The sequence below is a fragment of the Vanessa cardui genome, chromosome 1 (assembly GCF_905220365.1).
Source record: "Vanessa cardui chromosome 1, ilVanCard2.1, whole genome shotgun sequence".
In the NCBI taxonomy this organism is placed as follows: domain Eukaryota; kingdom Metazoa; phylum Arthropoda; class Insecta; order Lepidoptera; family Nymphalidae; genus Vanessa; species Vanessa cardui.
Window position 1 is genome coordinate 5,728,536 of NC_061123.1, and position 144,179 is coordinate 5,872,714.

General features: G+C 32.1%; 1 protein-coding gene across 4 annotated transcripts; it reads right to left on the bottom strand.

Moving 5' to 3' along the window:
* Positions 1-59,691: 59,691 nt before the first annotated feature.
* Positions 59,692-117,416, bottom strand: LOC124533557. 4 transcript variants are annotated; one of them, XM_047108920.1, is made up of 20 exons: positions 92,144-92,275; positions 91,548-92,003; positions 91,057-91,328; positions 90,323-90,473; positions 85,690-86,040; positions 85,231-85,389; positions 84,785-84,968; positions 82,060-82,209; positions 78,393-78,508; positions 76,613-76,787; positions 72,096-72,224; positions 69,368-69,510; positions 68,996-69,218; positions 68,348-68,622; positions 67,761-67,942; positions 67,139-67,330; positions 63,637-63,796; positions 63,071-63,195; positions 62,687-62,853; positions 59,692-61,116 (listed from the first exon to the last, which is right to left on the bottom strand). In XM_047108920.1, the coding sequence occupies exons 5-20, from the start codon at positions 85,778-85,780 to the stop codon at positions 60,930-60,932; spliced, it is 2,658 nt and encodes an 885-aa protein (XP_046964876.1). In that variant the 5' UTR covers positions 85,781-86,040; positions 90,323-90,473; positions 91,057-91,328; positions 91,548-92,003; positions 92,144-92,275; the 3' UTR covers positions 59,692-60,929. The 4 variants fall into 4 exon arrangements, with proteins under 4 accessions (XP_046964876.1, XP_046964894.1, XP_046964886.1 ...); XM_047108938.1 differs by having other exon boundaries at positions 91,548-91,739; positions 92,144-92,232; XM_047108930.1 differs by lacking the exon at positions 91,548-92,003 and having other exon boundaries at positions 92,144-92,281.
* Between the last annotated feature and the right edge of the window lie 26,763 nt (positions 117,417-144,179).

Genomic DNA, 144,179 nt, shown 5'->3' on the forward strand with positions numbered 1-144,179 from the left:
TAACAATTTGATTTGAAAAGGTCATTGCGCCCATTGAATACAATTATTGCATTGTCTCTCGGTTACATAAAGTTGAATATTGTTATTATTTTAAGCAAATGAAGACACTCATACTACACTCTTGCATTGAAATACTTGTATTTACTTCCAAAGTTCCAGTGGCTGATATAGGCTATAATAATAATAAAATAAAAGCTTTCCCTTCTCGTCTAACAACTTCTTCGACATTGATATGCTACAGAACGATTTTGCCCACGACTGCTACTCTCCAGGGAGAGTAACCAACTGCGCGTGAAATATTGTAGTGAACGGGTGTTTGCGTAAATACAAGTGCATCCGCAGTAACTCTGTATTCGCCCAACCCAACATTTAAGTTGTAATGGCCTTATCTAACTTTAAATTTATCAATTCCATGAATAAAAAAGTAAATTATTCAATACAAGATTAGATGTAGGTGATAAAAAGCGTGGAGCTAATTTACTTGTTGTTATAATATACACATACACATATGTATAATTGTATTTATATAAATTTGTATTTTAAAAGTTGAAATAGAGTAACTACTGTGTTTCATGCCGGTTCTTGTGTAAAAATGTCTAAAAACATTGTACATTTACATTGATAATTTTAAATTAATCTTATATATAAAATTCTCATGTCACAATGTTCGTCCCTGTACTCCTCCGAAACGACTTGACCGATTCTCATGAAACTTTGTGAGTATATTGAGTAGGTTTAAGAATCGACCAACATCTATTTTTCATAACCCTTAGTGATAAGGAATGTCCACCCTTAACGTTTTTTTTAAATTTTTAGATATTCTTTTAATTTCTTTATTTTTATTATGTCGCATTAAAAATACGTACAACCCTAATTTTTTACCGTTTTATCATCAACCCCTATTTTTTAATAGCCATTTTAGTAAATTAATCATGTTTTATCCACGGTCGATAACTGATCAATCGTTATTTAATTAGTTATCCCCGCCAGTTGTCTACAGGCGTCACTTCTGACCCAGTAAACAGCAAGTAGTCGGCATGAGAAGCTGATCTCGGTGTTTCTCTCAAACAATAAGACTTCTGTCACACCCTACACAGTTGTCGGCCATCATTATTGTTTATGCGTCAAGTGTAGTAGTAACATTGACAACAAATAATGCTTTCAAGTTTTCTGCTAAAATTGCTCTTTCTGCAAGCCACTCATGTTATATGTACTGTGTGTACATCGGGAAATATTCGTTCAATGAGAATATCTTGCCAATCAGCGATTGTGCAGAATTCGGTCGGTATTTTTACGTATCCATTTTCATCTATAGCAGCTTTTCAGTCGCCGATATCTAATAGTTGTTTGAAAAATATTTGGATCTTGAAGCATTTCAACGCGCATATTTACTTTTAGCTGTACTTTTTCAACATTATGCCACAATGAAGATGATTTCAAGCAAGCGTTGATCTTGGAACTTGGATCGACTGGAGGTGTTTGTCTAAAATCACCTGAAAGGTCCAACAGAGTGTCGCCAAATAGTTTGTCATTGTTTTTAATAAATTTCAATGTCATGTTCAACGCCTCAAGCAATTTGTGTACCAGAACAGTCATCCCAGATGTACATGTACGATTGTTTCTTAATATTATATTATATTAATGTTGCATACTGAGTCAGGGCTATTCTGAATATTTAGTGGCAGCTTTAGCTTTAGCTTTTTTGTTAGTTTACTGTCCATCCAATAAAGTTGCTGGAAAATATATTAATACCACGAATTCCCATTATACCTACAGATGTGCCAATTCAATTTAAACGTATTCAGATTCCGATTAGATTGGCATTTGAAATCACTATCAACAAATCTCAAGGCCAAACGATGTCTATTTGTGGTTTAGAATTAAGGAAACCGTTTTTTTCAGATGGACAATTATACGTGGCATGCTGTCGAGTGGGTAAACCATCCAATTTGTTTGTGTTAGCTAAAAATGGGCTAACAATAAATATTGTACACGCTATAGCATTAACAGATTGATATTGTTTGTTACTGTTCGTGTTACTATCTTAATTAACTATAAATAATTTTAAGGAATAATTTATAACAACTTAAAAATAATATTTAGTCTTTGTTATTTTTATATTCCCTCATCGTACACAGCGCTCCATGCATATTTTACGCATATATCACATTCTTACGCACTTACAATAACTTAGTTATTTTGTCTACACTAGAAATTACTTAGAAATAATTTATATGGCCAAACAACGTTAGTCGGGTCAGCTAGTGTATATGTATATTTTTTTAAGACTAAAATAATTAAATTATACAAATTGTAATAGTTTTGTATTTCACAGCCATTTAAAACTTTTCACAAAAGCCTCATAATTATGGTAAAGTCTAGTAACAAATAACAAAGAATAGTAAAGGGTACGCGTCGTATCGGTTCCAAGAAATCGCTGGTTCTTAGAACCGATTATTTCGTATTTTGATTGTGTATTGAACAGAAATTTCTAAGAAATAAAAATGTTCTTTTCGTGATTTTTCGTTGAAAACGTTTCCTATGATTTGTGTTGCAAATTTAAAAATAAAATATAAGTAAAATAAAATACAATGCAAAGAGTTTTTACTCGTATGACAATATAATAAAAATGGAGCAAAAGATATATGGACTTAGAGTTAATGGTTTTGCTAATTTCCTTGTGAAATCACGAAACTAGGGAAAACACAATCAAATTCGGCAAAGAGCCAGGTTACTGCGGAAATCATCAAAATATGCTCATTTGCCTATTACGTGATATGAAAAAAAAACTAAATAGGTAATTTGTACTCGAAATTGATGCATATTAAAATGTCTATAACATTATACTGAGATTGACGTTTATTAAAATTCGCGTTGCTTTATGTTCGAGATTGACGCTTATTCTTTGTCGTGATCGTTCCATAGAAATTACGCCATCATAAAAACATAATATTAAAACACAGCTTAAAATTATTTGGCATTACATTATATGTTTATTAAATGTGTAATTTTGAAACTTAAAAACCATTCCTTTATTTTATATTTTCCATGACTTTCCATATATTACATAAGTATCGTATCTTAAAAATTTAAAGTAAAAGTCTATAAATGCCTAATGTCCTTTGAGCAATAGTCTATCTGTTGATCAAAGGACAAAAGGATTCAACTCCATTTTTTGGAGAGAGAGTTTGAAGCCTATTCCACTATGCACATGCTACTTCAATGTAGAATTTATTGCGATGCATTGGGTATAGTAAGAAGCGATCTTGGGCTGGAGAAGTGAGTAGCGGAGCTGTCTCCAGTGTTAAGGTGTCTGTTTACAGAATGTATGCTGGATTGAAGGAAAGGTAAGCTGGGCCAGTGTTTTCAAAAAAGGGGATCGATCTGACCCGGCAAGTTATCGCACAATAGCTATTACGTCAGTACTTTTTAAGGTAATGGAACGGATCTTAAACAATCAACTGTCCATTACCTAGAAGAACACAGTCTAAATAATGATCGTCAGTACGGGACCAAAACAGTCCACTGCTGATCTTCTAAGTAATCACTGGGGTGAAGCTATCAATCGGTCCGAATTTTCGATTTATTTAGGCTGATATATATTAGATCAATCCAAAAATTTACACTTCTATACTCTAAATATCTTATAAAGATTACGGATTGTTTATAGACTTTAATAATGCAAATATAAACAAAAGAGGTAAAAATAAAACTTTATAGCTTTAAAAAAGCGGAAATGAAATGCGCATGGTCATTACTAGCGGAAATTGGATTGTGTATGTGCGCGTCCGCATCTCTGTTCGAGCGTATACATGCGTGGGATGTGGAAATGTTATTATTTCCAAGCAATACCGAGTAAATCTATTATTGTTTTTTTAAAAGGCCAACTAGACTCGAAATAAGGATCGAAATCGTCAGTGTTATATTGATAAGTGACTGAATTCTTCGTTGAATTCGAGTGACTGCGCAGAATAATAAACAAATTAGTAGAATTATACTAGGGATAAATAAAGTTACTTCAAGACACCTGAGACAATTAAGACAAGTATCGTGTAATAACGTTATGTCAGCAACATGTCTTCGATTTTTCAGAGAGGAAAGATCTTTTGGCACGTACACGAGCTAATGTAATTTGTATCCTAGCACAAAAATTTAAGTTATGAATTTTACGTTGGGTCATTTCCAACATCTGGACGTATCATCATGTGGATTTCAGACAGGAAAACAGTATTCCAAAATATAATGAAAATATAACACATGTAACAAAAATAAATATGATTCTAGTAAAATCTTTTGATCATCTTAACCACATCTATGAAGGCTTCATTTCTTATAAATAAATCCCCTGAAAAAGTTATTTATAGTAAAATCTGATCTGAATATTTAACAAGGAACTGATTTCAATGTCTGTGCTACAGTTAAATAAATTAATGTTGATATCAATACAGATTTATTTCATTGAGATAATTTTAATAATATTTATACCATTATAATTTATATATAATGCACACAGAACTATACGTACACTAAAATATTCTTTTGAAAATTTTGTTGTTGATTTGAATTACTACGTGAAAGTCGAGGCATGTAAGTGTCAAACATTGTCAGTCTTCAAACTTAGGTTCGCCACTACGAATTATTTGACGATATCTCGAATATTTTTTATTGACTTGCCTCAGTGTGTGAAGGCAACGGACAACAACCCACTATACTAAAGAAATATATTATAATTATAATATACCAATGATTGTTATATTGTTCATTTTAAAGAAATGGATTGATCAAACTAAAATAGTTTTTGTTAATTAAATAGAAAATCTCTTTACGGATAATATTATTAAGTCTGCGTCATTAATCATAATTAAACGATTCGCAACTCAGTTGTCGCAATGAAGATATACTCTGTATATTCGATATATTTTTCAGCTACTATTTTGAGTACTAGATTATATATTGTCACGTTTCGTTGCAGCGTCACGTTTTCTCTGTTATAAATCCAACATTATTTTAGTTATTGCGTTAAAATTTAGGCTGAGTGTATAAAATGTACCCATCAAAGTAATCCGGTGTGAATATCGCAGTGACAGGACGGGCAGGTGTCGGGGTAACAAATGATGTGTCCTATATCTTATGAGCTGGGCACCCAGGAAGAGTTTTTATTATCATATTATTTCAAAAGGCCAGTGGGTCATATTTTTTCAATTTTGTATTAAAAGAGTTATGAATAAAAATATATCTCCTTGCTTTATTTATCTTATCTTACATAATATTCATGAAATATAAATCTGTCTGTTGGCAAAAAAATAAACAAAATCTACACAGTATTATCGGAGCTTCAGACGAGTTGAACTTACATGTTTATTGATTTATTTATAAGAATGAAATTAAGGTTATATTTTATAGAATTACTGTATAGATAGATAACTATATAGAAACAGATATGCAAGTTACATACTATAATATCGTGTAGGTTCTGTAACTATTACGTATAATTGTGTGAAATTTCTAAAGGTGTTTTACGACCTGGCTGGGTGGGATCACCCACTCATCAGTTATTCTACCTCCACACATCAATACTCTCTATTGATGCGTTTAGATGACCCATTTGGATGTCTGCTTTGAATAAATAAATTAATAAGTGAAGCAGGTGCATTTGTATGATAATCATCTGATAGACATCTGATAGAAGTAGAGTATAGCATAGTAACAATCAGTAAATTTACCACTGCTGGGCTAAGGCCTCCTCTTACATTGAGGAGAACGTTAGGACTATTTTCCACCACGCTGGACCAGTGCGGGTTGATAGATTAAGAAAAAAAAGATATCACAGCAAATTATTATAAGAGCTTTTTACATTACGCAGCGACAGTGTGAATTGACGGATACATGTGTTGCATTTTATTCTAAACACGCGGATTTTACGAGTTCGTTTACCGTCGAACACGAGATGATTTGTAAATAGAAATGTTCTGCCATTTAAGATTCGTGGTGTACTAGCCAAAAGGTAGATCAGTAGCTTTATTATATAAAGTTTGATAATTCATTTAAATTAATATTCATAATAACGTATATTAGAATCTCATGTAGTTATCAAATTAATCCAGTAATAATAATTATTAATTAATAAAGTAATTGAATAGTTTTTATTTTATTTTACATCTTTAGATTAGCTTTTGTCATTATTTAATTATATCAGCTTAAATACTGTTCTTTGTATACAATATAGCCTTTTTCATATCAAAAGTCTGAATAAGAGGTACAACTTAATAACAATATATATGTAAGCAAAATAATTTGAATGTTTGTTTTCTACGCGTTCGTAATCCATTGATTCGATTGTGACGAATATTTTATGACTTATTTTGTTCACACATGGGAAGGCGCTCCGGGCCCATAAGAAAAAAACTAAATTATTATGTGTATTTTCGTCCTTATAAATTGATGATCTATGGAAAACCTTACTCTATCTATATAATACAACTAGCTGTACCTGTAGCTAAACACCGATTTACCCCCTTAGGGATGAAGTATATATACGTATATATATAAAATTAATACAATATATATAAAGGACATAATTTATATAACGATTTGTATGATTAAGATTATTTCTTTAAACATTAAACGGGAAACAGCAATATATATTCTGCCCTGTAAAATAAGTAGAGCTGATAGCGTACTACATAACCAGCCCCAATATGGGGCATTTTATTCATTCCACGTAAGTTCTCGCTTAAAGCCAGGATGCGAAAGTAGTATGAGTGACATATCAGAAAATTAAACGAAGGTTTGAAATAAATTCAGACTTACCTTTGTAGCATGTATAGTTCAGTTAGTTAGTCAGGTGTCTACTTAATAGTAATTACTACTAAATATCAGTATAAACTTTGCATTTGGTTCGCGTATTCGGGTCCAAAGGGTTTGTTAGACTATAATAATTACAAGGGACAAAGTGTATTATATTATAAAGGCTTTTATCACGAGCTCTAGGCGTTAGTTGTTATCATAAGTAAAACTGACATGTAGGTAAAAATATTAATTAAAATTTCAAAATATTAGATAGTGTTAGGAATACTTATACAGGAATTCATTTTAGAATTGTATGTTTTAGCAACTCATATTTTGCCATTGTGTTCGATTTGGTAAAATTTAATAGATTTCAAAACGTCATTTGTATGGCTTTAAAAATACTATAAGATGTTTTCACGCTCAAAATAAATAAATAAACGTCGGTCATTCATGTAATGTGAATAGGAGATTTTTGTGAATTGAATTTTATTTTAAATTTAGGATTAGGATTATAAGGTTTATAAAATTAAACAAATAACAAAAAAATATTCTGTGTACTTGTGTATTTTAACAAAAATAATGTGTATTATTCAATTCATAATAAAAATATATACATGTATGTGTGTATACACGGTGCCATTGTCTATGGGTTGTGGTGACCACGAAACTTCAGGTGCCGTACGCCTGCATATATATTACTTACTTTTATATATATTACATACATAAATATATAAAACAATCAGTTAAGCGAATACAATTACAGTGTACGATATTATTTATAAATAGTTGTGATCGAAACAAAACTGTCTAACGAACCAAGCGTTTTACCATATTCTTTTTAAATGCGTTTGTTTTTATTATTACAGTAATATCTCCGATATTACATGTCAAAAATATCTGAACGGCATTTTTTTACGGATAGCAGAAAAATATATTTCATTTTATAGCAAAGGTGTGGAAAGGAGGTGGACTCTTTAGGTTTACATGGTCTCTCTAGCCCAAGAGGAGTTCAGGTAGGCTTTTCCGCCACGGTTCTCTTAATGACATAATAAAAAGGGCTCTTGCCACCATCGACGTTCCTGCTCTTACTGAGCCTCGTGGAATTAGTCGTGATTATGGTAAGAGACCTGATGGATTAATATTGGTTCCCTGGGAACGGGGTCAGGCCCTTGTGTGGGACACTACATGTGTTGACACGTTGGCCCTATCTCATATCCCAGAAACAATGTTAAGAACCGGTGCCGCTGCGGAAAAAGCTGAAGCCAAAAAAAGAAATAATATTCGTTTTTTGCCCAGAGAATCGGAATTGCGATTCAACGGGGAAATGCTCCTAGCATTCTTGCCACCATTCCACGCGGTCAAGATTTATACAGTAACTAGTTTTAGTTCATATTTGTATATACATATTTAAGCATTTAATGTTGTTAATTCTTATGTTAATAAAATGTTATAGCACTAAAGTTATTAACATCGTTGTTGGGACTAATCTACTTAAACAGACATCTCACATTATAAATAATTTTAGAGATATTTTAAACTTTTTATAAATGAAGAATAATATCTATATGAGATAATTTTCTATATTATTGATGAGTATCCTATATTTTGGTTTACTATTAATGCCCGTTCTTAGACTGAGTATTTCCTAGTTAAGAGGTTAAATTAACCTACACACTCGTTTAGCGTCAATCCGGACATAACCTACTAAAATTAGTTAATATTACTTATTTGTTTATAATATTTAGTGTAGTTATTGAATTCAATTGTTTGGCCTCTATTAAGAAAAATAATTTAATGGTTGTATAATATGAAACAAGTGCAGCACCAACTAAAAAAATCGGGAGTGTTGAGTTTGGAAGTATTAATGAATATAGACTTAGCAATACCGTTCAAAGTGTTCGCAAAAAATGTAAAACTTTTCGAAAACAGTGTTTTCAAATATCGAATGTAATGGAAACGACTCAAAGGAAAGGAAATGACTATTACGGAATATTTCAAAAACTCACATATCCAATCTCTATAGTTGGGACAAAATTGTGACTGCTGAATAGTAGATTTACTCGAAATATATCAAATATATATTGGTCACTATATTGGTCAATTTAGAATAAGCATCGTAGTCAAAGGTAATCTACCTTCGTGGTCTTATTTGTTTGCATTGCACGAATACTACTTCCAACTTATAAATATAAAGTAACATTGTAACAAAGTTTACAACTTATATCTGAATCATTCCCTGTAAAATCAATCGATTGCTGAAATTTACTAGTATTAATTTTAATTATATCAAAATAAATAGTTAAAATAACCTCATTGTTTTCATCATAGCAAATAATTATAATTTGATAATCGTTTGAAAAAAATGTATTTCGAATTATACTTCCCATAACTTTTAAAAGAAAAGTCAATTTTTTTTCTCTGGTCGAACTCCGTTTTGTAATAAAAGAAAACTTCCCATTTAAGATCACAATTGAAGAGGTCAATTCAAGTTATTGGTCGATTTGACACGGAATGACCACTCTACAAACGCCAATGGAGCAAATTATACGTTGAATGATAGTGAAAAAATATAGTAGACAAAAAAAAATCTTTTTGAGCAAAGTAGCTGTAATTTCAGAGATTTCCTGTTTAAGGTTTTGGTCATCCTATCGATATTTTTATTTAAATATAACATGCGGATTATTACTAACATAAAACAATTTTTATTTTTTATTATTAATTTAAACATTAATTCTGAAAAGCATCATCTAAATCACAGTAGGTAAGTACATAAGATCATAAACAGAGAAAACCTAAATGTACACACCTAATTACGGTTAGTAAACACTATTTTGATGTGTAAAACAATCCCAAATCCTAGTGTAATGCAAGGTTAGTTTCACCAATACAAAACATATACTATTCCGATATATCCTGTAGAAACATTTATTTTGTCATCTGTATCTAATTGTTTTGCAAATAAACAAACAAACAGAACTTCTCTCTTCCTAACAATAGTTAATTACGTAGGGCTGCCGTTGAGGATGCAGAATGAAACCGAACGAATTTAACTTATACGTTTATTTAAATAATTTAATTTAACAATTATTTCTAATTTATAATATACGTGACAGTCTGTTCGATGTTAGAACAAAAAGTGAAGTTCTGTAGTCTGAATTACATATTTATATACGAAATCGGTAAATCACTGAATGGTCCCCACGGTATGGTGATTCTTGGTAGCGCTCGATGTTCGGGAGGTCTTGCGAAACAAAGCAGCGACGCTGGCAACAGATGGTAGCTTCAAGGAATGCATGGTGTGATTATTTCTCACGGTATGGTAATTCTTGGTAGCGCTCGATGTTCGGGAGGTCTTGCGATTATTTCTTAACAACTCCCTCCGCAGGATCAGCAGCTATTTGGAGACTTTTGTCGAAAATAATGCTGATAGAGACATAGGATCTCTGGGGCTGTCCTGGACTTCTTGTGTTCTGGTTGCCTCATTGTCCTTCTGGTTGGTATTTCTTAAATGCATACATTTGCGACGAATGAGGACGATGCTAATAGTGAGTACTGATGCACCGATGAGTAGGTAGACAGGTATAGTCGTGTGATAGAGCGTGTCTAAGTTCGACAATTCCAAAGTCACTGGTTCTTGAGAGGCAATCCTGGTATTGGTTGAATGTAAGTGAGTCAAATCTATACTGTTCAATTTCAAGATGTTCTTCGCTGTCGCTTTGTATGGATCTTCATTACTATATTCTATATTCAACATTTTCAAAACTTGTCCTTTTACTTGATCATGGTGGTTAGTGATGGTGAAGATGGACGTTTGTAGAGCACACCCTTTAGGTATTTCAGCTAGATAGCTTCCGAGAAGGTTTTTGTATTGATCTTGAGAACAGGTTAAATGAACTTTCGTTAAGTTGGGAAAGCTCAGAACATAGTGACGATCATCCAATTGTTCCATGGCTTGAGAAGATAAGATTACTGGAGTAACCCGACAGGTTTCATGGATATGTTGCTGGAGTATAAGATGTTGAATGCAGCTCGTTTGCTCTCCATAGTGTCGGTTTAAGTTGTCCTCGCAAAGATGACCGTGACTGTACTTCGGACATTCTGTCTCTATATACAGTAGATCTTTCTCGTTAATTGCTACGTATGGATAGGTAGGGATTATAATTTTATCATTACTATTAGGGGCTAAGGACAATTTGTAAAGGATGTAGTTATTGGGATTCATGATTGGAAACTTAATTACCAAGATTATATCATTATCTTTATAATAATATCCTAATCTTAATAGATCTAAATATTCCCTAAAATTAATATCTAGCACTACATTTGAATTGTATAAACCTTTTAGTTTATTTAACATAACTATATAAGTGTCGTAATCGAGAACGGAATAATGGATGCTTTTAGCTCTTATGAATGCCAATAGATTCTGTAGTTTTGACAACTCTTGTGACAAATTGTCTATGTCATCACCTAGTATTGTAAGTAGCTGGGCTAAATGAAAATACTTAATTGCATCTTCTTCTTTCCTAACATCATTATCTAAGATGGTTTTAATAATGTTCTCTATTTTCCTCTGGTTTTCTACTATCCTATCTGTAACATTTGAACTCTGAGATGCCCACTGCTTGCTTAAACTTATTTGATGATTTATTTCAATGGCTAAGTTATTTTCGTTCTTTTGTAGAATAGCAATGGCATTTTCGTTCTTTAGTGCGTCCGTATAATCTAAATTTCCGGAGATTAGGTACCCGTTTCAGGCGCGACTTGGGTACGGGTCCTCTCTTTCTCTTTGTATAAATATGTATAGGTAAATCTGTTACAACCGTATCGTTCGTATAGCGGGCAGCTAATTTCTGTCTATTAGCTAGGGGATTTCTGACATAGATTCGTTGATCAGGTGCATATGTTTTATTTTTTATGCCATTTCTATTAATGTTCTCGGTTATTTCAGTACGACGCTGAAGGGCGGTTTCATTAATGATTTCGTATACCTTTAACATTCGCTTACGGTGATCTAGTATATATTCCTGCAATAGGTGCTCTGTTAAATAAGGATCGTAATAATCGGCATATTCATCGTATATAGAATTGTCAATGAAACTATTGTAATTTACTTCTTTAGATTTAAAGTAGTTCGTAGGGGGTGGGTTCCCGGATTTTGAACCTTGCGATAAAATAGCTAAATCGTTATTTAGAGCGGTCTCATCTCGTTGGTCCGCGAAGTTGTTCACTAAAGCAGTTCGAATGCCTTGCCAGTCGGATGGAATCCCATTAGAATTAATTAAGCGAGCAGCAGAGCCTGTTACTTTGTTAAGAATTCCGTTGAGAAGAGCACACCTACTTAATTCACTACTACTATCACTACAAAACTGTCCTACCAATTGATCACATAATTTTAAAAATCTAGTAAGTACATTTGGGTTCCCGTCGAACTCGGGTACCAACCTTAAGGCTTTATAAATGGTGTCTAACTCAGACATTTCCGTTTGTTCTTCTATACTACTTAAACTAATATCTCTTCTATTATCTACGAAAGTTTGCCTACTACTAATAACTATCCTAGGTTCCTTCGATTTTCTTAAATGAAAAATCTTGGCAAATTTTATTAACACACAGGTTAGTTAGGCTAGGATTGAGCAACCACTAAAAAGAATCTAGTGTACTCACATGAACATGTTTCGGTCTCTCTGCGTTATCGATGTCTGGATACCTCTCGTGCAGCACTACTCGTAGATTCGGATGCTACGGATGCAGCAGCTAGACAAGCTACGGCGGGGCTTCACGCGATTACGGAAATCTTCTACGCGAAACGTTCCGCGAGCATCCTACCGACTGCGCCAATTACGTAGGGCTGCCGTTGAGGATGCAGAATGAAACCGAACGAATTTAACTTATACGTTTATTTAAATAATTTAATTTAACAATTATTTCTAATTTATAATATACGTGACAGTCTGTTCGATGTTAGAACAAAAAGTGAAGTTCTGTAGTCTGAATTACATATTTATATACGAAATCGGTAAATCACTGAATGGTCCCCACGGTATGGTGATTCTTGGTAGCGCTCGATGTTCGGGAGGTCTTGCGAAACAAAGCAGCGACGCTGGCAACAGATGGTAGCTTCAAGGAATGCATGGTGTGATTATTTCTCACGGTATGGTAATTCTTGGTAGCGCTCGATGTTCGGGAGGTCTTGCGATTATTTCTTAACAAGTTTAACAATAACATCTTAACGAACTAAATTAATAACAGACATTGATAATATTGTTCTCAATATTGCTTGGTTTGTGCCGATAATATTTCTTAATTAATATTATAACAGAAACTACCGTGCTCGAGCAAGACTCACACTCGACTGACTTTTCTAATAAACTACAGAACGGAGATGTTAGACAATTTTTAATTTAACAGAACTTTTTATAGGTTCTTAGCGCTAGTTAATGACTTTTAAATACTTTAGTTTTCCGAGGTGTCTTAGTAAAACATTCTAATTAGCTGTCTTAAGCTTCAAATTAAAATTAGTTTGGAATTTGTATTTTATGACGCTTCTTGTGTACAATGGGAACTTAGTAAGATTTTTAGAGTTATTTTATTTTACGAATTGCTTGTTTTATACCTTTGTGTTTATAATGCACCTCAGGCTTATTTACTCCTTGCTTTCCTTGGGGAAGAGAAACGATGGGAAACTTGCATGTGTTGGAATGATATTCTTCCATTTGTGTGTGTTACACACATGAAACATGGAGCAGCTTGATGAAAAAAATCCTCAGAGCTTTAGGGTATCAGTGGGATATTTATGGTTGCTACTATGAATTTACGAGGTGTGGAAATATAAAGAACTTTCCAATACAGATGTAAAGGTGCCACTTTGAAAATTAATACTTATAATATTACACATAGGTTTGGTGCGTAACGATATGACGATACTTTGGTAACGTAGCGATATTATGGTAAAATAATAATTGGTTCATTTCGATGAATGCTATTTTAATTTATTTTGGAATTATTGACAGTAACAAATATAAATAAAAATTCTCAATATCTCTCAGTGTTCGGGACGAAGAATAAACCAGCCTTTCTAACACCAGTGGACGCTAGATAAGCCGAATTATATGGAATGAATATGGATAATTTTTATTCCGAGGTCCACATACTTCAACTGTTAGCGCTACAAATATATCATTTAAAACAAGAAATAAATGTTTGTATCGTCTATTAGCTTCAGAGGTTTTTCTCTGTGGCTTTAGCCTTAAGCATTGTACCCTCGGATGAGTCTGGGCCAATGTGCCAACTCATGTGGCGTCCCACAATAGCGTCCGTTCTCGTTCCCAGGGGAATCGTTCTGAATTTATTTAAGTGCAATCTAGATCTACTTCGAAAACTTTTGTTAAAATCACTTAGTTGGTTTGTTTTAGTTTTGGAAATGCTGACGACATTTCGAGATTGTTTAATTGAACTGTATCAATTTGATGTTTCTGTGTGTTTAATGTTGCCTCGGGTAACACTGAACTCCCCTGAATTGTCATAGTTTATTTTATCCCTGAGTGTGTCAGAAAATATTTCACAAGTTTAGAATACATGAATTTTAGCAGCTAAAAGCTAGTAAGCTTGGAAGTAACCCCCAAACTGCTTTGCAGCTTTTAGACGTCCATTGCTTATATATTTTAAAAATATGTTTTTTATATTCATTACTTACTATTACAAATATAATAATCAACCTATTATACCTATTACTTTTTATGAATATCGAGTTACGTAATGTTAGTACACCTGATATAGTTTTCCGTAGAATTTTATTCTGCACAGAACATAAGTTAACCGTAACAAAGACCTTAAAACAACGACACATCACACATGTAACTTGTATGTTAACATTTCTCCTCTAATTAACTCGCATATGAATTCAAAGTGGCTTCTCAAAGCCCTAGAGCGTTGAGCAAATTATTTGTTGCATTCGTAGTCCCTCATCCTACTTCTGGAACTTTACATAACGCAACACATTATAATAAATGAAATAAGAAACATGTAAAATAACAAATGACATATTTATAAAAGGAGTTTTTTATAATAATACTAATTATGCCTTATTTTTATGTTGTATTATTAATATTTAATGCGTATAAAACGTATTTATTTTTTGCTTTCGGAGTCCCGCGTTCTCATTATTTTATATTAAATTTATAATTTTCTTTTTCTTACCTTGACACAATATTTGAAAGGAGCCTCATGATCAGCATTAACAATGACAACATCAAATCATTTATCTCTCACAAATAGTTAATAATAATTAGTTAAACATTCAGGGAAACGTCTGTTCATCATTAGGGTGCTCCGACACGTATGTCGTGGCGGAAAGAGGTCTTTATGGCATCGTCCCTCATCACAAAACCTCATATTAATTTATTGGCTTTCGTTCATTATAAATTCATTGAATAATTGTCACGGATGTTTCATTTGATGGGACTTTTTGCAAACCAATCTACATTGGCAGCTTCCATTTTCATATATTTCAGCTTTAAAGAGCAATACTTAGTATTGATTCCAGTTTGAAAGGCGGTAAGCCAATAAAGACAGATACAAGGGACATAACATCTTGGTTCCTAAGGTTGGCAGCGCTGGGCGATGTAACGAACTGGGCGGTGGTTTAGAGGTAAGTAGCTCAAAATATTTTTTTTTTTTTATTTGCACAATATGCGTGGTACTTTGCAAAAAAATATTTTAAATTATTGAATCGGTGGAATCGGAATTGACTGTAAATTAATAATAATAATTAGACTTCTGTATTACATATATGAAAAAAAATTGCTTTTAGAAATATTTTTCTATAATAAAAGAAAGATCTTTTTTAATTTAAGAGGTAATAATAAATTATTCCGACTACCGAGAATATCAATTCGTGACCCTAAAAGACACAAGCGTAGGCCATTTAGGTGTATTCGAAGAACTTCACCAAACTTTACTTAATTTAGCAAACAAATTCACAAAATCAAATATTTTATTGCGATGAGAAAATTAGGAAAAAAACGCGCCATTAAAAGTTATAATTGAAAAAGTTAAAGAATGATTTTCATTTTATTAATATGCTGAGTACATTAAGTTTTGAATACATTTTTGTCTCTCTTTACAAATTCTATTTACAATTTTCGTTCTATTATAGTCTAAAAACAAAACATCGTCGGCTATTTCTGGTCACTTCGAGTACTTTAATAATTCAAGTAACGATCATTAATAAAAATATAAAGTAACAGCAAAAACGTGTTTTCATCGCTTTATCTTGTACCCACATATTATACCTCGAACAGTTTACGAGCGACCTCACCTTCCCGAAATTACTTTTTTACAGCTGGTCATCATCACGCGCAGTAATATTTGCTAAGATATCGGAAACGACGCTATAAAGTTACACTTACGAAAATAAGGTGTTTTAAATAATATTCTGTCCTTCGATTTATGGTTGAATATTATTTTATACTGAGATTATTTACGACTAGCTGTGCCCGCGACCTTGTACGCCTTTGAATATAACAAAAAATATATATTATTGTAGCTAAAGTAACTCCCCATTATATCAGTTATGTGCCAGTGAAAGTCTCGTCAAAATCGGTCCAGCCGTTCCAGAGATAAGCCAGAACAAATAGACAGAAAGACAGACAGACAAAAATTGTAAAAAATGAAATTTTGGTATATGTAACGTGTATAAATATATAATGCATTGAATAAAAAAGGGCTATTTAAATATTACAACCCGACACTCCAATTTATTATATGTATAGATAGTGAAATTATGCTTTTCAAGAATTAGTAATCACGTCAAAGTTTTCGTTTAATGACTAATATTAAAGATTTATAAACGATCTTCTTATAAAGTCATTATAAGAAGTAGGAAATAAATGTAACAATCATTGAAGCTTATAATGAAATGTAACGTAATATTTCATAAAGATTTCCTTTAACAAAAACGATACTTAATATATAATATTATTAATACATGCAATATTCAATTGACAAATCATTACGAATATAACATTTCACCTGAGACGAAATAGAAGATCGAATTCCGACGTTAAGAAACCGAAACAATTGCTATTCAGAATACGCGCTCTCTGTTATGTGTTGGGGCTGCGTAAAGGTATCAATTTGTAATATCAGTCAGGACTTTCAGCGTAATCAAATATGGATTTTTTGTTAGAGTTTTCGTTAAAAAAGAATATAGTATTGATCAAAAATAACATAAAAATATTCTCTATTTGAATGGAGCAGTCATTTAGAATTTTAAAATATTAATAAAATTTAAGGGAAACATCGATTCAAAATATTATTTTATGAAACTAAATAGGATATACAACTTCTTGAAAATTTGCCATGACTATTTCGTAAAATTGATTCCTTTCTTAATGTTTTTTTTTTTTTAATATGGTTCAGGTCTCCTTTTGAAAACTATTTCTTACATCGATAATGCGCCAACTAATATTGTGATCGAAGGAATTCATTTTTATTGGTGTTATTATTTATTTTTAGAATTAGTTGCATACGGAGTCTCACATGGTAGAAAGTGACTACCATCACCTATGGCGTGACCAATATCGAAGGGACAGACAGCTTTTAAGTAACACAGCAACACATTTTACGTGCCTCGTGTTTATAATTAATTTTAATTACAGGGACAAAGCAATTAACCAGGAAGAAAACTGACTGAGTCATTGGGATCAGTATTGCTGTTTAGCGGTAGAATATATGATGAGTCAGTGGTAGCTACCCTAAAGAAGCTCGATCTCCAAATAATAAGACAACTCAATGCAATAAAATAAGGAAATTAAATAAAGAAAACTCATTCATATTAATTTCCACGAGGTAAGGCATGAAAATAGACGTTAATTGAGTTTATGTCGTTAATAAGTTATTTGTGCTGGTAATGGGGCAGTAGGTCGGTGTTCAGTATAACGAGAATTAACGTCCGACATTTTTTATCGTCGTTGCCAACTATTCTTTTAATTTCTATTAACTTAATTGACGAAAATTAACATAAGAAACGTTTATGAAATTATGAAGGAACTATTTTTTTTTCCATTGTGATAAATATTAATACTTAGACTGCTAAGTTCTCTTGTTAAAAGAGATAAAAAATCATTATAAAAGGGAAGGCCTTTCTTACTTAGCCTGAAACATAATTTCTAGATCAGCCTTAACCAAAGGATTCCCTTTCACTCGGTAGGAGTATCCCATTTTCTAATCGTTGCCGCCTCAGACGTCACTTGGGTGCAGTTCTGGATAATATGACAATGACGGGATCTTGGAAACCTGTGTTATTGCACACAAATTAGATGTTAGGAATGTTGTCTGTAGTGAAGCTATGCTGCGATACTGTGTTTTCCTTCTATTCATAATAACCGTTTTTAATTATAGATTTAATTAGTCACAATAATTTAATTTTATATTTTTTGACAAAAGTGAGTCCTTGGTCACGACGCTGCTATATATATTAGTTTAATATAAATACAATTTATTATATGTTAAAATATAATATTATGGTTAGTCAATATAAGCCTGAATCCATCAAAATATTTTTTTTTAGTCTGCTTATTGTATTACATAATATTGCTGAATGAGTTTGTGTCATAAAGTGTAATTTATGATTCTGAATAGAGATCCTGATTTAATTAAAAATAAGTATTTCATTTTTTGCATTACTTTTTAACTATATATATTTACATACATCAAATATATTTAATAGTTCCACAGTTCTTATCATCAATGTTAATAAAATTTATAAGCATATGAAAAGGAAATCTGTTTTAAAGAAGAGGTTTTCCGCCATATATACCTTACAACTGTGAGAAAAAATATTTCGGATCCGTTTGTAATTTACAAAGCGGACTCTTCGTAAATCTGAAGTTAATTAAATTTCCTAAGAACCTTCATAAAATTATGAATTAAAAATCTTAATTTTAATCTGGCAACATTAACGAAAATTATATGATTTTTAACCCAATTATTGTTATAAATTTTAAAATTTTCGTTATTTGAATTGTCAGTTATTACGAGAAACATCTGACATCTATTTAAAATAATCGAAACTAAAGTAAAGTTCTATTTAAGAACTTTAGTTTCGATTATTTTCTTACAGATTTGCAGTTCCTTTAGTAATTTTGTTATTGTCAAACTATAACACATTTTGAGTGCATAACATTGTATGGAAATATTATTTCTGTATTTTTTTCGATATCTACGAACTTCAAAGCCTATTACACACGTGACCCGGTGATCTCTAATATGTTAAAGGCTATTCATTTATCACCTGTGTGGTACAAACCTAATAGTTTATAAACTGCGTCTGTAAACGTTAAGATACAATACATATCCGCTAACTATCTGCAAGCCTTAGTAAGTTAATCTTACGTTAACCATTTAATACATGAAAATATTAAATAATCTTAATTTTGTTATAAGGTAACATTATCACAACAAAAAAGTTAACAGTAAGTTAATAAGTTATTTTTTAAATAATTCATAGTTAGCTATTTTTGTCTCAAATGTGCAGAATATTTTTAATTGACTTCATTTATTATTATTTATATTATTAAAAGAAGATAGAAACATTAATTAGAAAATATAATTTTATAATAAATTTACTACAGTTCTGCAGTTATGAGCCTGGACTATGTTGCTCATAATATATGGCTAACCAATCATGTATCCCAAGGCAGGCGTTCTGAGGCCCAGGAGTGTAAACACTGACAACTTGTAACTTCAGCTGCCACTCTAGAATTTCCTTACAGTAATTCTAAATGCTTTTACTAATATGGGATTCATTAGATCTCACTATGGGTGTCTGCTTAGGTACTCATATGCGTGAATTAATTACACTTTAGTATTATTAATTTTATTTCTTAGTAAGGTTCATAGTAGGCTTTGAACACAACAGTATTACTGTTGCATCGTTGGGCTCAAGTTTGAATGGTGTAAGCCAGTGTATTTGCAAAAGGAATACAATAACTTAGTCCCAATAGGTAGAGCATTGGTGATTTAAGAAATGGTTAATTTGTATTGCTAGTAAGTGGTGATCATAAATAAAAACAATAAATTAAACACAAAGGTTTATTTTTAATTAAGGTAAGTGAGGTTTTTAATTAACAATGACAAAAATACATTTGAATAAAGAACCTTCTTTCTTGTAATTTAGTTAAAATGTATCGTCTTTTGAAAAAGTTAAGTTAAAGTAAATACTTCAGATCAAGACTTCTTAGTTGCACTATATATCTGTACCGACATCCAATACGTAGAAAAATCTTTGTGTATGTTGAGTCTGGTGGTGAAGAGAGACGACTGCCTCCGTAAGCGCTCGGTGCGGAATGCCTACTTGGGGGCTGCGTTTCAGTGTTGAAAGGCAATTTCATTTTGTTTCATAATTATTAATTACTTATATTTTTAAATTAAAAATATTTTTCCGCTAACAAGACTTATAATTACATAAATATTCCGGTAACTATGTAGTTTTGAAGAGATAATTTGAAGTTTAAATCTTAATATTGTGTATTCATCATGGTTTTCATTATCTTTTCCATTCATTTATCCATTTTTTTCTCAGAAAGAGTGTATAAAATCATTTTTTTATCAATACTTTATACAGAAAGCAATTTGCTCTATTATGTAGTGTTTACAGAAATAATTTAAAATTAATATTTATGTGTTAAACAGCATTCAAATTACACTGAATTATACATATAAATTTGTGAAAGGATTTATTTTTAATAAATACTTTTTGTGAAATATCATGTATATTATATAGGTTTGTGAAAACGGCTAATTAAGGGTATACTCTTTTTTCAATAATATTTTATACAAAATATTATTGAATAAGAATATAAATAATAGTTAATAGAGACTCTGCGATGAGGCGAGGCCCAGTGATTAGAACGCGTGCATCTTAACTGATGATTACGGGTTGAAACCCAGGCAATCACCATTGAATATTCATGTGCTTAATTTATGTTTATAATTCATCTCGTTATCGGCGGCGAAGGAAAACGTCGTGAGGAAACCTGCATGTGTCAAATTTCAAAGAAATTCTGCCACATGTGTATTCCACCAACCCGCATTGGAACAGCGTGGTGGGATATGTACAAAACCCTCACCTTAATGGAAGAGGAGGCCTTATATGTATGTATGTATCCCACAGCAGTGGGAAATGTAGAGGCTGTTACTTTACTTCAGAGTACATATAAAGTCCTTTAGAATTTTCGAATGTGCAATATTGGCTATCAAATGTAAGGGCTAAATCAGTATATTTTAAATATAGCATTTAATATGTGACTAAAAAAAATATATGGCTAGCAGTGGGAAATTTACAGGCTGTTACTTTACTTTTTTGTGGTTACACTAGCTTACTGGCTTAAAAGCCCGAGTTATTCAATGGTTAAAAATCCTTACGGTGACAGTGGTCAATGTATATATGGCTAGTAAAGATTATTTACAATTAGATCGTCCATTTCCTCGTTCGCTAACAAATAATAAATAAACAAAAAATACATTTTTTAAATGCTTTTTATTTCGTGTTTACAGGTTACATTTTCGTGGAACATAAAATTATTCGGACGCAAACTGTAATACGAACGATTGTTACGAGTAGTAAGAATATAAAATGTATTAATGTCAGCTTGCTACCGGAACCCAACAAATGACAGCTGCAGCTGCAGACAAATGGTTCAATAACAACAGGCCCAATAACATATTGTCGGGCAATCGTGCCACAACGACGCTGTAAGCGAACACACCTGCAGCTCATAAATTCTTACTTTGTTTTAGAATGATCAATACTTTATGTTACGACTTTGTTAATATTATTTTATATATATATTTCTTTAATCGAATTTTTTTGAGTGTAATGAAAAGATCTTGAATTGCAAGTATATAATTTAAAAAAAAAAACAAAAGTTCCCTATACAATTCTACAATATTATAAAATATTATACAGTTAATGTATATAAAAGAAAACTATATTTTATAATATTAAATAAATATATGCGATCACTTAGATATCTTAGTACGTTTAATCATCCAATTCGGATAAGCCATCGTTGCGTAAACGAAAAATACAGACAAAAAAATCCAAAACAGATAATGTCGAAAAAAAAAAACATCCTTTAACGTTTTTAAATTGATTATATTTTCCGGTATTAATTATATAATATGAATACTTACACCATTTTTGCTTAGTGTTGTTCTAGAACTAATATTATAAAGTATGAGTAGTTCAAAGAGTTCTTCCGTAGAGTAAATTCAATTTCAATGTCTGCGTTGTTACCCCACAAAAATATTCCATATGACGAGTATGAAAATTACAAAAATAAATTAGTCTAGCAGTATTTACATCTGTGACTTTCAATTGTTTAGACTACATAAATAGCACTACTTCGTTTCCCTGCAGGGCAGACAAGTGGGTGCCCCACTGAATTTTGAAGTCAAGGGTAAGTAAGCCCTAGAAAGACCGTCGACTCAGCAAAGTCAAGTCATTCATTATTCAAAATAACCGCGGGAGAATTTATTTTAACATTTGGCAGGGAAAACAAAATACATTTAGTATTTTTTGCAATTTAGACTATATAATGTAACAACTAAGAACCGGTGTCAAGGACTGTTTTCAATGACATAGTTGTTATTAAAGGATAAATCCTTTAGTCAAGTTTAAAAGTATTTTAGTATAGACCCGCTGAGACGAAATATACAACATACTTTTTCGTTTAAATAAAACTAGCGACCACGATGGATACTGGAGAACCCATGGCTACCCCGTTTACAAGCCTCATAAGAAAGTGAGCCAGTTCTTGAGACCTATCAAGAGTAATATTCCTTTACAAACTGCAGGAGTATATAAACTCGAATGTGAGTGTGGTTTATCTTACATAGGCCAAACAAAGAGAAGTATCGGTACCAGGGTCAAGGAACATATAGGAGATGTCAAAAATAGGCGTTCTTCAAAGTCTGCAGTCTGTGAACATGCTCTGGATAAACCTAACCATTTTATCCGATTTGATAAACTACAGATCCTCGCTAAAGAACACAGATTCATTCCTAGAATGATACGCGAGGCTATTGAAATTCAAAAACATCCGAACTTCAATAGAGAAGATGGTTGGAGACTTTCTAACACCTGGGATCCACTTATTAAAAATTTATAAGCCCAAATCCAACAGACTGCAAGACCTAAAGATACAGTCAGTGCCTTCTGCGTGCAACCGGAACGTTACTCAAGATACCAATTGAGAAATCGTTGGCGGTAGTTGCAAACAATATTTCCTTTGTTCTTCAAATAGACAAATGCCACCTTAGTCTAACCGTGACCACGAACGCTGTAAAGTGCTCGAAACATCGGGATGTCCAAAATAATTAATATACGCTATTAAAATCCGTTATAACTAGTTTTATTTAAATGTGTAATAATCGCGAAAATTTAAGATAACATTAAACTTTTTCGTGTTTCTTTACTATGTTGTCCATGTATAAAATAAAACAACTTCCTCTCGAATCGCTTTATCTATTAAAAGAAACCGCATCAAAGCATCAAAATCCATTGTGTACTTAAAGATCTGAGTATACATAGGGACAGACAGCGGGGCGCGACTTTATACTGTGTAATGATTATATCCGATCGAGGAGCATTTCGAAATCATCAATCTGACAATGACAAGCGTGAATTCCATGTTCTTGTATTCGATAAGAGTTACTTCGTGTTTACTGGACTGTAATTTAATTATTCAAGAATATCAAATATCAATATGAAAATATAGAGCGTTCCATTTCACGATTCGCGATAAAATTTATCTGTCAATTTAATATCAGTTTTATTTTGCGTAGTGAACATATTTTTTTAAAAAGAATACATTTTTCATTTCGTTCAAAAACTGCTGTGTATCAACAATATCTGACAGCCAATGTTTACGTTGATATCGCGAACGAGTATTATATCTCGGTGAATTACTTGTTATTTATATACACACGGTTTATTATTATTAGAATTAATCGAATTTTTTTATATCTAATGTAATGTTTTTTAGTTGGAAATTTTGGGCGCATTTAAGAAAACTTAATTCCAAATTTTTACAGCAGAATATAAAGTAAACAACGTGCTTGAGAAAATACCGGTATTTTATTTGAAAAAATATATCATTACTTTACGTAATTATTTTCTTAATGAAGAGCGTACGGAAAATATGTATGTCATTTCTCATTTCTTCGAAATTGCTGGATCTACAATACTTGATATACGTCTGTAACAGGCCGGAGTTCCATCTTGTTAATCTTTCACCAATAATGAGACAAATATTTATTTAAAGTGTTCTATTTATTGTATTTGGTGGCAGAGCTTTTTAAGAGACTGTCTGAGTAAGTAGCACACGTGTACTATAAAATATACTGCATCTAGGGACACAACAACTTACCTCCCAAGGTTGGTTGCGTATTGGCATAGTCTATTTGCGATAGTCACCACTTACCATCAAGAGGTCTATTTGCTCGTCACTTAATTAAAAAAATAATAAGATAAATCTATATCACCCATTGATAAAACCTGTTCTCATAAAACGTTGGCAGACTTTTCGCAATTGAGGCTTGAAATTTATTGGTATCTGCGAATATTTAATGTCTTAATTTTTTCCTAGAATTCAGTAATTCTATTGTTTGATAACAAATTAGATATTATAAATGGATCGATTAATGATAAAAAGCAATATGAAAAAAATATATATTTAGGTTATATGTTAATACTTATATATTTGCCTATAAATATTTCTATATAAAATAATTTATTTTATATATAAGTAATTATGTTACCTATAAAACTTGTTGTAAATTTTATATTATTAAATAAACGAGCAGTATTACCGGGAAATAGTTTAAAGAGATTTTCATGCGGTTTTAATTTGAAATTGGGCTCATGAATGTTTTCAATATTCCTACTAGTTTTTATTTCAAAAAATCTTTAATACATTTAAACTAAAATTCATCCTGTAAACTTTATGTAGTTGAGTATGAGAAAAAAATCAATGCAGTTTTATTATTTTGCTTCAAAGAATATCAATCAGGATAAATGAACTAAAATGGCAATTCTTATTCTGTCCTTTTGCTAGAAATCTAAAAACAAAAATGTTTTTTGTTTATACAATACTTAATATAAAAAAAAACCTAGTAAATTACTAGTAAGGACTACTAGTATTTGTGTTAAGATGATCCAAAGTATTTTGTTTTTATTTTCTTATCTAGTTACATTTATCTTTATTTCAACAGTTCAATATGTAATCCAATAAAACTTAATTATTTATAAGCCGTAATTTTAAAATAACGACGAAGATTATTCCGTCTTATAAAAATTAAAACGTAAGCTGAAATATTCTTCGTTATTCCAACTCAACGTTCTCTTAATGATGTTTTTCTTAACTTTTCGTATCCAAAAGACCTTGTCTAGCGAGATTGTTTAATTAAGTTTATCCTCGAGAAATGACGACCGACGAATCTGAATCTATTCAAGAACATGTCTTACTTTGCTTTATTATCTCCGTTTTAGGAACATTGATTATTCTTGTTAAACTGAAGCTCAATTATTGTATAGTACTTTAGACTTCATCGGTATGCACCTCGACTATATCGATACTATCTACAACTTTTGCTGATGCCAAATTAAATGATTGACACACCTCGGGTATGAAACGATCACCACCTGGCTATTTCAATTTATGTAAATTAATAAAAAAAAACAAGAAAAACAAGACCAGATGCATTTCTTTCGCCAGTTTTTCTTGGATCAGGGTATTTTCTTTTACGAACCGGTAGTGTTTAATTTAAATAACAATAAGTAAGTATTAAGTAAGTGTAAGTGCTTCTATATCTAATAAAATAATTTGAGTTTGAGTTTGAAACTTAATATTTAATGAGTGACCAAATGTTCAAGGGAAAGAACAATAAAATAATAATATAATCCATGGTTTACCGCGCATTTAAAATATGTATACTTCTAGAAGAGCTTCTAGAACAAATACTTCTAGAAGAGCTTCTAGAACAAATACTTCTAGAAGCTCTTCTAGAAGTATTTGTTAAGTTTGTCGGCGAAGATCGAAGAAAGCTACATGATACAATTGCAGTTCTACCTTCATAAAATATAAATAACAATTGGTAACAAAACCATTTCGAAGTTTATTATTTTGAGTTAAAATAAAGACTAGGTATATGTCAACAAGTCTACCAATTGTTTGAGCTGTGTCGTTGAGCGATGGTTCTCAAGCAATATATTTAGTATGGATATAATATATAAATTTAGTACACATCGAGTGACACAAAAACAAATGCTCTCGTTTATAATATTAATGAAACACATGCGTAACAAGACTGGAGAGGCGATGAGTGGAGCAAATTACGTAACGAAATAAGATTTAAGGGTCAGAAGGAGATAAGAGGGCGGGTGGGGTGCGGTGGAAGAAAGGTTTCATAATTGAATTTCCAATGTCCGCGATAAATATCAGCCGTAGACACGGAACATCGCGGGGGATGTCGCGGAAAATCCTCGGTGGCTTTAATCCCCAATTACTGTAATCTGAACACGCATTTATTAGGCCTTCTCTCGAAATTGCTTTAATTAAGGTTTTGTAGTCGTAGAAACCGTGTTTACTGAATCAGACGACGAACCAGAATATTCTGAGATCGTTTACAATTTTAATATACTTACTTGAGATTTGGATTATCGACCTTCTCGTCAACTGATATTACAAAATATAAATGAAAATTATTTAAAATTAGAACGATTACGTTACTTAGTGTGTACGTTACTAGGTATTACCTACTCATCAAATATTCTTATTATGTTCTGGTTTAAATGGAATAAGTGAGCCAGTGTAACCAGGTACAGGAGGCATAACGTCTTAGCACCTATTTTTTTATGCTGTGATTATGTCTCTGAACTGTGCTAACTGTTTACTATCAGGTTGCCTATTGTATGTTCGCCTACATAAAATATATATATTTTTTTAAAAAAAGGCCTACCTTGGCTCATCGACTAATGTCACTGTTTGACTTTAGTAGTCGCGTTGTACTGTAGTGTATTACTTATCTTAATAAATGGGCTATTTAACTTTAAAGTTTTTTTTCAAATTAGATTAATAAATTGTGTGATGGGCGCTTATAAACAGACAAACAAACTCTTGAGCTTTAAATATGTTAACAGTATATAATAGGTTGGGGAAAAAGTTTCTTCGTATTTTATATGAAAATTCAAAAAGTTTTTTTTTATAGTTTATTTGCATTTGACTAAAGTATGTAGGTGCCATTTTGTTCCATAACTTTTTGCCATCTTGTTGGTAGTGACATGATCCCATTGCTGTAAAAATTTTGGGGCTTCTGATCGAAAAACTGCGACAAGTGGTTTTGGCAGTCCTCTCGTGATGTTAACCTGACACTGCCTAAGGAATTCTGCAGAGATAAACTCTCGTAATTTTTGTTGAGTGGCTAAAGATGTGTGAGGTCTAGCGTTGTCATGGTGAAAAACCACACCCCTTCTGTTGATCAATTCTGGCCACTTTCTCTCAATTTCTTGCTTCAATCTCATCAATTGTTCGCAATACAGTTCTGAATCGATGGTCCTGCCGGGCGGTAACAGCTCATAATGAATGATGCCCTTCCAATCCCACCATACACACAGCATTACCTTGTTGCGAGTTAATCCGGGTTTTGCCACAGTCTGTGAAGCTTGACCGGCCTTTGACCACGATCTTTTTCGCACGTTCTTGTCGTATGTGATCCACTTTTCATCACCAGTTATCAGCTTCTTCAAAAATGGTTCGGTTTCATTACGTCGTAATAAAGAATCACAAATGAGTACACGGTTCATTAGGTTTCTTTCAGTGAGTTCATGAGGCACCCATATATCGAGCTTTTTTGTGTACCCAGCTTTATTCAAATGAGTCAAAACCGTTTTGTGGTCAATTGCCAGTTCTTCAGCTACATCGTAACTACTAATATGCCGATCTTGCTCCACTTTTTCAAAAATGGCATCAATTTTGTCCGTAACAGGGCGACCAGAGCGAGATGCATCTTTGATATCAAAATATCCGGCTTGAAAACGCTTAAACCAAACTTGCGCTACTCTCACAGATACTGCATTAGGTCCATAAACATCACAAATTTTTTAATTTAAAAAAAATTAAAATGTAAAAAAAGTAAAATTTTAAAATGTATCGAATTTCTTCTTTAGATTCACTCATTTTAACAACAACAAAAACAAATGAAAATCACACAAATTCCTAATTTGAATTTGGAAGTGCCTTTTTTAAAATTAAAACTTTTTAATGATACCAAAACTAGCCAGATACAAATGGTATAGCCAAAGAGATTTTATTACAAGTTCATACATACTATATGCGAAAAGACTTTTTCCCCAACCTAATATTTTGATTGATAACTGAAGTTTATTTAAAAGCCGTGTACTAAAGTATTAACAGCTATTATAAGGGTTGAAATTAAAATCTTATACTTGTAACTATTATGGATAAAAAACAATATAAGATAAATGATATAAGAAATTCATTCTACTAATAATTGGTTTACGGCACGACAGAATCCATTAACTGGTAATTGCTACTCGTGACTCCATAATTGAGATCGTTAATGGCTACAGATTAAATTATTTGTGCCCAAGCTTTATACGCGCGGAACGATTAGGATTTCTTGCGCATTTCATTCTGTTATTCCTTTTTTAATTACTATAATAACTTGAATGTGCATTAAGATTATTAGAAAACCTTACTGGTCGACGGTTTTAATCCTTTGTTCGAAGAGAACTCGTCTTTATTACAAACGTTCATTATATCTTTAAGATTTAATGAATTAATTTACTACGCCTAGACTTATGGTTTGCTTTTTTTTACAAGTTGTTTTACAGGGTTCAAAGGAGGACGTTTCCAATTCTTTCATATTGTTTATAGAAGTATGTCGAACTAAAAAAAAATCGGCCACATATTGATCATGAAGCGATCTTAATGATTACTTTTGCGTTGATTTCAGTATATGTAAACGAAACAGAAAAATATTTAATGGGCCCATAACAAATTCATTGTTAAAGGATATTGTGTAGTTTTCAGTAGGATTTTTTATTAATTCACCTTTAAATGTGATGCTCAAATCTGTAGTGTTCAACCCACTTCTATTGCATACCTATAATACTATATTTATATGGTGAAAGGTTGGTATAAAAAAGTTTTCATTAATAATGTTTATTTCGCACTTTATTGTGCACGCTACGCTGGTAAATGGGCCACCTGATGAAAATTAGCATTTCGAGAATTTTCTGCCAAGCCTTACGCCGACATTGTGCCGCCACAATAAGATTTGAGATGTTGTTTTTTCGTTCCTGCCTACGTAGACACTTGTTCTTTTAAGATTTATATATTATAATAAAAGTTAAACAATATTTATATATATACACATTTGGCAATTAATCTATTTACCCGTATTATGAAAATTCTTTACACAACACGCATTACATAGATTTTTTTAATATTATATAAAACGATTAATAAATTTAAGAAATGTAATCTAAACTTCAATTATTATTTATTTTTTAAGCCTAACAATGTTCTTGAAGCTATAAACTAAAGTAATTTAAAAGTTTTTCATCAATCATATCAAATAGTTTTGGTGTAAAATAGAAAAAGAAACAAAGAAACTAGAAAAACTTTTTAATTATATTAATATTATTAAACACACAATAAAATGTAATATTTATTACCAACTAATATTAAACTAAGAACAAACTTATTTATTTAAACTTCAAATGTGACAGATATTAATTATTACTTGTCACGAAAAAGTATTTATATACTGAAAATGTTTAAATACAATTTAGAACATTTAGATGACATATAATAATTTTATTATATCAGCGACCCTATTCGACTTCACCCCTCGTTATTAATTAATTATTTCATTTAATTCTGAACAAAATTTGACAATTTATAAATCCCATATAAATTTAATATATACTCATAATATTTCATCTAAATTTAGAAAGGTCCTATATTATGATATGAAATGGCACAGTGAATTTACGTATAAGTTGTTGTAAGACTGCCGGTTCAAACCGGGCACTGAATTTACATGAGCTTACTTCGTGTTTACAATTCATCTCGTGCTCAGTGTTAGCGAACTTTACACCAATCCACACTAGAGAAGCGTGGTATAAGGTCCAACTTTTCCAGCAGAGGCTTTACCTTAGATGTCAGAAATATGCAGACTACACGGATATAGAAATGATTATCTGACAAAATAAGAGTGTTTGGCATCAAAAGTGGAGTACAGTAATACAATAATTTCCCAATTGATATTAATGAATGTGTCTATATAATATGTCCACAGTAAAAAATAATGTTCTCATCTTATTTTGTTTTGTAAGTATAATTATATTTCATTGAAACTTTATCTTTAACAAATAGAAATAAACGAATAAGAAAATTTGAACAATAAATCAGTTTATTTAGTACAATGTAATTACTTAATGAGTATTTAATCAACAATAAATTAATAACATTAAACAAAGATAACTACGTATATTTAATCAGTGAGCACAAACTAAGATAGATAGATATATAGAGCTTACGTGACCTTGTAGCGATCGACTGAGATTCAGATACGACGTTCATTCACTCCAAACATACTACCAATATACAATTAAAACGTTTTACTAATAGCTATACCAATTAAAATTATATTTGGTTTGTAGATTTCAAGGTTACAATACCTAGGTACAATCCCAGTTCGGACTGATAGAAAATTATAGGATTAAGATTTTAAATTAACATGGTTATTTTTATTACTGAAGTTATTAATTTCTTGATATTTACCATGTTTTTTTTATTTTTATTCGGTGTAGCTCGATATTTCGACATTATCAACGAACAAGATCGTGACAAGTAAGTCAACAAGACATTCGTAGTCGAAAATTAATAACTTTAATTAAAGCGTTTTTCATTCGACTAAAAAGGACTGGACTCTGCATGTTTTACATGTTTTCTCAAAGGCACTCGTTACATCTGAACTCTTCCCAGGCGTATTGGATTTGCCGACCGTATTGTGAGAGTGAGTCAAAAAGTGCACCTGTGTTTGTGCGCTTGTGCATAGAATATGTCCTAGGTGGTTAGGTTAGTTAGGTAGTCTTCCTTGGGATTGGTCGGCGGGACCGAAATCGGATAATCAGGACAACTTCATCATCAACGGTTCAAATGCCCGTTCTTGTTAGATTGATTCATTTTTTGTTCTTGGTATACGACTACTAAACTGGCGTTATGCACTTGAAGTAAGACTACATTAAGATCCCTTTAACTTCTTAATATAATCGCCGGTAGAAGCTGGATGAGGGACGCAGAGGATCGAGCAACGTGGCGCGCTCTGGGGGAGGCCTATGTTCAGCAGTGGACAGCAGTGCGCTGATGATGATGATAACTTAAGATACTTCAAGTGAACTGAAGGGAATCTACGATAGAAGGTGAAGCACGTTTTATTCCAATTGGTTACATTCGTAAGTATCTATATAATCCTCAACATTATAGCATTAATTAATATAATGTATAATATTAACTTCGTTCACGCGGAAAATACTACTTTAAAATTTTAAATCGTCATAAAGCATGAATAAGTTATAAATATATTACTTCAAAATTAAATTGTGTATTGAAATATATTTAATATTATGGACCATTCTCAATTTGTCTTTAAAAACACGTATTCATCATTTTTTCTATAATAATATTAAAGTTAATACATAAACTTAAATAAAAGTAAAATATTTAATTATTCGTATTTTATTACTATCACATAAGACGTTTTATAAATTCGAAGTACTATAATTATAAAAAAAATAGGAACTGATTTGACTTCTTGTTGTCAGCATCCTAATATTTTAACACATATCGTTTCAATACTTTTATTTTTATGTTAATTATGCGAATAATAAAACCGACTGTTCTATAATATCACTATGTTGTTACTTCTTTACAAGAGATATATTGAACAAAGCTTAAACGATTTCATTTACATAAAGTAATACAGGCAGGAATACAATTTTCGAAGTGGCTTTAAACTCTAAATAACGATATTTTGAATAATTATCATTGTGTTATTTCGTAGCAACTTATTAAAATATATTTTAAATACCTATTTGGCTTTCATAGTAGCTTATACATATAGGCTAACATATAAACGCTGGGAACATTCAAAAACTAAATCGTACAACTTTTGATGAAACTTCCCAAACGACGCAACAGGGACTCTTATTTACATCTCTCTAACGTATAATGATAAAAATTGTAAGAAATACAATTTAATAGACATTAATACTATAATTTGCTTCAAAATGTATACATTTTTTATGAAAGACAAATAGCGGATAGTTGATCATATTACATTTTTACAAAACCAACCAATGAGTTGGTTGACCAGACCACTGATTCTATTAATAATTTTACATTTTAAATTTGGAATGTGTTCTAAATAAATCAAATTAGTTATTGGCAGAATGTTAATGGTAAGTCATGAAATATGAAAATAACTTTAACAGACAACGCCGTCAGCGAAAAGTTTGTATATTTAACGTATGGTTCGTTCAATAAAATTCGAATCCACCACAAATGCCTTTGTATTTTCAATTTTCTCTCACAAATATCCGTGTGAATCCTGGAGACCGTAAAATCGCATCCATTAATTAATTTCGTTTCACGAACTGAGTTTATCCAGACAAGATTGATTTTAAATTATTTATTCAGCATTATGTTTTTAACACAGAAATACATTATAGTAATATTAAAATATGACAAAAAGTAAGACAAAATCGTTTCAATATTTCTATATAATATTTTTTAAAAATCGTTTTTTAATTACGAAGTAATTTTACCATACTTTTATCAATTAATGAAAAAAGTTAGAGTTATCATATGATGAACATTTGATAAATGGAAAATAATAAAAATAGTCATTTTTTTAAGCCATATGATTTATGATTATATTATTAAAATGGTATAACTTTTGTTACAAGCGCTTTGGCTGTATTTGTAAGAATTTAATTTTTAAAAATCGAATATCGATCAGTCATTATGGATAAATGACCCCGTTTATCACAACGATTACTAAAGCAAAGAGCTAATCATTATCGGCGTAGTCATTATCGAAAATCAGTATCCATAGGATTTGTTCTGCCCTACACTATCTTCATCTCATTTGTCTCTCCCTTTGATAAAATCCCTATCCCTTCAATAAACTCTTCACATATTTTTGAAAAGGAATTCGATTTCGAATTCGTTGAAATTGCGAAATGGAATATCGTTAAAAAATGTCATCGTGATTTTAGTCCAGTTTATTTGGTGAGGTAAATATCGATATTAAGTATTACAAGACCTTTATGTGACTTCTTAAAATCGATACGATGTTTTGAAGTGTGATACACGAGACAGTGATATTCTGTTCCGTGGTGAAACACATTACATATGAAACGTCTAAGCTAAGAGCTATCTCTACACTTAACATGTAACATGCTATTAGCAGCGTACATTTCGCAAATTAACTTCACTACGGAGTCAGCGAGGCTCGGAAGCGATACTTAGATGTAGCACCTTAGACGTTCATCCAGAAGCTGTCAAAGCATTTAACAAAGTACGTAATTACAGGGCTTAATTGATTCTGTAGGGACTCGGGTTCTGAGTGCTTTCGATTTAATTAAAATCTATTTAAAATAGAAGAGGCATACATATTAGTATGGGACGTAATCAATATTGCATTTTGAACAATAAAGTTGATTAATAAGAACTATGTCTATTAAAAAAATGCAACATTTTGGACAGAGCTAGTATGTGTCTTATATAAGAGCGAAATGGGACAAATCGTCAGGTAAGAAAGTTACAAGCTTACTAGCGACTCGCCCCGGCTACGCACGGGTGCAATACAGATACTAAATATACTACAAAATTTGTTTATTTACGACATTACATTAGACAATTCTTAAATTATTTTCAGTGTTTATTAATATTGTTCATGTATTATATACGAAAAACTTCCTCTCGAAGCACTCTATCTATTAAAAAAAACCGCATCAAAATGCGTTGCGTAATTTTAAAGATCTAAACATACATAGGAACTGATGGCGGTATGCGACTTTTTGTGTCTGTATGTTTCTAGCTTTATGTACGGTTTATTTAAACTTATTTTTCTATTGTTTTAATTCACGCGGTATTTTTAATAAAAATCTTATTCTTTGGTCTTTGTATATTATTTATTTAATTTCTTGTATTTTGTTCTGTAATATATTTCAATGTATCTGTTATTGAATACATAATGTATTATACTAAGGATATCCGTCGTTTTTCTTAATTGGATCACTACCGGAAGTGTTTCAGATTGAATGATGTGCCAGTATGTGATATGTATAATTATAGGGACATAATTTCTTAATTTCCGTTGTTTGGTTCATAGTGTGACGGGTGATTTATATTTCTTATACTCCCAGGCGGAGTTCCATATTCAAGAGGCAGTTGTGACAACTTATCAAGAGGAAGTTATGAAATACACAAAAAGTTGAAAAACATCTATTTATATTCACTGTACGTTAACGTTATTATTTATTGTTAAGTAAAGGCTTTTATTATGATCATAACTATAGAATAGCATCTATATAACGTCATATGAGAATAACTGACACTTTTTAATAATATAAAATTATTCATTTTAAGGCCTTGATTATAAACAAATAAAAATTAAAAATAGTAACTGTATATTTCGTAACTACTTGAATGGAGCCAAGACTGCTAGTTATTTCTATGTTCAAACGCAATTCTGAATCACTGGACAAAAAATGAATCAGCCTCCTGTCCAATTTATAAAACCTATTACTCCTTGGGTTCGTTGTTCGACTGTGAATGGGACAAAGACTTTGGAATTAGAAGAATATTTGGAAGTTTTGTACGTTGCGCAGCGCTTTTCCACAGTGGCTTAACACTGTTTCCCAAATATGAGACAGAGCATAAGATAAAAAGAAAAGAACTTAAATATTTTCTATATTATAAATAACTGATCTAACACGAGCTTTGATTTCATACGTAACTAGTTGTTGCCCGCGGCTTCGCTGATTTTAGGGGTTACTTGCCATGTGTTAGGCGAAAAAGTAGCCTATGCCCTTACCTTCGAGTTTAAATTTGCTTCACACCAAGTTTTTTCAGTTCTTTGGTTTGGTCGTGAAAGAACGGTAGATAGACAGAGAGAGTTACTTTCACATTTATAATATTAGTATACATTGACTACAGAAAATTGAATTATATTTGTCTGCCTTTTATTCAGGTATATTAAATTTTATTATCATACATAGTTGTCCGCAAAATTTTATCACGATTGTATTTTTCTTCTAATTAAACACTGCATGACACTTTCGCTATGACTATTATTTTCAACGAAGACCGAAAAACATAACTTAAAAAAAAATTGCTCTCTGCTCGTGCAAGCGCGAGTTTAAATGAAAGTTGAACTGGGTCATAGAAAATATTTTTTTCTCGAATAATAAAAGGATGTCCAAAAAGTTTATGGAGTCTTTCATCACGTAAATAAAGTCTCGGGTTCAGCGCGTATGGTGCACGACAGTACATAACTCTATACATAGAAGAAAATTATAGCAAACGTATAATATTTTCTCTGACTTACTTTATTCGTGTTATGTTCCTGATTTGAATAAAGAATTTTGACATTATTTTTTTATTACAGCAAACTTATTTCCACAGATGCATTGTCGAAGTCTCTGGTGTTTCTTTATATTATTTCCATTGACTTTACTTTTTATAAAACTGTATATTTTTATTTGCAGACAGCATCATAGTCGAATTTACCGAATTCCAATTTTAAATTAGCTTCTATGGTTATATTTTTTTTGCTTACTACTTCATAGGATTCTGTATTCCCAGGCTCGTCTGGATATTATTCGATTATTGCTACGTTTGGTTATCATTTATAATTGTTGCTGTGTAAATTCCCATATAAAATTAAAGTTGCAAGCAAACTTTTCCTTTATTTAGTAACACCGAAGGCTGAACACCAAACAAAATTGAACAAAACGATTCCATATTACGTTCTTTCATTGCTCAATACAAGAGATCACAATCATACAGAGAGAGAGTTTGCGGCGTGTAATGAATGCACGGCAATAACTCCGCGAGCTCAGATACCATTATTCACAAACCCTCCTATAGCTAACACATTCACACGAATACATGAGACATCAGCGTTTCAATTGTTTACCCGCTCTGCAATAACTTCCCTGTGATATTTCAACTTGAAAAGCATTTTATGAACCTCTATTTGCTTGTGACGTCGCTTGTAATTAAAACTCAGGTTCGAGCGAGCCCGTGTTCAAACGTAAAACGTAAAATTACTCGCACAAGTGACGTGTAATATATTATTGAAACGTAGGTCACGTGTCTGCCTTTGTCAGTTATCTGCTAAAAAGATTCACCGACAAAATGAGATGCTTAAAGAAAAAACACGTGTATATTTTATCTACTATTCAAATACAATTTCGTGAGGCAAATGGATTTTCTTACAGCGTTTATAAATATTCTATTCAAGTAAACGAATATACTTGATACAGACATGTCAAGTAATAATTGTCTTAATAAAATGAAAATGTAAGAAAAGTCTCTTAAGAATTTATGAATTTTATGTAAGGAAAACTTATGTAACATTTAATCTCAGTTTTAAGTGTATGTTTTTATAATCATATTATACGGTAGTGTTTTAGAAATGTATCATAATAATTAATATATATTTAAAATAACGTCCCACTACTGAGCCTCCTTTCCCGTTCAGTAGAAGGTTAGTTTGAGGTTGGTAGATACACATATGGCAGAAATCCATTGAAAATAGATGTTCATATCTTCTCGATATTTCATCCACAGTTGACATTAAAATTCAGTTGTAACCTGGGTTTTAAATAGCAATCATAGGTTAATGTTGCACAGTTCTAAACACTGGGCGATCACAGCTTATATATATTTACATCTTTTATATGTTTAAAAGGACAGAAATAATAAAACCGTCGGCCAGTATCGGCATTCTTTTTGATAGTGCCGCTATTCCTTTGATCGCGCGGTGCGCCCTCGTAAGGACGTTACCTCAGCTCCCACACACTCCACTAACACTTGCGGCACCCTGTGTACTTAGTACGTCTACTATCCATATTATGATAGGTTCACACGAAACAAACTTGGCACAGACTTTTGTCGGTCTGAGCAAAAAAGTCTATCGACAAAATGTATGTAAGGTCTTTTCATTACCTCCGACTTTTAGATTTGAGGATAAAAAAAACTAAAATTCTTAACAATTAACACAATTTTCAGTATCGTTGAAAACCTCGATGTAAATAGTTCTAACCAGAGTTGGATAAAACTTTTGCCTCGGGTATTTTATGTATTTTTAGTAATAATTTAATCAATTAATAATTATTATCTGATCAATTATTTTGCTCCAAATAATGCGCATACATACAAACATATTTTTTACTTTCATGATTAGCTCCGACTCCTTCAATTAAGCACCTGACCTGAGGAATTGCGAGATCCGTTAGAAATCATCACTACCCAATATACTTATAATTAAGAGTTAATTATGCTAAATATAAATACACAGCATACTGTAATATTACTGAAAATGATAAAATTACTGAATTGTTAAGTGGTTTTCGCGGAAGATTTAGAAATGTTAATCTTACTTACCGCTTGTGTATATTTTAATCACTTGGTCAAGTTTTGTAAATATGCAATATATCATGTGGTTTTACCAGGTAAGCAAGTATAAGCCATATCCCGTAAGGTCTTTGTTAAATTAAGACACGAATAAAGTACTCTGGAGCTCAAATTTCGTATTGTTTCCTAAATATGAGCTTCCATGTACCAGTATACCATGTTATATTAAGGATTTTTTTAAGGAAGTCAATTAATATTTATAATTTTTTTTTCTCTCTTGGGTATTTTCCGTAAGGCGAGTCTAATAATGATTTTTTTGTACACGTTTCTAATGGTTCCTGATTAATACCTTACGCTTTTCAAGTATACTGATAATATCTTTGCCAACTCATCGTCTAAGGAAAATATAAAAATGGTAACTGTGTATTTAAAGCTTTTAAAAATTCAATAATATTTGATGGCTTAATTGATTATAAACGTTAAGAATTATTTCTTTATAGAAAACAGTCGTTTCGTTAAATATTAATGATATTGTTTGAAAGATTTTTCCGAAAATCCATTGATGCCATTACCTTTTTCAGTAGGGTTCTCGAATCATAAAACCGGTGTTTACAAACTCAAAAATTTCAAGTAATAACTTCGTAGGCACAGTTATATGTTGATAAAAAGAGTTCGTTAGGAAATTGTCGAATACACCACCGAGAACGCGTCGCTTATGTGTTTCTAACGAATTTTTGATTAAAACTTATAATGACAAGAATTTTAATAATTTAGCTGTTTCTACACGTTTTAAACACGATATATACTAAGATATCTGAGGTAAAATTATATGTAGATTAAAACGCGAGACCGACGCTTCTTATAAGGAACAAATTTATATTTTATAAATAGACGTTTTTTATGGTATAGGTTGGCGGACGAGCATATGGGTTATGGTGACCTCTTACCACAGGTGGCCACCTGATGGTAAGTGGTCACCATAACCAACATAGACAATGAAGCTGTAAGAAATATTAACTATTCCTTACATCGTCAATGTGCCACCCACCCTTGGGAACTAAGATGTTATGTCCCTTGTGCCTGTAGTTACACTGGCTCACCCACCCTTCAAACCGGAACACAACAATATAGAGTACTGTTGTTTGGCGGTAGAATAAATTATGAGTGGGTGGTACGTACCCAGACGGGCTTGCACAAAGCCCTACCACCAAGTAAAGTGAGACGTACTAACATTTATCGTACAACGTTAATACAATTAGTACATAGCTTTGAAATGTTATATTATGTTAATATGTTACTGTTAAGGTTGTTACAAGCGATTATACTACGATTAATCGGATAAGCTGATCAAGTTGTACTTTGTGATTAAAAATGTACGTTAGTTTCAAATGACGACTCATTAAGCGTTAAGTGTTTTAATTTTTTATAATTAATTTAATGCCAGGATATCGATATTGATTTTTATTGAAAATCAAAATGTACTTTATTCACATGTTAACTTTTGCATCGTCATTTAACAAACTATAGTAAGTGAAGATTCTTACTACCGAGAAGACTTTTTACTTGGTGGTAGGGCTTTGTGCAAGCCCGCCTGGATAGATACCACCCACTCATCAGATATTCTACCGCTAAAGAATAGTACGCAGTATTGTTGTATTCTGGTTTGAAGGGTGAGTGAGCCAGTATAGCATCTTAGTTCCCAGGTTGGTGGCGCATTCACAGTGTAAGGAATAGTTACTATTTCTTACAGCGTCATTGACTATGGGTGATAGTGACCACTTACCATCAGGTGCCCATATGCTCGTCGGCCAATCTATTCGATAAAAAAAGAAGAACCGGGAAGAAACTCAGTAGTTACTCTTAAAATATATGACTATTCATAAATTAAACTAACATTACCCATTAAACTGTTTCTTTTTGTACCAATTAAGACATAAGTCCAAGTAACTCCATAATTATTCGTTTACATACAAGATTATAATATTGGCTTTGAAATCAATCACTTGCGTAACTTACTTTCAATGTTTTTTGAGGTGAAGTTTCGATATCAGTATTTTTCATACAACTGGAGCTATACTTAAATGTCTCATTACTCGAGTTTCGAGCATATTCCAATACACTGCACCACTGTAGGTTGCTAAATAAACATGACATAAAAATGTATCCTATAAGATTGTCGTAAAGTTTTTCTTTTCGAGCTTCAATAACTTGAGAAAACTCATTGTTGGAAATTTAGTTTTATAAGTTGTTGGTGGATAGACGGACAATTGGGCCATCTGATTGGCGTTGTAAGAAATAATAAACATTACACAAATACGGGCCGAGATGACCCAGTGGTTAGAACGCGTGCATCTTAACAGATGATTTCGGGTCAAAATCCAGGCAAGCACCACTATATATATGTGCTTAATTTGTGTAGCAGTGTGGTGGAATATGTTCCAAGTCCTCTCATTGATGGGAGAGGAGGCCATTAGCCTAGCAGTGGAAAATTTACAGGGTGTAACTTTACTTTTTTTTACACAAATACGCGACCAACCTTGGGAGATAAGATGATATCTCCCTTGTGCCTATAGTTACACTGGCTCCCGTTTAACTGGAAAACAACAATACTAATTACTGTATTAGCGGTAGAATATATGATAAGTGATTTGTAACCACCAATTAAAATAGGATAATACTAGTACTCAAAATCCTTAACGTACCATAAACACACAAATCGATTTCTCTTCATGTGTAATATAATCATCTTTAAGTCGAATCGAATAATAAAAAATAAAAATCAACTTAAATAAATTAAATAATTCTGATATGAAAAGTTAATAAATTATTTTAATGGGATGTCGGGAATTTTCCTACAGAACGTAATCACTGACTTTCCTGTGTCCGGCTTTGTGAGTGGCGATACAAAGAGATGGGAAGCACAATAGTATTTTATTACCCACCACAAATCTTCATTATGCGGAGTATACCCAAGGCTTTCCAACGTTTCGCACACATGAAAATGAAGGAACCATTTGGTTTTTATTTATAGCCGACAATATAATTGTTATGTGAACTGATTTCGTTATATTAAAGGCACTTGTATTATTTATCGTAATCTTTCATACTTGGTATTCAAGTTGAAAAAAAAAAGTATATTTTAGTACATTAAAGCCTTATATTTATACTAGTAGTTAGGCAAAAAAGTGCTTCATACCAAATTTTATCAAATTCTAGATATATCAAATTATAGATATATATGATTCAGAATGTAAATTTTGTCAAGGAGGACTAACAAGAAACTTACTCTTGAGTTTAGACTCATCATTTGGGCAGAAAGCAAGCTTCTTTATAGGTCAAGAGCTTTCATTAATTAATTTGTAATTTTTAAAGTAATGAAATTAAAAATGTATGCGTACTGGGTAATATGACAATCTTAGCTGTTTATGTAAAAGTTGAATTGTACCTATGTATATAAAATATTTTTTTAAATATTACATTGTTAATTTAAAAAAAAGCACTATATCTTTTCATAAACAGTATGCAAATCATTCAGTTTATGAAATAGTAGAGTGACTATGCTTTAATGGTATGCCTGAATTATACTTGTATATTATTTGTTTACTAATCTCGCGATAATAGATTCGCTGATAGCGACTATGAGCGTAAGCATGATCTATAGAAGTAACAATGAATAAATCATAAACAAATTATTACACAAGGAAGAAATAGCGTCTGGTAATACAAAAATGCTTGCCAATGTTGCCAACGTCATTCCTATAGTTAGTTATAGATCTTGAAGTAGAGATAAGCGTTCTAAGTGAAAGGTGAACCCTGTTTCAAATGAGAGCGGACAGGAGCGCTTTAATTATCTCGTAATGGGCAGTCATGCTGAAGCGTCGCACGGTGAAATTAAAAGAAATATATTTATATCTAAAGACTTTCGTGCGATGATTTTTAAAAGGAATTTTATATGAAACTCGTGTTCTTATTTCTGTGTACGTAAAACCGAACACGTTTCACAAGTAATATAAACTTTTTTTTTGTATTTTTTCGATACACACAGAATACGTAAATATATATATTAAAGTAAGAATACTCAATATTATTGCGATAATAACGTGACATATTTCTGGATTAACAGTTTATGAATGAAAGGGATAAGCGTATTGTCCTATCATCTATTACATATAATAAAATTGGAGTGTCTGTTTGTCATATTAAAATAGCCCTTTTTTACTCAATGCATATGTATGTGTACACGGTACATATAACAAAATTTCATTTTTTACCATTTTTGTCCGTCTGTCTGTCTATTTGTTCCGGCTAATTTCTGGAACGACTGGATCGACTTTGACGGGACTTTCAATGGCAGATAAGTAATATAATAAGGAGTAACTTAGGCTACAATAATATATAGAAACGCGTTCAAGGTCGGGGGCACCACTAGTTTTGTAATAATATAATAAACACACCTTATGTTAAACACACACACCGTATGTGTAGTAAATGCCGACTAAGTAGTTTTTTAAGTGTATCCATCCATTAGTAATTGTTTCTGTCGATGCGCTGGGTAGCAGGTCAAGTCCATATAATAGTTTCTAAGGACAAAGATCTGAATCCCTAATACCTGGGATATTGGCAAGCGAATCATAATTTTTGTTAAGGGAACACGTAAAAGCGTATAAGCGTCAATATGCTACAGACGCTTCACGGGCTGTGATATTTATAATTCATCATAAATATCTTCAACAGCTGATTCCAAGTTATTATTGAGTTTATTGAACAATTTTTACGAGAATGGGAATCCTGTTACAGGGAAATAATTATTTATTTTCATAGAACTATTTATAATGAGAAATGTAAAGCAGTGTAATTGAGTTCACAGAATTCTCATTTACCAATAACAAGATTTTTCTTTATATAAAAACCGCACGAAAACATCCGTAAACATAATCCTTGACTATGGCATCAAATTGCAGTGTTCAAATTATAAAACTTTTGTTAAGTGAAAAAAAAAGGTAGCGAAGAACGTCGCTCGGGTAAAAGACGACGTTGATTACGATTTGTGCAAGTTTGTGCGGTGTTTTATTATGGCTCTAGTCACAGTTACAACTAGCAACGGACCGTAAAATGACCAGTGAAAGCAAATGTTGGGATATTTTCAGAATTACGTCTCAGAGTTTTTAGTTTTTTACTCGTGTATAACGAAACTATATAAATAAAAGTAGTTCAGGTAATTATCAGAATAAAAAGAAGTTACAGTTTACCAAAATATCGATTATCTCACATAACGATTGGCTTCAAAATCTTTAAAATTCATGTAGCATTAATATGACGCAAGTTTGCGCGTTAACCGCGAAAAATCACCTTTTGTCCTACGATAGCTGCCACAGATAGTATCGGAACACTTGGAGTTGATATTTTAAGTCACGTTCAGTTATGTGGTCAATTGGACGGCAGAGCCAAATTGGCTACAAAAAAGCTCGATGTGCTCAGAAAGGCGAGACAGAATTTACGTCGGCCCATCGCCTAAAACTATACACACGGAGTACTGCTCTCACCACTGGGCGGGGCTTCCCAGTACCAGCTCCTTCCATTTGACCGCATCTAACGTAGAGCAGCTCGATCTGCATGATCCTTTGGCTTTGCGTAGAGATGTTGGATCACTCTGCATCTTCTACAGAATTTTTCACGGGAATGTTCCGAAGAATTATTCGTATTAATACCGGCTGCTGAATTCCACCTTCGGACTTCTCGTCGATATCCGAAAATCCACAATTCAAATCCACGCGATTTCTAAGACACTTTCACAACCACTTTGTGGAACCAGCTTACCGGTGGTATTTTAGAATATACGATGGGAACCTTCAAAAAAAGAGAGTACTTATTTTTATTTATTTATTTATTTATTAATTTCTTTTTATAATAAAACATACACATTAATATATTTTACAAGCCATTAAACCATTTTCTGGTTTGTATTGGCTAAGAAAAGTATTCGCATATACTATTTATTAAAACTAAACAATACAGGCTGTTCCCAAATGTCTCATTTAATTATATATTTTTTTTGTATTTATATACATACCATATACACATACACATATATACATACACATATTTATACACATATATATACATATATATAAATATATATATATATATATATATATATATATATATATATATATATATATATATATATATATATATACACATATGTATACATACATAGTATATTATAATTTTTGATAAAAATATTTTTTTAGGACATTTTTGATATTTTTTTCTGTAATTTTTCTCTCTAATATTTTTTGGTAACTCATTTAGAAACATAGGTAGGACATAGTTAAGAGATTTTTTCCCGTATAGATTTTTGGTTCTTGGAAAGGTTAAGTTTTTATTGGTTATATTTCAGGTAGTCATATTATGAATATAAGGATTTTTTAGTTCATTATTAAAATAATTGTTAGAGAGTATAACGAGTTTAATTAGATCATACACTGGTAAGACTTTACAATATTTGAAAAGAGAAATTTTGTTTTTTATTTTAATTTGAATTTTTTGGGGTACTATATTTTTTAATATTCTTTGCTGTATTTAAAATATTCGGTCTAGGTAAGTTTTAAATGTACGTCCATAACTACCCAGGCCGTAGGATATGATACTTTCTGCTAGGGTCCTATACATCATGAGTAATTTGGGGAAGGGTACCTTATGCTTTATTATGTATAGTTTTGCCATAAAAACACGTAACTGATCGCATACCTTATCAACGTGCTTACTCCAGTTAAAACGATTATCTACAATTAGGCCAAGATATTTTTGTTCTTCAACTAATTTTAGAGGTGAACAATAGCATTTAGTGTCATTACATTGAGTGTGTAAACAGTGATGATCGTGGGCAATGACCCGAGGTATTATATCTGTGATATTATGACTAGAACGGACATGCATTAGGCTAGTTTTTTCTGCATTTAGAATAAGTCCATTATCGTGTGACCACATGCAAATTCTTTCAAAATCTGCCTGAATTTCAGATATATGTACAGCAAGTATCGTCAGCAAATTGGTAAATTTCACATTTTTGTACTATATGGCTTATATCATTTACATAGGCAAGATAATGCAAGGGGCCTAACACAGATCCTTGAGCCGTTCCCTCACTAACACATACACTCTCACTATACGATGACCCTATCTTGACTTTATAAGACCTATTATTAAGATAATTCTCACACCATTTAAGTAATGGCCCCCTAACTCCAGTATTATCCAGTTTTACTCCTTCCTTAAAGGCCGGCAACGCACCTGCTAGCCCTCTGGTGCGGCAGATGTCCATTGACGGTGGTAGTCGTAGGTAGGTAGTGACTTTCCATCAGGTGAGCCTCCAGCTCGTTTGCCACCTATCACATAAAAAAAAATATGCTTATCTATCTATCATAGATTTTGTAATAAAATGATGGTATAAGGTTATATTGCGATAAATTCTATTGTTATTTGTACCTTAAATTATTTATGTACAATTCCAACTTTGCAAAATAAAAAAATATATAAGTTTTGGATTATTGTATTGAGTTCCGACGGTTTGAGGACCAAAGAGGCTTCATTCTAACTGTTTATGACTTGATGACAGGCCGTGTGCTTGAACGCGCGTACATGTGTATGTAACGTGTATGTGTATGTAAAAAAGTTCTGGTTGTAGGTAATATTTTTTGGAAACAAATCAAATAATTGATAACTACTACATTGTATTCAATTGGGTTCAGACTTAACCTGTTTAGTGATGAGTTTCGAGAGATTCGATCGTTTTGTTATATTCTTAAAATGTTCCAGATATTTTATATTTATAAATTTCGGTATTAGTGATTGCTTTTATTTCGTAATAGACTTTCAATTATAAAAACTACATTGCACGCCGTAAAATGCACCGTATAAGAACGACACGTTGCAAAAAAATTAAAACGCTATAAAAATGACGTGTATTTATCGCACCATTAAAATCACTTCGGATTTTATGGAATTAAGTAAATTTACATCAATTTGTAGTATGTTAACTGTATTAGAGGCGCAGTGCCCGTTATGCTTGTGACCGGATGATATTGCTAATTGGATTTCCTCGCGGCGGAAATTGTATAAAGTTAAACTAATACGAGACAAGTCCTGACAACTAGAGAGTCAGTAACTACATTAATTGGTAAAACTATATGCGAGTACAGCAAGCCTGCTATTATATGGTTCCTATACAATTATAATAAACATCCCTTAACTTGACCTGATAATTTAAAAAATTAAAAGTCAATATAATACATGAATAAATAAGTCATATTACTCAATGCAAGATTATAATGCAGATGTAAGATCTTGGACTTAGTATTTACAGATTTCTAGGCAAAACCAATATTTGATAAATTTTCATCATCATCAGCAGCCCGTTTTTGTCCACTGCTGGACATAGGCCTCTCCAAGTGCTCGCCACTGTGGACTTTCTCCGGCTACTCGCATCCAGCTCCTGCCTGCCGCCTTGCGTAAATCGTCACACCACCTGGTCTGAGGAAGTCCTTCACTACGTTTGCTGAGACGCGGTCTCCACTCTAGAACACGTTTTCCCCAACGGTTGTCGGTTCTACGATGAATATGACCAGCCTACCACTTCAGCTTACTAATCCGGTGTCGATGATTTTGCTTCTTTGATGGATTACCTCATTTCTGATGCGGTCCCTCAGATAAATGCCAAGCGTAGCCCTCTCCATAGCACGCTGAGCGACTTTAAACAGGTGGACCAGCCTTGTTCTTTGTTAAATTTTACTGACATGTATTAAAATGGTGGAAAAAAGTAAGAATGCTTGTACATGTCGGATCAAATATGTATCCATTAATCCACATTGGAGCAGTTTAGTGAAATAAGCTTTAGACCTTCGCCTCAGGAAGACGAGACTTACCCGCAGCTTTGACAGATGACTATTACTGATGATTTTGTAATCAAAATGCCATTTTTTTATGATAAATTACTTTGATTAGTTGTCATTGTCATTTAGAGCTAATTCATATAGTTTTATACACATCTTTCTAAAATTACAATACACAACAAACGAACTTTAGATAAAATTGTTAATTTATATTTCAGTAGTTTCTAACATATTTGCGAAAATATTTATCAATGCGTTCAGTTATGTAATTAACCTATAAACAATTCATTAGATTCGTTGAATTTGATACGACATCATTTAGTATGAATAGTAAATAAACTAGTAATTAAGTATTAAATCACGCTTTGAATCTCTGTAATCGACAGAACTATATGGCCGTTTAATTGCCGATCGAATTACAATATTTAGCTGGCGGAAACCTCAATCATAAGCTAATGACAGACCTGACAGTCGCTTTTATATAACCTGTTATTATTTACTACCTACTATATGTAGGAGAAATAGAATTGATGGAAAATGTGTGTGCATTCCCTTGTGCACTATAATATGTCCTTGTATTGGCTGGCTCATAGCAAAATTAATGCAAAAAACGATGGATGGATTTTGTGAACAACGATATGGCTGGAAAGACTTACTTGTACGAAGACGTCAGATAGAGAAGTATGGAAGAAGAAGACATCCTTCGACGATTCCAAGTAAAATTGGATTAAGGGTAGAATGATAATGAATCAAAGCAAAGTAAATTAAAAGCAATTAGTTCTTTTTGTTTTTTATTTATATTGCGCTTTCACTAAATGTGTATAACTTGGATAAGTGCGTTAATAATTCAGGAAAAACATCCTATTTGCATCGACATCAAACATCGTTAACGGCGTTCAAGGGTCATTTCTTACTTAATAAACATGTTGTTTACTCCATAGGCAATGGCTTGAAATTATTTTTACTGCTCTTGGTGCTTCAACTACGTACATATGTAGTTGTGAATTTTATGTGTGTGCGTCATGTGTTCGTGCGTCAATACCTTTCAAAGACTATATCTACAGTATTATTGACAGAGCTCCCTTAATGAAACTCAGTGATTTATTTATTGCTAATTAGAAAGTTTTAGGTTGTATGTTAGATTAGATTAAAGAAAACAGTATCAGACTAGTGACCCTAATTTGGAGTAGCGTTTTAAGGTATCATTTCCTTTATGTGTCATATCCATGTAGGTTATAAGTCAGGAAGAATCTTTGTGAAGTCTATAACTAGATATTATATTATTATATTATATTATTATATTATTCGATGATCTTTCGTTCTCGTGTCCATAGAATGTTTGTCACCGTTTCTTTCAAACAGATACGTATTATTGTGAATATAATAATATTTATACAAACATACTATATGTATATAGCAACTGTACGTATAATACACACTTTATTAAAAACAATCCGAAGAGATTCCTACGGAGAACTGATAATATTTCAAGTTTAACGGACCAACGGACCAACGAACGGCCAAACGGACTATTAGATGAAACATATAGTCCACCGGTGTATACGCAAATAAATCTACACCAAATTACTGCATAGTGGGCTAATTTTAATAATTTTCAGTATCAAGATGAGTAAAACAATATTTTTTAAAAACTTTTTATTTACAATACAATATAAAAGCACATACAATAATACTAAAATTATATATTTCTAAATGTAATTAAAATATTATTAATACAAAACGTTTGGGTTTCAAAAGCACATTACAATGTTGAATTTCGTTCATGTAAATGTTAATTACTGTATAAACGTGCTTAGGAATTTACATTAGGATTTTGTTGCTGACTCTATTTTGTTAGTGTTTTGATTCGCATCAACAAAACGAAGTTGTCGGCCGCAATTTGCAGACTCATTGTTTACCGCCGACAAACATTCGCGGGGCTCGTTTCCTTCCCCTGACAAAGGAACTCCATTTGCGGGGCCCAAATTATTTTCAATGTTTTTACTTTAAATTACTTATGGATTTCTTTTTAAATACTTATTTAAAATTTCCAATGTTGTTAAAAGCAATGAACAAATATTATCGTTCTTTTTTTTTATATAATAGGCTTTTCCATTGCTTTCTTTCATGAACTATAATGTTTTAAAAGGTATGTGATTATTTTTTTCATTTATTACATTTATAATTTATTAACATAAGAATGAATAACATTTAATGCTTAAATATATACAAATATGAAATAAAACTAGTTACTGTATAAATATTGACCGCGTGGAATGGTGGCAAGAATGCTAGCAGCATTTCCCCGTTGAATCGCAATTCCAATCCTCTGGGCAAAAAACGAACCAGCCCTCCTGTCACCAGTGGAGGCAATGAGGCGAGGTGTTATACTTTTGATGAAGCTTTTTGCACCACTACCCCAAGGGCCAGCGTTTCGACAGCAAATGGAACAAAAAAGTAATTAGATATAATACACGAATATTTATTTCTTTTTATTGCTTCAGCTTTTTCCGCAGCGGCACCGGCTCTAAACATTGTATGTGAAATAATTTAAATTCAGCATTGGTTACAAGAGAACGAACAAACAACGTTATATTTTTTTTTGCAATTTTCGTACGCAGTTATATTGGATTGATTTTAATACATCGATAGCTACTTCCGAATTCGGAAGCACTATCTAGTCCGAAATGAATTCATAACCCAACTATTTCAATTAGGTCAGACCTAGTCTACTACCTATTTGCTTTCGGGTGCAGCAATCACTTCTATTGTATGTGAACGTTCTATTTAGTTCCTATCGTCTGTAACGCTTCAGTAAGTACTGTGAGAAAGGCTGCATTGAAGTTGATTTTGAAAGCCGGATAAATTCGTTCACACATTGCGTGTCGGCGTGTCAAAAGAGAAATCAAACGACATATGTATAATTTTGAACAATACGACAGTTATACTAAGAGCACTCCTCGTATCGAAGAGCAAAATTAATCGGAATTTAAATGACTAGTGGTCGCGCGCAGCTTCGCTCGCATTTTGTACCAAAAACAACAACCTGTAAATTCCCACTGCTGGGCTAAAGGCCTCCTCTCCTTTTGAGGAGAAGGTTTGGAACATAATCCACCACTCTGTTCCAATGCGGGTTGGTGGAATTCCAATGCGGGTTGGTGGATGGTTGGTTTTGTACCAAATTTCGTTCAATTCGGTTCAGTGGTTTGGCAGTAAAAGAGCGACAGACAGACAGAGCTACTTTTACATTTATATTATTAGTGTAAATTAAATCCTAGGAAAATTGTATTTCAGAAGGCAACGATTTGTAACAATAAATAAAGAGCATTTAAAGTAAACAAATATAACAATGTTCTAGTCATCGAAGTGAGTTATCCTTTCGACAGTATTTTAATTAAAACTGAAGTGACGATCAGTTACAATATCGCAAATGGATTTTCCCTTAATAAGATTTCAATAAACCAATCGTCACATTTATGTAAATGGTTGAGTAAATTCGCAATATTCTGTATTTAATATTGTGGAATCCTTTATCTACAGCAAGCAGGCATAAGTATCTGTGGAGTCTTCGGTGAAGGGAAAACAACATGCAGAGCCTTCGAGATAACGTTTAACGACACTAAGTTAAACACAATTCTCTTTTCCACTTTTAAAAGGAAATTTAGGAATATTTAGAATTCAAAACGCTTTAACGGAATATAATATTTGTATAACAGTAACAATTCGTTTCGTCTTTGCTTTTAAAATATGAATTCATATTTTCTGTATTTATACATTTTTTATTTTAAAAATGATCGATATTTTCATTTAACAAAATAAGTTCGTTTGGCAATGCGGATAGAAATCTTCTAAATCTTTACCGATGCTTCAACGTGGATTCGAATCCCGGTGAGCACCACTTCAAATAGACCTAAATAGTTTTCAGAAGATCACCAAAACAAATGAAAACTTGCTTGTTAAATAAAAGATCAAAATCTGTAATATTTCGTTAATCCAATTTGAAACAACATTGTGAAATAAGCTCCAATCAAACCTTCATCAATAAATATATAAATATAATTATAAATATGAGACAACATCACATACATTACTCTGATCCCAATGTAAGTAGCTGAAGCACTTGTGTTATGGAAATCAGAAGTAACGACGGTACCACAGACACCCAGACCCAAGACAACATAGAAAACTAATGATAATCTACATCGACTCGGCCGGGACCTCAGAGTGGCGTACTCATGAAATGCGGTGTACACACCACTCGACCATGGAGGTCGTCGATATATATTATCTCTATTCTCGAGAATAGAGATAATATATATTATACATATATATACACAATTCCATTTTCAATGTTTTTTTTTATTAAATGAAATTATAATATTGTATTAACACTCGGAATATTTCAAGATTTCCGATATTACAAGAGACCACTTCTCATAAAAGGGTCCCACTAAGGGTTATTGTCCAAGAGCGCGTTGAATAATGACAATGAACGAAGTATGGGTGCCATAGAAAGAGCAACGGTATACCGGGGTGGAATAGCAAGTATGGTATTGACGTGTAATTAATATCACTAACCTAACCTACCTTTGACGCATTGTGGTTCGACCTTTCATCTATTATATACACACACTTATAAACATACACACACAAGCATACATTGTGACTATGTACAAATTTTATTTGAATAATCTTTTTTTTATCTCCTCATCTGTCAACTATATTCTAACTATAATAATCTATATTATTACTATAAATGTGAAAGTAAATCCATCTGACTGTTTGTCTGTCGCTCTTTCAATATCGTTGAACAGAATTCGATGAAATTTGGTATGAAGCAAACTTGAAGTTTAGGAAAGGACATAGCCTACTTTGTTTGACAACCATCATCTTAAAAAGCAAGCGAAGCCGCGAGCCACTACTAGTTATATATATATTCTATGTGTTATATTAATATTGTCATATATTTTTTGCATCCCTTGCACTGCAACACGAGAAGCTGTAAGAGCGAACCAGCGTGGTTTCAGATGATCCACGTAGATTGTCATATGCTTAACAAATATTCGGAGTGCACTTCGAATGCCATCAAAAAAATAATTGGATTCTACCATTTCAGTTATTTTTACTTTGCGTCGAGTTACTTTTGGGTATTGTTAAATTAATCAAATAAATATTTCTTTACATTTTATTACATTTTTTTTTTCATTTGCTGTAGTCAAATAAAAATAAAACACATCGTAAACATAAAATACCTGTAATAATAAAAATAACAATCTCAAATTAAACTCAATTTAAAATCCATTTTCTTTTTGTTCGAACGATTTTAATTTTATAATTGAATAAAGAATATAGGATATATATCAGGATATAGGATATACAATGTGTAAATATACTTTTGAGGGTTAAGACTTCCTTTTTTCTTTTGGTTGAGGGTTTCGTATATGCGACAGAAATTTAACAAACCCTTATGTATAATATATATAATATAGATCGATAGACAAAATATACTGCAGAATTTTTTTAATTACGATATCATTAATTAATGACTTCTAAAATTATCAGTGTTCCTTTACTATTTATTGTGCATATGTTAAAAAAAACAGCATCAAATTCCGTTGTGTAATTTTAAAGATACATAGAGACAGATAGCGGTAAGCAACTTTGTTTTATACTATATAATGATGATGATGAAGCACACGTAAAAATTCAGTGATTACAGCTAACCCGAGTTTGAACCCGTGATCTCTAAATCCAGTATTTTTGTTATCATCATATAATCCTATCACTTTTCATATTAAATCTCTCGTATACGCTCCGGTTAACCTAACAATTTAACTACATATATTAGTATTAAAATTGTAAACTTCATAAACTAACTTTGTGTGATGTTTAATTTGAAATTCCTACACCAAATGGCATAAAAATACTTCATGTATATTTGTGCATTAAAGTTTTATTCGAGAGCTAAAATGATTGGTTAAAATTAATGTTTTCAAACATGAAACTAGGCCACACAAACATAAATATGTATAGACTTACTATATTAATAATATATATATAAGTTGAACTTATGAAACTAGCTTTAAATTTAATTTCGACTTACCTGTCACACAAATTAATTATTTGCCTAATAAGATAGATCGGTTGATGTGTATGTACATACTTCATGGAGCCACAATGTGTGTTTTCAAAACTCTAAAGCTAATATTAATAATAATTATTATATTAATATTCCATTCTTATTAAAGGAAATACCAGAATAGTCTGGGTTACCACCAATTCATCAGATAATAAACCGCCAAAGAGCAATACTTAGCATTGTTTTTTTATGATATGATCGGTGAGTGAGCCAGTGTAACTATAGGCACAGGGGTCATAGCTTTTAATCTTCCAAGGTTGGTTTGCCACTTACAGGCAAATTGCCCTTTTTTCCGCCCGTCTACCTTACTACAAAGTTATCTAAAAACAGCATGTAAATATTATCATGCAAAAGAATTTGGCAGAGAAGGGCGTGTCCAAGGCAAGGCAGGAATGTATCCTGGATGTCAAGGCTTATAAACTTGCGCCAATGGTTTGGGAAGAGACGAAATAATAATTGGAATAGCTATATGAAAACGGCGTAATAAGCCAAATTATTTACTGGTACAAAGTCATCTTTTCATTAAACAATTAATAAATTATCAATTCAAATGAAAGTGCTTCAAAAGCTGTGCAACTGCATTGACTGGTCTATATAGTACAGAGTTTAACTTTAAAATTTGTTTTTAAATTACATACGTCTTTGTACGGTTTTTAATATCTGAATGTTTTAACTTATATCTGCAGTTCTTTGTCAAGGATTCCTTATTTGTTTTTAAAGAGTAGTTTGGTATAGAGAACAGCCATTTTTTAGAAACCATTTTAAGATCACATAATTATTGAACCAAAAACAATGAGTACTAAATATATTGTGTATTTTTAACACTTTTTTGATTATATCTAAGCTTTTATATATTACTATTACATTATTGTTACATACGATGAAAATATTTTGCAAATGAAACTCAATTTTCTTTTTATCATTCTAAATGTTAAACCACATTAGAATATTTCACGTGAAACTATTGTATTGAGTCACGAAATATCGTATAATATTCGCTAGAAGAATTATTCTAATCCCAGGATTGCGGATGTCAAATGTTACTTGGTCTACGTAAAAACCGTTGAATCTAGATTAAAGTAACAAGCATATCATGGCGAATACTCGGAAAATCTGAAGGAGGAGGAGAAAGTAATATAAGCTACTTACGGCACTTGGAATACTTCTTATAATTGAATATTTTTATAAATATCTCATTTTTATAGCGTTGAATAAGTAGTCGTATAAAAATATCGCACTTAGTGAGTATTCAAGGCGTTCTGATATACCTTTGTTGCGTACCCTCTGGCACTCAGTGGAGGAAACGCCGTAATGGCGTATTCCTCGAACAATAGATGGTGCGGAGTACTCACAGGTGCGTTTTAGAGTTGTCTCAAGACATTACACGAGAAATGTTGCCTGGTGGAAACAATACCTTTGAATGTTATTGTTACAAACACCCACAGTAAATTCGGGGCAACAAACTGTACAGTACTGAATAAAATACGAGTTGTCTCTTAATTAATTCAGTTCTAACTACATTCTAAGTTACATTGTTTCTTGTTGTGGGATCGTAGGAATTTGTAAACATCCACACCGATATATTTAAATGAATTTCAACGGGCTAACAATGTTACAATAACTAAATGTTAATGGTTGGGAATGTCCTACGAATTACAAAGTTTAATTATAGTGTCAAATTTATTACTTCCATGTAAGTACATTTAATTTTCCAGAAATAAAAAGTAACATAACTTATTATACTTAAAGTCTGCTAGTTTTGCGACTTGAAGTAACATTAATTAAATCTATATACAAAAAAAATAAGTTTATTTTTTTACCAGCAAACTTATATGTATAATGTAGAACTTATCAAAGTTTCATCGTAATCGGATTAATCGTTACGAATGAATAGAGAATAAACACACAAACAATAATCACATATGTATATTATTAATTTAAGATTACCTACTCCATACACTCAAGAATTCTTGCGATAGTAATCAATTTACAGGTAAAATATAATGTTGAATATTTTATTATATAGCTGGAAAAGGTTATACAAAATAAGGTAGAACAGTTGACTGCATATTAAATTAGTCGAATTCTTGCTCGTGGTACAGCGGAGTGCTCCAGACTTGTGACAGCAAGTTTGTCGGCCGCTGTTTGCCCTGAGACCACGTTTCAGCTCCATTGAAAACTTAATTATGACTGGCCTGTCTCTTGCTAACTCCTGTTAACTAATTCGGCGGAACAAGTGTTACAACATTTTCTTAATGTCGTTAAGAACTCATTAAACGATCATTTGCTCGGACACCTCTTACGTTAAACAAATTTGGTATTTTTGAAACGTTATTAAAAAAAACATATTTTTATACCAAATGCAGTTCTTCTCTAGAGTATTGTACACAGCTTTAATATATTCATATAAAGAATAGTATGCGAAAATTATAAAATTGTAACTATAGCAAATAAACGGTCATCCCAATTTTAAGCCGTTGAGGAGTCATTTAAAAAAAGAACAAAGAAACAAAAGTACTTCCATAATAATTTCCATCGGTGAGCGTCTTTAACTTGAAAAGGTAAGACTGAGTTAATTTCGCATTGTTATTATTAGTGTAGCTATTACTATATCATATCACTTGCGGATGTACAATATACGAATGTTACTTTGGAAACTTTACGTCAGAACGTTGTACTTTTGTATCAAGTAACTAACTAGTCTGGGTATTACTTTGTGTACAAACATTAGAATTATTTGGCAAAGCACAAAGTAGCAGAGTTGGCAGACAAAACGAAGTTTTGTGCAGTCTTGTATCTGGTTTCACTGTATATAGTGAGCTTCTCTTGGATGTGTTTAGTGTTTACGATGGATTTATGTCAGACTAGATGTGCCCGCGACTTTGCTTGCGTTTGAATTTAACAAAAAAGTTTTTATTGTAGCCTAACTTACTCCTTATTATATATACCTGCTTCAGAAAGTCCCTTCAAAATCGATCCAGACATTCTTGTTAGCCGAAACAAACAGACAGACATATGAATGTATATGCATACAAGTTTATTATGCTTTTTTATATTACTAACATACACTCCAATTTTAATATACATATAGATAATTTACCTACAGCTAATTAATTAATAATGTGATGTTCACTGAACATAAATTGTTAAGTAACAATATGTAAATGTCTCATTTAGACTGTTGGCTTCTGGTCTTTTGAGAAGGCTTTGAGCTTAGTAAGTGACGTGGAAAAGCATGAATACACTTATAATAATTTTTCAATCGGCTTATAACCTCGCAATGATTTTAGCGCTGACCACGAGACAAATATGTTATGTATTTGTACACATACATTTAATCCACTAAAACATAGCAATTAATAGCAGAGATTAACGAGCCCGGTCAGTAAGTCGATACAATTATTATGATGGCTTATTACATTTTTATATTGCTTTTTTTTAGTATCAAGTATTATATTTTAATACAAGTTAGAAAGTTTAATACCAAGAATGCAAAGTTATAATATCGTTACTAAGGAACCGTTTCAAAGTGTGATAGACTTAGCTTTTAATTAATGATCGATTCACTTAGCTCTTGGTTGCTACCCGCTACCCGCTATCAGCTATCCGCTATCCACTCGATGGCGAGGCCAAGAAAACTTTTTCAGACAGCGCTTACATGCAAATTACTTCTACGATATTGCCTAAACTTGATTGCATCGCCTTGGTGATTATATAACATTAGTGATCATAATTTAAAACCGAACGAATTTTAATTAAAGTTAGTTTTTTTATTAATTTTATAATTAGTGCTTTTTTCACTGTATGTGCTGTTGATTTATGTATACTTTTAGAATATATATATTGCACAAAATATTTATGGTAAATATAACTGAATTAGCGGGATATTATTATAGAAGCGACTGCATTCAAAAATAAGGGTAGTATATTTACGTTGCTGTGCAGGATATTTAGTGATTGGTGATGGTCTGTTTTTACTTTACATATTTATAAAATAAAATCACTGTCTCTTATAATGATCATGTAATATTGTTGAAGGCATGCTGTTATGCGATTCTCAGTATTCTTATCTTGTTATTAAATTCCAAGAGAGAGCTCCAAAATTAAAATGCGTTAAATCTGTGGTAATCTTCCATAAGACCATTTGAGGAAATTCATTAATCGAGTGATATCAATATCAGTGAATATTAAGTGGACGTTTTGGGAGTAAAACTTTCGGTCTTAAGTTATTGAAATACTGTAAAAATATTGCTTTCTTGAAATAAGTGGGTAAGCAACATGCGTCTTAATTGTTACTACCTACTTTAGTTATTTCATGACATAAAGACTTGATTGTTTAATTAAGCAAAACAACATAAAACAATAGCAACATTTTGTAATTCTTACACCAATCTTAGGCATGTTTAACAATGCTTAAGTTGTTATAAATTAATGTCGTAATTTTAAATGTACTTTCCAAACCAGTAGGTTTACATTTAATTGAATACACCACGGTGATTTTAAGGTGTTTTTATCTACTTGAATACCGAATAATTTTATTTATTAATAACATACAGGTAAATTGATTTCTAAAACGTAATCATTAAATGACGTAATCGTTCTAGTCTTGTATTGACAAGACAACAAGGGTGTTAAGTAAAATTAATTTCATAGTACCTTCGATTTATAAGAATGTTGTAATAATTCCCGAATTCATCATTGTTGCTGGCAATACACTACATAAGAGTGTTTTGTAAAGCATTTGCGGAATATTTTCGTTAATCTCTAATAGTACCATCGCCCAATCATTTCGCACTCAAGTTTTATAAGGGCATACGGTCTATATCTGTAGATAGGATCAATTGGTAACCCGCAAGATTAAAGTCTTTGAGTGATCCTTGAACAAATTGGCTGGCTAATGAGATAGGTAGTGGGGCGGATGGGCGGATTACGTCTCAATGAATCAAAGTTGCTTGGAAACCGGTTTTAATGCTATCAATTAAAATCGTTACTCTTAATACGCATCTTTGACTTACATAATAAAACACGTGGCAGCCATTGGCAAATCTGAAAAATCGAAATACGTTAAATAAATTATAAAACAAACATTATTTTTCTCAGTATTTTACCTATAAACATATATAACGTACATGACGTTACTGTCACAGCACGTATGTTTTTTTTTTGTATGTATCTAATTAATTAAAGAGGAAAAGCAAGCTTGTCACTCACTCAGTGTCCATTCCGACGATTTTTTATTATAATGTTGCCTTTTAGTCCAGTTTGACCTAGGTAGATACCCACCTCAACTGTAGAAGTTACGTTTCACGACTTCCAAAGATACCCTGCTCTGAGAGATCTGCACATCAAAACCACAGCGCTAGTCCTTTGCACAGATCGGAGGTTACGTGATCGATAAATAAACCACCAGTCTAACGACGCAGCTGAGAGTAGTTTATATATCTTGTTACGTCTATTGATGATGAATTATATTATGAAAGCATTGTATTAGCCATATAATACTTCTTCTGCTCGCTCTTTAACTAGTGTTACAGAGCAACCTTAGCCTTCAATACGGTGTTATGACATTTGATTCTAAATCATAATTTATATCACATTATTATTGCATATTATGAATATAGGAGGGGCTATTGATATTACTTTATTATATACAATTATTATTGTAATGAATTCATCAATAATTTGTAAAACTGTAATTAATATTATTTTATATGTCATAGCATTTAATACTGGCACGTAGCATTATTTCCAATTTTAAAAATGATTGAGCGTTCATTAGTAAACAGTGGGACGATAGCGGGGATTCTAACAAAAGATAGAGAGATTGAAGCATCATTGTAGAACAATAATATTATTTTGGCTACCGCGAACTACTAAAATTACACAAGACAGCTTTAAATTAAGAATTAGAAAGTTATGTGTAGTAAATATTTGAATCTTCGTTGAAGATCTGCTAGATTCCCTTCGCAGCCACAAACTAGACAAAAAACTTCCGGAATGATACTAGTAGCAGCAGCTGTGAAATAAAATTTAACGTCAAGTTTTGTTCGTATCGTAAAAAGAAATTTCGTTCTTAGAAACCACAAAGGATAGCAGAAGTTAAAAGCTAAAAGAACATTTCAAATGAAAGTTTAACGGTTCGATAAAACTTCTAGCGCCGATATAGTTATCAGAAAAGCTCTTAACTACTTTGTATATAAGTATCGTCGTTGCATTCAATTATTGTTTGATTATATTCATGCAATTAATTTACTATGAAAGCATTTTCCTAATTATTTCAATTATATAAAATAATACTTTACGCGTGTATTTTAGGTTATATTACAATTCATTGGTTATTTAAGAACAAAATCAAAAATAATTAAATGATATTTTGAATTGAACAATCATTATTATTTTTGTAACCGCTTTAATATAATTGTTTTTCTTCAATTCAAATGTTATTGTTTTTTTTTTTTTCATTACAAAAATGTTCTCCTAAGTCCTCCGACTATATCACTGTGAGGTAGACTTTATTGTACTCAAATATAAGCAAAGACTCGTTCTTTATTCCATCATTCTGTTAAAAGACAGGACGGTGAGTAGACATTACTGAAGAGAGCTTAGGCAAAGGTCCAACGACGAATTTTTTTTATATTACAGGTGGCAAACGAGCAGGAGGCTCACCTGATGGAAAGAGACTAGCACCGCCCACGGATATCTGCAACACCGAGGGCTTGCAGGTGTGTTGCCGGAAAATAAAATTGTTGCTATTAATTTTTTCCTGTCAGAACAATCCAATAACCACAAAAGTGAACCCAAGACCTCAAAATCGGTAATTTTATATATATCTAGTCACTGCACAATCGAGACAAAAATTGCAAGACTATAATTCTATTGTTATTACTACAAATAATAACAAAAAAATTATATTGTATGTATGTATTATATGTATGTTATTGTTATTACAACAAATAATAACAAAAGAATTATATTCTTGCAAAGTATAATATTAGTAGAAGCTTTGTAGTCAAATGCAAGTTGCACTAGATTTCGACCAAAAGATTTAAATGAATGTTAATTCGAAGCGCTTCCGATAAATTTAGCGCTGGAACGTTTCAATAAAATGTGGTGAAATAAAAGTCAAATATATTTTGATTTCTCTATTTCGGTGTAACAAACATCACTGAATTACTTCAACTGATCTATTTTTATCAATGCTCACTTCGATACGTCTATAGTGTGTTCTATGTACATCTACATTAAATTACAATGACAATTTACATTTATCGAAACTAATTCGTGTACTAAAGATGAACATAAGTAGTCAATTGTTTAAACATCAGTATTTTAGCAGAAATAGTTGCCAGGATAAATACATATATCGTTAATTATTAAAAAAAAAACTAAGAATAGTTTTTATTAGAACGAAATTACAAATATGTATAAATAGTTTAATTGGTGCGCAAATTAAATGCGAATCTAAATAAGAAATAGAGCTTAGTTAACTAAAAGCTACTGTCATACGTATTATATTTTATTATTAATAAAAAAATATTACTTTCATTGCGTTTACTAAACGTTTAAAGCTTAAAGCCAAATATAACAATAATAATTACCATGTAGAATCGTTTGAAATTGACTGAGAAATGCTAAGAAAACGATTGTATTATAAAAACATTTTGTGTACATTATTCTGGTTTAATAATTAATATTTATTAATTAAATAACATAGTTTTTATTATAACAATTCATGGTGTGGTTGTAAATGAGTATTACTCTCTACGGTATTATGATCGTTAGGAATTAGTTTTTATATTAATTCTAATTGACATTTGGTAATATCGTACAATTTACATATAACTATAGCAATATGGCTGTTGAATATTTCTCAGACGTGATTTCCATAGCAATATAAAAAAGGAATTAAATTTGATTTTCGATTGCGCTGAAACTAATTATAATATTGATTAATTTCATTTCTTCATAAGATTAAACTAAATTATGAAATTTCACCTATCTCGTTTAGCATACAAGTGACATCTAATGTCTAAAATATTTATATATTATGTGCTTATAAAAAAACATACATTTTACTATTAACATTTAATTGTTTTTACATAGCATTTATTTATTAATTATAATAGTTACTTGTTCCTTACAATGCAATATCATGTAAAAACTATTTACACGTCCCTCTATCATAATAGACACATTTATTTCTTCTCTATAATTAACACAACACATAAACAGTCACATTAAAGTTTCGTAGGTTTCATCTACACATTCAAATGAAAAATAAATACGTTTAATGTTAATGTTACACGAAAACTTCACACTGTATATACACTCACACAAACGCATTCACGATATCCATGTATGTGTTAATTACGCACACATTTGAACGTACCTTGAACACAGTGTAAGTACGATAAGGAGCACACTGTACGTGACATTCGATGCGCTGGCGGCGGCGGCGGGCGCGGGTGTCGGGGGGCCGAGCCGATTAGCCCTTACCACTTGTGAGCGCCATCGGAGTGTGTACAAAGGTTGCTGTCTTGACAGAGCCACTAGCCTGTGAAACAGGGACTTAGATATAGATAAAGTAGATAAAATTGGTACCTTAATCGGCCTGATTACAAGGCATATCATATTTTTATGAAAATACAGACTTCAGATAAGCTTCTGAGAAACATCTGATCCATGAATTTAGAAATGACCACTTGCCCGCTTATAATGTAAACTCTTAATTATGTGTATCATTTTAATTGAAACATCCTATGTTAAGAACAAGAATTCGATTACTCGTGATCTGGAGCAGAATTTGCTTACATACATTTTGTCGCTGAATAGATGAAACCAGATTTCGTTAAATTATTATATTTGATTTATTCGTTTAAAGATTTGTATTAACAGCTTATTTTAATAACATTAAACTGAATGAATATGCTCTAGGATTATCAACGAATTTATTAATTAGATAATTCTTGTAATAGTTTTAGTCCACGGCTTTGGAAATTTATCCTTAACTATTATGAATCCCTAAGTACATAATTACAAAATTTCATAACGGTTGAATAGTTATATAATTAAAACCTTAAAATACATATTAATAGATAAAGTTTGAATACTTAAACGTTAATTAAATATGAGCGTAAAATTGATACGAAAATCAAATAGATCTCGCTGTGTACGACCCAAAACAATTTTGAACGTAAACAAACCCTTTACGAAAAAAAAAACTATTTTCCAAAGGAAATAGTCCTACACACTACACGTGGATATAAATCGGAATCCGGGATATCATCCTGAGTATTTTGAGAGCTTGATTTGTGTTTACATTTCATCTCGTGATTTGCGGTAAAGGAAAACGCCGCGAAGAAATCTGTTTTTCAGATAAAACTATAATATAACTGTGTGACGCATTACGCTTCGAATATTTTTATTTCGATAATACTTTACCAGTTAATAAAACTGTAGTTAGTATAAATAAATATTATTAAATTTGAATTATTAAAATCAAATTAAAACAAAACAGTTGATAATCTTTAGAGAGTTACATAAATAAATAATAATTTAATCAGCACAAAGTTAGCATTCACTAATAAAAATGTACATTTTCATTAATATTATTTCAGATTACGAAAAAAAAAAATTAAAAAACACGCCTTCTTGCTGACCTGTCTATTTAATATGTACAAAGAATATCTTTTGTAATGACAATATACTTACCTCTACAAAAGCATGCGCTTTTACGGATTTGGTACGGGCGGGTGGCGTATTAGGGCTAAGGGCCATTCATAAATAATTTACCAAATAAGTGATACAGACAGTGTTTGCCTTCCTCTCGAAAATGTGAGCTCGCTAAAAGCTCTTACAAAAATTCTCTCTTGAACTAATGAGATACTGGCAAAGAAGGATAAGTAAAGTCTTATACATTAGTCAAAATAAGATTAGAATATTAGTTTTGCATTCATTATTAACATTATAAAAAGCTACTTAGTTGTCTAATAAAAATATTTGTTGATACTATTTTAAATACTTATATCTTCATTTAAGAATTTATCACGTGGAGAACTAAAAATGAAAAATTATAAAAAATAGATATCTTCATAATAAAACAAGAGTTAAAAAAGTGCCCTTACCTTATAACTACAGTATTAAGTCGCCAAGGCAGGATGTATGTGTGGTTCTTGTGCCTCGCACAGAAAGTGTAGAGTAGGTCCCCGGCGGAAGCGGCGAGCCCGTCGCCGTGTGCGCGGGGCCCCGACCATTCGTGGAGCGTAATATTCCACGAACTACACGACTTATCCTACGGGATGAATGCAATTTTAAAATTCATTTCAGAGGTTAAATTTATTCTTAAAACGTTCATGCAATAACCGCTTCACGAGCTCGGCGCGAGAACAAAAGATTGATGTTTGGTTTCATTTCTGTATTATTGTTTGTTTACGTTTCATTTACAGTTTTAATTTTGTGGAAATATTTTGAATGCCGGTTCTATATTAAAAGTCGTTTACTGGAAATACCTGCTCGGAAGATATGTCGATGTAGAGCTGACGTTCAACATTCGAGTCGAGGACCCAGGTGCATTGTTGATAGAAAAACTCGTTCAGACTGCCGGTGACTGTCACGTTTTTGGACGTTATTTCGCCTATATTGAAAGAAAAACTTTTATTAAACTCGACGTTAAAATATTCAGCTGTATAACTCTTGAGGCTAAATGCTTATGAGCGCCTGCAAAAAGCCAAAAACAACGAGTTACCGCAATACCAGCGTGTAATTGGAACATTACGATCTCGTTCAAGGTTTTTTCATTTCAACGTTACCCCAAGCGGCGTGAAACTAGGTCGGTGCCACGTAATTTTCTCGGACACGCCCCACGCCACCGAGAACAATATCCGAAGCGTTTTAACAAACGTTCGCGGCGCACGACGAATTCAGAAATTGAACTGTATGCTCTTCTTTTACGCGATCACGGCCGCTGACGTTTATTGCGATAAGCCAAAGATTACATCCCAATTTCATTGGAACAGCACCACCATAATATATGAGGTGTCGTTTATGTAGGACGTGAGTGTTAATATTAACTTACCGGAGTGTGTTGTATACGTGCGTTGACCGCACATCGCGTCGTCGTTAAAGCTATACGCGGCGGCATAATCAAATCCTCGGCTGGCATACGTGTAGTGCGCCACTGAGTACTCCAACCGCAGGCTCGTCCAACTCCGGACTACGACCGGCAGCCAGGCAGCCTAATAGGACGAAAAATTACATTAGGTATTCTAATGATAACATTTAAATAAGTTCAAAGCCCGAATACCCGGAAGAATCAATACCGCGCTCCGATAACTTAATAAGTTTTTTGCATACTTACAATAAAGAGTAAGGGCCAGACCCAAACCTTTTCCTTGGGGACAAGAGAATATTAGCTTTTCGAATGGGGTAATTTTGTAGGTAAAGGTTTTTTGCTACAATTTAAATAAAAAAAAATATCGTATAACATTATTTGTAATCTTGAGAGGAAAAAATTAAGAAAGGATCTTTCTTATTTATTTATTAACTTAGTAATAGCTAAATTGGTACTAAGTAGTATAGTATGTCTTCAGAGTCTAACCAAAGTATGTGCGCAAACACAAATCCAGCAACTATTCACTTGGAAATCCAACAATGAATGAAGAGAGAGAAAGAGAGAGTTAGAAAGAGACAGATAAAATCCAAGGTCGGGATATAGATTCATTCAAGTTGATTAAATATTAAAAAATTCAATTCTGAGTGCCTGATTCAGGGTTTGAATCGTGGAGATCGACAAATGCAGCCTTATTACTTAGCTACCAAACCAACAAAGAATCCGACCACTATTAATATATGTATGTTCATGGCGTTTTATTACCTTTTAAAGAAATATAATTACTATAATTGTATGTAAATTAATTTCTAAACGAGATATGTAAACCCGATATTTATATTACAGCTAACTTTTATTTTCCTTTGTATAAATCATCGTTACACTTTTGCGAACTTTACTAAATTAGGTCGAGCAAAGTTCGTTATCTGTTAATTGCTATTCGAATTTTGAAACAAGTCTCGAGATTGGCGCCTAAGAAATCAAAGGAACTTTACACGAATGGATGAGCCGTGTTTAAACACAACTCGAATACGAAAATGTATACAGTTGACGTAAAGTCATTGAATACGCCACCCCATGTCTATGTTGAAGTGTTAGTCGATGTACGTTTTATGCATAATTTGTAGAACATGTTAAATTATTAAGCGGTAAATTTGCTTTTATACTGAAGACCCTCACGGTCGGGTGGTCGCTACGCGCTTTATTGCTATTACATACTTAATGGTAACCCTCTTACTTAATTATGCGGATCGCACCGCAACCCGGACGCCGGGCAGAGGCCGGTTCGTCTGTTGGCGTGTTAGCATAAGACCCCGGTAACGCGATTAATTTATTTGTTACAGTTACGACGAAATTTAAGGCGTAAGTCAGCAGTCTGTTGCCAGGTGAATTTTTAAACAAAATACGGTAAAATATTTAATAGCAATTAGAGGGATCCTAGGACGGTCGTACAAACAATTTAATAATCATTTTATATTCGAAACTTTATTACGTTTAAAATCTTTAACATTTGACTTTTATAGCTACTCGACTTTCATTCGTTTCAAAAGATATTATCGTGTTATAATAATAATACTCTCAACAAAAAAATAAAATTAAAACATATATGAATATAATATAAAAGTAAAATAAAACATTTACATTACTATTTCTGATAAAAATAATTGATTTACAAAACTGGTGAAAATTTTGGAGTTTAATTTAAAATTACTACAAGTACTAGTCTGTTTTTTTGGTCCACAAGCAAATGATACTAATCAAAGATTGTCTGCGTATTTGTTCACTTACACTTCGGATGCATGTGAATGAAATAGGATTGCGAGTTGATATAATATTATACTATTAAACCGACATACGACAACCTAATCAGTTCATAAAAAAAAATCTGTTTGATACCTAAATAATTGGAAAATTTCATATAGCGCCAATGTTTGTCCTACAGTATTTGATCACTTCCGATCGAACAATCGACAGTCTTTCTATTAAAAAAAAACAATAACACAAAATCAATTCAGGTGCCCGTGAATGTTGTTTAAGCCTTATTAAGTTATCATGAACTAAGTCACCGAATAAATGTAACATTAAAATAGGTTATTAATTTATAGAAAACATATTTTAATAAAGGGGACTATGATTTGTTTAGCGATCGCTTCGATTTTCTTTTATGTCATGCAATTATCGTCAATTTTCTCGACGGCTGATTTTGTCGTAAGAATAGAATTTTCTTTTCTTATAAAGTAACAGTAGACCACTTTGTCTCTTTAATTAAGTTCTTTGTAATTTGTGAGGGTCAAAATGTATAAGCTCTAATTTATTACAATAGATTTTGCGTAGGTACTTCATAATCTATAAATTTAATCAAACGGAGAACGTCCGTTGAGTATATATTTTGAGAAGATATCAAAATAAATAAAATATATGTTATAATGGACTTATATTTACACAAGTATCAAGCACAAAATGCTATAAGAATTTAACTGAACATTCCCTTTGTTTTTTTCACTGTTAATCAACAACACACAATTTTATACAATTATGAAGAAAATGGGTTCTTAGAAAGATATTATAATACAAGTATATATTAAACTTTTAACTTTGCCTGTTATTTGTATATTTATAAAGAGTTTCGAACTACAAAATAGCTAAAATAAACAAACCAACTTTATTATCCTTGTGTGCGTGCAAGCTATGCTATAAATTCGTCAAAAGTCATATTACTTTACTAGTGTGCGTTTAAATATTCACATTCTCAGCTTTGACATCTAGATATCTAAATGAAACTGACATTAGCTAACTGCGCAGGGGAGTATACAGTGCACTAGTGTATTCATCGATATAAGTGTACTCTTTAATCCGTTATCCTTACAGTTCGATCGGACGTTAGTCCAATAGGTGTTTTTCTAGAGAAAAGTATTTAATATTACCGAATTTCTAATAGCACTTACGTAAAAAACAATGCTCACAGATTAGGTATAACTAAAAATTAACCTAATCGATAATTTCAATCGAAATAAGGTAACATATTAAATTGAATATATACAAGTTATAATATTATGTATGAGACGAAAAGGTATCTTGTGGAAATGTTTGTCATTTCAAAGCACGAGATCCTGTCAATCATCTATTTTTGCTGTTACGCAACTTTATCAAGAATCTTATTGTATATTACATTTTACATATGATATCACCAATAGCTGTGGTTTGTGCTTAGCTAACTACTTCAATTCATTGTCGAGCCGAAAAAAAGTGATTTGAGTTATAAAAAAATATGATCTGTGAACTTGACAGTACAACATTTTTTTACGTTTTGAAAAACACTTAAATTTAAACACTGTTATTTGTGCCTGGATTCTTTCTTTTCGGAATACAAAAAGAGAATGGAGAAATAGAATGTTTCTGTGTTAACACCCACTTGTGTAGTACGATACATACGTCATCACATTACCAATTGATATATAATGATGGTCACCTGAAAGTCTCCGCACAAACAGGATAAATGCGTGCCGTCTCCCGCCACCAGTGCTATGTGGTCGTGGTAGTGTAGAGGAGTGGCAGCGCGACACTCGCAGCCGGCGTCACCACAAGCGGTGCGGCATCCGCCATTACCCGTCGCCACACTACCCGTAGGCTCTGCACTCCACATGCGCTCAAGCCTTTGTATCTTCAAACAATAACCATAAATCATACTCGTCCTTATCGATTTTAAATCGATTATAATAGTTGGCAGCACTTACGTGACGTGAAATTATTCGTATTATATAAATAATAAAATATATGAAACGTCAATTACTTACATACACACATTACATTTACATATAAAAGTTGCATAATAAATACAAATGGGCTATAAACTATGAAAAGGCTTAATTCATATAAATACAATCGCAATCGAAATGGATTGCCCTGTTATTAAATAATTATTATCGATTGCAATTAGTTTATCATAAATGTTTGCAGTTTATTGAATACATTATTTTTACCGCTATTTGCTGTATTATTAAATATGAATTACAAACCAAAATTTGATATTTAAATTTCGAATGCGTATTATATTTTATAAGCAGTTTAACGTTTATTTTATATTTTAATACCTCAATAGTGACACTTTGATTCGAAGCTGGTATAAAACGATTTGTGCACATAAGTTGTTCTTCGATATTCCAAAATATGTGATGGTGTGATGGAGCCGACACCCCACCATGTGTGGGCGAAGCCAATCCGTAGTGTGTGGATGCGCAGGTCGCATCTGGTGACACCGTTCCTTCGTGTTGTTCTGTTAAAAATAATTAAATTGGTAATATTGCATTTGATAGTAAACATCATTACCAGTCAGTTGTACATGTACAGAATATGTATAATTGATTCCCAAAGTTACCTTTATTGTACGTAACGTACAGTTGACTATATTGTTATACGCAATTTTTTGAGACTTACTGTCATTCATCAGATATTCTTTCGCCAAACAGCAATGCTTACTATTATTATGTTCCGTTCGAAAGAGTGAGTGATATAGTATAACTACAGGCACAAGAGACATTGTCGTAGTTTCGCTTTACGCTCATTGACAAAGTACGGATCGGTTAATATTTCTATAACTGGTGGAACAGGTACATCAGATGGTATTTACACGTTCGTCTGCCTTTGTCATAAGAAAGGACTTTATACCAAATATTCTTACCATCGTGAAAAGCAAAAGCGCCGTCCACAAACTCCTCCTCGTCAACGCTTTGCGAAGTCGCTCTTCTCACGAATATCGTTAAGTTGGAACCCTTTGATGTCACCGCTTGACGAACTAAAAATCTTCCGGAAGGGTCTCTTGCTTCTCTCACAGATGGACCACATATCCGTAACATGGCCCTGTCCCCTCTCTCAAATCTATCGCCCCTTTCTCCTCTTCCGCTGATCTCATGAAGTCCTTCTAAGATCTCAATATGAGATCTACAGCTTGGTAACCTAAACATATAATAATAAAGTACACACATATATTATCGGATAAAGTAACCTTACTTTTTTCAAATATTTTTCCAAATGAAATTATAATATTACATTGACTTCAATAGATCTAAGTTATACAAGAATGAAACTTGCTTCTGTAGATATTAAAGCTTCGAGATCCGATAATGAAGAGGTTTTGTTATCTTAATGTTTAATCAATAAGCACTATGGGACAGTAATTAAAAAATAGTATCAATAGTTATTACCATGATATGACGAGTTAATACGTAACAGTACATTTTTTAACTAACTTTTTCATTTATCGTTAATTTTCCGCAAGTCATTTTATTTTCGTTTGGAAATTTATTTCAGTTTCACGTTAACTTCCTACCTTAGATTATAATTGAATAGTGACACTTGAACAACATCAGTGGACGTTCCCAACAAATGTATAACGCATTGCGAACGCCACGCCGACGCTCTTGTATCGAAATGTCCGGAACGAACACCTCCCGCTCCAAACCCTCGCACCGTCGCACCGCAACCGACATGGCCTCCATTGTTAGACGATATTTCATTGGATACTGGATCCACTTCTACTGCTGAGTTGTCACCTACAAGATTCACAATATTATGACCTAAATTTGTGGCAATCATTTTCATAATGATCAAATCTTAGTAAATATTTATTGGGGTCATATTTTGTTGTGTTTTATCAACAATAATATGAATTCGGTTTCTTTGATAATCATTGTACTTTTACCATTTGTCAGGTGTGTAAGGGCAGCGAGAGGTAGCGAGGCAGCGGCGATAGTGGGCGGAGGTCCACTGGTGTCTATTTTCTCCAGGAATTCTAATTTCGCTATAAAGCCGTTGTAGTCGTATGGAGGTACCAAAGGTCCAGAGCTGTATTGAAAAATATTATTACTACTATTTATAAACATCAAAAGATCCACAAAATCAATGCTGAGCGTAAACTATTAAAGTTAAGGCCCTGACTTTTGGTGAGTAGGATCGATTTATTCAGTAGACACCTACTAAAGAAGAAATTTCGAAAATTCTACCCCTAAGGGGGTGAAATTGGAGTTGAAAGTTTGTATAGATGTCCGACAATTTTTAATTTAAAAACATGAAATACACAAAGTGGTATAAAAAGAATACTTAACGTAATATTTTAAGTTAATCTGTAAATTTATTCAACTTTCACGCGAGAAAGTCCGCGGTCAGAGTCTTGTATTAAAACATATTATTACTATTGAACACTAGAGTTCGTCAAATTCAATTTTTGACTAAATCCTTTAAAACAAGCTGTCATGTCATTTGACATTTAGTTATTCGTCGTATTTCTTAACGTTTGTTACATAGTCTTCAAACTGCTTTATGCATTTGCAACTTTCCAAAATTGAATAACATATAAAACTCGCGTTTCTAATATTAGTATGGAATTCGACTTGTGACTTATAACATAGTCCATGCATTTCTCTTTCGACGCGGCTGTGGCTGTTCCATACCTTTGAACGGACGTGTATGCGTCGTTCCTATTATTGTTCAAATACCAATAGGGAAATGTAAATATTCAGGAGATGGATAATAGATTTATTTGAAATCGAAGTAGGTACATGTTGTATGAATTTCAGACGAGCATATTTGTATATTGAGTCGAAATGGTCCAGTGGTTAGAACGCCTACCCATGATTGCGGGTTCTAAGCAACTACCACTGAATATTCATGTGCTTAATTTGTATTTATAAATTATATGATATTCGGTAACGGAAAACATCGTGAGGTATCCTGTATGTGTTTAATTTCAACAAAATTCTGCCACCTTTGAAACGAACCCGCATTGGAATAGCGTGGTGGAATATGCTCCTAATCTTCTCCTCGAAAGAAGAGGAGACCTTTGCCCGACACTGGGCAAACGGTACGTGTTCTAACCACTGGGCCATCTCGGCTGTTTCATGTAAAATAGAATATTATACATTTTGTTCTAACACATATTAAAAACAAGAAAATAAAACATCTGACTTTCACTGATAACTCTCAGATATTTCTTAGGTGGTTGGTTTCGCATGTACAAGAGGACGAACAATACACATTGTATCTCTATTTAAAAAAAAAACTATGAATAATAAATAAATGGAATACATTCAAGTGCATAATTACTATAGAGAACGAACTAGTTAAAGAAATTACAAAATGGTTAGTATTCATCGCCAAAGTAAACGTTCAGAAATTTAATTTAAGTATTCTCCAATTGAAAATTAAAAGTCTGAACGGGAAAAGCACTCTGTTTAATAAGAGAAAACGAAAAAGTTCAGTCATGCAATAAATAGTCGCGGTTCCGGATGAAAGTGGCTTAGTTGGAACAAATTGGGTCAGAGTGTGTGATTGTGGGCAATGCTATTGATACAAAACAATTACAAAGAACTGGCTAAACCTTTACCCGATTGAAATTTATAAAACTTTACCTAAACCTCCACCGGAGAGGGGTTAATTAAAAAGAGTAATTAAAAATTCCATCTAAATCGGTCGATTTAAGCGTGAAAAGGTAACAGACAGAGTCACTTTCGAATCAATTAATTATGATAATATGGATTCCATGAATATAATAGTTTTTGAAATTTATAGAAAAAAGTTTTTGAGTGTAAAGTCACCGCGGTTCGAAATGGACCAAGATGAACTGGCAAGTAAATCATTTATTAATTTTATCAAGCAATACATATACATGTAATAATTACATATAATTACGTTAATGTATCCTTTATTGAAATAAACGTATAATTACGATGGTCTCAATATATATACATACACACATATAACCGTGTAAAGGACGATAGGCCTTATTTATTAAAACTTTCTTTTCTTCTCGTAATTTTACAATATTGCTTAATCTGAATAAATCAAGTTTCAAAAGTAGTTTCGAATGTTTAAATACTATATTCATACAGCCAAGTGAAAATTTTTTTTAACCCCAATTATGACAAAAGGATTGGAAATCATGAATATTTTATGAGTTCACTCCAAACCAAGTTTTGATTAGAATAGATTACATTCTACTCAGTTCTGTCAATTTTCATACGTCAATTATTACAATGATTACATTTATTGTATTAAAATCTTTATCTCTAGCTATAAGCCTGTAAATTTTGTTGATAGGCTCTTAAAGGAACGATAGACATTTTTCTTGCGAGAGTGCTAAAAGTTTATTTAACCGCGCTGATCGAATGCGAATTTGTGAATGGATAATATTTTTCACAGATAAGTGTTTTTTTTTTTTAATAATTGAAATTGTGTTTAATGGACGCCATGGATAGCTTGAAAACATACACCTTATACAAATGCACTAAGTTCTTTATTTATATATTTTTATGTGGGTCGTAAATTTTAATCATTTTAAATTTCATGACAGCATGTCAAAGAGTATATAAAGCATTTTCATATGCAAAAACCGTCATACATTTATCATTTAACATTTCAGTAATTATACTCACTTAAATTCCAACAAAAGATTAGGACCGGGATGTTCCAGTACAGCACTTCTCTCCGAACACAGCGAAGCGAGCAGCGGGGCAGAGGGCGAACTGCCAGCCCGCAGCGTTAAATAGTCCGTAGCACAATGGCTGCAAAGAGGTGATAATTACCAACTGACGAAAATCCACTGACTGCATCGCTGCCGTCAGGCGAATCAAACTTAAATGCACCTTAAATTATCATGCATATTTATTTTACTGATTAACAATACATTTACTGATTTACAATTCACATTTCTTACGACTAGTATTATTTCTCCATAATCATAGGATAATTCATGAGTCTTAATAATCTATGCTCAAATATAAAATACTAGTATTACTTTATTATATTTTTTGACTGCCTCGTTTATATACTGACTAGGTGTAACTCCGATAGCAATATACCCATATTTATTTAAATATGTTTTTAAATAAACATATACTCAGAAACGATAAAGTAATAATAATCCAGATAAAGCATTTATTTTAAATATTTTTTTAAATTAAAATATAATAATTTTAAAAACATCAATCTAATTAAAGAAAGATTGAAGTCTGGGTTCCGTCATTTTCATAGAAAAGTATTTCATACTATATATTACTGTACACGATACTTAGGAATATACTTGTAAAAAAAGAAAAATATAAATAGTGACAGTATTATGTTTTTAATTTTGTAGAATGGTGCTGAATTAATATTGCTAGCGGTTGGTCAAGCCACCTTATTTAAATTGTTTATATGATTGGCTGTTTGTATGCCAAAATTTACTTTTAATTTGAATTAAAAGTAAATAAAAATTGTTAACAATCGTAAAAAAAAAAAACGTTTAAGGAAAATATGTTTTATTTTAGTTATAATATAATTTTCGATATTAAAAAATATACTGTTCAGGAAACAATTATATATTCCACAAAATATTAAATAAAAGAAAAACTTCATGTAAAATAAATTTAATTTGTATGAAGAATTCAATTTCATTTAAAAAATGTTTTTAATGAATAAATGGTTTTATTTATATTCCCAATATCATACGAAAAAGCATTGTTGTGCGATCAAACAAATAAAATTACGTATAAAATATTTTTGATTCCATTCAACGATTCTTATTTCCTACGAACAAAGGTAACTTGATACTGCTTCAACTTAGTCCTTTTTAATTTGATGAGAATATCGAATCATTAAAGTAGATCTATTCACTTATAAACGCCCACTCAATTATCTACGTTTAATTTGTTAATTTTTATAAAATAAAGTCAAGGAATTTATTTAAAAAAATAAAATAAATAAATACATATTTATATTATTTGTATTGGATTTTATCTGAGCTGCCACACAATAAAATTATGTCCACCCAAAGAGCTTTTATATCAGATTAGTCACTTGTTGAATAATGCCAAAAAGTAGGTTTGGATGTCATATAAAAATTTACTTTATCTTTTCATGGAATGTCAGTGCATTGTAAATATTAATTTGTTAGATTACTTGCATTATTTCGCAATATCTAAATAGTACGAAAAATTACTCGAAAATCCTATATATTATTGCGATAAGTGACGCAAGATACCTTCAGCCTTTGATTAACTTGGTCAATAAACACTGACGTACATAAAACGATGAAGTAGCAGAAAAATCAGATGTTATTTCGTTCTGATAGTCTATCACTATTTATATTTTCTTCACCGTTCTTGATATAGACATAAAAAAAAAACAAGAGATTTACCATTGCTGACGTTTCTAAATCTTTACAATGCTTGTTCTACATATATACAACAACAAACAATAACAACAGCCTGTAAATTCCCACTGCTGGGCTAAAGGCCTCCTCTCCCTTAGAGGAGAAGGTTTGGAACATATTCCACCACGCTGTTCCAATGCGGGTTGGTGGAATACACATGTGGCAGAATTTCTATGAAATTTGTCACATGCAGGTTTCCTCACGATGTTTTCCTTCACCGCCAAGTACGAGATGAATTATAAAGACCAATTAAGCACATGAATCAGCGGTGCTTGCCTGGGTTTGATTTCGCAATCATCGGTTAAGATGCACGCGTTCTAACCACTGGGCCATCTCGACTAATACATATATATTAAAACTAAAATATGATCAATGCTTAATTATGTGCTAGTCGTGACGTTCAGTTGGATGATAGACATAGATGTTGATAGACCAACTTGGAGTGTATAAACTATGCCATGGGATTCGCATCTATTTACAGACTTCTTGGAAAAACAAAAAATAGCAAAATGTATAAATCTCAAAGAAAAATTTGAATTTAAAAGAGATGACCCAAAATTTAGTAATTGTTAAAATCAATATGCCAGAAAGGGACATAATTATTTTCTACTTTAATAAACCTCAGTAATAATTATAACATTTTGCAATTCTCATCAAAACCTATTAGGTAGTAGATTTTGCGTTAAAATCGTATTGATTTATATTTTTTGACTTTTTGTATATCTAGGGTATATCGTAGGGTAGCTCGATTCGAATAGCGATTTATATTTTTATATTTTCTTCAATTGAAAGATTTAATCCTTTTCAACCCAGGCAATACTCCATACAAAGTTCGACCATGTCCTTTATGGACATACGCGATATCTTCACCACTAATAAAACAAAGAACTATAATTGTTTAAATAACTTCAAAAATATTGGTATTGATTTTTTAAAATGAATAACTTTGTACAAATCAAAAAATGCGTCGAATACCTCAAACCACATCGAAATTGAACTTCATCCTCAAAGGGTATCTAGTTCAAACATTTCTAAATAAATTGAAAACCGCGTTTTTTAGCAAAATCAAACGATGCGTTAAAAATACAACACTGAAGATATCTTAATAAATGTTTACTAATATTATTTCCATAGTCAAAATTGATTCATATCAATATTTTTTTCATTTAATAAAATATGTAGAACACAAAAAAACATATTGTATAATATTTATATACAAATTACTACACATATATATTATAATGGTGATAGTTTTTGCATAAAATTTCTATAGTTTTTCAATTATATCTACAACGAATCTACAACTATCCTCTTAATAATAATAATGTATTTTTGCCGAGAAAAATAAACGAACACGATTCAATCGAAAAAAAAATTCAATTACAATGAAAAACATACAAAATAAATGAAAATGAAAATTTATTGAATGACAAATTGTTGAACTGAATTCAAAGTGCTTTATTATGATATACATGTATTTCGTTCATTACATCACAGAAAATTGATAAATATTTAATTATTTTTTATTGTTGTATCTCTAAAAAAAATATATTTTTTTATCAAGAAATCAATCAATCAATTTAAAATAATTTGTTACACATACAAAATGTATCAAAAATAATGTTGATAAAATTCGAACACTAAGTTCGAAAATAAACATTTATCATTTTGGAAGTGTAAGGACGGCCTAAGGGTCATCTGCTATTTATAGCATATGTGGGCGGATTGAAAAATTGGCCACGTCATATTTGTTAGTTGTCAGCAATGCGCCACGAACCTCGAGAGCTGAGTCGTTATTTCTTTTGTACCTGCATTTAACCTGACTCATTCATCCTACAAACACTATACTAACTACTAAACTGGTATTGCTTCTTGACGGTTTACACCTATAAAGATGTATCGCCTTGAATGTCACCCATATTAAATATAATTTTTAAGTGTTTAGTGATAAGTTTATGGTGTAACTTTTACAATTAATAAATAAAATAAGTGTATGGTACCTACACAGACGAGATTGCACAAAGCCTTGCCACTAAGTATTACCATCAATCCACTAAGCATGGAAGCCTTCTGTACCTTTATTACTTCATGAATTTATACTTTTGACGTTTTGTTTCAAAGGGAATACATTTATTTTACGATTAAACGAACGTTGACATAAAATTTATAAATAAAATGTGGACATAATATACGAGTATGCTTAGATATCGTATATGTTTATACCATAAAGTTTCTTTTACTTTTCGTTCGTATTTCTATATATTCTGAGTTCTATAAAAAAAAATATATTTAAAATTAGCTTTCATGCGCTTAAGGTTTTATTTGAAAAGCAATAAATAAATATTGAATGTAAAAACACGATCACTATCAACATTGCGATTTTACAAAACTTTATAAATCAAAAGTTTGACCGTCGCAGACCGGATAGGTAGGCAGTTAAATTTATATAATTTTGTATATTTATATAAATGTAAACACACTATATGTATATTTTGTTATTTATTTATGAATATGCTTTTTATATATGTTGTTTAAACGAGATATTAGTTTATTCGGGTATTGGAGATTTCTCTTAAATAATTGCAACCTTAGTAAGAATAAATTAGCAAAAAATCGTGTAAGCTTAAATTATGGTTTGATATTTCTTGATGAAGACAGCAAAAAAAAAAAACATAGTTTCATATTTATAATAACTAAGCGATAATTCTATATGATACAAAAGTTTGTTACGAGTTTTTAATAAATAATATAGGTACTTACTTTCTAGGCAGCAGTATCGAGGAGAAAATAATCTTGACTCGCGTGTGCACTGAATTTGTCGCAAATAGATAGCGACATCGTCGATGAGGAGGGTACAACCCCGGATACCCTGGACTCGCCAAAACACACGAGCCGACGCCCCGGCATGACACATCTTGGTATAACCAGTCGCAATCTAACAAACAAATAACCATACATACATTAATTTTAAAACATAAACTTAATTTAGACGTATGATAATATACATAATTTTTATGTCATTAAAATAATTAACTTTTGATTTTAGTGTTTTGATGTATGTCATTAGTTCTGAAAATACTTTTCAGAAATATCATATTTCAGTCTTTATGGATGCATTTCTTGGCAAATGTTATTTTGTCAAAAAATATTGAATACTTCACTATTTCGTCCGCAATGCGTAATACGATAGCAAACTTCTACTGTATTAAGAATTAGTAATAAAGTTAAACATTATTTATTTTAAATACATATATGTATTGGACAGTGGTTATATCTCGTAATTCTTAAAGCCTTATTGCTCGTTCAAACTCAGTGAAGCACAGAAATGTATGTGTTTAATTTGTGTACATAATTCGTTTCGTGCTTAGCGGTAAAGAATACATCGTGAGGAAACCTGCATGTCTCGGATATCCACCGATACTCGACCCACAAACATTTTTTATGACTTTTAGAATAAATACGACATTTCGTGTATTATTATTAGGTTAATAATAATTGACTGCGAAAGTCTTAACCGAGTTGTAATGGTTGGGTCGTTTTCAATAATGGAGTACAAAACAACTCATACGCACTAAAAGGTAAAATGAAATTCAATAAAGACTTAAACTACCTTTACCGAAAATACTAACTAAAAATAAAATCGTCAAAATGTCAAATAAACGTGTAAACCAAATAGTCGGTATAAATTGAAATGTGTTTTCGAATTGAGCAGAAAGTACCAGACCGTAACAGGACGTGAACTAATGTATAAAGACTTTGAAAAGTGTATCCGAACACAGGCGAACGTGGGAAAAATGCATACTCTCAACTTAGAGGAAACAATTTTCTCTGTTCGAACTAGCGACGCCGTTACATAATCATATGCAATTTAAGTGTTCAACGCGAGCGACGCCGGAGATAAAATATCACTGTACTTTATAAAAGTGCATCATTATGAAAAATAATAATGTTTATAAACTACATCGCGTATTATCGATGACATTCTAGAATATTCTAGAAGTTTATGAAAGCGGCATCGTCTACATTGCAATTTTTATGATGTACTTTCATTTCAACTCAATACTCAGCTCAACAAACAAACGTATTTATAATATTATTTAGAATTAATATAGTTTCTATTTAACCTAAACTGCCACTTCTATTCGAGCGTAAATGCTAGTATACCTGTACTAAAACGGGCATATAAATTGTGTATTTATCCAAGCTATATTTTTTCATGATATTTTTAGTCAAATTAAATGGGAAAAATGAAATAAGTTTTTAGATGACCAGCCATCACTTACCCGAACGTTGTAAAAAACCTAAACTCGTATATTGTAAATAAGCCGGCGAGCTGCGTTTTATGATTGCTTTCACTTTCGGTATAGATATGAAAGTTAAAAAATTATTGGTTTCCCAAGACCCTATGTGAGAACAAAGAGTATTTCTTTTTCAAAGTGACCATTGTTAATTCAATATCGTGTTCTATCTCTTATTTCTCACCTAAGGTTATATATCTTGTCTCTTTCTAATATATTTTTTTAAAAACGTGACAACTTACCTGTCTGCGGAATTCTAGATCCTCCTCTTGGGTGAAATCCCACTCCTTGCGTGTTGCTCAGAGATGTAAAGCTGAAGAACGCGAGAAACTGTGATCGTACTGTTTTTTCTGTTATCCTGTCAAAGAAAAACTTAATGTTTACAAATAAAATATACTTCTGAGTATTGAGAGCCATTCCACAGATACTAAAATACGCTGGGACGGCAATACAATTCGACTTAGGATTAACCGGGAGTTAACGAGACAACAGAGCCGAGTTATGAACTCAATATATTCACATCTATTGCCTGATAAGCTAGCATTTGGACAACTTGGTACTTTTTTTATGTTATAGATTGGCGGACAAGCATATGAGCCACCTGATGGTAAGTGGTCACCATCACCCATAGACAATGACGCTGTAAGAAATATTAACTATTCCTTACATCGCCAATGTGCCACCAACCTTGGGAACTAAGATGTTATGTCCCTTGTGCCTGTAGTTACACTGGCTCACTCACCCTTCGAACCGGAACACAACAATACTGAGTACTGTTATTTGATTGATTAATTTTTAGGTCTTAATAACATATGTAATTTATGGTCTGAAGAATTCATAATATGTCGCAGGAAAGGAAGATTAGCTATCAAGAAGCATATGACAGATGGTGACGTGGGCTATGGAATATTGTATAATCAATAAACGATAACCCAGCTATCGATTTGTTGTATTATTTCGTTACCATGAACCAAACAATCTTGCCGGTTTTCCATCATACATATTAGATTAAGAAATAATAATTTGCAAATTGCCGTCTGCATATTAGTAATTTGAATCAATATTGTTTGTTATTTGTTATGATAAAGAGCAGGCGTGTGGAATTGAACCTATCTACTATTCTGAGAATTACTATTGCCAGTGAATAGATGATTTGTCAATAATTGATTCGACGTTAACCTTTATTTTCAGATCTGATTTCTGCACTTATTTACCGATGGTAATATGTTTTGTCCACGCAAACAAGCTTCTTGGACCGAGCGCGTGTGTATATTTAATTTGTAAAACTGATCTCTGCTTCACTATTGAACTTTATGGGATGTGACTCAACAATGCTTCAAATCAATTACTAGTCCCAAAAGGGTAGTGTTTCACTAAGCGTCGACGGTCACAAATACAATTTCGTCTTTGTCGAGAAACGACAATGTCGGACCCAACTGTCGACATTCTGTAAGAACAAATTCAAAACTTTTCGGTATATTCGTTTGTCAAATGATTAGAAGTTATATAATGTATTAATATCAATGAATACGGCTTATAGTGTACTATTATATAAAACTATGAATATTTTATAACACTAAATTTATAATTACTATATTTAATTGAAACCTTTTAGATAAATACATTATATGATTTTTTTTATCTGTACATGTAATAAAATTGTAGTTTCTAGTTGTAATATTAAAATAACCGACACATAAATTTGCTTGTCTGTTTGTTTGTTCTGTTGTTGACTGGATGGATTTTCACGGCACTTTCACTATCAGATAGGAAATGTAATAAGAAGTAACTTAAGCTACAACAATATTATTTTATGCAATTCAAATGAGCATGAAGTCGTGGGCTAAGCTAGTTGTAAAATAATAACATGTATCGTCATTGTACGCGCGGTGAAAATTTTTCACAGATAATGAATAACTTTTTAAAATACAATACAAAAATATATTAATATATAATTTATTAATCAAGAAAATGAGAAGTGCCTTTCGAAAGAAAATAATACATCGATATAATTGTATATCGACTTATTTTTTTTTGTTTATTACTTTACATGAGAATGTCATGTAAAGTAAAGTAAAGTAACAGACTGTAAGTTTCCCACTGCTAGGCTAAAGCCTCCTCTGCCATTAAGAAGATGGTTTGGAACATATTCCACCACGCTGTTCCAATGTCATATATATCAATGGAAATTTGAATCATTTTAGCTGCCTAAATCAAAATTTTAATGTTACATCAGAACATTCGTTTGGTAGCGAACGTTTCTTTTTTTGGAATACGGATTAGCGATAGGTTTTAAAATACGGATACAGCTGTCGATCATGCCGCACGTTTATACTGCAGTAATAACCCTACCTACACATAGACATAAGCTTATAAGCTCACTAACATGCTATAGAAAGTCTCGGGACGGTTGTAAAATAAAATATATTTTGACCTAAATTTTATTAATTTTCCTGTAATAAATAGACCGGTACGAAAGTGTATATAATTGTGTCACTAAATGAGCTTCAAATGGAATTTTATAATATAACTGTGCAGTCTGTAGACGGCTTATTTAATGAGAACCGTCGCAGAGGAAGACGTAAAAATGCTTAAAAAGAATGACAAATGAAAATGAATACCTAAGATGGCAGCAATTTATTTCAAATTGACGACCTCCGTGGTCGAGTAGTGTGTACACCGGTTTTCATGGGTACGCCACTCCGAGGTCCCGGGTTCGATTCCCGGCCGAGACAATGTAGAAAATTCATTAGTTTTCTATGTTGTCTTGGGCTGGGTCTATGAGGTACCGTCTTTACTTCTGATTTTCCATAACACAAGTGCTTTAGCTACTTACATTGGAATCAGAGTTATGTCAGAGTATCACCTCGAATGTGATGTTGTCCAATATTTATTTTTTTATTCAAATTCAGATAATATAATAGTCTTTCATTTCCTGATAATGAGTATTCTGATCATTCGACACAGGTTTCCATATAATTCGTTGACATTAATATGATACGTGCACCAATAGCGAGAACGCACTAGTTTAATTTCGAAGGTTAAACGTTGTCTGTGTTAAAATAGTTCGTATCATTGTCCTGTTGAATTATAAATGACACTTGTAATATTTTGTACAACAACTAATGGGCGTAAGTGCCTATATATAGGATGAGCACCACTCACAAGTCCCAATTATAAATATGCCTACAATTTTAGTGGGAACTGTATTAAACCATACATTATGATCACTAAAAACATACAAATGAATAATTAACATTTAAGCGGGATGTACGTAATTTAACTGTTGTTGACATTTCCTTTGTAGAATTAACGTTATGTTCATTATTGTTAATATCTATTTTAATTGTATTGTTGACGTCACGAAAACTACTTGTATCTTTATAATTATAATTCCGGTCTCTAATTTTTCTCCTTCAATTTTGATGGTTTTTTTTTTAATGTTTTTAATGTGAGGTAATCTAAATGCAGTATAGCAATAGTTTAATCCAGTAGAAAACGAAAAAAATCTGATATCAGTATAAAGGTTTTCGACTATCCCAATAAATATGTTAACATTTAAAAAAAATGCCACTATGACGTAATGAAACATTTACTATAAACTAATTGACGCCGTTGATTTCGCTCGCGTTCTTGCAACCGCAAACCGCTCATTTGATATTTACAAAATTTCATCGAATTCATCAGAGTCACTGGTTTGCACAAAGCGTAGCTCATAGACAGGCAGGAGTTGCTAAAGATGTTATAACATTAGCATATATTCGAAATCTCAATGACGGGAAAATAAACATAATATCTTACCTATTGAAGGTATTCTAGAATACTGCAATATATTTCCAAATAAATATTTTCTAATGTTTTTGTATTCAGTACGTAATTCTATAGTTATTAATTAAAATAAGCTCGTACCTAAAATCAAGTACCGATGCTCCGTGATCAGCAAATAACACAACCGGTGGTGTGTATCTTTCATTAGCACCACAAAGTCTTGTCTGCGCCGCTCGTCCTGCGTCCGGCACTGCACCTGCGTCGCCCAGCTGCAGCCATCCGCCTACACAACTACACAAATACATACAACGGTTAATATCATAATATCAAACCTTAAGTATCCTTGTGAGAATCGGATTTAGGAAAAGATAGGGCAGGTTTAGTACTCATTTAAGCTAAATTCTTAACTACTGAAAACATACTGACAAAAAATGTCTAACAATATAACATGATATTTGTACAAAATATTGTTTTAATATGACCTCAAAACTGCATATGACATAGCTTGTAGTTCACAACAAATCGCCTAAAGATCAATAGACGTATAACTTATGCACAATTCTTGACTTATCTAATATATTCTTTTAAATCTAATATATTCTCTTAAATTCTCTTTAAATCGATTCACTAAAAAATATTCTTTATTTGCTTAAATAGGCGTATTGATTTAAATATTTTACTTCGATTTGCACAAAATCTGCTAAGTTATACTTTAAGCGCAGTTCCGTAAAGCAAGACAAAAAGTTAAAGCGCTTAAAGAGCTGAGTGTTACCAAAAATAATTTATTTAATAAATGGGATATTTACTTTGTTAAAAAACGTAGCAATGTTTTGTCGTTGTGAGATTTAGTTCTTTTCATGTTCGTATTTTTTCTACAACCGGATTGTAACAACGGACTTTGTATTCTGTAACTCTCTATTTACTCGGCTTTGATTTATGGACTTTGTGAACGCTGATCTCAGCAACCTTTGATGGAAATGGAATGGAACCAGGTTTTTTCATAAATTGTGGTTCAGTCGATACCTCGCTGCATACATAAATGGATTGCTGATATGCGATCAGCGTTGTTATTAAAAATGTAACATAAAAAGAACCTCATATGTTTGGTTATTTAATATTTTTTAGAACTTTGAAAGATGTGTCTTTTAGAGATCGAAAATCAAATATTTATGACTGTTAGTTCTTAAGTGTTAACGCTGGAATATGTTATTTGTTTGATCCTTACAACTTCAATATACTTAAAATCATGTATGTTAGTAAGTTTTAGTGTTTTAGAATCCACACTTGGAACTCGTTCGTTTAGAAGTTTTTCTAGCTTCTCGCTTAATTAAGAGAGTGCTTGTAAGAGCCTACTTGAATAAAGCATATTTCAATTTTACGTTGGTTTGGCCGTGACCCCTCTGGCTATTGTCAAATCTCGCTATTTGAAACATGCTTGACGCTGAGCTGTAAAGCTGAATAAATTCACATTGAAAATAAGCTTCACTTGAACTTTGTAAAAAATAACAAAGAATAATTACGTGGCCTGGTGCAAAAAGAACCAAAATATACGAACATGTTTTGGTGTTTTTCTATAATAATTAATGGTTTTTACGTAATATTATTAGAATCAGAAATGTTATTGTCATCAATTTTTTTTAAATAAGTTGATCCCTTAATAGAACAAATAAATTATTAATTAATTATTTGGTAAATGTGCTTCACATTCTACTCAAAAATGTACTTTACCCTTTGTAGTACTAAGCCAAGGAATTAATTATTGCTTGATTTTATTTCAGGTTGGAAAAGTTAATCGTCTTTAGGCAAAAATTCAATTGAATGAATTCACAGAAAGTATCACGCATACTATTGTCAACGTCATAATTCTCAGGTTAGAGCTTCATAACCTCTAACAAAGCAATTGCTTGAATAAGTCGCTGCTATATTAAAGTGGCATTGTTGTAAAGCGTGACGTTACTTTGAAATAAACATATGTATGGGTTCCCTTTCAGTTGTATGGCTACAATTTGCAGAAATGTATTGTATTGTTTTTTTATGCGGAATAATAATTGTTAAATGTACATTCGATATATTTTTGTATGAGTGCCACGTTTACATATAAGAGACAGGTGAGACCACTAACAATATTGGGCTGTTCTGGTGAAAAATTCTCAGTAGAAGACTTGTTTGGGAATTGACAGTCATTCTTGTACCTGGGAAAGCACGCAAAGTCGTTGGTCCCACACCTGAACTCTTTGTGCTCGTGATGGATTTGCGGTCTCATTGGATTATGAGAGTAAAGGATAGGAAAGTATATCTGTGTGTTACATATTAGTATATTTGTGTACTATAGTATTACGTATCGCATAATTACTTAGTCTCTTTTGAGAATGAGAACGTCAATTTGAAAGTGTAAACACTTTAATTTGGATGATTTCTTACTTTATCTTGCCCTTTAAGATACAATAAAATTAGTCTGACCGTGGTATAGTGAAAGTTAATTTTTAAATGTTTTTGGAAATACTATTTTCAAAATGATAATTGATTAGCAAGTCAGAAAAGTTGGAGTTGCGTTTGAAAGAGGAAGCTATTTTTAAATTTTATTTTACAAATGAGAATAACATTTAAATCCAGAGGAATATAATAAAACGGAGTAAAGTAATTTGTTTTAATTGAAGTGAGAAGAATCGAAATTTAAAAAAAAACTTACGTTTATTTCTCGACCGCTTTACTATTTTACCATCACTGCTTATCCTACCAAGTAATAACCCTACCTACTCTATTAATACTATTAAGGTATGAACTTTTAACAAAACGTTCAGCTTTGTTTTCAATTGTCGATGTACAAAATGGTAATGATTCAATATAAAAAGTTTTACATTCTTACCTTGAACCATTAAATCTCCCGACAGACACGAGACGATACAGTTGTATCTCCACTCTTTGACCCGCGTCAGGTTGCAGGATGTAGGAACACGCGCTGGGGCCCTCGATAGACGGAGATTTAATTTGCCCGAACGTTTTCCCCGACTTACTCTTGAGCACCCGCGAATCAATCGTAATGTTGCACACTATATGAAAAAAAAAGGAATTAGGCAAGATGAAGTATATACCAAACTTATAACACGGAGTATTTTTTATTATAATGTTAACAAATACGTATGGAAAAAATATACTCGAATAACTGGCATTATTTATTATCATACATTACATTGCGGTTACATTTCACAATTTAAATAAATCACTGACGTTTTGATTTGTTAAGCCAAATGTTTATTAATATTTTCTCGAAAAACACGTAAACTGCATTTCTTATTAATTAATAGTACTCACTATTAGAACAATATTGTTCTAGCCCGCATTGCGCACACCGACCAGGCGCAATATCGCCGCACGGGCACGCACCGTCCCGCACGCAACACGCACAGTCTTCGCCTTCCCCTCCGGGACACGCACAGCCTGATGATGACTGCGTCCATAGATCAACTTGGCCTAATGACAATAGATATTAACTTATAATCATTTGCTTAAAAATTGTGAAGCCGTAATTTATACACACTTACAGTAGCAGCGTGTCTGTACATATATGATTGTTTGTTTGTCATTGAATATGTGATACTGATTCATTTGGTTAGTGTTAATATCATTTGAGAACTTCAGTAATCTTCTCTAAGCACGTGAAATGTCGCAGGTTGTGGCGAAATTTTTAAGGAACAGTTTTATGTAAAATGACTCAGCGTAAGGGACGAATACTTCTATTTATGATTTTATAACTTCCGAAAAAATACTTACTACTTCCGTCGAGAAAAATTGGTGTCCAAGCAATTTGCGCGGAGACAGCGGCGCACGCGGCTATTATCAGAACCGCTGCGGCCTGCCGCATGATGCGCGCGGACAGTCACCGCGCTCGCGCCGCCCTACCGCGCCGCTTTCTCATTTGCCCCTACACCCCTTTCTCCCCCCACTCACGGACCACCAACGAAAACAGTAACAAACGGCCATGCCCCGATTTGCATGATTGTACAATCACTGAAAAGTAGTTTTTATTTCACTGCGCTTCTAGTTTATCGGGGTTTTATTGCGAATCCCCTTGATCCTCTGTTTTCCTGGTAATTCCGTTTTGCATTCCGACCAGAGGAACTTCTGTAACAAAATTCATTTATTTATTTATTGTTTTATTTTTGCATCTTCACAGACGAATCTTTGGTGTATCTTATCTTCGCACGGATGCAATACTCATATTAAGTATACTACAGCATGTCATTATAAGTTCAGAGGTTTTTGTTTTTCATTGTATATCTGTAATATCTTTGAAAATATTCATTTTAATTACATACTATACTACACATACACACACTATACAGAGGGCTATATTGATCTATATGAAATGCAAAATGTATTTAATGTCATTTAATGCACAAGGATCAATGCTGTATTGTTTAAAATCGCTTCGATAAGTCATTATTTTTCGTAAAACGTGGAAAAGTTTTTTCTTTAATACAATTAAAATATATCAATTTCACATTCATATCGTACATTATATTGAATTAACTTAGTTTATTTCGTTTATTATACTTTTCATAATTAATTTTATATTATATTCAACCTTTATACGTAAACAGATAGGTATAATAATTAAAATTTTAACCAAAATTAATTTCGAAACAAAATTAAATTAGTAATTAAAATAAGTATAATCAAATATGATCGTAAATCAAGTATTTCTGTTAATGAAGACCTCTCAACGAGTAAGTGCCTTCTCCAATTTTCTTCAATATTTCTTTATTAATTTCATCCACCCATCTTAATGGTTGTCTACCTCTTTTCCAATTCATTTTTAAGTCCAATTTCTTATTCATGCATGCAACGTACTCTGCCCAATCCTATTTTAATTTTAGTAATATCATAATGTTTATATCTAATAAGTAATAAAAGTATTTCGTTCAGAAAACAAAGTACTTCGTTCCATCGCTCATGGTCATGATAAAATATTTCGGTGAAGGATTTTTTCTTTTCAGTTTTTATTTGATAACAGATATTTGCGCCGGCTATTCATGGGTTAGCAACCGCCTAATAGTTAGCAGGGCTGTGTTCTGATTTGACTAAGTAGTAAGGCATTGGTTACGTTTAATATTTCTTACAGCGCGAATATCTATAGGCAATGGTGAAAACACACAATCACGAGGCAAATTTAGTTGTTCAAGCGAACATATAGGTAAATAAGAACCTATATAAAATCATCGTGATGGCGAAACTTTTCGGAAACATAGGTTTTTGAGCATCTTGGCGTTTTTATAGTCGAAGATCAAACATGTAAAAAATACGACACCACTTTTCCTGATACCGGACACTAAGGGCAACCCTTTTCCATATATGAACACGCGCTGCAAAAGACATGCCTATTATATGCCTCACGTGAACATGATGCTCAGGGTTCATCAATAGTATTATATTTCTCTTCTAAAACAAATATCTATGCTTTTGTATCAAATGACAAATATTCTTACAAATAAATAAATTTTAATTGCTTTTATTATTTATTGAGGAGTATATACTAATATGATTTTTTTTTATCTTTGATGTTTTTATTGTGATAATGAATAATAGATTTCGTTGTTAATGTCAACGCGTATATGACAATAATTCGTATACATAAATAACGAATGTGTGTGTGAGTTTAGGAAATAATACGAAGCTTATCAAAATGTATGCAAATATAATTTGATAAAATCTATAATTATATAGAATTAAGTAAAAAAGTTTAAAAAAAAGTCTTATTTTATAAAGAATTAGGAATGTGTGTTTGTACTTTATACTCAAATATTCTTATGTAATAGTGATCTCTCTCGTTTCATCTTTTCATCTCATCTCATATATAAATGCCGCTTTATAATACCTCCTTTTATAATTACCTCTTCTGTGTTATATAGGCAGTTTGACTAATTTGACCTATCATTCGTCGATTGTTTTTTTTTTGTTATTCTTATTGATTATGTATATTTTTCAATAAAAGTATTTAAATAAATAAATAAATTCTAGTCATTTAACGTGATAATAACAATTGATTAATTGGTTGTTTACTGACAGCACAACAAAACATTGTCAATTCCATTTGTCTATAAACCTTTTTGCTGGATTCTTCCATTCTCTTAATTTCTTGACGTTGTCGATAGTAGTTTGCGGACTTTATTGATTTGTTGGAAAATAGATTTAGTTTTTTGAGAATGTCAGCAAAGCAAAAAGGCACAAAGGGAAAAAGATTTTGCCGATTTTTGACAGTCATACAATATTTTGTAATAGCAACATTTAAAGAAAGGCTTTAATTAATCAGTAAAATTAAATAAATTTTTTGATGAATTCATCAAAATTTTCTTAATTTCCCTAACTTCGTATTACTAGGAATCGGTTCAAAAATATTTTTAATTTGATTGATAGTTAAATTTATTCGTGCATTCTCTTTACATTCTCAACTTGAATTAAATGGGGATAATAACAAAAAAATGAAATAAAAAATAAAATAAAATTCACGTAATCAATTTAATATACCATAATGACGTCATCCCGCCACCAGCCACGTGTCACAATAACAATTATCAACAACAATAGAAATGGGCGCAGTGGCTTCCCGATGATACAACATTCGCTCGAACGCCGTCTGCACACGTGGCGCTCGAGTGGCAACAATTAATGCCGTTGAAAAATGGTTCGTTTCTCTTTTTCTCGAAGTGGTAGCAACAATTACCCTGACAATGTACATAAAAAAAATAGTTAATCTAGTCATTGATAGAGATTTCTACTCGAATCTTTTATGGGTAGTCTACTTATTTTAGACATTTAAAGTTACAGCATTATCTCCAAAAAGTTTGATTTCAATTTTAGAGTAGGAAGGTATGTCTTTATACGTGTATGTATATTCTTATGTGACTTTGTATATTGATGAAATATTAGGTTTAAGTGTTTATATCTCAGAAATAATTACACCTCATGTATGATAATATACAAATATAAACATTACTGTTAAACAACTTTTTATAAAAAAAAAACCGAGTCAGTAGTGTTCAGTAGCGTGGAGACTAAAACAAAATCCTTCTTTTTCAATCGATTCGGCACATTGATATAACAATTCTTAAGATACCTAGTTTTATTCAAAGTAAATAAACGACTTATTTGCATAAGATGCGAAGTTTTCCGACTCGAATCACGTAAATTAATTAACTTTGTAATTAAAAATCTGAAGACGAAATTTCTATCTCGCTGTTTTTCCAGTTACTGCGCTTTCCGTTAATTGTCGAAGTGAAAAGTTAAATCTCTTTTTGTGATTTGCATATATTAGGAATACAAGTCATAGCGTTTTATTAAAATATTTATTTACGGGTAATCGTTCAGGCGAGTCCCTTGATTTTAAGTGACTACGGTCATCAATGGACATTTGCAGAAACTGCTATTGCATTTTGGGCCTTTGGGTATGTGAGCTATCTGTATTAGCGCATATTGTGACTTGGAGGAAACATACAATCTGTAAGCTGGTTCCTTAGTTTGTAGTTATGTAGTAGAGAATATAACAAACAAAAGGATGTAGAAGAAAACCAAGTATTCAGATCTTTGGGATGATATATGAATAAATAATCAAAAGCACCTAACGTTAAACGAGTACATAAGACGTCTCGTATTATAAGGGTATTACATTTGAAACGTCGTTAGCTCCAACATTATATCAGCCAGAAAATAAGGGAAAATCACGAAGGGTCGGGTCTTTAGCATCAGTCGAAAATAAATCCAGTTGAACCCCGTTCGGCGAACAAACATAGCGGTCTGACAAGCAAAACGATTGATGACACCAAGCAAGTAAAAGCGATAATGTCTTATCTTAAACTTCAATATAGTACTACTATATACCAGCTATAATCGATAAGCAAAACTTGAATCAACTTCGTTTAATTGTACATGAGGACTTTCATTGAATTTGTAATCGAATTTAATCAATCCTTAAGCCGTTTGAATGAATGAAAACCATTTTGTGTCTCGAAATATATTTGCTTTATGACCATCAATGAAGAAAATAATTTAAGAAAAATCTTCATTAAATGACTTATTCATTTGATATTAAAAGATCTTAGATTGAAGTCTGTGATCGATATTAGTGTCTATTTCAAGTCTGAAGTGATTTTGTAATAAAATTGAAATCCTCTTCGATGATAGAGACGGCGTTTATTCGGCTTTTTGCTCTAGCTTCGTCAAAGGATATTGCGTGGGAATCAATTCAGGTGCCGGGGTAATATACCTTTCTCTGAATATTAATCTTTCATAAAATGCGATCATTTTATTCTGGTATTAAATCAATATTTCCGCAAGAATAATATTATGAGAAATTTTCGACTCGTCGTAAAGAAACCGATTTCTTATTCTAATATTTATGGAAACTAACTGTAAGATACCCGTTCATCTTGTGAGACGTAGCGATGTATTTGTTGTTCCGAGTCGGCACTGTAGCAGGACTCTACAAAAGGTTTTCGTCGAGGCCGGGCGCCGACAGCTACTTCACATGCACGGCGCATCAGAACTGTTGGTTGATTTACCTGTAACAATTATATTCTATTATTGGATTTCGATTTGAATGGATAAAATTGAAATGTATTACCGATATTTTTATTATTGATATAGATATGGCCTATAATTTTAAAATTGAACAAACAGTATTGTATATTATTTAAAAGTCAAATTATATCCTAGTTATTCCTATGGTAACGTTTATAAAGTAATAATCTCACCAAAATATTAATCGTATTTGAACGCTGTCAGGGTAAGGTCAAGAGTTCACAACAGCAATACTAAAATTTCAACTGAATCGGGTGAAAGTGATAAGTGAACGCATAAAAAACGAACAAAAACAAGCATTAATTAAACGTTTCTGTACCTACCGTCAACGAATAATAGGTAGCGCGAGGGTCGTGTAATGTAATTGCTTACAAAAAAACAACTATAGAATACGGACTCTGTGAATACACGTTCTTCCATTTTAAGCGTTCGTTTAAACCGGTATTAGAAAATAGATTCCAGCTTTGAATAATTATATGAAATTCAAGCAAAACGTAGATATTGAGCAGCATTATTCATGTGAAAACTAAAATTTAATAGGTACAAATTAGTTTCCTATTTCACCTGAAAATTTTCTCTTAAATTCAATCATCCAGTATATCCTCTAAGGCGACAGCGATTGGTTTTTTCTTTAACAAGCACGATTCTAACGTGCAGTTGCCATATCGTGGCACTTTCACAGGATCTTTCACTTTTATAGGCACCGGGTTGACTTCACACTCGATAGACACGTCACGAGGACATCGCATCAGAAAGTTAGCAGTTCCCAAAAGCTTCGAATGTTCCTGATCCTGCATTCCGTTTCGCTTGAATGCGGAGACTGGTAATTTGTTGACCTGCAATTTACAGTCAGCCTTAGTTTTTTTTTCTTTGATCTATTATGAATAATTTTCAAGTATCTATCGATTACTGGATGATTCATTTAATATTGAATAAGAGGCACTTGACAGGATAGTGCGCTATCATAAATCTAATATTAAAGACAACCCTTTCGTAAATTCATTAGTCACTGCCATGAGATGTCCTTTATAGACAAAATTGATTAATTAACGCACCAAAATGGGTCATCGCTTCTTAGAGACAGTAGCAGAGAGTTTCTTCATAGGTTTGACGGGTATTGCAAATGGGTAGTAGCTCCATGTTGCTGATTCCCAAGATTTACGAATATAGGATATTCCTCCACTCTCTCGAAAATTCAGATCTTGGATTCCATTTCTCTTAAATGCACTTGAGGGCATCGGGTTTACCTGTTGGCGGTATTTTCTGTAGTTACGTCTCAACATACATTAAGCCCGTTTATTCTTCTTTTTGACGGGCATAATCTCATGTGTAATTCTCGGAAATATTCTTCGGATGGGTTCAACGACAGTGTAAACGCAGCACTCCTTCGCTTCGTCACTGGCGCACAAGTACCGAGTTGCGCCTCTATAGCCGTAGATTTTATCCTGTAAACCGTTTCTACGGTACGCCGAGACCGGAAGTCTACCGTGACGCGTTGGAACATACCGTTCCTGAAACCAACAACTCAATAAATAACATCACTAACTTTGTTGTTGGTTTCAGAAATCCTAGTACATTTGTTATCATTCATGTTGCATAAATACATCAGTACATGGGGATATGTAGTATGAAAATAATAATGCAAACTTACGATGCGACCATCTTCGTAACGGTAGCAGGGGATGACGTATTTTGTCTTTATCGGTTTGCAGGGACTGTTACATGTGGGACAATACTCTTGAGATGAACAACACGTTTGTCGTCTTGAGGATTGGGGCGAACGAGGAGGTTTCGAACAATCGCTGCAACAATTATCGTTAGTAGCGTTTGTCTTTTTGTAACATTTTGTCTGTGGCTTTTCAACGTATATAACTTCTTTCCGACAACGTGGTAAGGATGCACAGCATATAGGTTGTGTTTCATAGCATTGTTCAGGAACACATGAATTGACGAGCATCGGCGTCACCGTAAAATTTTCCAATTCGTCGAAACAACAAGCCATTTAAGCGTTTTACAATTTTTGTCGTATTATTTATTTAATTATAATTTTTTTAGTAAAAATATCACTGAAATTTATACAACATACTGCGGTAAAAATAAAATTCAACCAGTCAAATCAAATTTAAATAAATTCTTATTTTTTATATCTTCTTTTTTTATTCACAGCCAGTATTATTTAAGTTTTATTTTTCATAAGTTTTAACTTATAACATTTTAGTACAACTTCGTTTGGAATCAAACTGTATATTATTTGATGTTTATTTATATAAGAAATAAACTTGCAGTTGGCATAGGATCTTAAAGAGCTGTTACAAAATTCCAAAGTAAAGCTCTCGGAAGCATTCGCAAACATTTGCAAGCGGCGCCTCCTTGTCGCCGCCGATTCGAAAATGCAATTTTCTCAATGCAAATCGAACGCCTCAGACAGATTTAATGCCTTTTACTTGCCGTTTCTGCTCATCATTTCCGGAGAGAATTCACGATTTCAAGATAGCCGCGTTTGTGGCATTCGGAGGATATTTGGCGAATTATCTTATTTAACCGTCTAGACGGTTTAGACCGACGAAATTAAATTTAAACCAAACGTTAAAATGGAAATCTGTACTATAAGTTGATTTATATTTCAAATTGAAAGGACTAGGTTGTATAATATGAGTAATTCTCATGTTCTACGACCTACTTAAAAGAATTACGGAATGCGAGTTTAAAGACATTTCGTATATTTATATAAGTTTTAGTTTGAACTAAATTCTTTTATCTCATGCGAGTCTTATTATCAATATTAAGGAAAAAATTGTTTATTTTTGTCACCCAAAATATTATTTAGTTTAGATAAAATTAAGTTTCATAATTTTACCTTTTTTTATAAATAATATAAAAACTATTTTTAAAATTAAATGCATGTTTTCAAATTGAGAGCGTAATATCGTTCATATACTTATATGGTTTTAAGTTAATATTTATTATACATTAAGCTATATTTGTATATAACATCAATATTGAACTAAATAAACTACAAGTCTTCTCCATAAAAATAATATACATTATGGTATGACAATGAACTAAAAATTTATCTATAATAATATGTATATTAAAAATTGATTTATTACATTATTAATAATTACTCAGCTTTATAATCAGGTAATCTTCAAGATCACGAATATATCAAGATATTCTACCGGGAAACACCATTTTTGGTATTGTTGTGTTCCGGTTTGCAGGATAAGTAATCCAGAGTAACTAAGGTACATGGAACATAACGTCATACTTCTCAAGGTCGGTTTTGTTGAGTAAGGAATAGTTAATGCGGTTAAAACTTCTATCAGCGCCAATTTCCATGGGCGGTGGTAACTACTTAACATCAGTTGGTATAAAATAAAAGATAAATAAAGTAAGATAAGTCATTTACCCATCGCAAAATATGTCTAAGGTAATCAATTCATCGTTTTTCCAATTCATTTATTTAAAATTTTGCGTAAATAAATTTTTTATCTGTTCTTTCATTAAAAACGAAAATTCTCTTCTACAGAAAATACATTATCTCGCCTGAATATAAATTCAGTTTATTGGCGAGTAAGTGCACATAATCCTTTTATAAATTCATGCACTCTACGCTACATCTCCATATACATAAAAATGGATGGTGGTGTATCTGTTTGGGATTAATAGACTTTGACACCGTTTAACCAATCACCCTGAAAATTGGCACATGCATGTATTTTCTCATAGCGAGCTTTTATAGTATCCACTTTGTTGTAACTAGCAGCTAGATTGCGCTGCGGAACATCAACTTCTTTGCCGTTCAACTGATCGCTAGGAAAATGGGTAAATAAGACGCGGCAACTTCATTCAAGAAGTATATTTACACGATTAGTTTTCATCCTCTTTGGTCGTATTAGGGCCTTCATAGGAAGATTAACAAAACTTCAGGTTTTATAAAGCTTATATCCTTTCTCGAGGATCAAAATTTTTCATATTAAATTTCATCAAATTCGAGTATTTCTTGTACTTTCTCATTCATAATATTATATCGAAGTCACTTACTATTTGTACAATGTACATAGTTCCGTTTAATTACACGAGTCTTTGGGGTTTTTTAATTGATTCTAACGACCCCTGACGTTCTCGCAGAGTAAGTTAATATGGACAAAGAAGACCGTGAATCTGTAAACTATTGCTGTTTATTGTGTTGCATGTTTTTTGCCCAAGAATAAAAATACTTTTAGCATAACCCCGGTACTATACGTAGGAGCAAACATCCATATCTTTGCTCTTTATATCAACAAATAAGGAAACATTGCGTGAGTATTGACAAACAGTTCCGGATACACTTCAATTTTATGGATTTTTAATGTATAATGCTAGATGGCATTTTTTTAAATATTGTATAGAAAGTAAATAGTAGTCTTTATTTAATCGTATATGTTTATCTCTAGCTCCCTGCACTAGCTCCCCACCTTTATTCTTATATGGGTCGAATCAAAACATTCATACTGAAGGACAAAAAAGAAAAATCTTATGTATTTAATTAGAAAGCAACTCGGGCGTACACGGAACCCGAGCAAGTGTATGTCCTCAGACATCCTAACAATTTGATGAATGGCTTAGGAATGCACAGAGGACAAACATTGTCATGTTTATATATATATATATATATTTGGGTACTTCCCGTTTGGTTCCATTTATATGTTAAGAAAAAAATTTAAAAGTTCTCTTATATGTGTTTCTTTGAATTGTATAGCTTTTGGCGTACCCTTTCTACTACTTGGATTTACAATTTATTCATCCTAATTATAGTTACATATCAACGTCCTAGGGTCAAAATGATTGAAATGCCGGTATTTCTAATGTTATTATGTACCTACATTGTCCTTAATTTAACAAAATCAATTCCCACGCTACCCTCTGAACTAAAATAGCGCGCATATAATATTGAACCATAAGTACTGACTGACACTATTTCATGTCATCGTTACAATGAAATGAGGCACACGATCGAATGACACAAAATGGTATCGAGTATAAAATGCGATGAGCGCGGGAAATGATACGATATTGTAACAAGACGCGTCATTTGTCAATAGAAGTGAGATTTAGTACACTTTTAGAGATCGCGTATAAACGGTCTATTTTTGTCGCTTACGTTATTTCGCTGAATTTGTATGTAAATATTAGCTTTTGTGGGGAATCTGTGTAATGAAGCATTATTAACATGAATTTATGTTATTTTCTGTAGTTTTTATGTCATGTTTCTTTATTCTGATAACATAGAAAATACTAGACAAACTTGTTAGCTTCTTCGTAGGCTTATCTCGGGAAAAACAAATTTTACTTAATCATAAATATCTAAATTTTGATCTTGCAGGTATTTTAATTTTTTATGAGTATATGAAATTTATTTTATTTTACAAACGAGATAGTGTTATTTGATTGATTTAAACGGTAAGTCGAAAGCATATACTTTTCTGTTCGCTTCAATCGGTTAAACATTACTAACATAGATTTATATGAAATAAACTTATTTTTATAGAATTTATCTGCTCATTATTAATGCTTATGTAATTAAATTATTTATACTAAGCTAGTAATTATATATAAATAAAAAAAAAACTGTTCAAATCAAGACTGCGTGGACGGGTGGCAAAAATGTGAGCAGCATTTAACGGTTAAACCGCAATTCCAATTTTCTTTGCAAAAAATGTATTGGAATTAGGTAGCATTTTAATAAAAAAAAAACTCTTATTAGATTTGAGAATTAAAGAAATTTAAATTTTAGCAACAAGTGCCATTACATTTATATTAACAAAAAAGAACAATTTCACTAGCGGCAGATAACAAAATCAACTCACGCCTTTATGAAGACAGTCTACAACAACACGTTTACAGAGACACCTTAAATTTATTCAACCAAACAAGCCAGCCTTCTTATCATCAATGAGGCAATAAGACTAGGAAAATCAGATTGCATAATTTAAATAAAACTAATTATAACGGATGAATCGCGTATATTAATTATTTTTAAACATCCCGACGTTTCGAGCACTTTGCAGTGTTCGTGGTCACGGGTAGACTAAGATGAAGAAAGATTTGAAGAACAAAGGAAATATTATTAACAACTACCGCCAACGATTTCTCAATTGATATCTTTACAGTTAGTGCCTTCTGCGTGCAACCGGAACGTTACTCAAGATATCAATTGAGAAATCGTTGGCGGTAGTTGTTAATAATATTTCCTTTGTTCTTCAAATAGACAAATGTCATCTTAGTCTACCCGTGACCACGAACACTGCAAAGTGCTCGAAACGTCGGGATGTTTAAAAATAATTAATATACGCGATTCATCCGTTATAATTAGTTTTATTTAAATGTGTAATAATCGCGAAAATTTAAGACAACATTACAGATTGCATAATGTTGTAAAAACTACGATAAATATTTGGTATGAAAGATAAACATAGTTTTAGATTGAATAGATATAAAAATACAAGGAAATCCCAACGATATTTTCCCGCTGGACGTTTACTCGATGAACATGAACGAAAGAAGAGATTAACAAGGATTACTATGATTAATTACAGCTTCTGTAGAGTTTAAATATTGAATATCGCTAAAAATCGTTAGTGCCAAATCCTACTCGGTTCCGAATACTACTCGCTTGGAATATAAATTAAAAATGTCAAATAGAAGTCCAACTGCTATTTTTTAAAATAAGAATGAAGATAAAGCGTAGTAATCACTCACTTTAGTAGTTTAGTTGGTGGTATGGCTGTAGAACCCCGTCTGGGTAGATTTTCTTTCATTGTTCATGTATTGTGTGGTATCTATCACACACAGTATTGTTGTGTTCCGATTTTCCGAAGGTTGGTGGAGCATTTTTTATAAAAAATATAAAAAAATCATCCTAACCAATTAACATAGACAGTGATGATTACCTACCATCAGGTGTGTCATTTGACTGTTCTCCTAACGAGGTTATAAAAAAAGTTAATTAAGAAAATTGCAATAATCTTAATCTTTTTATTCCTACGGGAAACAAAAAATACACTTAAAGCAAAAAAGCGAACAAAATATATTACCTTATTTCAACAAAGAATATAAAGTTCATTAATTGGTCCACTGGGTGCTATAGTACTCAACTTATGAGACGAAGAATTGCAATTCATAATTAAAAATAATTCTGTATAACTTTTTTAGACACTTGATCTAAATTAAGCGTCTAAAAAACTTTTGCAGTATTTAAATATCGTGCAGGATTTATTCTTTTTCATTTTTGCTAAATGATTTTACAATTTAAAAAGATTGGACAAAATTCTTCTTAAATGTATTGTCATCATTTTTTACGGAGTTTTAATAATCTGTGATTATAAATCGATAACTTTATTAATAATTGATTTTTGATGACGTCATTATGATTTTTTTATGACAATTAAAGCTCAGTACATAGGAGGTTGAGCATTTGTATGAAACTTGCAATATAGTATAGTAGGACACAAATTAGATGTAGCATCGGAAAATGAAATGGAATGAAATTAAAACCGATTACTGCCGATTTATACAACCAATAGAAATGGCTCCCTATCGCGCCATTCGACGCTATTCGTCGCTATAGATTTACGTGTCAAAGAAAGCAAGTGCATGTAAATCCACGTGTCAATTTGACGAATATTTATATTAGGTCATATGATATTACAAGTTATTACGTTTGTGCAAAGGTCATATTCGCATGAGAAATAAATATTGATAATTTGGTATAACGTACTCAATTCGGATGTGATCGGTTTTACAAATTTTGCCGATGCGACATCTAAGTTGTGTCGTACTATAATTCATTCATTTGCATTCATTCATTTCATTTATTTCATTCATAAATACTATAAGAAGTTCAATATGAAACAAGTAATTATCAAGTCAAGCTTTACGAGACAATGCTTCTGTATAAAATTTAATTAAAAAAAATCAGGAATTTGCGTAGGATCCCATAACAGATATCCAAAAAGAACAAATTTTAACATTTATGATGATGTTTCATAATCTGATGGAACGCCAAATTAGGCAGAAATAATTTACGTAGGTAGGTCTTACGTACTTGTCGAGGCATGCGAGTGTAAACTATACCAACCTCCAGATTCGGGGTTAAACTGATAATTTATAGGCTGAATAATCGGACAAAAAAATCCAATAAAAAAGTTAATGGACTGACCCTGGATCACGGGATCTCTGGCGTGTAAAGCTAGAGATGTACTCACGGGCAAACGTTCAGCCTACTTGTATTTTTATTAAATAGGTTTTATTTTTCCTATTTTCCAACAGTTTTGCAAATAGTTTTATGGGTTATATATGTAACAGTCGAGTTATCTCAGCGTGTTTTGTATGATAATTCGCAATACACAGGTGATGCATGATGCTATATATCAAATAACAAAACCACGAGGTGAGAAATGTAATTTTTGTTGATGTATAATGCATTTAAACTTTAAAAAATATTTCTTTTTATTTTTAACATCTTTATAACTGTTTTTTAATATATAATAATTACGTAATTCTAAATTCAAATTATAGAGTAAAGGTGTCACATTTCTAGTATATAGGTTTTTGTTGTGTAAAAAGTAAATATATCATGACTGTTTATAAATTAATAAACAGTCATGATATATTTACATTTTGGTGAATTTATTTATTTTAAATATCTGTTATACATTCTTAATTGTCAATAAGATACTTATAACTGATATTTTGATCTTATAATACCTAAATAATTATATGAATTTGATTGTACAAAACTGAGCAACATACATAAAATCGCTAACTATATCAAGAAAATTACGAAAATCTATGAGACAAAATATAGGTGATGAATACACTAGTATTAGGGTCATAAAATTCTGAGGGCACAAATGATAATATGCAATATAAAAGAATATCGTTATTATACCTTTATCAATGAAACCAATTTACATAATCCTCCTCATCGCCTCATCGCCATCGAAAATGTCTATTTATTTATTTAAGCATTTGTTAAACTTGCCAGATACATCAACAACAACAACAGCATCCTGTAAATTCCCACTGCTGGGCTAAAGGCCTCCTCTCCCTTTGAGGAGAAGGTTTGGAACATATTCCACCACGCTGTTCCAATGCAGGTTGGTGGAATACACATGTGGCAGAATTTTTATGAAATTTGTCTCATGCAGGTTTCCTCACGATGTTTTCCTTCACCGCTGAGCACGAGATGAATTATAAAGACAAATTAAGCACATGAATCAGCGGTGCTTGCCTGGGTTTGAACCCGCAATCATCGGTTAAGATGCAAGCGTTCTAACCACTGGGCCATCTCGACTCCAGATACATAGAAGGTGAAAATGTGTACACAGGAAAAAATAAGTTTAAAAGGTATACTTATCCCTAGAAGAGATTTATGTCATTACTAAACTGAAAATAATTTTGATAATAACTAGTTAACGTGGCTTCACATTTTATGTTTATATTTTATTGTTATTTATAAATAGTTTAAAATATCACCACAGACTATCATAAAATAAAACCTTTGCAAATCAAGTCCAAAACTCTAAAAAGGCGGTTGCATTCGAGCTTTAAATCTTTTACGTAAAGTTTTCAAGATTCAACGGGTGTGCGCTGTTATCGGCGAACAGATAACACAAATTATGGATAAAAACGCCAGCTCGTTAAATCGAGTAAACTTAAATCTTACATTGTTTTGTTTAAAGCTTTAGATTAATCCTTAAAAAAAGAACACTACATTTATTTTAAAATAAAATTGATATTTATAAAACTACCACAGATATAACAAACATGTGTCATCTTGTATTAATATGCGTTCTACGGTAAACAAATGTCAAACAAACGTCACACATTTCAAAACACTCATTCATAAATGAAAAGAAACAAATCCATTTTCTTATAAACAGAAATAAAAGAATTCAAATTGTGATTAAATGTTAAGAAGTTAAATATAATTATAAATTAGGTAGGCACTAAATTCGTTTATCGTATATTACTAAAAGTATTAATTATCTGTTTGTATTTTATAAGTAGGTGGTAAGATTAATTTTATAATAAATTTGATTTATTTTTAGTTTCTAGTTTGCAGGTACTTTTTATATCTGTCGATAAGTGTTTTATATAAAATTGCTTCTAAAACGTTCGGTTAAAAAAAGGATTTAATACCCGAATATTTTTTAACGAATGACAAAATTCAGCTCCAGTGTTTGCGAATCGGACCATTCGTCCGTGCTGTGCTAATGCACCGTACAAGGTCCACCCATTTTGTCACACGCTTATTTAAATATATTTTAGCACTAGTAGTTCGAATTTCACTATAAACAAGGCTACATTTATCTTTATAAACAGTTTAACGAGTAAATATAAACGAGTTATGCAAACACATAAGGTGTACACACAGACAAGTGTAGGTTCGTATAACACATAAAAATGGAACGTTTGTTGTATTGCAAACGATTGAAAGATTATTACACCTTTCCAACAAAAGAAAAATATCCAAATTGGTCCAAGCGTTAATGTATAAGCAAAAGAAAAAATATTTAGCCTAATTAATAACTTCCTTAAAGAAGTGAAATCAATAATCTTATTGTTACTTGGAACTAGCAACTATAAATAGTAAATATTTGGAAATACAAACGTTTTTTTTTTTAATAATATATGTCTTGTGATTTTTTGTGTTAGTTGGTAACAGTAGATAAAACAGCCTTACTGTGGTATAAATCTTTGCACAAATAAATATAACCCCAGAGGGTAAATATAAAAAATGGCACTTTTATCCTCTCAAATATAAATAACAAAACAATAGATATTCAAGTGCCTCAGTGGCTCGAATTTTTTAAACTCTTTTTAAACGGCGGCGATGCTAAATGTTCAGTTCAAAATAAAAACGAAAGATTCGTTACTTATCGTACTTTTTATCATTTGTAGATCAGATAGAAGTATACTAACTATTATTGTATCATTAACTTAACCTAAATACGCTGACAGAATCTTGATTTTTGTCTAAGTCATTTGCTGTTATAAAAACTTGAATTGACGTACATACATAATATCATGATAGGGAAGAGTTACTTGACACAACTATTATCGGCTAGGTTTTCATTCCCTTAAATGAAAACCTAGCCAAATGTTATAGATTAATGTCCGTATGTATCACAGTAATTTGTTTTTTTTTTTAAACGAAGTTTTTTTATGCGGCTTACGTAGAGTCAACTTGCGGAAATCGTCACGTAGAATAAAGCGTCACGCCCCCCCCAGGCGACCTTTCCCCCTCTTTCTCTTTCTATTGTATACGGTTTTAATTAAAATTATTGTTTTTTTATTAGTTTTAATGTGCATGGGTTTTGAATAAAATGTTGCCATTGTCATTTAATTATTTACAAACGTTAATTTGTATACTTCGCCGTCCCCGGGGAACAAAATGATAACTTCCATTATCATCGTTTTAGTGTTTTGTCATTTTTGAGATCTTTGGGTACTAATACACCTGCTCAATTTTTTTCATAAATATTGTAGTGATACTTACGAAGTTACAAAATATTACACTACTATTCTACGATTATACTCATACCTGATATTTCAAGAACAAAAATATATTGTACTATTATCTAAATCTCTTTATATCTTACTGTAGGACAAACAGACTAACAATTATTTTCTCGTGAAAACTTCTCGACTAGCTTGTGATAAAAGCAGTTATCATTTTATTCTTGTGCAAAACAGTCTACGTGTTTCGTATAAGGTGTGTTTGTAATAATACTTTTGATGAAGTAGTTATAATTCATACCATGTTATATGTTAAAAAAGCCCAAAAGAAGGAATTTATTACGAGGAAAATGATATAGCTGAAGATTTCTCGGCGGACGAATCAGAGTATTAGTCGAGTCTACGTAGAACATCAAAAATATTGCAACTCAACTGTCTGTCAAGTACTGGAGGCAATTCGGATTACATAGGAAATGCAACTAAAAAATTGTAAACAATATCCAAAATTTATTTATTTTAACACAAGAAATATCATAGCATCGCTATGAGTTATATACGAAGCTCATGAAATTTCAGATAATCCTAAACCAAGACAGAATGTATTCTTGACTTGACTCCAACTAAGATTTATAATATAAAAAAAAATATCAAGGAATTAAAAAAAATATATCAAGGAGGTGACAATGAATGGTTTCAAAATCAAAATGAACCATCAAAAGGAAAGATTGGAATTAATGAACATGGCATACGAGAGCAACAAGATTTTGAATGTATTCATCATCAACAGTTCATGTTCGTCCACTGCCGAACATAGGCCAATTGCACGCATTGTGATCGTTCTTCGGCTACTCGCATCCAGCTCCTGCCAGCCGTCTTGCGTAAATCGTCACTCCACCGCACCCGATAACGTCCTACACTACGATTGCCGAAACGCGGTCTCTACTCTAGAACACTTTTACCCCAACGATGTTTGTTCTGATGTGATTCCGCAGAGAAACGCTGAGCTGGTTTAAAGTCTTAAACTGGTGGACCAGCTTTGTCGTGACGTGAGTGACTACGTTTTGGCTCCGTATGTCATGACGGGTAGGAGGCCCCGGTTTAAGACTATCGTCTTAAGGCACTGTAGGATCGACGATGTAAAGATTCGACGTAACTTCCGAAACGCTGCCAAACCTAGCTGAATTCTTCTATTCACCTCGTCCTCAAAATTGTTCTACCAAAGCAGTCCGAAGCCCAGCCTGTTCAGGGGGTTGGAATTCGTCGAGACTTCGCGCAAGATTGACACCAAAGACCATAGATGTCTTCAATTTTCGAAACGGTTTTGAGTATCTCATAGTCTGAAGTTGTTACCTTTTACTATAAAAGAAAGTATCCTATTCACAACTTCACTGTATATGATGATATTAATTGTAAAGGCTTGTTAGGTATTGCTATGTTTGGCATGCTCAGATTGCGAAAAGAGGCGTCTATAACATGTTATTTTACTCCGATGTATGTTACGGTCAAAATAAAAACAGATTTATTTTAGTTCAATATATATTTACATTACAAAAGCTTGGATTTTATACAATGGACAGATGTTTTGAGATCGACCAAGACCAAAGTGTGGGAGATTCGATGCATTTTAATATTGAGGGTTAACTGAACTAGAATAGAATATACTCCCGATTAAATTTACTCAATTATTAGGAACACATGTGTTAATGGTGGCAGATATAACGCCAAGAAAATGGTCAATCAAAGTTTAACAACCTAAGGGGCAGCCTAAAAAACTGGTAAAAAACTGGAAGAGAGTGTCACCCATTCACAGCAATCCGTATTAAAATACAGATATGATTTAAACATAGAACCTGTGAAGAATCAGTATGAAACGAGATACCCGACAGATAGTGAGTCCAAACCCCAGCGATGTGACGGAGTTGCCAGTGCTACATATGTATACTAAACTTTTTCCAGTAAGCAAGGCTATGTATGACGGTTTTATGTGCGTTTCCAAGTCAGGACATATCTCAAGCATTATCACGCTCTTAACAAGTTTCTAACTCATCAGGGTCAATTATTACGTAACAACTTAATGATTCGTGTACTGAGATTCCAGATACTATTGATTTTTAATTGTTATGGACCACGATCGTGGTCTTAGGGAGTGGACGTATTAGGACAGGAAGTCGCTTAAGTATTACATGGATAAGACTTGGTATTACATGGATCTCACAACTTTTTACCGCAGAACAACTGAGTTGCGAGACTTGGTTTTTTTGACAAGTATTGCTTTTGATGGGATTACTTATTTACTCGATTTTAAGAAGGATTAAATATTGGACGTTTTGTTGTATTTCCTTGGTTTAATTTTGTTTTAGTAAAAAGGTATCATGAGAAAAGCAAAACTAAACGTGATAACCATATAAACATTTTACAAGAAAAATCGATTACATTCATTAAACATAAAATGGTAAATGAATATTTACGAGAACAAAATGATATTATGGTATTATCATTTGCGTTTGGACTCTTGAAACCCTAAGAATAAAATGATATAGCTGTTGTACAATATTTGACTTTGGATAGGAAATACTGTGAATAAAATGATAACGGGCGTTAGGCAACACAGGTGATGATTGATTTTGGCTAACTTCTTATTTTTTAAATATCTCCGTTTCAACATAGGTTACAGGTTCTTCTCGTTATTAACTTATAGCTTATAAAAATCTAATTTTCTATAAACTTTAAATCATGCTTCTATGACCAGTATTTAAAGAGTTATTGTCGAAAACATGTTTTTTAATTCTCCTGAAAATTTACGTTTTGTTAGTTATCTTTTTATTCCCCGGGGACGGCGACTTGTATCTATTATTTAATACATACTAATAGGTATATTATAGTAAAAGCTACTTCGTTCCAACCGAGTGTTCTACGACGGATCTCTTTTTTTTTTAAACGTTTACTTGCTTAATATTTTCTCTGCTTTTTTTTGTTTTTTATTTTGTTCCAGTATTTGGGATTTTACTTTCCTGTTTTGAATTTATTTTAAATAGCGAATGCAACAGAATTTTATTTTGTTTTATTGAAAATACTTTTTTGTGTGAAGTATTTACTAACGTATCTTGTCTTGTAGCTTATAAAATGAGTTTATAGTTAATAGCAAATCGGGATACAAAAACTATAAAAAAAACCTTTGATGCTTTGTCGAACCTTTGCCTGTCGTGAAAGAAATTAAAAGTGCCTTTGTGTGCATCTGTACTCTTGTGCTGTAAATATTCTTCTCAGTGGGTTTCTCTCTGAGTGATGAATTCCTTAGACTTATAACTTTGCCGTTTCGTAAATTCAAATCGTTTGTAAAACAATACTTTGGTAGAAAGAGCATATTATTCGATACAAGATTTTATAGATGATAAAAAAAGACGTGGAGTTAATAAGAGTTAATAATAATTTAAATAATTGTATTTAACTAACATGACTTTGTATTTTTTAAATGTTAAAAAAGAGTAACTACTACGTTTCTTGCCGGTTCTTCTCGGTAGAATCAACTTTCTACCCGGTGGTAGCTTCACTTATTTGTAAAATGACGATTCAAAAGTACTTGTAAAAGCCTACTTGAATAAAGTTTATTTTGATTTGATTTGACAACATCGATTAGCAGAACATGTACATATATGTATGCATTAATAGAATATTTTAATAGATAACAAATAAACAAATTACGTATTGATTTAGAATAAGACTCATATTTCTATTATTGTCACCGAAATTTTAATGGACGCAATTAATTGAAATTGAATCACTTAAACAAGTAAAATATACAAAAATATATGTTAATTGTTTTTTGTTTTTGTATGAAGCAAGCAATTACTCAATTGTAACTCGAAAATTTACGCCCCAGTTAACACGACGATAAGGTTTCGAGATTTTTGGTAGAAAAAGTAGTTGTTATTTAATGTTTAAGAGACGAAATGGTCCAGTGGTTAGAGCAAGTGTGAAGATGGGGTTCAAACCCGGATAACATTTATCATGTGTTTATAAGATTGTGTTTTTAATTCATGTCGTGCTTGATGGTGTAGGAACAATCCGTAAGTAAACCGGAATATTATTTAATCATGTTATAATTTTAAAATATTCATTTACATTTTATATTTTGTGACATTATACGAATGGTTTGTTTTCATAAAATATGGAATAACGATATTATGCTACAAAATCTCTCAGACATGCGATCAAATAGCATAAGCCGTTGAATAAAATATAAGATTCGATGCGATTTGAGACCTTTTACAAGATGAAGTCTTACCTGCTTTCATTCAGAGGGTTAAGAATTTTTACAGATTTACAAGAAAAACTGTACAAAATTGTTTTATATTAATTAGATAGGGAAAATTGTATAACTTAACCTGGTAATCTTAGCAAATGGTTACCACCACCCATAGGCGGTAACTACCCGCTATATCACCAATAAGCCACCACGGAATCACAGGCTCAACACACTTCACCAACCATTAAGTACTTATTTCAAAATATAATATAAATTTACGCAATTTGTGAATATTTAGATCAATTTAGTAAACTTATTGTGTTTGTGAGATTTTCACAATCTTATCAATAATAAAACAGATCACACACGGCAGACCAGTATCAGTATACTGGTATATACTAGTATATCGATAAGTTTACATCTATGATACTTTGAAAAGCTGAAGAAAGGTACATGCCCCATATAATCAAATTTTCTTTAAGTGCATTCTTAATGCGAAAAAAGCCCCTTCTAATTTCAATTCTCTTTGTCGTAAAGTTTGAGCTGTGAGTTGCCAGTCTGCGTCAGGTAATTAGGACATTGCACTGAATCCCCTGATATCCCTGGATATTATCAATTATTTGTAGATAACTAAAATTATATAATAGCAAATTATCAATTATTAAATAGATATCGCTGATTCCACTATGCGCGATTATATTATACGAGTCGAGATGGCCCAGTGGTTGGAACGCGTGCATCTTAACCAATGATTGCGGGTTCAAACCCAGGCAAGCACCACTCTTTCATGTGCTTAATTTGTCTTTATAATTCATCTCGTGCTCAGCGGTGAAGGAAAACATTGTGAGGAAACCTGCATGTGAGAAATTTCAAAGAAATTATGCCACATGTGCATTCCACCAACCTGTAGTGGAACATCGTGGTGGAATATGTTCCAAACCTTCTTCTCAAAGGGAGAGGAGGCCTTTAGCCTAGCAGTGGGAATTTACAGGCTGTGGTTGTTGTTTTTGAAATATATATCTTAAAATATCTATTAATCATTATAACCATAATTACATAGTATAAAACAAAGTCGCTGTCGTAACCTAACGCTGTCTGCCGTATTTATGTTTAATTCTTTAAAATTACGCAACGGATTTTGATGCGGTTTCTTTTAACAGATAGAGCAATTCGAGGAAAAAGTTTTTGTATATAATATATACATACAATATAGTAAAGAAACAATCTCCATTATATTTAGTAACAGCATGGCACCAGAAGCCGGGGTGGGTCGCTAGTATAATTATAATTTTATTTCTGTTATGTGTTTATATCTACATCTTTAGAAACCATTAATTAAAAAAAAACCATTGATTTTCCTTCTGCTTCCGAATCCCTGGTGAAATTAATTTATAATTGTAATTGGCTGATATAAATCGATGCTATCGACGACCAATGAGCGTTCAGTATTTAGTCAGCTTAGTGAGTCTGATTTTGACAAGCGTCAGAGAAAATGGTGGTTGGTTTTTTAGTGTTGATTATGATTTTAAAATGAGGACTCAGATGAATTTTGATGGTAATTTAAGAAGACCAATTAAAATATATGGTATGAAATAAATAAAAAAGAGATTTCAGTTAAAACATAATATATGTCATTTTCTTAATATATAAAAAAGAAGTATATAGTTAGTATACGCGCAACGGACTCTCAAGGGAGAAGATGGAGGCGGCGGAGAAGAAAATGACTATATGAGAAAGCTTTATTTTTATGGTATTATACAGTAGTAGTAGGTAGTATACAGATAGTCGTTTGTGGTCACCTTCACCCATACAAATACCCTTAATATTAGTACTAATACTTTCTTACATCACTAATGCGCCAGGGAGCTTAGACGTTATGCATTTTGTTACACTGACTCACTCATTCCTTAAACCGAAACACAACAATACGGTATCATATGAGTCGGTGGTACCTATCCAATCGTCCTTGCACAAAGCCAAGTAAAATTTTTATAAGTAGACTAGAGTTTCAAATTTATATTTACATTGAATATAAGTGAAAAGTTAACAAAGTGAATATAAGCTTACAAGGAACAAAAGCAAACTGCTTTCTACGTATCCATGTATGTCTTAGGCTAGCCCCGAGCAATAACAGCCAGTATAATAAAACCTCGTTTGTAGCTAAGTAACTACAGTTACGGAGTATGACTACAGCGTTATTAGGTGAGAAAGAGTAAATGTTAAAAGTAAGGCCTTTTTATGGGCAGGCTGACCTTAGACGTCGAAAACAAAAGTTCGGAAGATTTATGAGTTTCGTTTCGAGATGTAATCATTTATTTTTCTAACAACTTTTTTTACTAATAATGAGACCGAGAACGCCTAGTGAATAATATACGTGAATTCGAGTCGACGATTGTGAGTTTAGTTTTGTAGAAGTATTCGTGAGTTTCATTTGTTTCTATTGTTTATTCATGTTCAGAAGTAAATTGGAATATACAATAGTCAAGGAAAGGGGCGATTCTACCAACTCTAATTCGGCTATAGCTCACAAAATAAACCTTAGTTTACCTAATCGTAAATGATTATTCTCATTATTCTTTCCGGTAAGATTTCGATCTAACTGTGAGCGAAACGCTGAGGATCGTGGTGTGTGTAGAATGGACGTAGTATAGAGAAACATAGGATGACGGCAAAAATTACGTCTTGATTTGATTGCTATAAAGTGTCAATTTGGTAGTAGAATTTGCGCCATGTGTTGAATGAAAGTCTGCCACCTGTTTATCTAGCAACATATATTGAAAAAACGTATTTTAAATATCATCCAAATTTACCTCCTTAAAAGATGTTTAGACAAGATACAGTTATTTACGATAAGAGACAATTCATAAGCCAAAATAAAACAAGTATCCGAAATTTGCATTTTGTACCTTTTTATTTGTACTAAATTCAATTATTTCAATTTGTATACTTATTTTTATATTAGTTGTACCCCGACACTCGATCCGTATCTGATTTATTTTTCCTGTTAATACCGGTTTTCCTTGTATTGTACGATATTTGTTTTATTTTTTATTTGTAAAGAACAGCTAGCTTTTGCTTATTTTTTTTGTAAAGAAAAAGTATATTTGGTTACGTACGTCCTTTCGGTCTTAAAAGGCTTAAAGTTTTTGCTGAAGCATTGATAAGATATTGTCTTTAATCAAAATAAAAAGAAAATAAAAACGCCATTCGACGTCTTTAAAAATAAGCCGTATTCAATTTCAAATAGTTAATAATTATTCATATTTTTGGAATAGGAACAAATCTGATTATTGTCTCCTAAATGTGTATATTGAAGAAAAATTGAAGCACCGCTAGGTACGTAGTAATGAGATCGCGTATAAGGTGAACGGTGTGTCAAACTCTGTACAACTTCGTGGCATAAATCCTAACTTCATGAACTCTAATGAAAGCACTACCTCGTAATTGTGGTCGTCGGGGTGAAATTGTTCATGTCTTAAATTTATCTTACGAGCATTTTGTTCATAAGAGTAACTACCATAAAGTTGTAAGTTCTTCTTGATGAAATTTTATATTATGATACATAATATGTGTACATTAAGTGATGTAAAAGTCTCTTATCGTCCCACTAAGAGGTTAAGGCCTCCTTGCCTCTTTATTGGGTGCTCATTCCACCACTCTTTGTAATAACAGTGTGGTAGACTTTCATCCCACACGTTTCGCCCTTAAATGCGAATAAAATTATAAACTTATAAAGTAAATTATATGTTACTAAAAATTTAGTATTATTTGCCCAAGTTTGAACCCTTAGGTCATCTCAGCTCGTATTATGTAATATACATATTATACGGACACTCGAACCTTTAAAATAGACTTCGTCTTAAAAGAGTATGTAAACAGACTATTAATTAATGTTGTAATGCGGCGGTAGTCTTATGATTCTTTAGCAATCTCTTCAAATTGCTTAAGTTTTTTTTATTAAATTTACTATCTGAAAATTGGACCATTGAAATTGTCATGAGAAATCGCATTATGATATATCTAATAAGAATAAAAAGTAAAAGTAACAGCCTGTAAATTACCTACTGCTATGCTAAGGTATGGAACATATTCAACCATGTGAATGCACATGTGGCAGAATTTCGATTAAATTAGACACATTTAAATAAAACTAATTATAATGGAATTTTAAATAAAACTAATTATAACTAAGACAACATTAAATTAGACACATGCTGGTTTCCTCACGATGTTTTTCTTCGCCGCCGAGCACGAGATGAATTATAAACACAAATTAAACACGTATATATAGTGGTGCTTGCCTGGGTTTGAACCTGAAATCATCGATTAAGATGCACGCGTTCTAACCACTGGGCCATCTCAGCTCATATGAGAATAACAGTTTAAAATAAAAACTTGAAAAAAGTAAAAATAAATGGACTTTTCTAATCTGATTCTTCTAAAAATTAGTACAACTAAATGACACTAGGCAGAAAATACACACAATACTGCAAATAATAATACTATATTCACTTTCAAAGATCATTTTGGTATTTCTTAGATGTCTAAAGATCCTGAATAATTCCGGTCCTTGGCTATGTTAAGGGATAAATAGCGCTTATGTATTTAACGCTCAATAGATCTAGATCTGCTTGTAATACGGACAGCAATTAGCAATTTAAAGCCTTTGCATGCACAAACAGTCTAAGCACACGTCCACATGTTCTGTGTAAGGCCTGTCATATAATCTCTAATATAATATAATCATAATGAAGAGTGTAAATATTCCAGAAAATACCGGTTAAATATATTTAAATACAGAATTTACTGGTTTTTAACCTTACGCTTATTAGCCTAACCCTTAACAACGGGGCTGTAACTATAAAAGTTGAAGAATAAGGCAAAGTTTACGGCGTTTTAATAAATATGTATAATTGAAATTTCATGTCGGTTAAATACACGAGCAACGCACGAATAACGCGAGAAAGGCTTATGTTAGTATAATATATATAAAACGTAAAGCAATATAACACAACTCTTAATATAATAAAACTAATACGAATACTTTTATTTGTGTAACTTTGAACTTCGAATAGGGACCTTGTCTTTCTAAAACTGTTGTTTAAGCATTAGAAACTATTTGTTCTTCAATTATTTGCTACATTAAGTAAATAATGCTACTGTCTTAATGAATCGCTTATTATAATAGTAGATATTTGCGCAATAACAGTTCTTATAAATAAAAAAAATGTTAAGAAAATTAATCCTGATATAATGTTACTTTGTATGAAACGAGATCTTGAATCAGCACTCTGAATACGGCGCTAATTGGACTAAAGTAAATTTGATATTTTATTCAAGTTGTATAACAGCTTTGTTATACATGTTATAAATGTGACAAAGGTGTAACATAATATGTTCTGAATAAAAAAAATATATTTTACTTTTCTTCGTAATTGGGATTGATAATAACATGAAGAATATATATACATACTGATCTTACAAGACCAAATGATTGGATTTGCGATTGAACAAAATTGCCTTTAGCGTACACGCTACCGTACCACGTGGTGGTTATATTAGATGCCTTCCGCGTGCTATACTGCCTTTCTGGAGAATCAGCACTATTGGAGACATGGCATATACTCAATGAAGATAATTTTTGGTAAAGTAGCTTAAATTAAGTTTTTTTTTTTCCTATATTATATTTTATTATGAAATAGGAAATATCTAGACAGACTGATAAATGCTTTATCCGGTGGTTAGTGGTCATCACCATTACCATTGGCGCTGTATGAACTACTAACCGTCCCTTACATCGTCAATGCGCTACCAACCTTAGTAACGTTGCGTCCCGAATACCTGTAGTTAGACTGATCCACTTTGTATGGTGATCACTTAAACGCATTCTAACATTCTGTGAAAAGACTAAAAATTGTTATCCAATACACGAGCCCACGCAGTCGCGGATGCAGACCGTCACAATAAAGGTGGTCAACCAAAGATAAAGTTGATTATAGTCATCCCGTTTATATTCAGCCGGCTTTTTTCTCTCTACGAAGCAAAAATTCAATAATCCCGCGGTGTGGTGAATAAAGCACCTATCCGAATTTGAATTGGCAAGTTCACCCCATACATATTCAGTTTGAGGAAGCGACGCACTGCGCAAAAGTTTTGGCACTCTCGCTTGCATACAAAAAATGAAAGTGGCTTGCGACGAACGAAATGGCGCATTCCTTTGGCTGATCTTAACTTGACCTACATATTATGCTAAATACTTAACATCTCGAATTTATATAACGAAATCATATTTATCTATATTTAAATAAAACCTTATTTCTTTCCTGTTTATCATTCGCTTACATGAATTCATTTCTCGCGAATGATTTCAATATAAAATGCATACCTGAAACAATACGCTTCTAGTTAAAAGTTCATATCATGTATTTTATTTGTACGATTGTGCCCGCGACTTCATGCGAGTTTGAATTTAACAAAAAAGTTAAATAGTCTAAGTTATTCCTTATTACATCGGCTATCAGTCAGTGAAAGTCCCGTCAAAACCCGGTCTAGGCGTTCCAGAAATTAGCTGGAACAAATAGACAGACAAAACTTGAGAAAATGTTGTTTTGGTATATTACTTACCGTGTATACAAACATACATCAAATTTTATTATATGTATTGGCGCAATAATAGCCTGTAAATGTTTCACTGTTGGGCTAAGGCTTCCCCTGCCATTGAGAAGGGTTGAGAAGCTTTTTCCACCAGTCTACAATGTGGGTTGGTTGATATATTATTGGCAGAATTTCGTTGAAATAAAACACATGTTTCCTCGCGATGTTTTCCTTGATCCCGTGCACGATATGAATTATAAACAGTAAGTAGGCAGGCATAAGAAAATAAAGCAATGCCTGCCCGGGATTGAGCTCATCAATCCCAGGCAATCATCATTATGGGAAAAACATTTTTTAAAACGCAATGAATTTAATTATTCGATTAATGTATTCAAATATTTAGTTATAATGTATAAATTTGGCGTGTACAAAAATATAGAGCTATTAATGGATTTGGAATATCGTTTGAAGCTCTGTACCATCTTATATAGAGTAAGCTGAAGGTTTAATGATATTCTTTATTTGATCAAACACTGAAGGCGAGCAATTGAAATTGTAAAGATAATTACGTACCAGCTGACGTTATTGCTATAAGCCAGACCGAGTAATGGTACTTGGTCAAAGCAAATACCAAAGCTACATGGTTATATTAATCTGCTATATATAGATACAGATTAATATAGTACGAAGATATTCCTATAAGATTATCCTTTCTTGTTTTTGACTACTTGGTTGGCAAGGTAAATATATAGTATAGTATGACACAACTTAGAAGTAGCATCGGCAAAATTCGTAAAACCGATCACATCCGAATTGAGTACGCCATCCCAAATTAACAATATTTATTTCTCATGTGAATTTGATCTTTACACAAATGTAATACCTTGTAATATCATATGACCTAATATATTCGCTAATTTGACACGACGATTTACATGCACTTGCTTTCTGACTTTGAACTGACGCGAGAATCTATAGCGACGAATAGCGTCGAATGGCGCGATAGGGAGCTATTTCTATTGGTCGTGGAAATCGGCAGTAATCGGTTTTATTTTCATGTCATTGCATTTTCCGATGCTACATCTAATTTGTGTCATACTGTATGTATATAGTGTCATATTATGTAACTGAAGGCTTAAACTCGTTTAAAGCTACCCACCCTGCTGTTATAATACGAGTCAAAACAGATATGGCGCATTTTTAATTATATTCATTCGGTTACTAATGACGTGTGTTTAATTAAGACATTTAGGCTTTCTTTCGTAACTGGCCACGAAATAATTTTATATATGTACAGTATATGAATTTGTAAAGAATCAGAATGTTTTGTTTTTTTAAAATATACTATATATATATATATATATATATATATATATATATATATATATATATATATATATATATATTTTAAAATGGTATTTTATAACATAAAGCAAAACTTGAAAAAAAAATGAACTGTTTGAGTTAGCTATTTTTCATAATTCTATTGTATGTTTTTAAAATCCTATTTGAAAATAAGTGAACACAAGCTCAATTATGTATTGTTTATAGTGTAGATATATGACTCAATTTTTAATACTCTTTCATATCAGCTTTATAATCATTGATAAATGTAAAAAAAAAACATGAGTACTTGTTTGTACTTTATTATAATTAATTAAGCAAATGAAGTTTTGGATGATGTTTTTCTGCTCTCTCTGAAGCTTCGGCGTTATTTATAATTGCACCGGCACGACTGTCCAATTTCTAATATTTTCAGCGAAAAACCCTGCTTAAGAATTCTGTAAGAAATAACATCGTATCTCACTCATGAAATGTTGACAACTGGCTTGTGATACCCCATTTTGATGCTTGTATGTCGTATATCATATTATGACATTAGTAGCTCGAGTACTGTAGTGAGCTACTGAAGGTAAATCGTAATCACACTTAAACGTCTAGACAGATTAAAAGTATGTTCAACATCAAGGCGTTATATGTATGTCATACATGTCTTTATTTGGTAAGTATACAACATCTTAGATGGCCTTGAGCAGTCGTATGCCTTTATGAGGAGTGCAGATGAGCAAGATCTCTCTCTCCTACTCTAAGATCAAGCACAGCACACGAGCACAATACTAAAGCACCCATTCGAAAAATTCGAATGAAGATGCTTGTTGAAAACAGTCATCATCAATTTCTTATCGGGTTTGAAAAATAGCTGGTGGTATATATGTTTACACAGTTACTTAAAATAATCTTTAAATTATATAATGATGATTATAATCATAAATTCAGCTTGGTTTTCAATCTATTTTACTTTCTAATTTTGCTATATTTTGTATAATAGTTTATTATAATGAAACTTTTCGTTTAATTTGTTCGTAATAATTTTGTACTAAATTATATTTTCGTTAATTTTATAGCACTTAAAACAAATTTTGGTTATTGTTTCTTTTTATGAAAATAAAAGAGTAAAATTTTGTAACAAATATATATTTTTAGAGATATGACCGACTTGCGTGTGTTACACTTGGAGGAAGATAGTAGCCGAAGATCGATCACAGTGGCGTGCTATTGGAGAGGCCTATGTCCAGCAGTGGACGAAAAAAGGCTGTTAATGATGATGATGATGACCGACACTAATTGTAACATAATAAAAAAATAACCTGTGTAATCAGGGAAAGAAAATGTCATTTTTTATTTTTATTATATAATATAGTTATTTTAAAGTTAGGTATTTTGGTACATCAGTCAATCAATATGACTTGAGCATTTAGACTGTAATATGGACGATATAAAGATATAGAGCTAAAGATATAAAAGTCAGCTTAAGATACAAAAGATCGCGTCTTACAATAATGCACAATATACGCAAAGTAATTTACTAAACGTTTATACTTATTTTTAACTATGGAAACTTATAAAACCAAAGCTAGTGTTTCGTAGATTTTCTTCCTTGAGCTATTTATTAAGATAGATCGGAATTCACAATGAGTTCCTTTTGTTATTTCCTGTTCTCACCTTGAAAATCGATTCTGTATTCGATAAATAAATTTGAATTAAATTTAGAACTTACTTCCTCCTAACATCATGCATTGCGAGACGTTTTTTTTTTAATAATAAGTAGAAAATAATGACTTGTTGGATATGATGTCCTTCAAAGTCAATGATAATCCATATATTGGAAGATAATTATTAATGAGAATTATTTATGAAATAATGAACGTACAATTTGAATACTCAATTATACAAAAATGTAATGAAAAATACGTATTGCACGCTTTATATAAAAATTTAACATCAAAGTTAACTTTATATTTCAAAGATGATTAAACACCACCTGAATCTCATAATAATAAACAAGATTAATTAAAAAAAAGATTAGAAAATTGAATTAAGGATTTAAATGATTATTTATTATAATATCGATGTAAACAAGATTCAGATAAAGATCGACTAAAATATTTCGTTCAAATTTAACAACATTACTTGCAAAGTAATCACAAACTCTTGTTAACATTTTTCGAGTAAATGCCCCCGAGATCATTCGAGACTTACGACAATGAAGTACAAATTTTAATCCGAAAACATTTTGCCGCAGCAATTACCCAAGTTTTCAAGGGCGAGTTAAAAACGTTGCTTCGCAAGCACTAATGGACTAAGTTCCGTAGTAAATTTGTTCGAAGAAGCCGAAAACAGATTATTCACGGTGTATACTTTCTTAATTATACAATCTGTTCTTTAATATTCAAGCTTAACTCATTAAAAAACTTAACATCAAAAATCTATGAAATATCTTTATTTAATAATGTGCACGTCATTTTAAAGATGTACATTTAATGGCAATCTTTTGCTGGATCGGAATATTTGTTCTATTGAAAAACAACTAAAAATACTTAGTAGTATATTTTAGTAGTACGTATACTACGTTCCTAAAGGAAATACTATCAGCAACTTATACACAATTTTAATAATCATTTAATCTACTAAGAGATATACTAATCTTATAACAGTATGTATTTAAAAAATATACTTGTTAGTTTTTCCGTTACTGTACAACTTCATAAAGATAAATATGTATATCCAAAGGTGAAGTAACATACTGTTAACTATGATAATTACATTTTTATATTTGTAATCTATTATTAGATATTCGTATATTTTGTGTTTACATGAACGCCGATATCTTAAAATAACTTCATCAAAAGATGTAGAAAACACTCAAATGAGATTTTTTTCCTCAAATGTAATTGCTTCAAATCAAAATAATTAAATGAATTTAAATGAATGAAACTTACATGAATTCAATGAGTTCGAGTCCCAGATTTTATTTGACTAAACACTTATCTGTCACACACTTATAAATGCTCACTTCACAACTAACATACATAAAAAAGTTTATAATTATTTTCGAAATCGACACTATTAAGCTCCGTATTATCAGTCAAGTTTTATTTAATTATAAATTCGCGTAATCATCAACTTACGTAAGTTGGAACGAGGAGCTGGAATGTTTGCACCTTACCGAGTGCACCCTGGCGGGCATTTGCCGCGACGCCGGCCGTCACTGTGTCGAAGGCGCTCTCCGAGCCGCACACCGCGCATGTCTCCATCACAGTAAGCCCTAACTCACACCGACAGCTCTGGAGCTCGCACGAACCGTGAAACTTATTTTTCCTTACATGCGACCATTGTTTCAACGAGTGAATTCACGATGTTTTGAACAGCAGTCGTTTCACAAATATTTTTCAACGTTTCGCGCGATCCGTGAATTATTGCGGGCATTGTCCCAATAATTCGTTCTGGTGTGCACTTAGCTTATGTACTTCACCTTTTAAGTATTCATAAGGTACCGTCGTCTATCAATAATAGGTTTCTTAACGTATTTTTATAACGATCTTGTTCTGTAACAGTATGAATTAATCAAACCTAAGTTAACATTATATTATTTATAATTTGTTACTAATATGAGATAACTTTTCGTATTCTTTTTCGAATATTTCACTCTGAAATATATATAGGAAAATAATATGCATATAGAGTTGGGATTATGAAATTTGAGACATATGAATGATGAGAGTTCTAACTAGTTTGCCTGAAGAAAGTCAAGGCCACTTACACCGATTAAAATTTCTCAGACAAGTTTAAAACTACTAACCCAGCCGGTGGTTAGAAAACGTGAATCTTAACCAAATATGAAGGGATCAAATTTATAATTCATCCCATGAGTGGCAACAGACAATGGAAGACAGCTTTACGAAACCTGTATAATCTGTCGGATGAAATTCTTCCACATAATTCTTCTCCAATCCAAAGCGGATCAGTATTTATGTTCATATTCAATAATTATTTAGACGAGGAGGCTTTGTATTTAGAACTTACAAACAAAAACTATTAGAAACGTTTTAAAAAAAATACATTATTTCAAAATTCATTTCGATGATCTTGCGTGTTTACAATGGAGTCGCATACGTGTCGAGAATAAACAATATCTTTCACTCCGGCGTTTTTACACTTAAAGGACGTCACGAGCGAATCAAATGTTAATGTAAACACGCCTACAATATCTCTCCCATTCTTAACTTCCATCCCTTTTTAAATCGACTAACATTGCGAAGGGAAATTTAAAAATCTTTCCATGCAAATTGGTTACTTGATACAATCTTAGTCAATCAATTACGTGACGGCGGGGACGAATTGGTTTTCTCTGTTTGAAAGAAACTTAAGCTAACTGAGACTAATGATAATAATTAATGAAGTTGAGATGGCTCAGTGATTAGAACACCTGAGTTTTAGCTGAAGATAGCGATACGAACGCGGGCATGGACCTTTGAATATTCATGTACTTAATTTATGTTTATATTACCATTTGTGCTCACTAGATCTGATGAAATTCTGCCACTTGTATTAAACCAGGGTGTCGATACTAGCTTTAAATACTTCCCTTTATAAGGCCAAGACCGTCTAAAGGCTCTAATTGATAATTAAATTAAAAAAATAAAACACATTAATTAATCAATGTATTATAAAAAAATCCGAAAATCCGAAAAAAAAAACTAAACCTTTTTTCCAATTTCCAGTCCCAAGTTTTTCTAGTTCATTAATTAAGGCTATAAGTCATTTATAATATCGTTCTAGATAAAGCAGGTGTGCTATATGGAGGTGGCTGAAGTGGTACTGAAAATAGAGGTAATCAATAAAGGCTATTCTATTCTCGTCAATTGTAGTTTTTTTTGTAACACTCAGTATAAATATCCGCCGTCTACCTTATAGAAGTGGACCACGATGCGTTTTATTAAATGTAGTTATTTTATATTATTTTTCCTTTGTTTATGCTTCGTGTATAACAGTGTTGCTAACTATAAAAAAAATGTTATGTAAAAAAAGAATGAACAATACATAATGATCATATTTGAAAACAGTGGTATTTATAATTTTGTTGTTTTCCATGTATAATTATAATATACATAGGTACTTCGAATTTTAGTGTTTATCAGTACTTTTAAAACCTTTAAATTAAAAAAAAAATCTAATTGTGTTTCTTTCTTGTGCTTTTTCTTTTATAGTTAAAGATTTTTTTTTAAATTAAATGTTTTTCAAATATAAGTGTAGCGTTATAACAGTATATCTTCTATCAGACCTAATGCAATAATAAGCACGATATTTAATATACATATCAATAGCAATATTGGATTGAAATTACAAAAAAAAATCGCACATAAACGTACCTTTTCATAATATTAAATAAAAACCAAAATGTCAGCTAGGTCAGCTTTTAGCCAAGGATTTCCGATGATCAATTAGAAAAAATTGAATGTCACATTTTCAAATTTTTTATATGACTAATTGGCATTACTGGCTTGGCTGGTATTAGTGTGAACCATACGTCAATTGTCACCGCAAAAACCGCTAAGGCAGCGGCGGTTGGCCTAATTAATGGGGGTGAACTCCAGGGGCAGATTAATCTGGACATAAAACCTTTTCGCTGTCCCTGACATAAGTTGTATAGATCTGAAGGTTTCCCATTCTCTTCTCAATTTTATCCACGGAACTTTATAAAAATGTTGTATTTATTATCTCCTATTATGTTTAAAAAATCTCATAATGTTAAAAGAGGTTTACTGTGTGTTTACTTTACTTTGTTGATCTGGAACTTCTTTAACTGTCGCTTTGTATATTAAAGGTAGTTTTATATTTAGTTTTTGTGTTAAGGTTATCTGCCAATAGTTCGTATGTACGTCTGAAGGGACCTCGATCATTCAGACAGGTATTTCTTTACTTTGAAAAGTATTTTACGTCGTTTTATTTATTTATACTTTCTCATACTTTATTGACGTCATATAAGGACGACATCAGAATATTACAAAACAAACGTGAATAAAAATCCAAGATGGCACGATGGTGTTTATAATACATTTCTTCCTTCGTGGTGAAAGAAAGCATCGTGAGGAAACTATAGGTATCTATTTTCAAAAATATTCTGCCATCTTTATTTCTACCAACCCGCATTCGAGGAGGGCGGGCGGTTGTATCTAAGCCTACGCCGCAATGGTAGAGGAGGCTTAAGCCAAGCAATGGGACATTTATTTTATTATTATTTATATTTTTTGGCAACTTTGTATTAATTGTAAATCTGTAGGTATTAATCGGTTGAATTCTACCAATTTTAATTTCCAAGCCTTGGTTGAACGATGTGATGGAATGGGCTTCGTACATACTTATTTAAACTTATAAAAAAATGGATAACCTGGCCAAGTAAATCAAAGAAATAGTTTCGATCATCTTACTATACTAATATCTAATTTACACGAAGGGAACCTCGAGTACTGCAACATAAATCAGAACGGCGAATATTTTTATCCATATTTTACAAAGGGTCAATTTAGCATGTTTGAGGTAGAGAACTTTTCCGAATTCGATATTCCTTACGGAGTGATTCAGTACATGAGTTACGTCGGTAAAAATATCGTTGGTCATCTAACAACTTGACAGCCGCTATATTTTGGGTATAATTTACTAATGACAATTCACTCATCATACGCTGTACTCTTATCAATAATATACATTGATTTTATTATTTGAATCTAATTTGAATTGGTATAGTATACTACATAATCTTCAGGGATCTTCTCCCTTTAAAGAGAAGATTTGGAGTATACACCACCACGTTGTTACAATGTGGGTTGTTGGATACACAAGTGGCAAAATTCCCTGGAATTAGCCACAATCAGATTTCCTTAAGATTTTTTCCTACACTAGATGAATTATAAACACAAATTAAGTACATGAATATTCAACCCAGGCAGGGTTTGAACCCGCAATCGTCGGTTAAGATACACGCGTTTTGACCATTGGGCCATCTGCGCTCTCGGTCTATTCGGCATCTTTTCATAATGGTAGTTTAGACTTGCCAGAGAGTTCATTTAAAATAGTATACTAAACGTAGGTTTATTGAAATTAGAAATGCCAGTTTAAAACGAGACATCTTATGTCACTATACAGAAATCCCTAAGGCTTGAACTAGAAAACGTGCCCTTAACTTATTAGGCAAATTTCGTACTCAAATACGACGGAATACAATGTAATTTGGTTGAATAAATATTGAAAGTTGAATTCTCATTAGACCTTACTAGCATAATGGTTTATGTTTGGTTTAACCATTGACGTAGCTTAGATTTCATTACAGAGAAAGCTTCGAAAACTCAATAGGGATATGGATAAGATTTGTTAGTAATGTTTTAATATTATAAAAAGTTGGTTGGTAATCGATTTTGCATTCATTTGAGTTAATTTGTTTCTCTTTTTTCTCGGTAACCGTTATCAATAATATATGATATCCTTCTTAATATATAAACTCCTCCTTCACCTTCTTCTCCATAAGAATAAAAACCAAAGATTGTTTTTTTTAAGCTATGATACAAGACTTTTTTATTTACATTAGAATATTAATAAAAACAGTATTAACGGAAACTTTTTACTGATTATATTTTTAATATTTGTAACGAATTTTTTTCGTAATCGATGCATAGAAATCCTACGTCGCCTTTTAATTCAGTGCAAGTCAAGGCTTTGAGCTATACGGACCTGTAACACTTAAGGTTTTTGGAAAAGCCTCTAAAGTAAAGACACGCGATTCAGATTCCAATCTGGTACTTGACGATCTACATTCGATCACACTAACCACTATTCCAGTGAAAATATAAAAATATATTTCCTAACACAAATGAGACTTATAATTCATAAGAAAAGTAACTTTTTTTAGATATTTACTAAGTGGCGTCACATTGTCTCCTTTGAGGTACTTTACTATAATCATACACTATTACTGAGATTACTGAACACGAGTGGCAAATGAAACCTTTTTGTGAAAACATTATTAAAATATATGCCGTTACTGGGCTACATTAAGCGACTTATTACGATGAAACGGATTGATGAAGCGCTTTTATTGCTTTAATTTGCAGTTGGAGTTGAAATGCAATGAATATTTAATTAACAATATTATATACTTATTAAATTGAAACAAAAGCGATTAAATAACGTGGTATCGGATTTTCTTTCAAATTGCCTTCATAGGATTGATGCTCGGGATTTATTACCTTACCTTCATTATTTTTTAGTGCTATGGCCGAAAGTGTGGGCACTTTCCGCCCTGAAATTGAAAGCTTTTTTAAAAAAAGAAAACTACTACCTACTATAACTATCTATTGACGATATTATTTCGGATGGTGAATGGTCAATACCGCCCATTGGCGCTATTATAGGTAAGGTAAGGTAAGGTATTATATCTCTTGTTCATGTGGTTACACTGGCTCACTAACTCTTTAAGCCGGTATATAACAATATTACGTATTTCTGTTTTGAAGTACCCAGACCTAACCTAAACCTATCCAGACAGGCTTGCACAAAAGCCCTACTGCCAAATATAATAAGCACAAATAAAGCACATGGAAACTCATTGCAAACTTTAATTCAAATTTAGGTGTTTATGTCGATGGACCATATTTGTTTTTATTAGACATACAATTAGAACCACCAATGTAAAATTATAACTATAAAAGTAATGTAACAGCCTGTAAATTTCCCACTACTGGGCTAAGGCCTCCTCTCCCATTAAGGAGAGTGTTCGGAACCGATTCCACCACGCTTTTCCAATGCGGGTTGGTGGAATGCACACGTGGCAGATTTTCAACGAAATTAGACACATGTCGGTTTCCTCACAAACTTTTCCTTTACCGCCGAGCACGAGATGTATTATATTTAGGTTTTAACCCGAAATCATCGGTTAAGATGCACGTGTTCAAACCACTGGGCCATCTCCGCTTATATATGTATGTATATATATAAAATAAATAACGGGACTAATCATTATCATCACATAAGATAAAGTCACTTACCGCTGTCTATCCCTATGTATGCTTAGATCATTGAAAATACGTAAGAGATTTGGAGTTTTTTTAATAGATAGAGTGATTCGAGGAGTAAGTTTGTATCTATAATACATGCACAATAAAGTAGAATGAACGAAAAACTGTGAGATATTCTGCAGTATATTTTGTATCAGCATTGCAACTGTACGAAGCCAGGCGAGTCGTACTAGTATAATAACAGTATTTCGACTGCCGTAGATCTGTGGATAACGCATTTCAAAGCTGAACAGTTTTGACAGGGAAGGAGCTTATAACTATAAGCAGTATTAATTTCCAACTCAAGTTATGACAAACAGTTTCATAGATACATTCTTACGAGCCAACGTGCTTTAGTAAAAAAAGTAGCAATTTGCATAGCGAATACGAGAATATCGTTAACCAAAGAATTTTATGGGCGCTGGTAAACTGGCGGACCGTAAAGTAAAACGTGCGATATTTTAAGTGTGAGTCATTAACATGAAACATTAACCAGTGCGGTCGCGCCGGATAGCGCTGCATTGCTGCGCGCCAACATACGGATAAATATCTTCCCTGCATTATTTAATTCATTATTATATTAGCTTCCGCCCGCAGCTTCCCCGCATTTGAGAGGAGGAAGGGGTCACGTAGTCTATGTATTAAAGCATGGTATAAGTATCCCTATTTTCATTTTTGTTTACCTGATTAAATAACATACACAAACCTGTATATTAAGTGGTATACATTCAAGTGAAGCTGATCATGTAATAGAGAAAAAATTATATTAGTACGAAGAGAACTGAATGTAAAGATTTATTAGTGGTCAAAGCTACCATTTTTTAATGTATGTAACCTTAAAAGCAATAAACTTTTGTACATTTAATATAAAAGACACATTAAACAATACTGCGTACTGTTGTTTAGCGGTAGAATATCTGATGAGTGGGTGGTACCTACATAGGCGGGCTTGCACAAAGCCCTACCACCAAGTAAGTAGTGTTAAAAGTTCTTTGACGTGGATTCTAGTACATTCTTATTATTGTAGGCTGTGTTAATCTTGTTGCCACATTTAACTTAAACGGTTGCAGATCCTAAGTACATGGGCTTGTACAATAGACCGGGACGGTAAAAAATATCTAGTTTTTCAATATCAATTATTAAGCTATTTAACGAAGAAAATACTCTTATTCTCAAATTTTGTTTCAGAAAAATCCAAAATAGGAATATTTTCTGATAGGAATACATCTAAATCTCGTGTTACGAATGGGTAATAGGATCAGAAGTTAAGTTGCAACTTTCATGGCGATCTATAAACCACTGAGGTATTATTTCCGGCGTTGAATAAGAAGATTTTAGTGCGCTTCAATATTCATAGAAGACAAGAAGAAGATATATATATTTTTTAATTGCATGGCCAGCAGAAATGCGTGATCTCTATTTTCTCAAACTGTTTATTTATTAGTATATGTTGAAAATTTAGTTAATTAATAAGGTATTAAGCTAAATCCTGATGGTTACATATCTGTCTTTTAATACAACTTTTAATCTACATCTTTGTATATTAAAACTAGCCCATTCTGTAAAAGAGAGCGAGAAAAGCATGCGTTTTTTTTTTAATTTAACCAATAATCAGGCATAGTGCTATTGTTGGCTGATAGAAGGTACTGACTCATGTTTCTTATTACAGGAACACCTACCATATCGATGCCAAACTACACAGCATAAACAAGTCTATGTCTTCTTTTTAACCATTAATATTCTTTATTAAATAAATGTCTTTGTTGTTAGTTAAAAAATAAGGATTTTTTGTATGTTTTCATTTAACTTTAATCATATTCTTAGTGCTTTAGATCACGCTACGACCTACGGGGGAAAAGCAGAAACTTTAAACACGTATGAAACCGCGCGCTAATTATTTATAAAAACCACGTATATTAGTACAAGTTTATCTATACATGACACGAATGGAAATTAATTATATGCGGTTTTTATTTGTATGTTCATCGGTATACATTATGAATCTATTTACTCACGAAAGCGCGCCCCTCTACGCATAATTATCGGCGTTCATATGTGAGTGATACTCGTGCTGACAAAATGTCTTAATGTGCGTGAGGTGACTAATGAAATAGAGCCCGAAAAGTATACAAATTAGATTATATTTGTTAATTCATGACAATAATTTAAAGCGTATGGGCGCGTCTTCGTGAGTGAATACATCTATACTAGAAACTATAAATACTGCCACAACAAGCTGGTGTTTTATTCATACATCTAACTTCTAAAGAGTTTTCAGTAAAAAGTTTTTAGCATTTTCAAGCACCGCAGATAAATTTGACGGTGATCGTATCTCGGAAAGCAATTAAGATAAGCGAACATTGTGCTGTCACGGCTCACAGTACGCTAAGCGGACACAGGCTCAATTTATGCGTTCCTGTTTTAGTCGACATACATCTATGCCAGACTCAGCCGTTGTATACGCCGAAAAGCCCTGGTTCAACCAACGCCTATTGCCTATAATCGGACAATTGAACAAACATACAGCACAATATGCCTTGCTATATTTTACATTTGAAGTCGATAAAGCTTTCTATGCAAAAAAATTTGCTAGTCAAATTTGATCATACTAAATAATAGTTGGTATATATATACTTTATACAAACTGCAGTATAAGCGTTAAAAATAGTATTTAATTTATAAACACAATTTGCCTAACAATGTTGAGAATTCAGAATAAACATTAAAAGGAAATTATTGTAATATGGCTATTTGTGGCGAGTTACTAATTAAATTAATAAAAGTAATTCTTGTGGAGTTACCCCGACGTCGAGTGCACGCTAATGCATGGTTCGCACGCAAGCTGCGAAATGCAAGAGCTACTCTAGAAAAATAAAAGCACTTAAAAAGTTGATTTGTCTGAGTTAAGATATGTGCAATAAAAGTTTACCTACATTATGTATGTCGTTTTTTTATAACATTGAAATAATATGTAATATGTGACTGCATATATGAATTAACAACATATCGTCCAATCGTAAAACAACATCCATCCCTGATTTATAGATGTAGATAGTTGTAAAGTAACAGCATGTAAATTTCCCACTGATATTATAAGGCCTCCTCTTCCATTAAGGAGATGTTTTGGAACATATTCCACCACGCTGTTCCAATGCGGGTTGGTGGAATGCACATGTGGCAGAATTTCGATGAAATTAGACACGTGCAGGTTTCCTTACGATGTTTTCCTTCACCGCCAAGCACGAGATGAATTACAAATACAAATTAAGCACATATATATATATGTATATAGTGGTGTTTGCCTGGGTTTGAACCCGCCATCATCGGTTAAGATGCACGCGTTGTAAACTGGGCCATCTTTTTACAAATTAAGCATTTTTAATTTAAAAAGAAATTGTACGTATAATATATCTTAAACAACAAAAACGAAACAAATAAAATAAAATAAAATAAAGCACTAAATGCTTCAGGAGAATGTAGCGTGACATTAATTTGCAAAAACAACAGTAAAATAAAAGGACTCTCATACCGAAAAAGATAATTAAAAATCAAATTAACAATCTTCTCTGGACTAAATTAACAATTTTCCTTTTAAGCAAATGTAATATTTTAATATTTACGAAATTGTTTTTTTATGTATTTTTTATATTAATCATATTGGCATGGGCCTTCTATATGTACGTATATATTATCTGTGTTCAAAGTTTGAAGTGCATTTTTATTAATATTAATTATATAAACAAATTACGTTTGCCTAATTATTTCTAATTGAAATGTATGCATGCCTTTAATTAACTTTCTCTCAGCAATCGTTGGTCAAAACGACTGATTTTCAAGTTAGTTACAAATCGAAATTTTTAAACACTCTTGGTGGTTCTATGAAGAAAATATTTTTAAACTTTTTTCTGTCACTCTTTTACAATCTGTGATTTAGTGAAAAGGCTACGAATGTAACAGAAATCCGGGAAAACACGCGCTATTCGATTCGGCCAATGAGCGCGTTGACCGTCAGATAGCATCAACTATTTTCCCGAGAGGATATTATGATATTAATATTACTTATTCACAACGTGAAATTTCAAACATTACTCACAGTTTTTTATTTTTATTTTAAGTTATAACTTCTTATAGTAGAGTTATCCGCTTCGTTACGTCACGCGTTACAGTGTTCCTCCCCTCTCATTTTAACTCACAATGCTAGCCGTACTTCGGACAGATTTTTTTATAAGTGGTCAATTCTGTCGGGCATTCCAAGATGCTCGAGCATTTTTTATATAATGTAACTTGTTTTCCATTTATCTTACATTGTCTATGCGCAACCAACATTGGAAATTAAGATATCACTCCTCTTAGCCACTCCAGAATCCCCTGGCCTCACCACCAGGTGGATCTGCACTGATTAACAGGGAACGAGGAGGAATCGAATGTCGATATAAGCCTTGACCTATTGGCTCATCCTCTTATCAGGAAAACATTGTTAAGACGCAACGGAAAATGCGGAAACGAACGAACGGAAAAAAATATTTGTATCTAATTCCAAATTATTTCTTTGTGCCGTTTCGTTCATTTTTCGCTCAGAGAATCGGAATTGCGATTCAACGGGAAAACACTGCCAGCATTATTGCCACCATTTCATCCGTTCCACGGGGCTCGGCTAATACACAACAAAATATATGTTTTATCTTGTATTTATATGCTCATTTCTCTAACTAGAATCAAGTATTATAACAACGCCTTAAGGCAAACAATTCGAATCGGTTTAGATACATCGAGTAATCGGTCCATACGTAAAAAATATCGATAAACACGTAACAACTATCATTTTGAAGTCGGTTATAAAGACACTAACGCTGTCTCTCCGACTGTCCCTATGGAATTTGCTAACGATATCGCTTGACTGATAAATTAGTTTTATCTTTAGTCAAATAGGCAATCTTTAGTTACCAAAATTGTTATACGTCTTGTCAAATGAAAAACTATTTTTAGATCAAAGAAATTAAAATTCATATTTGTGAAATCCATAGGAAGTCTTAAATTCGTTTTTCAAATTCGTTTTTTTCAGTCTCTGATTCTTATTCGATTGTTTTTACCGCCTTTCACATGATTGTATTAAAACAATAATACCCAAAGTGGTATGTACACATTGACCCCGATAAGGGTCGGCCTATAAGGGGTCCCTGTGAGCGAAAAAAACTGTTAGGGATCCATGAGATGTAAACGGGAACGATGGATGATTTTATTTAAGCAGGCTGTACGTTTAATTTTTATTTTATATGCACCAATCGACTGAAACTTTTGTATACTATACCGATGTAAACATAGGCTTTGCTAACAAACCACTTTTCGAAATTCCATAATAACACTAATTAATTATTATATCTCTTACAATTATTTAGTTTCGTAATCCACTTTGAGTTTGTAGAACGAACTAAGAAGAGAGTCTACCAAAAATTTAAAATCATGATTGGTTATGTACGAAACCAAAATGTTTGAAGACCATATAAGGCTGACAACAATAAAAACATTGAAACAAACACAAACTAACTATAATAATTTGTAATAATAGTTTGCAAAATTATCAGCTCGCGTTAAATTGGCGCGTTCACTATAAGTTATATTTATGGAAGCAGTTCGGACCACATGGCGCCCACGAATCGAGTGGATAATAGAGTTTTAATTGAGATGGAGCTTAACAGAATAGGAGGCCATTTGCAAGCTGTAAATTTTTATTCATAACCATTACCCTCAGCTCTGAGCAATGGACCGTAGGCAGTAATGGCAATGACAATAAATTTGCATGAAACTGATAATTTAAAGAAAACGTATAATATTTATATTAGTTAAAATAATTTATTAATAATATATTTTGACATAGCAATGACTTATAACTAGTCAATAATATTGCGATCAGAATGTATGTTAACACAAAATTGGTAATTTTTTTGGACAAATTCGGGTACAAGTCCGATCAAGCATCATTGACACCACTTTCCGCACCAACTTCTACTTTTTTTGTTTATGAATCCTTTTGGGCTTGATAGTGAAGGAAAACATCGCAATGATATTCACTCTTTGACACATGTGCTACTACCAACTCGTAATAAATTTTCGATAGCAATCGAACTGGTTATAAGCAGATTATTCTGTTCGAAAATCTTTGTGTTGAATTTTATATTTCCTTTTAATAGAAACTTTGTGATCATATTATGTATGAGGTTATTGAACTTAGGCTAAAGGAACTCGCGATAATGATGGATGAGCCGACTTCCATTCTTATGGTAATATTAGTATGATAAATATCCTATCCTTATGAATAACATGATATTATAAGAAGAACCAATGGTGTGAATATAGCTTAGACATGGCTTAAATTATTTATATTTTTCTTATAGTTTTTCAAATATCTCGTATGTTTATTTTTCGGATTTAACTTGTGGTAATAGGCTTAGGTGTTTTAAGCGATAGTATCAATGTTTGTTATGTGAAAAGACTGAAGATTACAGAAATATCTTTGACTGGATTATTTGTGAAGTTTGTTCCAATATTTAGAAATTGTTCAGTACATATTCCAAATTTGAATAATTCATATATTTTCATTCAAATAGGCAATATTACCATAACATAATAACTAAGATAATTCGCTGCCACTTGATTGAGCAAGTGTGGCATTAGCTTTACAGATAATTCAGTGTTCCGTCACTTCCGCTTCGTTTAGTCACAAAGGTGTGGTAATATCCTTGGGGATAGATTTCCGGGTCTCTTGAAATCACACGTGTTCTAATTTTAACTTTCTTGATTAGATTTGTTTATATAAATAGTAATAGTAACGGCATGTAAAGTACACACTGCCGCGTTAAGGCCTCCTCTCCCTTTTGAGGAGAAGGGTTGGAACATATTCCACCACGCTGTTCCAATGCGGGTTGATGGAAAACACATGTGGCAGATTTTCTATGAAATTAGACACATGCAGGATTCCTCCACGATGTTTTCCTTCACCGCCGAGCACGATATGAATTATAAACACAAATTAAGCACATGAATATTCAGTGGAGCTTGCCTGGGCTTGAACCCGCAATCATTGGTTAAGATGTATGTGCTCCAACCACTGGGCCACCGCGACTCTAGATTTGTATACACAAGTATAATATCACGGCATCACGCATAAGAAATATATAGAAACTATTTTAACATTTTATTGTCTTACATAAATCAATGATATTATGTAATATATTTGATAAAATTGAAGTCGATGTTACTTCAATGAACACATTAACCTACAGTCTAGCTTTGCTCGCGTCCTTGCTGGTTTCTTTTAGTAAAATAATGGTGATAAAATATACTTTATTGAAGCAGGCTTTTATAGACTTTATTTTTTTTACCGTTATCGCCGTTACGGTGTGCAATGTAGATTATTTCGAGAAGGACCGGCAAAAAACTCAGCAGTTACTTTTTTCTAACATTTAATATACAAAGTTTTCAGTTTAACTTTACTTCCTTTAAATCCATTTATACTGAAATTCGGTCTCTTAAAATAATTATGTACATATAGCAAATCATCTTAAGGTTTTTAAAGAAAATATAATTTATATCTGAAGTAAATCGTACTAATTAAATAATCCACAAAAATTAAACTTTTTAGTTCTAGACGATTTTAAATTTAACAAAATATGCATTTTGTATGCCATTTTTAATAACGGCAACGAAAAAATATTTTTCGGTAAATAAAGAGAAGATAATGTGACCGTGCTAAGACTTTCAAGGGAGAAATTTGATTGATGCAAAACTGAGAGAAATTAAAAAGTAGGTCGTAATAAGACCTCATATGTGAAGTTAACAACCTAATTGCATGTAAAAAAACAATTGCAATGCAAAACTCAAAAAACCCCAAACAAATATACTTGTAAATTGATTATTAATTATTTACATAATTACATGTTAAGAAGCTTTATAAAAACCACAAATATTTTATTATTTCGGTAATATCGCCATAATAATTGACCCTTTCAACACGATTTTAATTTTAATCATTCCAATATTGTACAATAATGTACATATTTGTAAAATGCACTCTCTTCCTACAGCGTAAAGTATCTACATAGTTAGAATTTCCGAAGGGACAATGTGGAACGGAATAACGATTGGAATTTCAACTATGACAATATTAGTTTTGTATGTTGGTTTAAATTTATTGAACTAAGCAAAAAGATGATTGATGTCATATTATATTACATTCTTAATCACTGAGTCTTGGCACAGTGAAAAGATCACGTGAACTTTGAGCTAAGATTACAGGTTCAAACCTGATCAATCGCGTCTGAGGTTTCATGTATTTTAATTTATAATTGCTCGTAAAGGAATACATGTGTGTTATGTTGTATGAAATTCTGCCAGAGTATCTTTATAAACAAACTCAAGAATAAACGTCAAAAACCTTCCTTGCAAGAGGAGCGCAGCTTAGCCCATCAGTGGAAAATTTATTCACTGCTTACTTTACGAAGTAAAATCTAAAACTTTTTACACGTCTTTTCGTTTCACTTGTAGATGTAATGTTACTTGTTTGTTTTCAGTACGTAACACAGTACATAGGATAAATTGACTATTTAGCCTTCTAATTGTCGTGTCAATATGAAAGTTTTTAGTATATAATTCGGGTGAGTTGTAATACTTTGGCTTATACAATACGTTCAGATGCTAAAACTACGATGTATTTTTAACATTGATGTGTTGTAAATAAGTAAAAATTTCCCGTACTTAGAATCCGTGTTAGTGACTATGATTGTTATCATTATATCAAAATAATAATATAATCTTATTAGGAGTGAAGTATATTTCCAAATGAGTAAATTCATGATCGCTTATTTTCAATTCTCAGTAATTCTATTTTAAGTGTATATTACTTGTCGTTCGTTAAAATATCTTCTACGAATTCACGTATTCTTCTATTATATTTATAGTGGTTCCTAAAACAGTGTTCTTTTTTTAACCATTGAACCCCCATAGTTATAGTGCTCCCGTGACAGATGGCAGGTATTGAGTACAGATACACGGAACCTCATGAATATTCTGCCCTTATATTTTCTGTTTGCAATTTATCGTCCCCGTGTAAATTGAATCGGATATTGGATTATGTTAACAGTGGGTGGTAATTGAAATATTTTAGATACTTTATTCCATTTCAATTTCAGATACTTATGATGGAATATCATTCGATACATGCAAAGTTGTCCACCATGAATTTCGTCGAGCAGGCGATGAAATTTTATAAAAAAATCAGTGAGGCTTGTCTGATGATGATGATGTGAACCCATAATTTTTGGTAAAGATTTATATGTTTCACTTTCATTCATTCATTCTTTTTATGTAGATACAGATTTATTTAACAATGAACTCTACAGAACTTTATAAACTTTAACTATCACAAGACTGGGAAGTTGATTATTTCTCAATAAAAATAGTGCCAATCCGATACCGTTCAAAAATAATAATTAACATTTTACAGCCTAGAGATTAGATTGATAATCTTTTATTGTTGTTTATTATTAAAAATAAATATAACGAATATTTTCTATAATTATCGTGAACAAATTTGTATTATTTAAATAAACAGTTTTAATTTCCCCTGAGCCAGAGCCGGGTGGGCTGAACCAGCAATTTGCCGCGCCGCGACTCATTATACGACTTGACTCGAGACAATATTGCTGACTAACTTGGTTCCAGTACGAAGCAACCGCAACACGAATTTCAAAATGCCCAAGACTTGCTTTTCAAACCTTGATGTTATAAATAAGAAAATGAATCTTAGGCGTCGACGGAAATATTTATTTATAAATTATAAGTTAATGTTGGTAAATCATTTTGAGACTCTACATCGTTTGACTGACTGCCACGGACATTTGGACACATGAAGAAGGTTTTATGGTATTCAGTTTTTTTTTCGCTTACGTTAAAAGGCTGTTTATATCGCTGCAAAGGCCCCTTGTCCAAAGGCCAATTGATATACGTACAAGTTCTACCAATTTTACAAGTATAGAATAAGCATTTACAACATTCGATCGTAGTACCAGAATAATGATTAATTCTTAGCTTTGAAGATATTCAGCATTAGCCGTACAAAAGCATCAATTTCGTTAATCTGCAGTTTCTAAATTATACCTCATCTACATTAAACTATTTCAATCAAGAAACATTATGTTTACTAAATTGATCAATATTGTGATTACTTCTCCTTATATAATAAAATAAAACATAGCTTTTATATAGTCATGTTTATATCTATTTATACACGTACGTTAGTAGATGATATGAATGTTTGTATATTTATTGTAATTAAGACAATATCCTTTCTTAAAGGCCGGCAACGCACCTGCAAGCCCCCTGATGCTGCAGATGTCCATTGGCGGTGGTAGTCACTTTCCATCAGGTGAGCCTCCTGCTCGTTTGCCACTAATGTCATAAAAAAAAATAATACGTGAAATTAGTGACCATATTAATATTTATCAATATCGGAATTATTCATGATCAATGGACGTTCAAACGATTATTCACAAATGTAATAAGTCTTTAATTTAACGAATTAATTACACAGACGATTTCACAGTAGTCATCAACGTCGAATCCTTAATGTATCACATACACAAACCCATATCAATCACTGAAACTACTAAAAAAGAAAAAAAGATAATTACCAATTCTACGCATACGTAGTGCGCGGGAAATCTTAAATGTAACTGTTCATCCAAGATGGCTGCCCCTCTACCCATGACGCGACGCTTCACTAGAGCGCTGTCCTAATCTCATAGACACTCTTTTCCGACAAGTATTAATAAACAAGATGGCGCACCATGTGCTATGCATGTCAAGTAAATTCAAATTTACTGGTTTTTTTATCATATAAAGAAAATAATACTCTATTTATGTAATTTAATTTAACATTCAGGAATTCTGTGGTACTACAAGAAGGTTTTTTTTTAATTAGAGTATAACTTTAGGAATCTATATAAGGTATATTTCTAAAAAACCAAAAAACAAATGCTTTCTTGCACTTTTACCTCTGTTTTTATATAGTATAAAAATATTTAAAGTTATTAAAAAGTATCAAAATTATTAAATTCAAAGAGTGATGGTCATTAATCCTTTTTTTTTAAATACATAAATAATTGCTTGTTTTATATATAAACGTCTTAACTTCAAAACTTTTAATTTATATTAAGAATTATACTAAGAGTGATCGACTCACGGTTTTATTAAATTATACCTTAAATTTTCACTTGTTGTATATTTTTGTCTAATTTTTATAAATTTACTCAGTAATATTTCCGTTTTTTAATCATATTCAAATAAATCCCTAACTATTCTTATATACGTCTATTTTTATTATCACTTTTGATAGATAAGTTAAAAGAAATTCTTAAAAAAAAATGCTATTACACCCTGGAGGAATATCTGACAGATAAAATTGTGATATAACGTCCGTCTCTCTAACATTTGCTACGCCCTAGCAGGGTTTATTTCATGTAAACTAAAGTTTAATTGTATGTGTGAGCATGAAACCGCAAATAAATAAATAAATAAAAAATAAATAAAATAAATAAATTAAAATTTTATTATGAGTCGCGCCGACTTTGAATAAAGTTTATAACTTAAATTTCCAAAAATTTCCTTAGCTGAACGTAAAAAACATATAGTCTAAAGTAAAACTTTCTAGACTCAGTTGCGTTACACGTTGAAAGTCAGGACAAAGGAATTCACAAGTAATATTTGAAACTAAATACTGTGTGAAAGTAAAGTAAAGTAACAGCCTGTACATTTCCCACTGCTGAGATAAGGCCTCCTCTTCCATTAAGGAGATGGTTTGGAACATATTCCACCACGCTGTTCCAATGCGGTTTGGTGGAATGCACATGTGGCAGAATTTCGGTGAAATAAGACACATGCAGGTTTCCTCACGAGATGAGCACGAGATGAATTATAAACACAAATTAAGCACATATATATAGTGGTGCTCAACCCAGGCAGGGTTTGAACCCGAAATCATTGGTTAAGATGCACGCGTTCTAACCCCTGGGCCATCTCAATTGAAAAGTGACTTTCAATGACATGACATGACAGGTGAAGTGAAAGAACACTCCCTATTATATAGTAATTGTTTTCGCTTGTATTTCCTCTCAGAACTCTTTCATTTACAAACCTATTCACAAGTCCTGATAACGTCTGAAGATAATGTTTATTTTAAATTTATCCTTATAATGGTTTTCTTGGACAGAAATCTTTTATCTTTCACCAAGTAACTACTTTTATTAAAAAGTTGAAAGATATTTTATATAAAGGTTGCACGAGGCTATTTCTCACGGTTTCAGTTGGAGTAATCCTGAAAAATTAACTAAAGCGCAGCAGTGACGCTGCGTAATGCATTTGGCTCAGGTGGTCGACAATCTCGTTTTACTTACCGTGCAAGCGGGAATAAAAGTACGACATCAAATAAACGAATGGACGGTCCTCTACAATCTTACTGTACAAAAGTCAAAGATACTCGAATACGTACTCGATCACAAGCACATTTTTCGAAAGAAACAACTATTCAACTTAAAGATCAATCGTAAATGGTTTCCTCTTGGAAATTCTTGTATTAATATTAATGTCAAATACCAACTAGCGCTAATATCTCGTATTACAATTGAACTACCGAGTAAAGTGACTTGAATATTAAAATGTATTCCCTACTAGCTAAACTTCGAAAGGCGAAATCCGATTTGAATTTAAAATTCTCCTCCTCAAGTATTTATAATGAGATAGTTCTCATTTTTCTCAAACAGCTCTTAGAGCAATCCATCACAGAGCTATCAAAATAAAACGTGGCTAAAGCCGGTCTCGAGTTGGCCCGAATCGATTCTGTTCTATATTTCGATATTTTATAATCATAAATCGCTCAATATCACTTCCTGAAACTTAGATACATGATGAACAAATAAATGTCGTTAAATTTTAAATATACAAGTTTAATATATGACTAGAATACAATAATAGGTTTTGTTATTTTTCCATATCGAGCTAAAAATAAACCTATATTTTTCAATATTCTAAAATAATATAATATTCAGCGATTTCGAGCCATCCATCAAAAAGTTAGTTGTCAGGTTGCTCGTTTGTTACACTGATTACAAATGAAAAAATATTATTTATGATACCTGTCTTTACCTTGAATGTCGTCTTCATTTTTTGTTATAAAATATCAAACACAAAATATTAATCTTATCGACAAAAACCTGAACAATATTACCACTTTAAATATATATCTTGCATCTAATTATTAAAATATTTAGTTTATTCTTGTGATACAATATTTTATTAAATTAAGATAATCGAAGAATGCTTTATAATAAGAAGGCACTTAACGTGGTGGTGTTTAATTGGACCATCAATAAGAAAGTGTAATACTTCTACGTAGAATAAAGTAATAGAGTAAGAGTTTGAGTTTGGGTGAAGCTATAGTAATATATTTTTAAAATAAATAACCAACCCTAGAAGTATAAGAATCAATCGAACAAATTCCATATTCGCAGTAACTTAAAATACCTATTTGTAAAAGTAATAGAAATTTAGAATCTCTAAAACTGCTTATAAAATCTTACTCAATGTTCAATGAAAAATAAAATATCAATTTTTTTTAAAAAATATATGATAGGATTATTCGTAACCAATATTAAAAGCATGGTGTTAAATGTACAATTTTATAAAATAAAAACTACTAAAAATGTTAACGGATCTTTTGAATTGGATTGTATGGCAAAAAATGTGTACAAATGAAGGCATTCACCAACGACACGAACTCGATGTATTTATAAATGAAGTGAACGACGATCAATAGAGCTTCGATAAATTTAGAGTCCGCCTGTCCTCTTCCTCTTATTGGTGCAATTTTACTCCTTTATTGGGCATTATTTATCTCTATCTGACATATCTATATTATTTATATCGTGCAATGTAATACTTGCTGCTGTTTTGTTAGCGGAATGTTTATTTTATGTAACTGTATTTATTAGTTGTTAAATTTTTCGAGAGTGCAGCGATATTGTGATGGTAAAAATGCAATGCACATTCGTGCGTTGGAACAGTGATAGGTTTGAATTATTTATATATACGATTATTTATCTAAAATAATGTCATGTTTCGAATATTCTAGATCATAATTGAAGGTTTTATATGTATAAGACCGCAGCATATAAAATTATATTTTTTTTATTGTAATAACCTAGTCAAGATTGCTGATTGATTTTATTTTGCTTTTTGATTTTTTTCCTAATATTCACTCATCACAGAATCCATAGATCCGACTGACAGTTTTTTAAAATAAGTTACCGCTTTAAGGGCACAGAGATCTCATTAAGAAAGAAATATATATTTAAAGTTAAAATGGAGAATATAAATATCTTGTAAAGTAAATTTGTATGAAATCGGGACGGACAGCCGGTAGGTACTTACGTATGTGTGATAAACCGGGATGGCCCACACTTGAATATTAACAAATAATTGCGGATTCAAACCCCTGGCCATTGCGGTTATGTAATTAATTTGTGTTTAAAATTCATTTTATGACTATAATTAACTTAGAAAAATTTGCATAATGCGTTATATGAAATTTTGTCACCAAACCAGACCTTTGCCCAGCAGTGGAACTTTAAGTATTTGTGGTTTCGCTTTACTATTTTTTGGGTTCCATAGTTTTGAAGGAAAAAAAAATGTTTGATTATTTTTGTACATATGTCTGTATATCTATCAAAGGCTACCTAGGAACGCATAGAAGCATAAAGTTGAAATTATTATCAAAAATCTAAGTCTGCGCAATCAAAATATATGGCCGTATGTAAATCTTTTCCCATAAATTCGCAAAGGAAATTTGAATGTAAAAAGCAACATTTTATAGCACAAGTACATCAGAGTCTATTTCCTACTTCTCTGGTTTTACTTGATGCGGAACCCTCTGTGGGCGACTCCGAATGGTACTTAGCCGTTTTTTTATTTTTTTTGTAATACATATCAAAAAACTTTTTCAGAATTTACTACGTACTCGTATATTATACAAAATACATAATAGATAAATATCATACACAGACGCGAAACTAACAAGACAAGAAGACGTAAAGAGGAGATAACTAATTTTATATAAAATTAGTTCTCTAAGTCTAGATATAACTTTATATACGCGTACGTTCTCGTGTCAATTGCCGGTATATTCAATCTTCTCCTTTGTTTGCTCCAACTGCACCCGTTGAGTGTGACGTCAGAACAAATAACCAATCTATAACGCGTTCGAGTTGACGTATTAAATATATCAATGAAATTAGCAGTAAATATGATCGAATGAAGAACCGAGATGGCCCAGTGGTTAGAACGCGTGCATCTTAACCGATGATTACGGGTTCAAACCCAGGCCACTGATTATTCATGTGATTAATTTGTATATATAATTCATCTCATGCTCGGCGGTGAAGGAAAATATCATTAAACCTGCATGTGTTTCATTTCATAGAAATTCTGCTACTTGTGTATTCCACCAACACGCATTGGAACAGCGTAGTGGAATATGCTCCAAACCTTCCCCTCGAAGGGACAGGAGGCCTTAATCCAACAGTGGGAAATTTACAGGCCGTTGGTGTTTGTTGTATGATCGAATGATAAATTTATTCATACAATATTAATTATCAAGGCGTATAGTTCCCGTGGTACACGCCCTACTACAATAAATCTTTCCCCGCTAAAACTGTTCACCTTTGAAAAGCGTTGACACTCATTCGTCTTTCTAAATCCATAACTGTATTTCAATGGCGACTGAAAAAGTTTTACTTATTATTATATTAAAGTTTATATATACTGGTTATATACATGAATCGATAATATTATTATATAATAGTTCATATATTTCAGTGTAGACGCCCATTTTTAATTCAGAAAATCCGATAGCTGATCGCAATAAAACAGCTTCTGCACACAGGCTTATTAAGATGTATTAATAGTGTAGGATACTATATAATAAACCGCCTGCGGCTTCATCCGCATGTACTTGGATTTTTCTAAAAACGTAAATACAATTTCATAATAATAGACGCAACAAATCAATAAGCAAACTGACTTTATTTAACTTTCAATTATGTTATTTAACTAATCAGCTGTTCTTTGCGAGTCTATCCACTTCAAATTTATTTTCCCATTAATCCCGTGATGGCGTCTATGTATTGCCAAATTCTGATTTCAGGCTACCTTAACGTTACATTTCATAACGAGTGGTTCTGAGATGAAAATGTTAGACTACTATCTGTAATATTAGTAAAGATATTTGAAGACTATTTGTAAACATGAACATTACAAAAACCTTACATATTTTTCTATTCGATTCATAAAATAGTTAACGAAATGTATTATTTTATATCTACGTTATTATTAACTTTTGAAATATACACTATAAATAAGTAACCAATATAATACATATATTACAGTATAGGGTTCTCATACAACGATATTCAAATCAAACCAGGCAAACGTTTGAAATTTTCACAAAATAATTAGATCGATTTACCAATTAAATATTTAATAGAAAATTTAGTTACGCTCTGTTTTAGAGTTCCGTTTCAAATATGAAAGCTGTGTACCTAATGTTGTGTACCAAGTCAATCGTACGGAACCCTTCGTACGCGAGTCCGCACGCATTTGCACTTGGTCGGATTTTTTATTATATTTCTAATTTTGTTTCGATTCTTAAATCAAAATAAATAAAAGTTCTATTTTTAATACTAATTCTTAAAGACTTTGGATAATATATTTTATTTAAAGTAAATAAATAATATACTTTTTCTTATAAAAATGAATCGTTAAAGTGTTGTGGAAGCTGTAGAAGGTAATGACGCTGACGTAATTTCCTTCAGTGTGTCCTAGCGAAGTATACGGCGCAAATGTTCCGTAAAGAATATACAAATAATACAATACATTACCGTTAAATTTTATAACTCAGGGGTATTTTTATGAAAAACGTAATTCGATTAACAGATATCGGATAATTCTTAATTTCTTTTCACCTAATCTATTAATTTCAATAGTTCGGAACGGCAAAATAAAATCACGTCTTACTATAATGCACCAATTTCTCTATATTTCTTTTTTTATATGGAATAGATTGGCGGTTCGGTGGTCACCATCACCCATAGACAATGACGCTGTAAGAAATATTCACAATTCCTTACATCATCAATGCGCCACCAATCTTGAGACTAAGATGCTATGTCCCTTGTACCTACAGTTACACTGGCTCACTCACCCTTCAAACCGGAACACAACAATACTGCGTACTGTTGTTTAGCGGTAGAATATCTGATGAGTGGGTGGTACCTACCCTGGCGGGCTTGCACAAAGCCCTACCAAAATTTCTGTTCAATGCCCACAATTATGCAATTGTTTTCTAATGACAACTCAATCATTTTAAAATAATAAATAGTGTATATAACACTATTTATTATTTTAAAAATAGTAAATGTTATGTCAAATAAAATTTTATAAATAAAGTTGTACAAATTATTAATCAATTACTCACACTAATAATTGTATGCATAAATTCTATTTAAAGTAGGTAAACTTCATAGTCTCTGTTATATTCATAATATGTAATAATACTATCATATGATTAATGACATAGAATCAAATGATATAACACCGTATTGGAGGCTAGGGTTACTCGCAAACACATCGTTATTTTTATAACAAATAACTGAAAACTCCTACAAGGCTATACATACAAAACATGAGATGCAGTGTTTTTTGAAGAAGTTATTAGATGATAACATAATTATGTAGGTTCATTTTATAATGTATAATTTAAACTTTAGCTTCTAGGGATGCCCAATTAAAAGCCAGCTCTGTAATTACAACCATTACTAAGGAGAATAACGCAATATGTAGTTTAGTATAGCTTATCTTATAAGTTATATCTAGATGTTTAACTCAACTCAACTCAAATATCTTTATTCAACATAGAAGCATTACACTTTCTTATTGATGGTCAATTGAAACACTACCACCGGTTCGGAAAGAAAATACCCTGACCTGAGAAGAACCGGCGAAAGAAACTCAGCGGGTTTTTTTTTTTTTTGTTTGTCTTATGTATTATGTAAATAAACAATTTAATATGAGATGAAATAGCCAGGAGGCGATCGTATCATTCCCAAGGTGTGCTATCGATCATAAACTCATTAATTGTATAATAACCTTTTACACACAAGCGTTCCTTAATAATTTTTTTAAATTTGGCAACAGAGGCATTTTGAACGCTTTCTGGGATCCTGTTGTAAAACCGTATGCATTGCCCCACAAAGGAGTTACTGACTCTACGCAGTCGAGTAACAGGAGTAACAAGTTTGTGTTTGTTCCTTGTAGCAATGTTATGAGTATCACATTTTCTCATGAAATCATTAATATTTTTTCGTACATACATAACATTAGAGAATATATATTGAGAAGCAACAGTCAATATCTTGATTTCTTTAAATTTATTCCTTAACGATTCTTTAGCTCCTAGGTTGTAGATTGCGCGAATAGCCCTCTTCTGTAGCACAAATATGGTATGGATAGCGGCTGCATTGCCCCACAGCACAATACCGTATGACATTATACTATGAAAGTAGCTGAAATATACTAAGCGAGCCGTATCAACATCGGTACATAATCTAATTTTTTTGACCGCGAATGCCGCAGAACTCAGTCTACTCGCCAATCCGTCAATATGAGGGCCCCATTGCAACTTGGCATCAACAGTAAGGCCAAGAAACTCAGCAGAATCAATTGGATCCATCGATTCCCCATTGATGAGTACATCGGCTTTTACATTTTGTACATTTGGCGTACTAAATTTCACAATTTTAGTTTTATTATTATTTAGTTTAAGATTATTTATTGTTTATTAAATAATACCATATATTGTCAAAGCCCGTCACAACCACACAGGGTAACATTGAAAATCAGCGTTGGGTTCATGGAACCCAACTTGGAAGCTGAATAGTACACCTTGTACGTCACATTTTTTTTTTTAGATGAAGTTAGTAGTTATAATTAGTTTATATGTTTATTTGTTTTTGTTGTAACTCTTTTTTATTTTTCATTCTTTTTATTGTGTCTCGTTTCCTATTAAACATTTCTTTCTTTCTTTCTTTCTTGTTTTCTTTCTAGAGAGTGTAAAATGTAGACACAATCCTACTACTAATAAAAAGGCGAAAGTTTGTAAGTATGGATGTTTGTTACTCTTTCACGTAAAAACTACTGAATGGATTTGAATGAAACTTTACCACAATATAGCTTATACATCAGAATAACACATAGGCTACAATTTTTGAGGTTTCTAATGTGAGGGCGTAAAAAAACACATTTTTTGCGCTTACATAGCAAACGCTGACTGAATCCTACAAGATAGATCAAAACAATGTACTACAGTATTGTACAACTTAAAAAGGTCTACAAAAAAGTCCGTGATGGTATATGTTTATCTCTTAGGAATAACCCACAATAACCATTTTTTATCCTTTACTTTGTACGAGAAATAATGGCTTATTTACGAAGCGATTTTAAGCGATTACTAGACTAGACGGGACGAACCTGAAGTCCACGCGAACGAAGTCGCGGGCAAAAGCTAGTATGATATAACAGATTCCTCAAAGAATATTTACACAGTTACGAGAGAGCAACGTGCTTACGTTACAGAATTAATTTAAAATGTAATCCGACGTAGATTAAAAGTATTGAGAGAAAAGTAAACGAAAAACTGAGAATAATAACTAAAGTTATAACCTATTCCTCCCAATACCTCAGAGCTTATCCGACTACTCAGTAGTTTATACAAAAGACTTACCGCACCATAATATCCTGGCAAGTTCGCTCCGCTCAGACTACGTGAGACAGCTTTAAGTATGACGGCTGAAGTTGGAATTGGATGAGAACACGATACGTGTTTGCTTAGAGAATTATACGAATTATTTAATTATATGATTTTCGATTAAACTTATATCACTACGGAATTGTAAATAATCGTTATACGTGAAAATCTGTGTGGTACATTTTCGTCTATTTGAAGGATACAACGGGGTTGCTTGTGCATACAAGCGTGCCACCCCGGCGATTGGTTGGCCTATGTGGGCTTAAGTGTGGAAAAAAAAGTAAGGACCCACCTAGTCCTATCAATGCTTATTGTAATTTTGATGTAGAGAAAAGGTGTGCGTTACGCCGACACCCCGACGGCTTCTTACCCTTTCTTTTCTGCTGAGGAAAGTTGCCGGAGGCAGTCAGCAGAGAGTTTTACTGACTGCCAAGAAACTGTATCTCTGATGGACTGAACTTTGCCATGCCACGGTCGAGAGAAAGTAAGTACCTACAACTTCATACCCTCCCCACTCGACAACTCCGTAGTCCTAGCCCCTCTCAGTGAGTGAGAGCGGTTGGCTCAACGTGCTGTCCAAATCCCCTACTTAAGGCTTAAACCTAAAAAAACAACAATCAACAATGACAAAAATGTGGCTCTATAATGATCTATTATCCCCCAAAAAATACAATGGCTATACAAACAAATTCCAAATACAAGCCAGTTTCAATATTACAGAAAAACTGAAACCAATAGTCAAGCAAGGGTAATCGTGAAAAACTTCGTGAAGAAACATTAATAATGCAATACAACTCAGACAAGTCCAAACGGTTCGACGTCTCAAGCAAGCATTGAAAAAATCTTGACCCCTAAACAAGGAAAACCCGTATCCCAAACATATAATACCCAAATAATTCTATAGATTATACAATACTTTCTGCAGGATTAGAAATACACTCGTACATATTCAATTATTTATTTTTATATTTATAAGATAGGAGGCGTTCATTATCTTTCGTACTGATTTTAGAAATTATTTTCTTAATTTTATTTTTAATTTACTAAA

Bases quoted from the DNA above. Each gene is read 5' to 3' on its own strand.
- LOC124533557 (XM_047108946.1), bottom strand. From the start codon at position 85,780: ATGCGGCAGGCCGCAGCGGTTCTGATAATAGCCGCGTGCGCCGCTGTC. The intron at 78,509-82,059 runs GTACGAGCTTAT...TTTCTTTGACAG, and splicing joins GCATCGGTACTTGATTTTAG to GATAACAGAAAAAACAGTAC. The intron at 69,511-72,095 runs GTGAGTATAATT...TTTTCAATACAG, and splicing joins AATCTTTTGTTGGAATTTAA to CTCTGGACCTTTGGTACCTC.